Here is a 112,746-nt window from a genome sequence, read left to right as displayed (position 1 = left end):
CGTGATTGTGTAGGCTAAAGTCAACCACAAATCCCACTGCAAGTATGCTAGCCTATTACACTTAGCTAGGCTACTGTACATGACTTGATAATAGCCTCAAGGCTATTTATACAGGAAGCTCTAGGGCACTCAGTTGCACAAACTTACAGTAGATGTATCACATGGAGGGCAAATGGTACCCAACCTCATCGTGATACTGTAGGTCTTGATAAGGCTGTGGTTGTGATTGATGATCATAGCCTAGGGTAAATCCTGATAGAGGTCACATAATTGTACTTTATCACCCCAAGGTTACTTATGTAATACACTGCTTTGAAGATCAAATGGAACCAATATATGATTGGTTATATTACACAATATACCATATTAATTCAGTAAGCTTAACTTTTCAAGCATCTTATCAATAATCACATCCTGACTGATCCTGTATTTCACTGTAATCAAGCAATCTATTTCACATTTAGGCTATTTATTAACATGTTTTCTTTTGATTTTACACAACCTATCATTAAATAATAGATCTGTAAATAGGCTAAAATATGATATATTATTTTTAAACATTTCAGAAAAACGTTAAAGGTGAACATTTCAGATTTTTTTTCAAACAGTATAATATAGGCTAATAACAATCCGTCTCCTACCTTTTTGTATCACTTTACCTTTCAAACCAAACTCCTCTCCCCCGAAAATAATTGAAGAGGCAGGTTATTCGTGATTAGGCTACCCTCCCATCAGACTAGTACCGCAAGCCGTCTGTAACTGGAGTCTTCCACATATCTTGATCAATTTTTGAAATAAACAGAGAAATATCGTCCTCGTAGAGAGGAAATACTACTACCAGTAGTAAAACTACAGATCACACACTCCATGGGGATATGGTAAAAGAGGCAACCTATCCTCGGATATCGAACATGTAGAAATAAACGGATGAGCGCACCATGGGGCTATCTGCATAGCAAGACACACATGATCGACTAAAAGGGTTGAGCGTTCTTTCCACCCGCTGGCTGCAACACAGCCCAGAGGTGAAAGCTAATTGGATTGAGTTGTACATCACCAAGGACAGCGCCAGATCAACGAGAACAAGCCCTCTACGAACTCTACTCAGTGCGAGACATTTGTCAACGAGGTAGACAGCATGTTGTAATGCTCTAGTCACATCTGCTAGTCAAGCATGCAACGTTTTTCTGAAAAGACTTCGATAAGAAAAAATAAAAGAACACTTGTGATTGAATGAAAATATGTGTGTCTGTGTTAGAAATGTCGACTTTTGGAATAGAATGCAACCGAAAATAATATATTTCAGTTCCTCGTGTAGTTAATTAAGCAATAAGGGTCGAGGAGGTCTGGTATAAGGCCAATAATACAATACCAAGGCTAACGGCTGTTCTTATGCACGACGAGGACGCAACTTGGGAGTGCCTGGTGTTTCGTGCCTAGATACAGCCCTTAGCCTTGGTATATTGGCAATATACCACAAACCCCCGAGGTGCCTTATAGCTATTTTAAACCAGTGGTGGAAAAAGTACCCAATTGCCATACTTCAGTAAAAGTATAGATACTTTAATAGAAAGTTACAAAAGGAAAAGTTACCCAGTAAAATACTTGAGTAAAAGTAGTTGGTTATAAATATACTTAAGTATCAAAAGTAAAATTATAAATCTTTTCAACGTTCTTATATTAAGCAAAGCAGACTGCACAATTTTCTTGTTTTTAAAATGTATGGATAGCATGGCTGTAACGATTCTCGTCCTCCTCTTCTGAGAAGAAGGATCGGAGGACCAATGCGCAGCGCGGTAAATGTTCATATATTTGAATTAAGTAATAGAACACTTGACCAAAACAATAAACGACCACCGAACAGTCCCGTAAGGTGAATGACAAAAACCACTAAACAGGAAAATAAACACCCACGAAACACAGGTGGAAAAAGGCTACCTAAGTATGATTCTCAATCAGATAACTAACGACACCTGCCTCTAATTGAGAACCATACCAGGCCAAACTCAAAACACAACATAGAAAAACGAACATAGACAACCCACCCAACTCACGCCCTGACCATACTAAAACAAAGACATAAATACAATAACTAAGGTCAGAACGTGACAATGGGGCACACTCCAACACTTAGATCTAATTTTACAAACGATACATTTGTGTTTAGCGAGTTCGCCAGATCAGAGGCAGTAGAGATGACCACCTATTCTCTTGATAAGTGCGTGAATCGGAACCAAAGCCTTCGAAATGTAACGAGCGAGTACTTTTGGGTGTCAAGGAAAATGTAGGGAGTAAAAAGTACATAATTTACAAAAGTACAAAAGTTGTCAGAAATATAAATAGTATAGTAAAGTACAGATACCCCAAATAACTACTTAAGTAGTACTTTAAAGTATTTCTACTTAAGTACATGACGCCATTGTTTTAAACTATTTACCTAGCAGTGTACATGCTGACTCCACCAGGGGTCAAGACACAAATAAAGTATCAAGTATTAGGCTATTGATAAATCAGAAAAAGATACAGTACCAGTCAAAAGTTTGGACACACCTACTCATTCCAGAGTGTTTCTTTATTTTTACTATTTTTTACATTGTAGGATACTAGTGAAGACATCAAAACTATGAAATAACACATGGAATCATGTAGTAAGCAAAAAAAGTGGTAAACACCCTTTGCCTTGACAGCTTTGCACACTCTTGGCATTCTCTCAACCATCTTCATGAGGTAGTCACCTGGAATGCATTTCAATTAACAGGTGTGCCATGTTAAAAGTTAATATGTGGAATATCTTTCCTTAATGTGTTTGAGCCAATCAGTTATGCTGTGACAAGGTAGGGGTGGTATACAAGAGATAGCGCTATTTGGTAAAAGACCAAGTCCATATTATGGCAAGAACAGCTCAAATAAGCAAAGAGAAACAACAGTCCATCATTACTTTAAGACATGAAGATCAGTCAATCCGGAAAATGTCCAGAACTTTGAAAGTTTCTTCAAGTGCAGTCGCAAAAACCATCAAGCGCAATGATGAAACTGGCTCTCATGAGGACCACCACAGGAAAGGAAGACCCAGAGTTACCTCTGCAGCAGGATAAGTGCATTAGAGTTAACCTCAGAATTCAGCCCAAATAAATGCTTTACAGAGTTCAAATAACAGACACATCTCAACATCAACTGTTCAGAGGAGACTGCGTGAATCAGGCATTCATGCTCAAATTGCTGCAAATAAATCCCTACTAAAGGACAGCAACAAGAAGAAGATTCTTGTTTGGGCCAAGAAACATGAGCAATGGACATTAGACAGGTGGACATCTGTCCTTTGGTCTGATGAGTCCAAATTAGAGATTTTTTGTTCCAACCGCAGTGTCTTTGTGAGATGCAGAGTAGGTGAACGGATGATCTCCGCCTGTGTAATTCCCACCGTGAAGCATGGAGAAGGAGGTGTGATGTGTGGGGGTGCTTTGGTGGTGTGGGGTGCTTTGCTGGTTACACTGTCTATTTCGTATTCAAGGCACACTTAACCAGCAATGGATACCACAGCATTCTGCAGCGATACACCATCCCATCTAGTTTGTGCTTAGTGGGACAATTATCTCTCTCATCGTCACTCTATGCCTAGGTTTACCTCCACTGTAGTCACATCCTACCATAACTTTGTCTGTACATTATGCCTTGAATCTATTCTATCGTGCCCAGAAACCTGCTCCTTCTACTCTCTGTTCTGAACCTACTAGACGACAAGTTCTTATAGCCTTTAGCCATACCCTTATCCTACTCCTCTTCTGTTCCTCTGGTGATGTAGAGGTTAATCCAGGCCTTGCAGTGCCTAGCTCCACTCCCATTCCCCAGGCGCTTTCATTTGTTGACTTCTGTAACCTAAAAAGCCTTGGTTTCATGCATATTAACATTAGAAGCCTCCTCCCCAAGTTTGTTTTATTCACTGCTTTAGCACACTCTGCCAACCCGGATGTCCTAGCCGTGTCTGAATCCTGGCTTAGGAAGACCACCAAAACCCCTGAAATTTCCATCCCTAACTATGAACATTTTCGACAAGATAGAACTGCCAAAGGGGGCGGAGTGGCAATCTACCACAGAGATAGCCTGCAAACAATTTGAGCTTCTACTTCTAAAAATCCTCCTTTCCAGAAACAAGTCTCTCACCGTTGCCGCTTGCTATGGACCACCCTCTGCCCCCAGCTGTGCCATGGACACCATATGTGAATTGATTGCCCCCATCTATCTTCAGAGCTCATGCTGCTAGGTGACCTAAACGGGGACATGCGTAACACCCCGGCCATCAATCTAAGCTTGATGCCCTCAATCCCACACAAATTATCAATGAACCTACCAGGTACAACCCCAAATCCATAAACACGGGCACCCTCATAGATATCATCTGAACCAACTTGCCCTCCAAATACACTGTCTTCATTCCGATCACTGCCTCATTGCCTGCATCCGTAATGGGTCTGCGGTCAAACGACCACCCCTCATCACTCTCAAACGCTCCCTAAAACACTTCAGCGGGCAGGCCTTTCCAATAGACCTTGCCCGGGTATCCTGGAAGGATATTGACCTCATCCTGTCAGTAGAGGATACCTGGTTATTCTTTAAAAGTGCCTTCCCCGCCATCTTAAATAAGGATGCCCCATTCAACAAATGTAGAACCAGGAACAGATATAGCCTTTGGTTCACTCCAGACCTGACTGCCCTTGACCAGCATCAAAACATCCTGTGGCATACTGCATTAGCATCAAATAGCCCCCGTGATATACAACTGTTCAGGGAAGTTAGGAACCAATATACACAGGCAGTTAGGAAAGCGAAGGCTAGCTTTTTCAAACAGAAATTTGCATCCTGTAGCACAAACTAAAAAATGTTCTGGGACACTGTAACGGTTGTCGTAGGTGGAAGAAGGTGAAGAGGACCAAGGTGCAGCGTGGTATGTGTTCATGGTAAATTTAATAAAGAAACTGAACACTAGAACAAAAAAACAACAAAGCGGAACAAACAAAACAGTTCTGTCTGGTGCAGACACACACAGACAGAAAACAACTACCCACAAACACCAGGTGGGAACAGGCTACCTAAGTATGGTTCTCAAACAGAGACAACGATTGACAGCTGCCTCTGATTGGGAACCATACCAGGCCAAACAAATAGAAATACAAACATAGAACAAAACGTAGAATACCCACCCACATCACACCCTGACCAACCTAAAAAATAGAAACATACAAAGCAATCTACGGTCAGGGCGTGACAGTACCCCCGCAAAACCTAAACCCATAGGGGAGGGTCTGGGTGGGCATCTGTCCGCGGTGGCGGCTCTGGTGCTGGACGTGGACCTCACTCCACCATAGTCTTGGCCCACTTAAGTGGCGCCTTTGGATCGGCGACCCTCGCCGCCGACCTCGGACTGGGGACCCTTGCAGCGGGCCCCGAATAGACAGGAGACTCTGGCAGCGCCGGACAGGCGGGAGACTCCGGCAGCGCCGGCGTGAAGGGCGTCTCTGGCTGCTCCTGACTGACGGGCGGCTCTGGCTGCTCCTGACTGACGGGCGGCTCTGGCAGCTCCTGACTGACGGGCGGCTCTGGCAGCTCCTGACTGATGGGCGGCTCTGGCAGCTCCTGACTGACGGGCGGCTCTGGCAGCGCCGGACAGGAGGGAGGCTCTGGAAGCGCCGGACAGGAGGGAGGCTCTGGAAGCGCCGGACAGGAGGGAGACTCTGGAAGCGCTGGACAGGTGGGAGCACCTGGAGGGAGGAGACGGAGATACAGCCTGGTGCGTGGGGCTGCCACAGGAGGCCTGGTGCGTGGAGGAGGCACCGGATGGACCGGACCGTGGAGGCGCACTGGAGGTCTCGAGCAACGAGCCTGCACAACCTGTCCTGGCTGGATACTCCCCGTAGCCCGGCAAGTGCGGCGGGGTGGAACAAACCGCACTGGGCTGTGCTGGCGAACCGGGGTCACCGTGCGTAGGGCTGGTGCCATATAACCCGGGCCGAGGAGACGCACTGGAGACCAGATGCGCTGAGCCGGCTTCATTGCTCCTGGCTCGATGCCCACTCTAGCCCGGCCGATGCGAGGAGCTGCGATGTAGCGCACCGGGCTATGCCTGCGCACTGGGGACACCATGCGCCTCACGGCATAACACGGTGCCTGTCCGGTCAACCTTTCTCCACGGTAAGCACGGGGAGTTGGCTCAGGTCTCCTACCTGACTTAGCAACACTCCCCCGTGTGCCTCCAAAGCATAGAATACCCACCCACATCACACCCTGACCAACCTAAAAAAATAGAAACATACAAAGCAATCTAAGGTCAGGACGTGACAGACACTGTAAAGTCCATGGAGAAATGAGCACCACCTCCCAGCTGCCCACTGCACTGAGGCTAGGAAACACTGTTACCACCGATAAATCCACGATAATTAAGAATTTCAAAAAGCATTTTTCTACGGCTGGCCATGCTTTCCACCTGGCTACCCCAACCCCGGTCAACAGCCCTGCACCCTCCACAGCAACTCGCCCAAGCCTCCCCATTTCTCCTTCACCCAAATCCAGATAGTTGATGTTCTGAAAGAGCTGCGACATCTGGACCCCTACAAATCAGCCGGGCTAGACAATCTGGACCATCTCTTTCTAAAATGATCTGCCGAAATTGTTGCAACCCCTATTACTAGCTTGTTCAACCTCTCTTTCATATCATCTGAGATCCTCAAAGATTGGAAAGCTGCCGTGGTCATCCCCCTCTTCAAACACTCTAGACGTAAACTTCTAATGACCTATATCTATCCTACCCTGCCTTTCTAAGTTCTTCGAAAGCCAAGTTAACAAACAGATCACCAACCATTTCGAATCCCACCGCACCTTCTCCGCTACGCAATCTGGTTTCCGAGCTGGTCATGGGTGCACCTCAGCCACGATCAAGGTCCTAAATGATATCATAACTCCCATCACAAATAATTTCATATTCAAACATTTAAATTGAACAACAATTCCATGTGAATCCGACTCTGATGTGTATACTTTCCACTATAGAGTTTATATCATCTTATCATTGATGAGAATGTCTCAGATGACAACCGAACTGACATCATATTCATTAAGTACCACCGGATTTGTTCAATTGGTCGGATTACCAGAATATACTTCATTTCCCCCCACCTCCTGATGTTCACAGAATATCTATGTTAACCAAATGGGTTTGCAAATGTAACATCAGTAGGGTAGAGAGAGGAAAAAGGGGGGAAGAGGTATTTATGACGGTCATAAACCTACCCCCAGGCAAACGTCATGACACAGCCATCAATAAAACAGAGAGGCTGCTGCCTACATACAGACTCTAATCATTGGCTACTTTAAAAAATTGATCACTAGTCACTTTAAATAATGCCACTTTAATAATGTTTACATATCTCACATTACTAATCTCATACTGAATATATACACTGTATTTTATACCATCTATTGCATCTTGCCTATGCCACTGGGTCATCGCTCATCAATATATTTATATATGCATATTCTTATTCCATCCCTTTAGATTTGTGTGTATTAGGTAGTTGTGGAATTGTTAGATTAACTTGCCAGCAACCTGCTACAGAGTCAAGATAACACTGGATGCCTACAGTGCCTTGCGAAAGTATTCGGCCCCCTTGAACTTTGCGACCTTTTGCTACATTTCAGGCTTCAAACATAAAGATATAAAACTGTATTTTTTTGTGAAGAATCAACAACAAGTGGGACACAATCATGAAGTGGAACGACATTTATTGGATATTTCAAACTTTTTTAACAAATCAAAAACTGAAAAATTGGGCGTGCAAAATTATTCAGCCCCCTTAAGTTAATACTTTGTAGCGCCACCTTTTGCTGCGATTACAGCTGTAAGTCGCTTGGGGTATGTCTCTATCAGTTTTGCACATCGAGAGACTGACATTTTTTCCCATTCCTCCTTGCAAAACAGCTCGAGCTCAGTGAGGTTGGATGGAGAGCATTTGTGAACAGCAGTTTTCAGTTCTTTCCACAGATTCTCGATTGGATTCAGGTCTGGACTTTGAGTTGGCGATTCTAACACCTGGATATGTTTATTTTTGAACCATTCCATTGTAGATTTTGCTTTATGTATTGGATCATTGTCTTGTTGGAAGACAAATCTCCGTCCCTGTCTCAGGTCTTTTGCAGACTCCATCAGGTATTCTTCCAGAATGGTCCTGTATTTGGCTCCATCCATCTTCCCATCAATTTTAACCATCTTCCCTGTCCCTGCTGAAGAAAAGCAGGCCCAAACCATGATGCTGCCACCACCATGTTTGACAGTGTTCAGCTGTGTTGCTTTTACGCCAAACATAACGTTTTGCATTGTTGCCAAAAAGTTAAATTTTGGTTTCATCTGACCAGAGCACCTTCTTCCACATGTTTGGTGTGTCTCCCAGGTGGCTTGTGGCAAACTTTAAACGACACTTTTTATGGATATCTTTAAGAAATGGCTTTCTTCTTGCCACTCTTCCATAAAGGCCAGATTTGTGCAATATACGACTGATTGTTGTCTTATGGACAGAGTCTCCCACCTCAGCTGTAGATCTCTGCAGTTCATCCAGAGTGATCATGGGCCTCTTGGCTACATCTCTGATAAGTATTCTCCTTGTTTGAGCTGAAAGTTTAGAGGGACGGCCAGGTCTTGGTAGATTTGCAGTGGTCTGATACTCCTCCCATTTCAATATTATCGCTTGCACAGTGCTCCCTGGATGTTTAAAGCTTGGGAAATCTTTTTGTATCCAAATCCGGCTTTAAACTTCTTCACAACAGTATCTCGGACCTGCCTGGTGTGTTCCTTGTTCTTCATGATGCTCTCTGCGCTTTTAACGGACCTCTGAGACTATCACAGTGCAGGTGCATTTATACGGAGACTTGATTACACACAGGTGGATTGTATTTATCATCATTAGTCATTTAGGTCAACATTGGATCATTCAGAGATCCTCACTGAACTTCTGGAGAGAGTTTGCTGCACTGAAAGTAAAGGGGCTGAATAATTTTGCACGCCCAATTTTTCAGTTTTTGATTTGTTAAAAAACTTTGAAATATCCAATAAATGTCGTTCCACTTCATGATTGTGTCCCACTTGTTGTTGATTCTTCACAAAAAAATACAGTTTTATATCGTTATGTTTGAAGCCTGAAATGTGGCAAAAGGTCGCAAAGTTCAAGGGGGCCGAATACTTTCGCAAGGCACTGTATATCCAATTTGGTAATTTAAGAAAATATCAAACAAATTTTTAAAAAAACAAAGAAAAAATCCACACCTCGAACCCTCCCTGAAGACAAGGGCCCTGCCAGGTGGCAAAGAGTACATCATGGGGGCTCCTGAACAGTAGGAATAAGCACAGCAAGGACCCTCTCCCCTTGGCTGGAGTTGGCAGAAGCAGATAGCATCTGGCTGCTCACCAAGAAATAGCCTACAGAATAAACCTCTAGCATGAGATATTTAGCTGCCACTACTGATAATGGTCATCTCTGGCAGAGAAAGTAGTTATTTATGCTGTATTATTATTCACTTCACATTCCAAGCTACAACGGGAAAGCCTGTTTTTGGGAACAAACTGGGGATTTACACTTGTACATTTTAGTCATTTAGCAGACACTCTTATCCTGAGCAACTTACAGGAGCAATTAAGGTTAGGTGCCTTGCTCAAGGATACATCAGTAGATTTTTCACTTAGTTGACTCAGGGATTTGAACCAGCTACCTTTCGGTTACTTGCCGTACACTCTGGGGACATTGGAATGTTTTATTATTTGCCAAATACTTTTGTTGAGGTTCTACCATTTAAAGCACAGATGCCATGATCCCATGCTTTCCGAATGCACTGTATGTGTTCTTTTTAAAGATCTTGTTTGCCCGAGATGGGGAAATACAGTATATGACTTCATCATGGGTAAAATACATGTCTGTATCAAAAGTGCCACAAGAGGGGGTAGGTTGCTCATTCATAGTATAAAAGGTGTTCCACAAAAGCATACAGTATAAAATAATACTGCTTTCTGTAAGAACATTATTTTGCAATGACAAAGTTTGACATTGAATCCAGTGGACTACTTATATTACTACTAAAGAAATCAGTCAGTTATCCATTGAAACAGCATTGACTCTTGCATTGCACCAGTAAAATATTAAATGAGAAAGGAAAATTCCTCTCAATTAAATAGGCCCTTACATTATTATTTATACTGTATGTTATTATTTCATAGATTTAAAAGCAATATTTCGTGACAGTTATTACTAATATCTCTATATGTGTTGGGACATTTTATAGCTTAACTGCAGTACATTTGGAAAGTATTCAGACCACTTGACTTTTTCCACATTTTGTTATGTAACAGCCTTTTCTAAAATTTATTAAATAGTTTTCTTCCTCGTCAATCTACACACAATACGCCATAATGACAGAGCAAAAACTGGTTTTCATACATTTTTGCAAATGTATTACAAAAAAATGTAAACGGATATTACATTTACAGAAGTATTCAGACCCTTTACTCAGTACTTTGCTGAAGCACCTCTGGCACCGATTACAGCCTTGAGTCTTCTTGGGTATAACTCTACCAGCTTGGGACACCTGTATTTGCGGAGTTTCTCCCATTCTTCCCTGCAGATCTTCTCAAGCTCTGTCAGGTTGGATGGAGTGTCGCTGCACAGCTATTTTCAGGTCTCTCCAGAGATGTTCGATTGGGTTCAAGTCCGGGGCTCTGGCTGGGCCACTCAAGGACATTCAGAGACTTGTCCTGGAGCCACTCCTACGTTGTCTTGGCTTTGTGTTTAGGGTCGTAGTCCTGTTGGAAGGTGAACCTTTGCCCCAATTTGAGGTCCTGAGCTGTTTTCATCAAGGATTTCTCTGTACTTTGCTCTGTTAATCTTTCCCTCAATCCTGACTAGTCTCCCAGTCCCTGCAGCTGAAAAACATCCCCACAGCAAGATGCTGCCACCACCATGCTCCACCGTAGGGATGGTGCCAGGTTTCCTCCAGATGTGAAGCTTTGCATTCAGGCCAAAGAGTAGTTCAATATTGGTTTCATCAGACAAGAGAATCTTGTTCTTTAAGTGCCTTTTGGCAAACTCCAAACGGGCTGCATTGCGCCTTTTACTGAGGAGTGGCTTCCGTCTGGCTACTCTACAATAAAGGTCTGATTGGTGGAGTGCTGCAGAGAGGGTTGTCCTTCTGGAAGGTTCTCCCATCTCCACAGAGGAACTCTGGAGCTCTGTCAGAGTGACCATTGGGTTCTTAGTCACCTCCCTGATAAGGACCCGTCTCCCCTGATTGCTCAGTTTGGCCTGGCAGCCAGCTCAAGGAAGAGTCTTGGTGGTTCAAATCTTCTTCCATTTAAGAATGATGGAGGCCACTGTGTTCTTGGGGACCTTCAATGCTGCAGAAATGTTTTGATACTGTTCCCCAGATCTGTGCCTCGACACAATCCTGGTCTCGGATCTCTACGGACAATTCCTTCGATCTCGTGGCTTGGTTTTTGCTCTGACATGCACTGTCAACAACACCTTACAGGTGTGTGCCTTTCCAAATCATGTCCAATCATTTGAATTTGCCACAGGCGGACTCCAATCAAGTTGTAGAAACATCTCAAGGATGATCAATGGAAACAAGATGCACCTGAGCTCAATTTCTAGTCTCATAGCAAAGGGTCTGAATACTTATGTAAATAAGTTATTTCTGTTTTTATTTTTAATAAATTTGCCAATAAAACCTTTTTTTTCTTTGTCATTGTGTGGTATTGTTTGTAGATTGATGAGGAAAATTTTTTATTTAATCCATTTTAGAATAAGGCTGTAACGTAACAAAATGTGGAAAAAGTCAAGGTGTCTGAATACTTTCCGAATGAACTGTATATTGGAAATCAATCAAACATATTAACATACAGGGCCTTCAGAAGGTATTCACACCACTTTACTTTTCTCACATTTTGTTATGTTAAAGCCTTAATAAAAAAACAACATTAAATTGAGATTTAGTGTCTACACACAGTACCCCATAATGTCCATGTGGAATTTTGTTTGTAGACAATTTTTGTTAAAAAATGTAAAAGCTGAAATAAGTCAATAAGTATTCAACCCCTTTGTAAAGACAAGCCTAAATAAGTTCAGCAGTAAAAATGTGCGTAACAAAAATCAAATGATAATTTGCATGGACACATTCCGTGTTCAATAATAAGTGGTTAACAAGATTTTTGAATGACTACCCCATCTTTGTACCCCATAAGTATAATTATCTGTAAGGTCCCTCAATCTAGTAGGGAATTTCAAGCACAGATTCAACCACAGAGACCAGGGAGGTTTTTCAATGCCTCGCAAAGAAGGGCACCGATTTGTAAAAATACAAAAATCAGACACTGAATATCTCTTTGAGCATGGTGAAGTTATTAATTACATTTTAGATGGTGTATCAACACACCCAGTCACTTCAAAGACACAGTCTTCCTTCCTAACTCAGTTGCTGGAGAGGAAGGAAACCGCTCAGGGATTTCATCATGATTTTAAAACAGTTTCAGAGTTTAATGGTTGTAATATGAGAAAGCTGAGGATGGACCAACAACATTGTAGTTACAGTTATTGTGGTTACATTGTAGTTACTTCCCCAATACTAACCCAAATGACAGTGAAAGAAGGAAGCCTATACAGAATATAAATATTCCAAAACATGCAGTCTGTTTGCAACAATACAACAAGACATTTATGTAATACTGCAAAAAAAGTCACAAAGAAATACACTTTTTGTCCTGAATACAAAACCTTATGTTTGGGGCAAATCCAACACAACACATCACATCACTTTTCAAGCATGGTGATGGCTGCATGATGTTATGGGTATGCTTGTCATCGGCAAGGACTAGGGAATTTGTTTCTGATAAAAATAAACGGAATACAGCTATGGGCACAGGCAAAATCCTAGTGGAAAACCTGGTTCAGTCTGCTTTCAAACCGACACTGGAAGACTAATTCTCCTTTTAGCAGGACAATAACCCAAAACTCTGGAGTTTCTTACCAAGATGACATTGAATGCTCCTGAGTGGCCAAGTTACATTTTTTACTTAAATCGGGCTTAAAATTCTATGGCAAAACTTGAAAATGGCTGCCTAGCTATGATCAACAATCAACTTGACAGAGCTTGAAGAATTGTAAAAAAAAAAAAATGATGGGCAAATATTGTTCAATCCTGATGTAAAGCGCTTAGAGACTTACCCCAAAAGACTCACAGCTGTAATCACTGCCAAAGGTGCTTTTACAAAGTATTGACTCAGGGGTGTGACTACTTCTGTAAATGATATATTCTGTATTTAATTTTCAATAAATTAGCAGAACATTCTAAAAACATGTTTTCACTTTGTCGTTATGGGGCTTTGTGTGTAGACGGGTGAGAAAATAAATCTATGTAATCCATGTTTTATTCAGGCTGTAGCAAAACGAAATGTGTAATGAGTCAAGGGGTATGAACACTATACTTTAATTCAAAATACAACAATAAACCAGATGCTTATCAGATGATGGCAAGGGAGCATTATGAAATATAACACCATGTTTGCCCCTCTAATGCTAACCAAACAAATATTGGCTCTGGTTCGACTCAACAATGGAGGTCCCTATCTTTATTGAAAATATTATTGAACATATAAATGGTTCATTGCTCAGGCTCCCACAGAGCATTGTTATCAACAGAACACCTGAATACCTTGTGAAAGTCGACTCATAAAATAATGGAATAAAAGGGCTGAACGCTTTAGTCAATAAATGACAAAAGATTTGTGCATAAAGGAGGTGTATTTTTTTAACAGAGGAGAGTGAGCATTGTGAATGTGGTATTTTACTCTAAATGTAAAGTTTTGGAACAACTATGATCACAGAGTTTAATTGGCAAATTTAAGACAAAGCATGTAAATTGAATATCAGCCATGACAGAAATAATGTCATTTCCTGGTTTTAATAATTGTTTATTGTAATGGGATGTTTTATAAGATGATTGGAAATGATCCTCAGCTGTATGTTACATACGACACATAAGTAGGTCCATTCCGTTGTGGTCATTACATAATTCAGAACAAAGAGAGAATTATTGATTTTAGTTTACTACTGGAAAATCATAGAACCATAGTGCAGTAATGAGCCTGTGAATCTCATAGGTTTACTCTAAACCACAAAGTTACCCCTCAGTTTCAGCTAATGTTGTTTTTCAGGAAGGACTGTTTGTCCAATTAACTTTCCTGGTCTTTGGCAATGGACCCGATGCATTTACATTAGGATATTAAGCCTCTCCACTGTCAGTCCAAAGTCTGACCAACCAAGATGCAATGTAATTCGATCTGTTTGGCAAATGGCAAATCTCTATATAACCCCCCTCTCTCGCTAACACCAGAAGACACTAGAAAGCTCATCTCACACCCAGAAAAAATTAAGGTAAGATGATGTATTACATCTTACTGGTTAGACTCATTGGTTGACATTATAATGTTTTACAGCCGGTTATGCAGCCTACTGGATGTCTTTGTTTTCAATACTGTATGTTTTTTATGTACACTTAGTGATTATACATTGACAGCTGTTTTATATAGATATTAATGTATGTTGAAATGTAACTTCTCTGCTCTTACCTATTGTAGAACATACTACTAATCTACACATTCGGTCACAAACCAAACCACATGAAACTTTTAAGTCCTTGTGGAAATGTCGACATGAACAGAAAAGCCTGATGAGCTCTTCAAAGACCGACCTGATGCAGAACAAGACATACCACCTGTCTATGATTCATGGAGATAATGCTACAGAGATTTCTGCCAAAATATTTGAGGTAAGTCATGTGGAAAACAGATCTTGGATACATTCAATTCCTTTTTTAATGTTATTATTGCATGTACAGTTTTTTGCTTCTCAATCCTTACTTATTATTAGCAAATATGATAAACTATTTTAATATGATTTTGTGATTAGTAAAAAAATACATTGGTCACATGCGCCGAATACAACCGTGAAATTCTTGCTTCCCAATGATGGAGAGTTTAAAAATAATAATACAAATAAAAATAGCAACAGAGGAATAAAATCAAATACACAAAAATGGAGCTACAGTGCCTTCAGAAAGTATTCATACCCCTTGACTTATTCCTCAATTGTTGTGTTACAGCCTGAATTCAAAATGGTTCAAATATATTTTTCTCTCACTCATCTACACACAATACCCCATAATGACAAAATGAAAACATGTTTTTAGAAATTATTGCAAATTTATTGAATGTGAAATACAGAAATATTGCATTTACATAAGTATTGACAACCCTGAGTCAACACTTTGTAGAAGCACCTTTGGCAGCAATTACAGCTGTGAGTCTTTCTGGGTAAGTCTTTAGAGCTTTCCACACTGGGATTGTGTTTTAGGTTATTGTCCTGCTGAAAGGTGAATTCATAAAAAAAAATGTATGTCTTGTCTTATCATCAGGTGAATGATAATAGCAAGTAGAAGTAATCAACATTTGAAAATGAATAGGTTTTGTAGACAGTTTTATTATATTGACCTCCCCAGAGTTCATTGGAAGAGGAAATCTTAACTCTAACATAGTCTATTAGCTAGAAATATATCTTGGCAGCGTATAGAAAATGTTGCTGTTGTAAAGCAAATTTTCTTAAATTCTACACATTTTTCCATTGAGTTGAGAGAATTTTGCAGTTTTGAAGCCAATTTCCAGCAATTGTACATGTTTTGGCATGGAGCTGAGAGACAATTTGGCAGTATTAAAGCTAATTTCCTGCAATTCTATTAATTTTGCCATGGCTAATGTTGTCTTCCTCTGCTCAAACATTAAAATAAAATGAATGGGCATGTGCCCTGGATGCCCATAAAACATTTTTTTTTTAAATGTAACTGTAACTTGGCCATTCAGGAACAGTCACTGTCTTCTTGGTAAGCAACTCCAGTGTAGATTTGGCCTTGTGTTTTTGGTTATTGTCCTGCTCAAAGGTGAATTCATCTCCCAGTGTCTGGTGGAAAGCAGACTGAACCAGGTTTTCCTCTAGGATTTTGCCTATGCTTAGCTCCGTCCCGTTTCTTTGATCTTGAAAAACTCCCCAGTCCTTAACAATTAGAAGCATACACATAACATGATGCAGCCACCACTACGCTTGAAAATCTAGAGAGTGGTACTCAATAATGTGTTGTATTGCATTTGCACCAAACATAAAACTGTATTCAGGACAAAAAGTAAATTGCTTTGACACATTATTTGCAGTATTACTTTAGTGCCTTGTTGCAAACAGGATTCATGTTTGGCAAATTTTTACTCATGAATTTATTTAGGCTTGCCATAACAGAGTGGTTGAATACATTTCAGCTTCTCATTTTGAATTCATTTGTAAAAAATGTGGAAAACATAAGTCCGCTTTGACATTATGGGGTATTGTGTGTAGGCCAGTGACAACAAAACAATCTCAATGAAGGCAGGTAAAGTGACTAGGCATCAGAATAGATAATAATAAGTCAAATAAAGAACTGAGTATCAGCAGCAAATGATGAGTGTAAAAGTGTGTGTGTATGTGTGCTTGTGTGTGTAATGGGTATGTATGTGTGTTTGTGTGGTGTCGATATCCGTGTGTGTGTTATGTGTGTGTGTGCCTATGTAGTGTATGTGAATGTGTGAGCGTTATGTGTTGGAGTGTCAATGTAGGGTGTGTATGGTGTGTATACATGCATATAGTCTAGTGAGGCACCCCCGTAGGGTCCGTGCAAATAGTTTGAGTACCATTCATTTACTATTTAGCAGTCTGGCTATTTAACAGTCTTATGGCTTGGGGGTAGAAGCTATCTAGGAGCCTGTTGGTCCGAGAGCTGATGCTCCGGTAGCGTTTGCTGGACGGTAGCAGAGTGAACAGTCTATGGCTTGGGTGGCTGGAGTCTTTGGACATTTTTCTGTGGTTTTAGTTAAGATGTTTTACCTAACTGTGAACTGAACAGTAACAGAATCCAGTATGTATAATAATAGTCTTTTGAACTGATGTGTTACTGTAAACCAGAACATAATGCAGGATTGATATGGTCTTTCCACACTATGATAATAGTGGTCTCTGCAAGGTGACACTGTAGCGTTGGGAGAGCACTCAGCCCTGCTGGGAGTCCGTGACCAAGCCAATGCCAGCCCTCTGCATTACGCCACCTCACACGGGCACATCAGCACCATACAGCTCATTGTGCAGTTGACTGGTCCAGATGGTAAGACGTATTTACTTAGGTATTTATTTACTGTATGCTGTGGTATATACAGTGCCTTGCGAAAGTATTCGGCCCCCTTGAACTTTGCGACCTTTTGCCACATTTCAGGCTTCAAACATAAAGATGTAAAACTGTATTTTTTTGTGAAGAATCAACAACAAGTGGGACACAATCATGAAGTGGAACGACATTTATTGGATATTTCAAACTTTTTTAACAAATCAAAAACTGAAAAATTGGGCGTGCAAAATGATTCAGCCCCTTTACTTTCAGTGCAACAAACTCTCTCCAGAAGTTCAGTGAGGATCTCTGAATGATCCAATGTTGACCTAAATGACTAATGATGATAAATACAATCCACCTGTGTGTAATCAAGTCTCCGTATAAATGCACCTTCACTGTGATAGTCTCAGAGGTCCGTTAAAAGCGCAGAGAGCATCATGAAGAACAAGGAACACACCAGGCAGGTCCGAGATACTGTTGTGAAGAAGTTTAAAGCCGGATTTGGATACAAAAAGATTTCCCAAGCTTTAAACATCCCAAGGAGCACTGTGCAAGCGATAATATTGAAATGGAAGGAGTATCAGACCACTGCAAATCTACCAAGACCTGGCCGTCCCTCTAAACTTTCAGCTCATACAAGGAGAAGACTGATCAGAGATGCAGCCAAGAGGCCCATGATCACTCTGGATGAACTGCAGAGATCTACAGCTGAGGTGGGAGACTCTGTCAATAGGACAACAATCAGTCGTATATTGCACAAATCTGGCCTTTATGGAAGAGTGGCAAGAAGAAAGCCATTTCTTAAAGATATCCATAAAAAGTGTTGTTTAAAGTTTGCCACAAGCCACCTGGGAGACACACCAAACATGTGGAAGAAGGTGCTCTGGTCAGATGAAACCAAAATTGAACTTTTTGGCAACAATGCAAAACATTATGTTTGGTGTAAAAGCAACACAGCTGAACACACCATCCCCACTGTCAAACATGGTGGTGGCAGCATCATGGTTTGGGCCTGCTTTTCTTCAGCAGGGACAGGGAAGATGGTTAAAATTGATGGGAAGATGGATGGAGCCAAATACAGGACCATTCTGGAAGAAAACCTGATGGAGTCTGCAAAAGACCTGAGACAGGGACGGAGATTTGTCTTCCAACAAGACAATGATCCAAAACATAAAGCAAAATCTACAATGGAATGGTTCAAAAATAAACCTATCCAGGTGTTAGAATGGCCAAGTCAAAGTCCAGACCTGAATCCAATCGAGAATCTGTGGAAAGAACTGAAAACTGCTGTTCACAAATGCTCTCCATCCAACCTCACTGAGCTCGAGCTGTTTTGCAAGGAGGAATGGGAAAAAAATTCAGTCTCTCGATGTGCAAAACTGATAGAGACATACCCCAAGCGACTTACAGCTGTAATCGCAGCAAAAGGTGGCGCTACAAAGTATTAACTTAAGGGGGCTGAATAATTTTGCACGCCCAATTTTTCAGTTTTTGATTTGTTAAAAAAGTTTGAAATATCCAATAAATGTCGTTCCACTTCATGATTGTGTCCCACTTGTTGTTGATTCTTCACAAAAAAATATAATTTTATATCTTTATGTTTGAAGCCTGAAATGTGGCAAAAGGTCGCAAAGTTCAAGGGGGCCGAAAACTTTCGCAAGGCACTGTATCTTCCTTGAAACATCATTATTGTTTGCCATTTTATATTTTCGCCAAAATAATTTTTTGTTTGTTTTATCAGTCATGTGATATTGATGTATATATTTAAATGTATTGAGAAAACAAAAATCTCTATCTGTGACCTTTGTGAAGAACTGAATGCCCGTGATGAGGAGGGCAACACTCCATTGCACTGGGCTGTGCAGAGGACCCAGAGAGAGAGCTGTGCTTGCCTGCTGGACCTGGGGGCAGACTCGAACATCCTCAACCTCCGCCTCATGTCTCCCCTACACCTGGCTGTCAGTCTCGGACACAACCCTCTCGTTGAGGTCCGTCCCCTACCTGACCCCCCATTCAGCTCTACTCTAGTACAGGGGTTTTCATATGTTTCTTGCCCAAGGACCCCTGCCCCATCATAGGTTAACAAACAAAAAAAGTAATGTCTTGTCTTATCATCAGGTGAATGATAATAGCAAGTACAGTAATCAACATTTGAAATGTAATAGATTTGGTGGACAGTTTCATTATATAGACCTCCCAACAGTTCATTGGAAGAGGAAGTGTACACTCTAACATAGTCAATTAGCTAGAAAGGTATCTTGGTGTCATAGAGAAAATGTTGTTGTTCTAAAGCAAATATTCTGCAATTGTTCCATTGAGCTGAGAGACTTCTAAAGTTTTGAAGCTAATTTCCAGCAATTGTACATATTTTGGCATGGAGCTGAGAGACAATTTAGCAGTTTTCAAGCTAATTTCCTGCATTTCTAGGCATTTTGTAGAGGTAATGCTCTGTGTCTCTGCTCAAACATTTTAATAATATCAATGGGCATGTGCCCTGAATGTTCATATTCTAGAATTGACCACAATAATTTTCTATGCAGAAAAAAAACTGTAATTAGCTCCAATGACTTTAATTTCCTCTATCTAAGATGAGATATTTTAGCAATAAAGCTATTTATCTACTTCCCCAGAGTCTGATGAACAGGAACAGGTAGCATGGTAATTGTTCTTGTAGACTTTGAGTCATTGTGCTAACGCCAGCGAGCTTTGGCTCGTGAAACTACCTCTAACTTCATACTGGATGAAGACATAAAAATGGTATCCATGATGGTATTCTGTTGCAACTAGAGATTTTCCCTGATCCTGTAGACTGGCAGGGCCTTAAGTCCTATGGGGCTCCACTCCACTCATAGAACTGGAGTTAAAACTCTGGCAACTATATCGTGGAGCTCCGCCCCATAGGGGAGCTCTGCTCCTAGTGGTTTAAGGCAGAGCCTAACACATCCCACTTAATGAAAAGGCCGGGCTCAACCATGGCTGCGACCAAATCCTGCAGTATTGTAACTCACTGTGTCACAATATACTAGGTCCTCGGTCCAATCCACCCTACTCAGTCTAGAGGCATCGCCAATGACTATTGGGCAGATCTGTACTAATCTGTACAACCAGATAGATTATACTTTAATATTCTGTCAATATTAAAAGATTAGTCTGATAGTACTGTAATACCAGTTACAGAAGCTATATCCCTCATCCTTCCACCCAAACACAGTCATAGACTTGTGGGCAGGTTAGAATACATGACTCTAATGTATTCTAATGTACCCTCATGCCATGTAGTCATTCTAATAGGAAAAAGCGGACCTGATGGGACCCCGTCCATTGGTCCTGCATTTCTCCCCTTAGTTCTAGTCCTCCCATCAGCAATTTTGAGTGCAGGCTGAACCAATTTGGAAGACATACTCACTGATTCCTCAGCGTAACCCGCAACACTCAATCCATAGGCCAAAGCCAATGATTTTTGGGCAGATAACAGAATATCGGCCATACTAATCTGTCTCAGCAGATAGATGATACCTCAATATTCTATCAAAATTTGTGACCGGTCCAATAGTAAAGTAAGACTAGTTACAGTACTATTTCCCTCATCACTCTGCCCCACCCCCTTTGCAAGGGTGGGGGGGGAACAGTGGGCGTCATGGCACAAGGCGCTGCGCTCTCTCCCGTCCTCTCCCCCTCGTTCCATCATGGTTGCCGTCTCTTCTGGCCGCCCCTAGGGTGTCGCCAGGGTGACGTCACGACCACCTCTCTCGTCGGTGGAGTGGACCCAGGTCTACTAGAGAAGGTGAAGCTGGGAGGCTCTCTGGAAGATGCTCTAGCCCCTCCTGCTAAAGGCAGTTGCATATATAGCTGCTTCCTCTCCTCCTCTAGCTTCCCAAAACGCTCAGTCGCATTTTTGACGGCGGCTCCAAAGAGACCACTGTCAGAGATGGGGGAGTTTAACAGTGCGGCTTGATAGGTCTCCTTTTTGGCCATCAAAGACAGCCAGAGGTGTCGATCCGCGACCACTGAAGTGGCCATGGACATGGCCTACGCCTGTGTGAGATGGAGTATGGCGCTGGAAATCCTCCACGCCTCCTCTATCTCCTCTCCTGACAGCTCAGTCCTACCCGTGCTGAGACGGGAAAGAGAGGCTGCTAGGAGGGCAATATTATTTGCTGCTGCTACAGCCTGGACACCCAGAGCAAAGGACTTCTCTATCAGCTGAGCTGTGAGCCTGTCATTGGTCGTAGGTAGAGTGGGTTTTCTGGACGACGGCCAGGAGCTCAAACCCGAGACGAGGTATGCAGTCCTTCTGTCGTCCACTCTGCTGAATGGGGTGTACGCCTTTGCCGGCTCTCTGGCCGTTAAAGGCGACCCCCATTCACCCTCCACAAACTTACCGAGTGAGGGCATGGCTGGTGCCAACGGCAGAGCCGTCTTTCTTGGTTTAGAGTATGGGTCGTCCACCTTCATATCCACTTCCGGGTTGGAGGGAGTGGGGGGCAGCGTGATATACAGCCGGCTCGCAGCCCGCTCAATGAGCCCTGGAAAATCAGAGGGCAGAGAGGCCGTTGCGTAGGAGGGGACTGCAGAGAACTCAGAGGGGGGGTTTCAACCTCAGTCTATGGAGTGGATCGTTGCAGAGAAAAATTCACAAACTTCCCAATATCCTCGTCTTCTCTAGAGGTGGCATCATCATATGACGCCTCAGAACCTGAGGCTAGCACAGACATGGCGTCTGCTAGAGGGATCTCCTCCCTGAAAAATGCCCACCGCTGCTTCCTCGCCTTTAATGAAAGGAGGGCGCAGCTAGATCATTCCGGGGATCTGTGAGGCCTCCCCTAGTGTGCTGTGAACCTAAGCACACGAAACATAGGTTATGTGAGTCCACGTCATGGTGGAGCAGCGACACTGAGCTCTTAAAAGAGCTTTTGGATTGGGCGGAAAAAACGTGCTCATTTTATAAGGACAACGTCGAGACTTGGAGATCGACAGCGGGTTCGTCCTGAGACTTATCTTCTCTCTTCTCTACTTGGCCAGTCAGTCCAGTCCAGTCGCTGAAGATAATGGGAGACTGATTGAGGGGAAGAATACCCTTCTTTAGGGACACCTGTACTCCCATTGGCTGCAGGTGTGTGCATATTTTTCTCTCAGGCTATTCGCTGCCTAGGTAGCGGGGTAAACCACTAGGAGCAGAGCTCCCCTATGGGGCAGAGCTCCATGATAAAGAACCTAGCTATGGCAGCTATTAGTTTGCTATAGTGCGAGATGGCTTGATTGGTTGCTGTCTCTAGTCTCTCTCTCGCAAAACATGCACCCAGGACTAAGTTTGAGAAACCCTGGTCTAATACACCTATATTATACTTCTACACTTCTAGCTAGTGCACCTCCATGTACTATTATTCATTCAGTCTAATAACATAAACTCAGCAAAAAAAGAAACGTCCTCTCACTGTCAACTGCGTTTATTTTCAGTAAACTTAACATGAGTAAATATTTGTATGAACATAAGATTCAACAACTGAGACATAAACTGAACAAGTTCCAAATGTGTGTGACTAACAGAAATGGAATAATGTGTCCCTGAACAAAGAGGGGGGGGGGTCAAAATCAAAAGTAACAGTCAGTATCTGGTACTGCAGTGCATCTCCTCCTCATTGACTGCATCAGTCCTTGCTGTGAGATGTTACCCCACTCTTCCACCAAGGCACCTGCAAGTTCCCGGACATTTCTGGGGGGAATGGCCCTAGTCCTCACCCTCTTATCCAACAGGTCCCAGATGTGCTCAATGGGATTGAGATCCAGGCTCTTCGCTGGCCATGGCAGAACACTGACATTCCTGTCTTGCAGGAAATCACACACAGAATGAGCAGTATGGCTGGTGGCATTGTCATGCTGGAGGGTCATGTCAGGGTGAGCCTGCGGGAAGGGTACCACATGAGGGAGGAGGATGTCTTCCCTATAACGCACAGTGTTGAGATTGCCTGCAATGACAACAAGCTCAGTCCGATGATGCTGTGACACACCGCCCCAGACCATGACGGACCCTCCACCTCCAAATCGATCCCGCTCCAGAGTACAGGCCTCAGTGTAACACTCATTCCTTAGACGATAAACTGGTCCAACGATGACGGGTTTGTGCCCATAGACGACATTGTTGCCAGTGATGTCTGGTGAGGACCTGCCTTACAACAGGCTTACAAGCCCTCAGCCCAGCCTCTCTCAGCCTATTGCGGACAGTCTGAGCACTGATGGAGGGATTGTGCGTTCCTGGTGTAACTCGGGCAGTTGTTGTTGCCATCCTGTACCTGTCCCGCAGGTGTGATGTTCGGATGTGCCGATCCTGTGCATGTGTTGTTACACGTGGTCTGCCATTGCGAGGACGATCAGCTGTCCGCCCTGTCTACCTGTAGCGCTGTCTTAGGCATCTCACAGTAAGGACATTGCAATTTATTTCCCTGGCACATCTGCAGTCCTCATGCCTCCTTCCAGCATGCCTAAGGCACATTCACGCAGATGTGCAGGGACCCTGGGCATCTTTTTTCGTGTGTTTTCAGAGTCAGTAAAAAGGCCTCTTTAGTGTCCTAAGTTTTCATAACTGGGACCTTAATTGCATACCGTCTGTAAGCTGTTAGTGTCTTAACGACCGTTCCACAGGTGTATGTTCATTCATTGTTTAAGGTTCATTGAACAAGCATGGGAAACGGTGTGTAAACCCTTTACAATGAAGATCTGTGAAGTTATTTGGATTTTTACAAATTATCTTTGAAAGACAGGGTCCTGAAAAAGTTTCTTTTTTTTGCTGAGTTTATGTTATATGATATACTACAATATTATATGATGATATATGATATAATGAGATCATTCAGCATGATATGATATTATAAATAATTATGTTTTTCCACAGCTGTTACTGTCTCACAGCAACACGGATTCCAACCTGATGGGAGGCCAGGGGAACACACCTCTAATGTTGGCCTGCTCGGTTGATAACCATGAAGCTGTCCGTCTACTTGTGTGTGAATATTAATTATATGGCCACTGTATAATTGTCAAATTGTGTGTTCTTGATGTTTGAACAAGGAGACGTGTGTGATTCATTGATCGTTAGTGATGTCCTATGAGGTTTTTGTAATGTAACTACACTAATTTCACCTGCTGTTCTCAGTTTAAATACAGAGCCAGACTATGTCAACAGAACAAGCTGGGACATTATCCAATTCACGCAGCAGCGTTTGCGGGGGCTAAAAAATCTATGCTGGTGGTTCTTCAGAAAGGTAAGTAAATAAGAAACATTTGCTTTCCTATTACAGTAATCAAATACTCATTTTGGTACTCAAATTCTTACTCACTAATTTTCTCTGCTGAAGGTGAGGAGATGGGTTTCTCAACTGAAATGCACATCAACTACGTGGACAAATCATTCAGCACTCCTCTTCATCTGGCCATCCATGGAGGAAACCTGGAGGCAATCAAACTCTGCATAGAACAGGGAGCAAAAATTGACCAAAAACAGGTCAGCTGGATATGATGACGCTAAGAAGCTTTTTCTGTGGATATGTAAATATTTGTTCAAACTGCTCCTACAAATATCATATACCGTATATTCACATATATGGATTTCAAAATCTAACACAAAAATAACTTTGATTCTTTCTCAGAACCATAGACAAAAGCACATATACAGTGGGGCAAAAAAATATTTAGTCAGCCACCAATTGTGCAAGTTCTCCCACTTACAAATATGAGAGAGGCCTGTAATTTTCATCATAGGTACACGTCAACTATGACAGACAAAATGAGAAAAAGAATTCTAGAAAATCACATTGTAGGATTTTTAATGAATTTATTTGCAAATTATGGTGGAAAATAAGTATTTGGTCAATAACAAAAGTTTATCTCAATACTTTGTTATATACCCTTTGTTGGCAATGACAGAGGTCAAACGTTTTCTGTAAGTCATCACAAGGTTTTCACACACTGTTGCTGATATTTTGGCCCATTCCTCCATGCAGATCTCCTCTAGAGCAGTGATGTTTTGGGGCTGTTGCTGGGCAACACGGACTTTCAACTCCCTCCAAAGATTTTCTATGGGGTTGAGATCTGGAGACTGGCTAGGCCACTCCAGGACCTTGAAATGTTTCTTACGAAGCCACTCCTGTGTTGCCCGGGCGGTGTGTTTGGGATCATTGTCATGCTGAAAGACCCAGCCACGTTTCATCTTCAATGCCCTTGCTGATGGAAGGAGGTTTTCACTCAAAATCTCACGATACATGGCCCCATTCATTCTTTCCTTTACACGGATCAGTCGTCCTGGTCCCTTTGCAGAAAAACAGCCCCAAAGCATGATGTTTCCACCCCATGCTTCACAGTAGGTATGGTGTTCTTTGGATGCAACTCAGCATTCTTTGTGCTCCAAACACGCCGAGTTGAGTTTTTACCAAAAAGTTCTATTTTGGTTTCATCTGACCATATGACATTCTCCCAATCTTCTTCTGGATCATCCAAATGCTCTTTAGCAAACTTCAGATGGGCCTGGACATGTACTGGCTTAAGCAGGGGGACACGTCTGGCACCGCAGGATTTGAGTCCCTGGCGGCGTAGTGTGTTACCGATGGTAGGTTTTGTTATTTTGGTCCCAGCTCTCTGCAGGTCATTCACTAGGTCCCCCCGTGTGGTTCTGGGATTTTTGCTCACCGTTCGTGTGATCATTTTGACCCCACGGGATGAAATCTTGCGTGGAGCCCCAGATCGAGGAATATTATCAGTGGTCTTGTATGTCTTCCATTTCCTAATAATTGCTCCCACAAACCAAGCTGCTTACCTATTGCAGATTCAGTCTTCCCAGCCTGGTGCAGGTCTACAATTTTGTTTCTGCTGTCCATTGACAGCTCTTTGGTCTTGGCCATAGTGGAGTTTGGAGTGTGACTGTTTGAGGTTGTGGACAGGTGTCTTTTATACTGATAACAAGTTCAAACAGGTGCCATTAATACAGGTAACGAGTGGAGGACAGAGGAGCCTCTTAAAGAAGAAGTTAGAGGTCTTTGAGAGCAAGCAATCTTGCTTGTTTGTAGGTGACCAAATACTTATTTTCCTCCATAATTTGCAAATAAATTCATTAAAAATCCTACAATGTGATTTTTTTGATTTTTTTCCCTCATTTTGTCTGTCATAGTTGAAGTGTACCTATGATTAAAATTACAGGCCTCTCTCATATTTTTAAGTGGGAGAACTTGCACAATTGGTGGCTGACTAAATATTTTTTTGCCCCACTGTATTTAGAATGCTTTTGAGTAATAGGAAAGACCAATTATGAACCTTAATTATCCTTTTCTTCTACTATAAAACAGTTCCCGTTACAGGCATTCAATTGAAAGGTTCTCAGAACTGAGGTTTTTACAATGTGTTACAGTAAGCAACAATGAGTTATTATGCCTCCACTCATAATGGGTACATTGTCAGTTCATGTTACACCCAAGAGACATCGGAAGACATCGGAAGAACCAAATCCACTCTAAATCTAATCAAGGGGAACGGACCAGTGTCTGTAATATCCTGACATCATTTCAAACTGGTCTGTCATTGTGACCTCTGTCATGTCTTTGTGCTTCTCTTTACAGTGTGACAAATCCACAGCCCTCCACTTTGCCTGCACCCAGGGAGCATCCGAGGCCGTCAAACTCATGCTATCGGCATATGATAGAGTCTGTGATGTCATCAATATCCCAGATGGAGCTAGCCAAACTCCACTGCATAAGTAGTACACTGTTTACTGTATGCATTTTCATTGGACAAGACATTTAGGTAAACATGATATCCTACTCTCTTACTCTTTTATCATATTTTTCACCAACAGGGCAACAATATTTGACCATGTTGGATTGGCTGAGTACCTCATTTCAAAGGTGAACACAAAACAAGAAAAGTACCAAGAGAAAAATATGAATATTTCCAGTGTTTCCCGATCTCATCATATTCATATTTATTCTTTGACAGGGTGCAGACATTAATTCCATTGACTGTAAGGGTCATACGCCACTGCTTCTGGCAACAAGCTGTAGTGCATGGAAAACAGTGGGCCTTCTTCTTACACATGGTACGTTTCTCAAAGAGAAGCATATGTCTCACATGTAGTTTACACTATTGTATGGTTTGTCATGATCCTGTTCATCCTCTCCTATTTTAGGGGCTAATTTGAAAATAAAAGACAAATATGACTGCAATTTCCTTCACCTTACCATCTTGCAGCCTAAAGGTCTGAAAAACCTTCCTCCAGAAGTCTTACAGGTAATTATTCTATAATGAACGTACCTGCTAGAAGTTTCAATAGCAATGATGAAGCTTCCAAAATTACGCTGAGATCCATGTTAAAATTTTAAGGCAACGTCATAAGTTCTAAATATTGCAATGAGCTCATACAGTATGTTTTAATGAGCTCTAGTGGGGGGGATCTTGTAAGAACGAACACGTAGTGCATTACTGCCACCTAGCGTTGAGAACTTGAAGCAAATCCAACACACGAAGAAGAAGTAGGATCACAGGATCATAAGTGTTAGCCTTTGTATTAAACAAGGTTCATTATTAAACCATATATCTTCTTGTGACTGTCTCAGTAGGATTGACATGTACAATCATTTTGAATAAAGTTTGCAGTAAACACTTAGTTTGACTCTTGAGACCCCAATGTTATCATATTGTCTTTTGCCACACAGTGCAGCAATGTGAGAGAGCTCCTGGGTGCGGAGGACAAGGAGGGTTGTACTCCCCTGCATTACGCCTGCAGACTGGGAATCCCAGAGTCAGTGACGGACATGCTCGGACTCAACGTCTCGCTAGATCAGAAGTCTAAGCAGAAGAAATCTGCACTGCATTTCGCAGCCGAGTGAGTAACTTAAGGAGTAAGACGTGGTATATGGCCAATATACAACGGCTAAGGGCTGTTCTTAGGCATGACGCAATGCGGACACAGCCCGTAGCCGTGGTATATTGGCCATATATCACTTACCCCCGAGGTGCTTTATTGTTATTATAAACTGCTTACCAACGTAATTAGTGCAGTAAACGTTGTGTCATACCCAGTGTATAAGGTCTGATATACCACGGCTGTCAGCCAATCAGCATTCAGGGCTCGACCCACCCAGTTTATAATTCTGAATAAATCTCTACATTATTGACTCATTGAGTTGTCAATAGACTCATTATACCCCATAAACATGAACAATTTCACAGTTTGCTATTTTGGCTGGTTTTCAGTTTAGCATTAGTTGTATTTGATAACTTACTTTTTATGATCAATCTTTTCTATTCCAGGTATGGGAGGATAAACACCTGCCACAGACTCCTGGAGTGGATGACCTGCACCAGGCTGCTGAACGAGGGAGATGAGAGGGGGATGACTCCCCTCCACCTGGCATCCCGAGGCGGCCATATTAAAGTGCTGGAGCTACTGCTGCGGAAAGGAGCTCTGTTCCACAGGTACAGTACTCAGTGGTGGAAAAAGTACCCACATTTTCATACTTGAGTAAAAGTAAAGATACCTTAATAGAAAATGACTCAAGTAAAAGTGAAAGTCACCCAGTAAAATACTTGTAAAGGCGTCTGTGTGTAGCTGGTGAGATGAGTCAGGCGCAGGACAGCAGATATGAGTAATAAAATACTTTAGTCAAAAATTCAAACATAACACGTAATATACACACACAATACAACAAACAATCACTCACAAATACAACATGTAGAACAGGGGGTTAAATAACAAGCAAGTAATTGATTAAGCAAAGCCAGGTGTGATAAGACAAAGACAGAACAAATGGAAAATGAAAAGTGGATCGGTGGTGGCTAGAAAGCCGGTGACGTCGACAGCCGAACGCCCACCGAACGCCGCCCGAACAAGGAGAGGGACAAGGAGAGGGACCGACTTCAGCGGAAGTCGTGACAATACTACTTGAGTAAAAGTCCAAAAGTATTTGGTTTTAAATAACATTAAGTATTAAAGGAAAATGTAATTGCTAAAATATACTTAATTATAACAAATAAATAATTTTTTATTCCTTATATAAAGCAAACCAGATGGCATCATTTTCTTTCTTTCTTTTTTTACAGATAGACAGAGGCATGCTCCAACACTCAGACATAATTTACATTCAAAGCATGTGTTTAGTGAGTCTGCCAGATCAGAGGCAGTAGGGATGTTATCTTGATAAGTGTGTGAATTAGACACATTTCCTGTATTGCTAAGTATTCAAAATGTAACGAGTACTTTTGGGTGTCAGGGAAAATGTATGGAGTAAAAAGTACATTATTTTCTTTAGGAATGTACTGAAGTAAAAGTTAAAGTTAAAGTAAAGTGGTTAAGTACAGATACCCAAAAACACTACTTAAGTAGTACTTTCAAGTATTTTTACTTAATTACTTTACACCACTGACAGTATTTCAGACCTGCTACGCACACACTCACTCAAACTCAATGTTAATCCAAGTGAGGTGAACCATTATTGCCCAAACCAGTGGAAAACAATGTCTATATTTTTACTAGATTTTCCATTTTGAATCAGCTGCAGTACTAATTAATGTTTACTATATGCCATTGCAGTGATTCTAAAGGTTGGACCTGTCTACATCACGCTGCAGCAGAGGGATATACCCAGACCATGATCATACTCCTGCAATCAAATATCAAACTGCTGGACAAAACAGATGAAGACATGGTTTGGGTCCTCTCTTTTTACACATTCCCTTACCCTGAGGTGGGCTCATCTTCACATTTCCTTACCCTGAGGTGGGCTCATCTTCACATTTCCTTACCCTGAGGTGGGCTCATCTTCACATTCCCTTACCCTGAGGTGGGCTCATCTTCACATTCCCTTACCCTGAGATGGGCTCATCTTCACATTCCCTTACCCTGAGGTGGGCTCATCTTCACATTCCCTTACCCTGAGGTGGGCTCATCTTCACATTCCCTTACCCTGAGATGGGCTCATCTTCACATTCCCCTTACCCTGAGGTGGGCTCATCTTCACATTCCCTTACCCTGAGGTGGGCTCATTTTATCTGTTTCCTTTCTGTTTAGCTTGAGGGAGTAAGATGTCTATGTTGAAATACTGAGAAAGTCTTCCACAAATAGATATCATTCCTCTTTCTGAAAAAGGAAATCCAAAGGTTATTGTTGCCGTTATATACAATCCTCTGTTCTAATTTCGAAGTGCTATGTTTTACTGTTGGTGCAGAACACGGCGTTACATCTGGCTGCCAGGGAGGGCCATGCGGCTGCAGTGACACTGCTCCTGGGCAGAGGGGCCCAGATGACGCTCAACAAGAGTGATGCCTCCTTCCTCCACGAAGCTGTTCTCAACGGCAGGAAAGACGTTGTCTTCGCTGTCATCCACAATGAGAGGTTGGGCCACTGTTGCAAGATACAGTGGACACTTTATCTATGTGCTGTTACGATGCTTTGACAGTACAGTGATGTGTTTGATTATTGGTATTCAGTTGGATTGCATGACAATGCCATATTGACATGTACAATATAACCTGTTTGTTTCAGATGTGCTGAGGCTATGCTATTGTTCGAAGTGAAGTCAACTAAGCGATGTGTTGTCATGGACATGATAGAGTTCCTGCCTGAGTCATTCAAAGTTAGTTTTTTTTTTTTAACTATGCATAAAGGAAACTATCATAAAGGAAATGGATACAAATCTCCCATTTCTCAGTCAGCACATTAGAAAACATTAATGGTGCAGTGTTTCTCCACAGCATCTTTTGGACACTTGTGTGAAGGAGTCAGATGATGACGTGAATAGTTACAACTACTCTGTACGTCTGTTCTCTCTATTCTGTATTTGGTATTACCTTCTTAAAACTCAGGTTCATTATTGCTTAATCAAATGCACAAAAACATTCCAGTTAGGGTGTGTTGTAAACTAATATGTCTTTTATCAACAGATCGAGTACACTTTCAAATGGCTCCAAGCTCCCATTCATGTCATTAAGCTTGGAAAAACAGACAAAAGCTACTACTTCCAGCCTCTCACTGCTCTGAACGTTAGTACCCACTGCAATACTGTAGAGTAGTGTTTCCCAACTCTGATCCTACAGTACCCAAAACAGTACATATTTTTATTGTAACCCTGGACAAGCACACCTGATTCAACTTGTCAACTAATCATCAAGCCCTCAATGAGTTGAATGAGGTGTGTTTGTCCAGGGCTACAAAGAAAATGTGTACTGTTGAGGGTACTGGAGGACCAGGGTTGTGAAACACTACTGTAAACTGAACTGCACTGTTTTCAAACATGGAATTTTTCTCTAGGGTTAAGGGCCATGAAGTTTCCCCAACTTACACTTTAAAAGCAAAACAGTGCAATATCAGAAACAGGTCATAAACAGTGACTTCGGAATGTAATTTGACCCCTTGACTTCCCACATTTTGTTACATTACAATATTATTCTTAAAAATTTTTTTTTTTTTTTTTTACTTCCAGCAATCTACACACAATATCCCATAATGACAAATTGAAAACAGGTTTTTAGACATTTCTGCAAATGTATTAAATAGAAAAACAGAAACACCAAATTTACAGAAGTATTCAGTCCCTTTGCTATGAGAATTGTGAGCAGTTGATGTTATTCTTTAATAACACAGACCCCAAAGCAAATCAGGGGGAGAAAAATATATTTATACAAAGAGAACAAATCCTAGTTGTTATGCTGGAAAGTAGATGACAGATGTTCATTCTACCTTGTCCTCAATGATTTCTCCACTGAACAAAGAGACAGGATGTAGTTTATACCCCAACCCTAGCCTGCGGTTGACAAATTAGAATTCCTGGCAGCAAAATTGGGCCAATGGCCAAATAACAAGTATCCCGTTTCAGGCTCAATGTATAGACAATTTGGACCAATGAGAACTTGCCACATGTAGCTATGAGTCCTGGACTGAAATTCCTCCCGTGTCCCTAAACCATTAATTAATCTTCTTGATTGGACATGATTGGAAAGGCACACGCCTGTATAGATAAGGTCCCACAGTTGACAGTGTATGTCAGAGTAAAAACCAAGCCATGAGGTCGAAGGAATTGTCCGTAGAGCTCCGAGACAAGATTGTGTTGAGGCACAGATCTGGGGAAGGGTACCAAACAATGTCTGCAGCATTGAAGTTCCCCAAAAACACAGTGGCCTCCATCATTCTTAAATGGAAGAAGTTTGGAACCACCAAGACCACCAAACTGAGCAATCTGAGCAATCACTCTGACAGAGCTCCAGAGTTCCTCTGTGGAGATGGGAGAACCTTCCAAAAGAACAACCATCTCTGCAGCACTCCACCAATAAGGCCCTTATGGTAGAGTGGCCAGACGGAAGCTACTCCTCAGTAAAAGGCACATGACGGCCTACTTGGAGTTTGCCAAAAGGCACCTAAAGACTCTCAGACTATGAGAAACAAGATTCTCTGGTCTGATGAAACCAAGATTGAACTCTTTGGCCTGAATGCCAAGTGTCACGTCTGGAGAAAACCTGGCACCATCCCTACGGTGAAGCATGGTGGTGGCAGCTTCATGCTGTGGGGATGTTTTTCAGAGACAGGGACTGGTAGACTAGTCAGGATTGAGGGTAAGATGAACGAAGCAAAGTATAGAGAGATCCTTGATGAAAACCTGCTCCAGAGAGCTCAGGACCTCAGACTGGGGTTCCAACAGGAAGGTGAACCTAAACACACAGCCAAGACAACACAGGAGTGGCTCCTGGACAAGTCTCTGAATGTCCTTGAGTGGCCCAGCCAGAGCCCGGACTTGAACCCGATCGAACATCTCTGGAGAGACCTGAAAATAGCTGTGCATCGAAGCTCCCCATCCAACCTGACAGAGCTTGAGAGGATCTGCAGAGAAGAATGGGAGAAACTCCCCAAATACAGGTGTGCCAAGCTTGTAGCATTATACCCAAGAAGACTTAAGGCTGTAATCACTGCCAAAGGTGCTTCAAAAATGTATTGCTTAAAGGGTCTGAATATTTATGCAAATGTGATATTTCATTTTTTATTTTTTGTAAATTAGCAAACATTTCTAAAAACCTGTTTTTGCTTTGTGATTATGGAGTATTTTGGGTACATTGACGAGGGGAAAAAAATATTTAATTCATTTTAGAATGAAGCTGTAACGTAACAAAATGTGGAAAAAATCACTTTCTGAATGCACTGCATGTATTTGTCATTCCCACAACACAACATTGTTGGATAGTGAAAAGGAAAACATAATTATCTGAAATGTATTCAAAGTGTTTATATTGTTATTTTTTTACTAGTCCATGGTGCAATTTAATTGCATAGAGCTTCTGACCCATCCTGTCTGCAAGAAGTATCTAGAAATGAAATGGTGAGTGACACTGCATGACCTTTATCATAATACGTTATCGTTATACTACTGTCTTCCACACTGTAAATATCAACATGATACTACTGTCTTCCACTCTGTAAATATTAACATCATACTACTGTCTCCAACCCTGTAAATATCAACATGATACTACTGTCTTCCACACTGTAAATATTAACATGATACTACCGTCTCCAACCCTGTAAATATCAACATGATACTACTGTCTTCCACACTGTAAATATTAACATGATACTACTGTCTTCCACACTGTAAATATTAACATGATACTACTGTCTTCCACACTGTAAATATTAACATGATACTACTGTCTTCCACACTGTAAATATCAACATGATACTACTGTCTTCCACACTGTAAATATTAACATGATACTACTGTCTTCCACACTGTAAATATCAACATGATACTACTGTCTTCCACACTGCAAATATTAACATCATACTACTGTCTTCCACACTGTAAATATCAACATGATACTACTGTCTTCCACACTGTAAATATCAACATGATACTACTGTCTTCCACACTGTAAATATTAACATGATACTACTGTCTCCAACCCTGTAAATATTAACATGACACTACTGTCTTCCACACTGTAAATATTAACATCATACTACTGTCTCCAACCCTGTAAATATCAACATGATACTACTGTCTTCCACACTGTAAATATTAACATCATACTACTGTCTCCAACCCTGTAAATATTAACACGATACTACTGTCTTCCACACTGTAAATATTAACATGATACTACTGTCTTCAACACTGTAAATATCAACATCATACTACTGTCTCCAACCCTGTAAATATCAACATGACACTACTGTCTTCCACACTGTAAATATTAACATGATACTACTGTCTTCCACACTGTAAATATTAACATGATACTACTGTATTCCACACTGTAAATATTAACATGACACTACTGTCTTCCACACTGTAAATATTAACATGATACTACTGTCTCCAACACTGTAAATATTAACATGATACTACTGTCTTCCACACTGTAAATATTAACATGATACTACTGTCTTCCACACTGTAAATATCAACATGACACTACTGTCTTCCACACTGTAAATATTAACATGACACTACTGTCTTCCACACTGTAAATATTAACATGATACTACTGTCTCCAACACTGTAAATATTAACATGATACTACTGTCTTCCACACTGTAAATATTAACATCATACTACTGTTTTCCACACTGTAAATATTAACATGATACTACTGTCTCCAACACTGTAAATATCAACATGACACTACTGTCTTCCACACTGTAAATATTAACATGATACTACTGTCTTCCACACTGTAAATATTAACATGACACTACTGTCTTCCACACTGTAAATATTAACATGATACTACTGTCTTCCACACTGTAAATATTAACATCATACTACTGTCTTCCACACTGTAAATATTAACATCATACTACTGTCTTCCACACTGTAAATATTAACATGACACTACTGTCTTCCACACTGTAAATATCAACATGACACTACTGTCTTCCACACTGTAAATATTAACATGACACTACTGTCTTCCACACTGTAAATATTAACATGATACTACTGTCTCCAACACTGTAAATATCAACATGACACTACTGTCTTCCACACTGTAAATATTAACATGACACTACTGTCTTCCACACTGTAAATATTAACATGACACTACTGTCTTCCACACTGTAAATATTAACATGACACTACTGTCTTCCACACTGTAAATATTAACATGATACTACTGTCTCCAACACTGTAAATATTAACATGATACTACTGTCTCCAACACTGTAAATATTAACATCATACTACTGTCTCCAACACTGTAAATATTAACATGACACTACTGTCTCCAACACTGTAAATATTGACAACATCAAATTAAAAGTCATGCCAAACTACAGTATATAGTAAGCTACATACAAAATATATTAGTGAACAGTCACCTGCGAATACTCACCAAATGGTTTCTTATATCTATTTAGGAACGCCTATGGTATCAAAGTGCATCTGCTCAATCTGGCTGTCTACTCACTTGGTCTGGGGCCTCTGACACACATCATTCATACTCTGAAGCCCATCCTCAACACCAATGTCACCCGTACTACATCACCATCATCATCAGTAAGCATGGTGACCACCTCCCTTGATAAGGTGCCGTATGAGATCCGATTACATCCACAGCAAGACATTTGACTTCTTTCCTAGTGTATTTGTTTGTCTCAGAAACCCAATTCAATAACAACTCCTCCATCTTCACAGCAATGCTATCTTATCACCACCTGCATGTTCCTGATTCTTGCCATGAATCTGTACACAGTTGTCAAGGAGCTGGTGCAGATAGTTCAGCAGGTAATCATGGAAATATACATCTGTTCTACATACTGTAGCCTCAATCCATGGTATGTGATTTATCTGGTAGTGTGAATTGATCCTTTTAAATATATTGTAGCGAAGTTAACCCAACACCTAGAAACCTTGTCAAAGAGTTTGGATAACTTGGTGGTTGGTTAGTTTAAGGTGGTTGGTTGACAGTCGCTGAACCCGGGTTCGAGACCCATTCGGGGCTACCTCCCGAATTTGTTACAATTTTGAAATAGACGTTAATTTTATGTGTTTCTATTCAAGGGTTCAAAGTACTTCCGTGATGTGACCAATGCATTAGACTGGGGTGCTGCCGTCAGTTCTCTGTTGTTTGTGATCCCTTTACTGATGGACTTCAAGGAGACATGGCATTGGGAGGCTGGGGTAGTGGCAGTTCTTCTATCCTGGATCAACTTTCTCCTCTATTTCCAACGGTATGGAGACTGAATGTTTTTTTATTTATTACATAAAATAGTGTAGGTTTACTGAGATTCCTCTTTGAAGAAACATTTATTTATATTAACTGATCAAATGTATTTTTTATCAACAAAAGCAATTTTAAGAAATGAAATCACTATTGGTCCACAGGTTTGAACGTGTTGGGATCTACGTGGTGATGTTTTTAGAGATTGCAAAAACTCTTTTAAGCATCATTGTACTGTTCTTCTTCTTGCTGCTTGCATTTGCATTGGCTTTCTATGCCCTGATACAAGACCAGGTATGTTTACAGGACCATAGAGATGTAACAATGTTTTATCTCCATGTGAAGAACATTGTATTGTGTAATGTATGTAGCTGAATGTTTTGTCTGTGAACGTCTGTTAGAAATGACCAATAACTTGTACCTGTATTTGTATAATGCATTTCTACAGTTACAGTGAGCTCCGAAAGCATTGGCGAGAGGGACACATTTGTTGTTGTTTTGGCTCTGTACTCCAGCGCTTTGGATTTTAAATGATGCAATGACTATGAGGTTAAAGTGCAGACTGTCAGCTTTAATCTGAGGGTATTTTCATTCATATGGGGTGAACCGTTTAGAAATTACAGCACTTTTTGTGCATACTGTAGTCCTCCCATTTTAGGGGACCAAAAATACTGGGACAAATGAACTAATGCATTTTAAAGTAGTCAAAAGTGAAGTATTGGGTCCCATATTCATAGCAAGCAATGACTACAACAAGCTTGTGACTCTACAAATGTGTTGGATGCATTTTTGGTGGTTTCAGATTATTTTGTGTTCATTAGAAAATAATGGTAAAAAATGTAGTGTGTCATTTTGGAGTCTCTTTTATTGTAAATAAGAATATAATATCTTTCTAACACTACTACATTAATGAGGATGCTATCATGATTACGGATAATCCTGAATGAATCGTGAATAATGATGAGTGAGAAAGTTACAAAACGCACAAATGTCATACCCCCAAGACATGCTAACCTTTCACCATTACAATAATAGGAGAGGATAGCATTTTTTATTTTTTGGGGGGGGGGGGGGGTGATATTTGTGTGTCTAACTTTCTCACTCACCATAATTCACAATTTATTCAGGGTTATCCATAATCATGGTAGAAACAGTGACTCCAAAATGCAACAAACACATTATTTACCATTCATTTCTATTGGGTACAAAATAATCTGAAACGTAACCAAAACAAACAGCAAATGCATCCAACAAATGTGTAGAGTCGCAAACTGGATGTAATCATTGCGTATAGGAATATGGAACCAAATACTTAACTTTTGACTTCTTTAATACACATATACAGTTGAAGTCAGAAGTTTACATCCACTTAGGTTGGAGTCATTCAAACTCGTTTTTCAACCCCTCCACAAATTTCTTGTAAACAAACTATAGTTTTGTCAAGACGGTTAGGACATCTACTTTGTGCATGACACAAGTAATTTTTCCAACAATTGTTTACAGACAGATTATTTCACTTATAATTCACTGTATCACAATTCCAGTGGGGCAGAAGTTAACATTCACTAAGTTGACTGTACCTTTAAACAGCTTGGAAAATTCCAGAAAATTATGTCATGGCTTTAGAAGCTTCTGAAAGGCTAATTGACATAATTTAAGTCAATTGGAGGTGTACCTGTGGATGTATTTCAAGGCCTACCTTCAAACTCAGTGCCTCTTTGCTTGACATAATGGGAAAATCTAAATATAACAGACAAGACCTCAGAAAAAAAGTCTGGTTCATCCTTGGGAGCAATTTCCAAACTCTTGAAGGTACCACATTCATCTGTACAAACAATAGTACGCAAGAATAAACACCATGGGACCACGCAGCCGTCATACGCGTTCTGTCTCCTAGAGATGAACGTACTTTGGTGCGAAAAGTGCAAATCAATCCCAGAACAACAGCAAAGGACCTTGTGAAGATGCTGGAGGAAACAGGTACGAAAGTATCTATATTCACAGTAAAATGAGTCCTATTTCGACATAACCTGCAAGGAAGAAGCCACTGCTCCAAACCGCCGTTTTGAAACTGCACTTGGGGACAAAGATCGTACTTTTTGGAGAAATGTCCTCTGGTCTGATGAACAAAAATAGTACTGTTTGACCATTATGACCATCGTTATGTTTGGAGGAAAAAGGGGGAGGCTTGCAAGCCGAAGAACACCATCCCAACCATGAAGCACGGGGGTGGCAGCCTCATGTTGTGGGGATGCTTTGCTGCAGGAGGGACTGGTGCTCTTCACCAAATAGATGGCATCATGAGGGAGGAAAATTATGTGGATATATTGAAGCAACATCTCAAGACATCAGTCAGGAAGTTAAAGCTTGGTCGCAAATGGGTCTTCCAAATGGACAATGACCCCAAGCATACTTCCAAAGTTGCTGCAAAATGGCTTAAGGACAACAAAGTCAAGGTGTTGGAGTGACCATCACAAAGCCCTGACCTCAATCCCATAGAAAATGTGTGGGTAGAACTGAAAAAGAGTATGCAAGCAAAGAGGCCTACAAACCTGACTCAGTTACACCAGCTCTGTCAGGAGGAATGGGCCAAAACCACCCAACTTATTGTGGGAAGCTTGTGGAAGGCTACCTGAAACGTTTGACCCAAGTTAAATAATTTAAAGGCAATGCTACCAAATAGTAATTGAGTGTATGTAAACTTTTGACTCACTGGGAATGTGATGAAATAAATCAAAGCTGAAATAATTAATTATCTCTACTATTATTCTGACATTTCACATTCTTTAAATAAAGTGGTGATTCTAACTGACCTAAGACAGGGAATTTTTACAAGGATTAAATGTCAGGAATTGTGAAAAACTGAGTTGAAATGTATTTTGCTAAGTTGTATGTAAACTTCCTACTTCAACTGTAAGTGAATTTGTTCCAATACTTTTGGTTCCCTAATATGGGGGGATTATGCGCATAAAGTGCTGTAATTTCTTAATGGTTCACCCGATATGGATGAAAATACCCTCAAATTAAAGCTAACCTCTGCACTTCAAATCCAAAGTGCTGGGGTACAGAGCCAAAGCAACAACAAACTAATGTGTCACTGTCCCAACACTTTTGGAGTTCACTGTATATGACTTCATGCATCGTTGTTCCCAGAACGTTGTTGACAGTGGATCTAGCATGCTGCTAGCAATCATGCAAGTATTTGTCATGATGGTTGGAGAACTCAACTACCAAGAAAATATCCTGAAGCCATTTCTGAACGGGATTCTGCCATTCCCTTCTTTGACCTATGCCATTTTTGTTATGTTTACCTTCGCTGTGCCCATTCTCCTCATGAACCTAATGGTAAGTCCTAAAATCCTACAGGAAGCAATTTTCTTACACTCCCATTATCAACTACGGATGCTTCATTGCATCTACATGACTACCTTTTGTGTGACATAGATTGGCTTGGCTGTTGGTGACATAGCAGAAGTACAGGCGAATGCTGTGCTGAAGCAAATGGGAATGCAGGTGTGTTTTGATTTCTTTGTCAATTTTCAAACTCTTTACTAGTGTTTGACGGCCAGGATTTAAAAAAAAATCTGTATGTATTATAAACCATTATTCTACAGATTGAGCTTCACACTAGTCTGGAGGAGAAGATGCCGTACTGGTTAATGAAGAGGGTTGACCAGGCCTCTCTCACTGAGTACCCTAACAGAGCCTACGGCAGAAAGGTGTGTCCTTTCTACAAGTGGTCGTATTTAAAATAATATGTTAACTGCCCTTTGAATGTTTGCGTAAAATGGAAGGGCTTTCAAATTGAAAAACAGAACAAATATTTTGAGGTCCTTTCGAAGGCGTTTAATAAAGTACTTTATTCAGTTTATCTATTGATCTATAAAAATTGAGAATCAGTTAGTTTAAAGGATTGTTTAATCAACTAATACTCTGCATGGAAATACTTATGGAGAGACATGGAGGGTGTCCAAGCCCACCACAGGACACTGTTAGTTTTTGGTATAGATGTTTGGTAAACAACATAGTAATAATGAATAGTCTGAATCTCCTTTAACAGAGAGAAATGTTCTATGCAATGCTGGGTATGGGGCATGAGAGAATACGTCTCAGCCCCACTTCCCCTCCATCTACACCTATGGAACAGGAAATCAGTAAACAGAAGTACAGGTGAGGACTTAGCTCACACCAGTGGTTTGATTGACCTTATTCAAATACAACAGAAGAGCAATGCACAAGTATTAACCTGATATTGTTTATCAGTATTTAGTTTATCAGTATTTAAAGTGCATTCTATCAATTTTGTTTTAAGCGCTTCAATACTACACACATTTTTAGACTATTAAAATAGATGATCTATTATTTACCCAGGCTGAAGGAGATGTCTAATGTTATCGAGAAGCAGCACAACCTGCTGAAGCTGATCGTTCAGAAGATGGAGATCTGTTCGGAGGTGGAGGAGGAGCATGATGGTCCACAGCTGTTCCAGGGCTACAGGGACAAGCCCCTCCCCTCCCAGAGCAAATGGAACCCTCTGCCGAGGGCACTGGGAGCTAGGAAGTAACATCCATCACATATATTATAATGGACTGACAAGTCAACCCCTGCACACCACCCATTCAATATTTCAGCTAAACTAATCGACAGTGTTCCTTTAGTAATGTATATTACTGGATGTAAGGGAAGACAAGTGTCATGATTTAAACTCATTTCAATTGTATTTTGCATGGTTTTCTGAATCATTTAGTCGGATGCACCCCACATTTTCCTATGGGCGTAAAATAGGATATATAATAGAAAACGAGTCAGGATTATACATTTACAGTATCTGTGCATTCTTGCTAAAGCGCTTTGAGGACCCCATATTAAAGTGTCCTTTAAAACAATATTCATTGTTAAAGGTGTATCAATAACATATTGTTTCCGTAGCTGACTAGGAGGACAAGGATCTGTGTGTACTGGATCATGTTTTTCTCTTTTTGGCATCCTCTGTGGGCTCAGGCATGGGTTTCTTCCTCTTGTTTTCACTGTGTACTGGAGAGAGATGCATAAGAAAAAGACAGCTTATTTGATTGTGGATCCAATGAGTCCAGGGCCCATATTCACATTGTGTCTCAGAGCAGGAAACCTGATCTAGGATGAGATTTCTCCTTGTCTTATTCATTATGATTTAAAAGGCTAAATTGATACTAGATCACAACTCCTACTCTTTTGATAGGCCCAAAACTACAGTATGAAAACAAAAAACACATTATTCCACTTGGATTGAGAATTGAATCCCTGCACACCTTCTCCATGATGTTTCCAAGTACCTTTTAAAAATGTTTAAAAAAATATTGCCCACTGTACTATTATGGGAATGTTAGGGATCATGTATTGAAAGTGGATCTAACCTGAAGCTGGGTTCCTTCCCTCCTCTCTGTCTGGAGTGGGCCTGTGGGGGGAAGTCTTTACATGATGACAAGGAGGATGGGGAACAGAGGACCGGGAGGCATGTGCACTGGAAGAGTGTGCAGTAACAGTTTGTCTGCACTCCTCCTGTTGGACTGCTTGAACTGTGGCAATAGGCTTTACCCCTGGGGAGAGGAATGCGGTGTTGTAAGAAGAGAGGGGTGACACCAGTTACCCCTTACAATACATACGGTCTTCAATAGGAAACGCTCCACTGGATTTCCATGCATGGATCAGAACAGACGTACAGTAGGTAAATGACTGAACCTAAACAGGTGTAACCATCAGATGGATCATGTTGAACTGAACAGTTAATTGCTAAATACATAAAAGGGACAAAGGAAAAATGCTGTGAAATCTCAAAAATGACATATTATGAGTGAAAGTTGATGCTTTTTCAATAGGGTGTATTATTTTGGGTCATATAAGCAAAGGAGTGAGAGTGTGTGTGTGAGAGAGAGAACACAGTCTGTTCTATATCGCATCTTTCTATCTGCAATAACTCTAAACATTTTCCAGTAAAAAGGAGGTGTGGAGTGAAACATAGAAAATGAGGATTTAATCATCTCACATACAGTGCATTCGGAAAGTATTCAAGCCCCTTGACTTTTTCCACATTTTGATATACAACCTTACTCTAAAATTTATTAAATGATTTTCTTCCCTCATCCATCAGAAATACCTTATTTACATTAGTATTCAGACCCTTTGCTATGAGACTTCGAAATTGAGCTCAGGTGCATCCTGTTTCCATTGATCATCCTTGAGATGTTTCTATAAGATTCTCTGGTCTGATGAAACCAAGATTCTTTGACCTGAATGCCAAGCGTAACGTCTGGAGGAAACCTGGCACCATCCCTACGGTGATGGATTGTGGTGGCAGCATCATACTGTGGGGATTTTTTTCAGGGACTGGGAGACTAGTCAGGATTAAGGGAAAGAGGAACGGAGCAAAGTAGAGAGAACCTTGATAAAAACCTGCTCGAGCACTCAGGACCTCAGACTGGGGCGAAGATTAAACTTCCAACAGGACAACGACCTTAAACAGACAGTTGCTTCGGGAGAAGTCTCTGAATGTCCTAGAGTGGCCAAGCCAGAGGCCGGACTAGAACACAATCGAACATGTCTGCAGCGGTGATCCAAATCCAACCTGACAGAGCTTGAGAAGATCTGCATAGAAGAATGGGAGAAACTCCCCAAATACAGGTGTGCCAAGCTTGTAGCGTCATGCCCAAGAAGACTCAAGGCTGTAATCGCTGCCAAAGGTGCTTTAACAATGTACTGAGTAAAATGGTCTGAATACCTATGTAAATTATGTTTTTTTTAATACACCCACAAAAAAATTCTAAAAACAATTTTGGGTTTGTCATTATGGGGTATTGTGTGTAGATTGATGGGGGGAACAATTTAATAAATTTAAGAACAAGGCTGTAACGTAACAAAATGTGGGGAAAAAAAATCAAGGGGTCTGAATACTTTTCAAATACACTGTAGATGAGCAGAGATAAATGTGAATGAGGCTAATCAAGATGCATGCAACTTTGTCAAGTCAACTATACCTAAAACTACAATAAAGTGATTCTTATGGTAAAAGTAGCTCCCATGCTACTTTATTATGGACTCAGCTGACCAGTTGACATCATATACATGGCAAGAATATCCTCCATTGATTATGCTTTCACACCATGAAAACATAGTAAATGACAAGACAGAAATGTCATGCAAAATAGGACAATAGAATGCACATAGAAAGATATCTAGGAGATAGAAAGCCTGTTCGTGCAGTTAGTACAGTAGCATGCACTCACAGAAAGGGATCAATCCTCTGTAAGCAAAGCAGCAGTTTAGAACGATGAACTGCTTGTTCTGCTAGAAGAAACAGCACACCACGCCACTCAAGACTGTCCGTCCAATCCCCAAAAAAGGATGAAATTCATATTTATTGATTTTAAATTGTTTTACAAAGTACACAAAATTCCTTGTATATTCATGTATCATTTATATAATGAATCGTTAATTTGTGCATGGTTATGCAATCATAACATTAAGACTGAACAACATTTATTGGCATACATGCTGAAATGAACAAAACAACTAAAAACACTAGTATTAGAACAAATAAAATAGCATATTAACACTTTCTACCAGCATTTATAAAATAAATGTTACTAACAAAGGTTAGATAAGCAATCAGGTCGTAAACAGGGTTTTAAAGCCAGGGTTACGTTTTCCAGTTAACACTCATATTAATATCCAGATGAAAAAGCAAAGTCATGCTTTATCCAAATGCAAAGTGTTCCTTGTCCAAAACACTATCAGAGAGAGACTGCAATAGAGCGAAGAAGTGCATACAGAAAGACAGTACAAACAGAAGTTCTCTGATCCTAACTTACTTACACCATGGTCCCAAACGCAAGTATAACACTCCATCCTGAGCCAAATTGTTGACAGCTCAAATTCATAAATACATTAACAAAATGCATAGAAAATTGAATTTACTCAATGGACACTGACCTACAAACTCTAACAAGGGAAAACCAAACATAAGTACAAACATCCAAACAATGACATAACATTGTTTTTTTGAGCTCAAGTTTGTGCTGGTAATGCTCCAGGAGATTACTTGTTATCCAGTCGCAGTAGTTGTTCCTTACCATTGACGGTTAGTGATCTTAACTGTCCGTCTTCTTCCACCTCTACGCGTTCCTGTCCATTCTCCACAATTCTAAAGTATGGAGGGTGATTCAAATCATTTTCTAAATCAATGCACTTCAATAAGAACCAATGTTAAAGGATACACTATCATCAGAGGCTATCTGGCCTAATAGAAAAGTAGTTAACTAGTTGCATGTTCTGCTTGACAGCATAACAATTAAAGACTAAACAAAACAATATCAACTTCACTGTGTGGTTAGAGAGCTACTAATCTACCTTTTTGTTGTGATTTTCCTGCCGTTGATGAATTTCGTGGAGGTTGATACGGAGCGGAAGTTGCCCATCCCGCCTCCTCCACCTCCACCCCCGCCGCCAAAAGAGGTGGAGGAGAAGGCAGTGAAGCCACCATGGCCTCCTCCTCCTCCTCCCAGATGACCCATGTGACTCATATGGCCCATAGGACCCATATGGCCCATGTGACCCATGTGTCCGAAAGAGGTAAAGCCTATCAGGGAACAGAGAGATGACATTCACTTATAGATCCATAACAATCCCATCTCTAAACGCATCAACAAATACATCCTCTAATTGCTTTAAGGAAAAGTGATTCTGGATTGATAGCTTTACACTTTATTTAACAGTACAGACAGGACCAGGTGTTTCCTAAGAAATTAGAAGGTGAACTGATAAATAACATACATGTTTGTTTCTTTGGGATAATGTTTTGATTAAACATGACCAGTCAAACGTTTGGACACACCTACTCATTCAAGGGCTTTATTTTTACATTGTACATTACTTTAAGACACGAAGGTCAGTCAATGCGGAACATTTCAAGAACTTTGAAAGTTCATTCAAGTGCAGTTGCAAAAACCATCAAGCGCTATGATGAAAATGTCTCTCATGAGGACCACCACAGGAAAGGAAGACCCATAGTTACCTATGCTGCAGAGGATAAGGTCATTAAAGTTAACTGCACCTCAGAAATTGCAGCCCAAATGAATGCTTCACAGAGTTCAAGTAACAGACACATCTCAACATCAACTGCTCAGAGGAGACCACGTCAATCAGGCCTTCATGGCTGAATTGCTGCAAAGAAACCACTACTAAAAGGACACCAGTAAGAAGAAGACACTTGCTTGGGCCAAGAAACACAAACAATGGACATTAGACTGGTGGAAATCTATTCTTTGGTCTGATGAGTCCAAATTTTAGATTTTTGGTTCCAACCGCCGTGTCTTTGTGAGACACAAATCAGGTGAATGGATGATCTCTGTGGTTCTCACCGTGAAGCATGGAGGAGGAGGGATGGTGCTTTACTGGTGACACTGTAGGTGGTTTATTTAGAATTCAAGGCACACTTAAACAGAATGGCTACCACAGCAATATGCAGCGATACACCATCCCATCTGGTATGCGCTTAGTGGGACTATCACTTGTTTTTCAACAGGACAATTACCCAAGACACACCTCCAGGCCATGTAAGGGCTATTTGACCAAGGAGAGTGATGGAGTGCTGCATCAGATGACCTGGTCTCCACAATCACCAGACAACCCAATTGAGATGGTTTGGGATGAGTTGGACCACAGAGTGAAGGAAAAGCAGCCAATATGCTCAGCATATGTGGGAACTCCTTCAAGACTGTTGGAAAAGCATTCCAGGTGAAGATGGTTGAGAGAATGCCAAGAGTGTGCAAATCTGCCAAGGCAAGGGGTGGCTATTTTGAAGAACCTGAAATATAAAATCTATTTTAATTTGTTTAACACTTTTTTGGTGACATGATTCCATATGTGTTATTTCATTGTTTTGATGTATTCCCTATAATTCTATAATGTAGAAAATAGTAAAAAAATAAAGAAAAAGCCTTGAATGAGTAGGTGTGTCCTAACTTTTGACTGATACTGTATATCTGGGACCTGTGTTTCCTGACCTGGGTCAAACGCTGTGAAGCCTGCACCAAACGGTGGGAAGCCACCAAATCCCCCGAAGAAGGGTCCCCCCGTTCGACTCCTGCTCACTCCCCTGTGGTGCCTCCTCCCTCCACCGAAGAACTCATCCCCAAACGGATCCCCTCCTGCAGGAGAAGAGAAGAAACAGTGTGAAGAGAAGAGAGACTGTGTTCAGTTTCTGGGTGACAGCTAAAGTTATAAACAACGAGAAATAGCCTGCATGCTTTCAGATAAATAGACCTACGCACAGAAAGTGAATGTAATGCAATTTACTGACTGTAAATCTCCAATCTAGTAGATGCTATGAACTAAATTATTTATATTATTAGTTTCTGGGATAAGCATACTGAGTCTATTGTAACCAACCCAACATGATCCTCATAAAGGACGACTGGGCCCCCTCATTCATCACTGACTTTCCTTCTCTGGTTGCCCATTTCATCTCTGCCTGCCTCTCCTATCTCCTACTGATTGTCCCCCTCTTCCGTCTGCAGCGCTCTCTGTAAAAGCTTTAAAATATATATATATATATTGTTGACAATGTATTACTAATAGTCAAAAAACAATGCTCGCAGAAAGAGGAGGAAAGGAAGTGCTACTAAGGTACACAATAGTACATTTTGGTAGACAGAAGGTGCTCTTTGGTAAACGGGGTGAATTGGTCATCAAAAAGAAAGGAGGACCAAGGCACTCTTCATATAATTAATTAAAATGCCTTTATTTCTATTTCTATGTTCAATAGAAACAACGTTTTTTTTAACTGACGCATTTCAGCTGCACGGCCTTCGTCAGGGAGTACAAAGAAATAATACAATGTTCTCTTTTAAAACAGCTTTTCCAATTAGCCCTAATTTAAAGAGGGAGTGGTTACAAAATTGATTGGACACACCTAGTAAGCAATACTATACACACAAAGTGAAATACTGTAGCTATGTTATCAAAAATGTAAACTCCAAGCTAGAAGTATCAGAACGCCTAGAACTGTAGTTCTAACCTTAAATACGACTGGGAGAAGTGTCAAAAACAAGAAAGCAATATATTCCATAGTACACTAGAACACAGCAAACATGAACAACAACAGTCTAAACCTAGCTGAGGGCAATTGAGCTACAAAATGCTCACCAAAGAAATCCGCAAAAGGATCTCGACCGCCAAAGAACTCTCTGAAGACATCTTCAGGATTGCGGAACGTGAACCCTTCGTTGAAATGATCACCATTGTGGTAATGTCCAACTAAATGAAAACAAAAATGATGAATATGGTCAGTGGAAATAATAATAAGTGTTATGATTGTTAATTACAGATGAATAGAGTAACTAACAATTAAACCGTCCACAAAATAATTGTATACATTTCTGAAATCCGCCAAGAGCCTAATAAAGAAAGGACTTACCACCTCCTCCACTGTTTGTTGTTAGGCCTGCTTTACCATAGCGATCATACATGTTCCTCTTGTTGGCTACAACAGAATATAAAAACGTAAACTCACATCAAAACAAACAGTAAAATGATAAACAGGATGATAACAAGTGAGATACACTGGATGCTTGTCAAGGGTTCAGAGGGACATGACACTGGGTAAGTAAATACAGATCAGCATATACAGCCTTTATGGGATTATTAAGGCGAATTTCAAAAGGAATCAAATATAATCTTTCGCAACCTCAACTACTCACATCGCATTAATACACCATTTAACAATTGCATAACAGTTGTGGATGCTGCTATTGTATGTGAACAAACAGCTTCCTTGAAAATAACTTATTTTGGTTAGATGTATTTTACGTGTCATGGATGCAGAGATCAGTGCATTATTTATTGTTCATCTATTATAAATACTGTGTTCTCTTGGCTTCAAACGCCTTTCAAAATGTATGACTTACCATCTGACAGAACCTCATAGGCCTCAGAAAGTTCTTTGAACTTTTTCTCTGCTTCTTCCTTATTTTCTGGGTTTTTGTCAGGATGCCATTTTAGTGCCAATTTTCTGTACCTGAAAGCAGAGAAATGCATTAAACAGCAACTCAAGGGGACTTAAAATGTAAGCCTAGCTTATTATCTCAGTATATCAAACATTTAAAACTTCTGAAAATCCATTAATCTACATCTAGTGCCAGTCTATCTATTGGAATGCATACGCTAAACTTGACAAGACTACTTACGCTTTTTTTATGTCTTCTTGAGATGCATTTCTTAGGACTCCTAAAATGTGATAATATTCCACCATGGTTTTGTATAAACTTTTTCCAACCTGTGTGAATAGGAAACAGTAATGTAAAATTTGCAGGAGTGCACATCTTATACAAACTATTGTGTAAATGGGCAATTATTTCCCAGGCCTCAGGGAACAAAAAAATGCAAGTACAGCAGCACCTTGAATATGGGATAATCTATGTCTTAAATTACTTGATCCTCCCCAGACTGGACTGGCAGTTGCCTGGTAACTAATTGGCATGCATGAGTGACAGCTGGAGGATGGGGGCTTACGTCCCATAAAGGTCAACGCTTTATCGTCCAAAGAGGTCACATTCTGGCTCAGTGTAGAACATACCCCCTGGTGCAATTTCACAATAACCAGGCCTGATTGACAACCCTGGGTCAACCACAGGGGCAATGCCACAATTGTCCGTATGTTGAAGCTCCTGATCTAGGTAACTAACATGTACTAGTGGGGACATTAATCCTTGTGATACGGCTGCGTTAGTCAGGTATACAACGTTTGCTAGCTACTGTTTAACTATCGATTTTATCAGTTGGAAATAATTGTATACAATTTCGCAGTCTCATCTTTTTCTCTTTCCGCCATATCTTTGAAATGTCACTCTGCATTCTACTAGCTAATGCGTGTATAATGCTCACTATGTTAACGTTAGCTAGAAGATTGCTAACTCAATAGCATATCCAGTTTTGTTCGCCGTCCTGTGCCTCCTAGCATTACACATCACCTGGTAACTCAAAACTAATCATACCAAAGCTAAAGACCATACTGAGTGTTCTAGCCAACATCAACATTTTGCAGTAACTTGCGTTGCTGTCAAAATTATCATTCTGGCTAACTAATGCCAACCAACAGGCTAGCAAGCTAACTAGCTAGCTAATGTTTTTGTGATGAAGCCCAGCATCAAAGGAATGTGTCACTGGTAAAACAAAGACTTGGTCAAATTACCTAGCTCTTCAGCCGTCCCAGTTTTCTTCTATAGCCTGATAAGTTTCCAGTAGTGATTTATTATCGTTTTCCAGTTATGGTTATTCAAGAAAATGCTGCTTTGCCCCAGACAATTCAACAGCCTTGGGTTGTTTGTAGTTTTACGTAACATCCGGTTAGCTAATTCTCTTCTTCTTTGGTGTTTTTTGACGACGACTAGACTATCAGTCGGCGCAACATCGCCCCCTATTTTTTTAAGTAAGCTGGGGGTATAACCAATGTAAAAACGGCAAATTCTGTGAAATAACTGTGTAAAATAACAGAAGATGAAAGCGTATTTGTTCATTCTTAACTTCAATATAAATTATTTGCACAACCTTAATTTGCCTTATTTTTATTTACACGTATTTATTTGTCTACCATGTCTGATTAACAGAAGTGAACAGGAAGGGGGAGGGGGGGGGGGGGGGAGTATTTTGCCACGAGAAAACCGTTTAAGCCAAATACATCCTTGCCCTCTGGCAAATGATCATTGCTTCTCAACAATATTTACTGTCTCTATAACTCTCCTTGTTACCCACACTCAGCATAATTTTCTTCTTGAAGACCAATTATAGATGAACCAAGCAAATTATAACCCTCTCCAACCTTCAAAAGTGTATCCCTTCCTTCCTTCCCTCCCTCAGCTCCTCAAGTAAGGTTCTATCTCTATTTATATCTCTAGTCATTAAATAACAGTTCACAAGTATGTAGAGTCAGAGTCAGTCTGAATAATTGTTTCTGCTATCCTCAGTAGCTCGCAGTCCTATAAATAGGGCCAGGCCTGGTGCTGCATTAGTAGGAGAGGGACTGATTAGAATGAATTTGCTGTGTGAATAAGGTTCTTAGACCTTCTGTAAAAATAACTACTCCTGATTACCTTGGTTTGCTAAAACACTGGGCTGCATGCAACTAAACAAAGACTTACACATTACCTGTCTGATGATTACACCTTCGAAATAGTTCACAGGAAAGAACCCCTCTATGAATCTAAAGAGATATAAGTAACTCAGCAACACACTTATCTGAAAATATTGTCTAGGCCTGGATCTTACATAGACCAAGTGAAAATGGTAGGTTTATTATAAAACAAATGATTTGTCAGTGTTTTTCCCATTCAACAATTTGTGAATGAAGGTTTGTGTTAACTAATTCATAATTCCTTATTCATTCAGTGGTTTGGGAAGAGAGAGAGAGGGCACGAAGAAGAAGATGAGACTGGAGTGAGAGTCATAGGCTTTTTAAAGACAATGCCTTGAATTAATTGCATCCAATGAGCAATGGAGTCAGATTAGAGTCTTGTGACAGTACTTCCAATTAAGCCTGACAGACTGCACTGGGGAAAGCAAATGTGATTAAACTGAATTTCACATTGTGACACTGCATTGTATTACACTGCAGGCCATGTAGAAAGAGTTTAGCCCACTAGCATACATTGTTATATTCCAGATATAGAATGGTGAAGCATGGTGATCATAAGCATGAACATTGTATCAGCGACTTCATGAATAACCCGAACCAAATTGATGCACATTGTCATTCTATCAAGCTGGTGCTGGCATTGTAATTTTGGGTAAGAACTAGGTGATTCGCTTTCAACTTATTTGGGAGAGGGGAGGAGCTGCTGTTAATGCTGTTGGTGGTGGCATGGCGCTTTAGGCCTAGCTAGTATTGATTGACTTCCTTCATATTGTACCTTTGGGAGATTGCAAGAGGTACAGAGGCACTTAGGATATTAAACAAGATGCGAACTTTAGTGGGCTAAACCTTTTAGTGATGCCATTAATTAAACTGGCATTGTGTACATGGGCACTGTCTGGCAGCTGAGGCAGACAGCGTGGGCATGCAGGGTAGCCTGGCAGGTTCACTTTCAGAGAAAAACTAGAGCCAATGAATGATGCAATGGCATTAACATTATATTCCCATAGGAGCAAACTTGTCATGAGAGTTTTTCTCAAAATATTCCATTACTGTTGACCTTGACAGTATTTTCAATAGCATGAGGTCCAATTATTGAGGTCCAGCCGTATTCATCGACCTGACCAAGGCTTTCGACTGTCAATCACTGCATTCTTAACGACCGACTCAAAAGCCATGGTTTCTCAAATGACTGCCTCGCCTGGTTCACCAACTACTTCTCAGATGGAGTTCAGTGTGTCAAATCGGAGGGCCTGTTGTCCGGACCTCTGGCAGTCTCTATGGGGGTGCCACAGTGTTCAGTTCTTGGGCCAACTCTTTTCTCTGTATACATCAATGATGTTGCTCTTGCTGCTGGTGATTCTCTGATCCACCTCTACGCAGACGACACCATTCTGTATACTTCTAGCCCTTCTTTGGACTCTGTGTTAGCAAACCTCCAGACGGGCTTCAATGCCATACAACACACCTTCCATGGCCTCCAACTGCTCTTAAACGCAAGCAAAACTAAATGCATGCTCTTCAACCGATCGCTACCAGCACCTGCCCGCCCATCCAGCATCACTACTCTGGACTCTTCTGACTTAGAATATGTGGATATCTACAAATATTTAGGTGTCTGGTCAGACTGTAAACTCTCCTTCCAGACTCACAATAAGCATCTTCAATCCAAAATTAAATCTAGAATTGGCTTCCTATTTTGCAACAAAGCATCCTTCACTCATGCTGCCAAACATACCCTCGTAAAACGGACTATCCTACCGATCCTTGATGTAATTTACAAAATCGCATCCAACACTCTACTCAGCAAATTGGATGCAGTCTATCACAGTGCCATCCGTTTTGTCACCAAAGCCCCATATACTACTCACCACTGCGAACTGTACACTCTCCTTGGCTGGCCCTCGCTTCATATTTGTCGCCAAACCCACTGGCTCCAGGTCATATGTAAGTATTTTCTAGGTAAAGCCACACCTTATCTCAGCTCACTGGTTACCATAGCAGCACCCACCCGAAAGCACGCGCTCCAGCAGGTATATTTCACTGGTCACCCCCAAAGCCAACTCCTCTGGCCACCTTTCCTTCCAGTTCTCTTCTGCAAATGACTGGAACGAATTGGAAAAATCACTGAAGCTGGAGTCTTATATCTCCCTCACTAACTTTAAGCATCAGTTGTCAGAGCAGTTTACAGATCTTTGCACCTACATAGCCCATCTGTTAATAGCCCATCTAACTACCTCATCCCCATATTGTTATTTATTTTTTTGCTCCTTTGCACCCCAGTATCTCTACTAGCATTTTCATCTTTTGCACATCTATCACTCCAGTGTTTATTTGCTAAATTGTAATTATTTTGCCACTGTGGCCTATTTATTGCCTTACCTCCCTAATCTTACTACATTTGCACACACTGTATATAGATTCTTCTATTGTGTTAGTGACTGTACGTTTGCTTATCCCATGTGAAACTCTGTGTTGCTTCGCACTGCTTTGTTCTATCTTGGCCAGGTCGCAGTTGTAAGTGAGAACTTGTTCTCAACTGGCCTACCTGGTTAAATAAAGGTGAAATAAAAAATAAATAAATACATTTTTAGAGAATTGAGTATTCATTCTACTGGAGTACACAAACAAAGTTTTCACATTTGGCCATAAACTTTCACCAGCTCATGAATACACTGGGAAATCTATACATCACTTCCTTCCCAAAGACTTTTCCTGCCTTTGAGCTCCATAGCAAAAACCACTCCGGAATCACACTAACATACTGTATCTTACATCAAATGTAGGCATGGATATTGCCTGGGGGTATCATGTTAAAATGATAATTATCCCTATTCGGCTTGAAGGACATGAAAAATAACGTGTTGTGTGGCATACCAACCAGAATTTTTACCAACATTTTTACTGAGTGTAGTAATATATATAACATTTTCAATATACTGTATGATCATTTCCCTCAAAGTAATAGAAACTGGAACCTGTTCCTTCTCCAAGACAATGAACAATCAATATAGCTCCAAGGAACATAGTATCTGAGACATTCAATCATAGTTTCTGCCATTACAGCAGCCAATAGCAACCGTATTTGTCTAATCCTATGAAAAAATAAATATAGTTTCTGCCATTGAAAAAATAAAGAATTTATTTGAAAACACAAAATGCTCAGAACCAAACATGTTTTATGTGCTATTAATGGCTGTTTCAAAATCTATTAACACCCATCCACGGGAGGTTAACTTGTCATAAAACCTAGATCAATATTTTACAATTAAATAAGGTTGTTTGTCACTGTATCATTTTACAATGGATTTTCCATATATTTTCCTCCATGTTAGCGAAATATATTTCTGACATTGGAGAATGTGAGGTACTATATTCCTGATGTATGACGAATGACTAAAATCCCTGTATGAACCTGAAGCATTTGTTTTTAATTCTGTACAGTGGACTCAATTACTCGGTTTACTCCAATGGCTTCATGGGCACACTTGCACACTTCCTTACGTATCTTCTCACGTTGTGCCTACATGATCTTCTCACGTTGTGCCTACATGATCTTCTCACGTTGTGCCTACATTATCTTCTCATGTTGTGCCTACATTATCTTCTTACGTTGTGTCTACATGATCTTCTCACGTTGTGCCTACATTATCTTCTCACATTGTGCCTACATTATCTTCTCATGTTGTGCCTACATTATCTTCTTACATTGTGTCTACATGATCTTCTCACGTTGTGCCTACATTATCTTCTTACGTTGTGTCTACAGTACCACCCTGTCAGGCTTTCACACTTCGCACACTTGTTGTTTGCAAGTGTGTTTCAGCTCATTGTCAATAGTAAATCAAGCAAGGTAATCTGGAAAAACCTGAAATGCTGAAAAGCTCCAATCGTCAAGATAAGGATTATAGCATCTCCTTTTCAACATGTCTCAATTGAATAGTACAAGTATCTTGGTGCAGTACTGGGAACATAGTCTACTGGCACATGTCAGATTTATAGTCACTCTTAAAACGACTATTTTTCCTACGAGTTCATTTGGATTACCTGTCATATAGCAAGGTGACTGTTGAGCGACCCTCTGTCTCAGACCAGCTAATTGCAGAGAGACATACACGGTTGTGCGAGTTTGATGGTCGACTATGGGTAACGTTATGAGGTACTTCACATGAAAGATAGATCACGTCAGTTGTCTGTGATGTCCTTGAGCTGCTTATGGTGGGTAATCATTACCACCCATAAAAAGGAAATACGATGTCTTAATGGACATTCTATGTCTGGTTCTCTCTTGCAATTAAAATGAAAAAACATCAAGAAAAACCATAGGTCCATTCATACTTTAAGGTGTACCTTGCTGCTCTCTATTCCAAGTGGTCTTTTTTGTTGTAAAAAATGGCACGGTATGTATATTTAAATAATTGCTGACCTTAGCTTCTTTATGGTCTACCAAGGACACCAAGGGCTCCTAAGAGAAAGAGTTTTACAATTGAGGAAAAGTGATTCACAAAACGTTATCACAATATTGTAAGATTTTGTTGTAATACCCATGATTTGGTTTCAGTATCCTAAAAGGAAACCATATCAAAACATACATGATTATTTACCTGTAGTTGTAATAGATGGCTATTGTCTGTAGGAAAATCAATGTCATATAAGAGCCCTCAGTTCTACGCTGTATTCCCTACAGGCTGTATGTAGTTATTGCTTATCACAATTTCTGTACACCTCAGCAGATTTATCATTAGTGCAGTCAGTGTATTCTAACAGAGAGACTTGGGCCTTCAGTGCCAATCACTTATTTGATTATAAAGCAGTCAAGTTGAGTCAGCTGCTTTGTTCCATTTGATGGGGTCTTATACTGTAATGGATATAACATTAAAGTATTATCCTTTGCTTTTTGTTTCACCAGTAATAAGAAGGTATATGTTTTCATACTTCTCAGATTTTTCAATATTATTGCGCTCTATGTTTTATCACACACAAGTCACAGCCTCCCATGGTGCCACATTCAGCCGGCAAAGTAAACAAACAAAGCAAAAGTGATTACCAGTAATAGATTGGATCTCGATCTTGATGTTAAACTGAGTTAGATCATTTGGTTCAGTGAGAAGATCTAAAGTGCCCTTCATTCATTCTTGGAGATGATGTTGCCATGTTTTTTTTTTTTTTTTTTTTTTTTATCTCAAGAGGAACATAGCTAGAGAAAAAAAACAGAATTAAATACAAATCCTACATTTAGGTTTTACTTAATTTACTAAGTGCTACGTTGTGTCAAACTCTCGTCTTAAAGATGGATTTTCAATAAATCTGTATGTGGTTAAGATGACAGAAAGCTCCACATATCACAATATGTGGCAGAGCTTATTACAGCCTGAGGAGTTATCGATCTGCCATTTTGTTTGATATTTCACAGTTCCTTATGGCACTCATGCCCTGAAAGATGCCCAATACAAGCCTGGCTGATGCGGCCCATGTGGTCACAGCGCAGGGATAGCTGTGACAAACTGGTCTGGAAAGGAGGCCATTTGTTAACGCAGAATTCGCTCAGAAATTGTGCAATAGGTTTGATTAGTTCTCTCAAATGTTCGTTTTTTTCCTCCTCGGGGGTTGAGATTTTAAAATCCAACCTTTGTAATGGAAGGGGGCGGTGCTCGGGTGCTGTGTGTGGCTGTGGGTGTTTGAGTGAGAAAGATACAGAGGATAGCCAAAAGCAAAAACCCCATCATTATCAACGCATTGTGCCGACAACATCACAGAGCCATTCCAGACTAGTTAGGTGTTAGCCAGACTAGCCAAATGCTACTTTCAAACCAAACAATCATTATGCACATGTCTAGTGAGGCATGTTTGCTGCTGAAGTGTAGCAAAGGCACCTCACACCACATATCCTTACTTGTAACAAACACCAGAATCCACTTACGATTGACAAAAGCATGTCAATCTATGCAAATATGATTGAATTGTCAATTTGTTGGTAGAACTGATCGATTTAACACTGGTTGATGAATGTTTGATGATGTCAACGTGAAAGGTTATGAGGTTCATAAGCTGATCCTTTGAGTGGTGGCTGGGAAAAAGATTAGTGGCAAGAATTATTGCTAATTCCTGTACACATTTCCCATAAAATCCTCTTTTGTTAGTTGTTCAGTGCTGACACTCCATGTTGTTCTCTCTAATGGGCCATTTAAAGGGCCCTAAATTCCACCGATGAGAGAGTGGTTTTGACCGAAACAGGATTACATAATTTATTTGAATGTTTGTAAAATTGCATTATTTTTGTTTTTAGTAATGACATTGTCTAGTAGTTGCTTGCATTGTAAAAGAGGATGAGAGTCATTTTATCCTGCAGCTCCATGTTAGAAAACTCCACACAAACACAATTTCAACCACATTTCTAGTGATATCCAATTTCCAACAGTTAACTCAACGTTAGCATCTAGACTAAATAGATCAACAACTTATGTAGTTGTTGGGCTGGGTTATCACATTTACCAGTAAAGACAAATATTTTTTTCAAATGTAAATACACTGATTATCCAACAAACCTTGTTGTGGATTTGTAAAATTATTGCCTCGGGTTGCCTTGTAACTGTTGCAAAAGGCTTATCGAGAACAATCTGGAACCTATGGTGACCTTTTTTCCCCTTCAGCACTAGAGAATGTGACTGACTCAACTAGATATCTACAGTAAAGGGGAAATAAAATTACCCCATGAATGAGCTTTGTGTGGAGGATTTATTTATTATAACAATCTTCACTTTCCTCCTATTTCTATTCTCCCTAAAATACAAGGATCTGAGCATAAAACATCTCTTGTTAAAGAGAACCGCAACAGTAAAGTCGTTAGCACAATATGTTTTCTCATACAATACATATACCATTACATCATGGAAGGGCCATGACCACAGGTGTCAGTCAGAAAGGAGAAAAGGTTTGCTGAAAGTTTTTTCTGTCTAAATTGTTTTACTTTGGTGAAAGCGTTATATTTCCTGCTCTAGAACATGAGACAAGACTCAACAGAGGAATGAGGTGTGGAATACTTGCTATACTATAGCTGAGTAAAAATCCTGTGGTTGTGAGTTTTGTGTGTGTGTGAGTGTGAGGAACTTGTGTCAACGTTGGCACATTTGAATAGGTTGCTCATCATTATGGTTCTTGTCAAGCTTACTAGCGTCATTTCCATGATTTTGTATACTTTTGGATGGGGGTGTAAGTAGGTCTAAGTGGTGGTAAATCTGAACTATTGATATTTTTGTGTTGACAGTGAAAACACTGAACACATTTCATACATTTGTATAGCGTGATTGCACGAGAAGTCGATATAACACCGAACAAGCTCAATATGCATCACATCAAAATCAATGAACACAAATGTTATTTATATAGCACTTTTAACAACAACGATTGTCACAGAGTGCTTTACAACAACTTGGCCCAGACCCCACCGAGCAAGCAGCACTTATGTGGCAAGGTGAAGATGGAAGGAGCATTCTTTAGGTGTACAGAGTAGGAGGTTGGAGTGACAAACGGAGTATACAGTTGATATCGGAAGTTTACGTACACTTAGGTTGGAGTCATTAAAACTAGTTTTTCAACCACTCCACAAATTTCTTGTTAACAAACTATAGTTTCGGCAAGTCAGTTAGGACATCTACTATGTGCTTGACACAAATCATTTTTCCAAAAATTGTTTACAGACAGATTGTTTCACTTATAATTCACTGTATCATAATTCCAGTGGGTCAGAAGTGTACATACACTACGTTGACTGTGCCTTTAAACAGCTTGGAAAGTTCCAGAAAATTATGTCATGGTTTTAGAAGCTTCTGATAGGCAAATTGACATCATTTGAGTCAATTTGAGATGTACCTGTGGATGTATTTCAAGGCTCATCTTCTATCTCAGTGCCTATTTGCTTGACATCATGGGAAAATCAAAAGAAATCAGCCAAGATTGTAGACCTCCGCAAGTCTGGTACATCCTTGGGAGCAATTTCCAAACGCCTGAAGGTACCATGTTCATCTGTACAAACAATAGTACGCAAGTATAAACACCATGGGACCACGCAGCCGTCATACCGATCTGGAAGGAGACGCGTTCTGTCCCCTAGAGATGAATGTACTTTGGTGCGAAAAGTGCAAATCAATCGCAGAACAACAACAAAGGACCTTGTGAAGATGCTGAAGGGAACAGGTACCAAAGTATCTATATTCACAGTAAAACGTGTCCTATATCGACATAACCTGACAGGCCGCTCAGCAAGGAAGAAGCCACTTCTCCAAAACCACCATAAAAAGCCAGACTACGGTTTACAACTCCACATGGGGACAAATATCATACTTTTGGGAGAAATGTCCTCTGGTCTGATGAACAAAAATATACTGTTTGGCTATAATGACCATCGTTATGTTTGGAGGAAAAAGTAAGCCAAGGAATACCATCCCAACCGTGAAGCACGGTGTGGCAGCATCATGTTGTGGGGTTGCTTTGCTGCAAGAAGGACTGGTGCACTTCACAAAATAGATGGCATAATGAGGGAGGAAAAGTATATGGATATATTGAAGCAACATCTCAAGACATCAGTCAGGAAGTTAAAGATGGGTCGCAAATGGGTTGTCCAAATGGACAATGACCCCAAGCATACTTCCAAAGTTGTGGCAAAATGGCTTAAGGACAATAAAGTCAAGGTATTGGAGAGGCCATCACAAAGCCCTGACCTCAATCCCATAGAAAATGTGTGGGCAGAACTGAAAAAGCGTGTGCGAGCAAGGAGGCCTACAAACCTGACTCAGTTACATCAGCTCTGTCAGGAGGAATGGGCCAAAATTCACCCAACTTATTGTGGGAAGCTTATGGAAGGCTACCCGAAACGTTTGACCCAAGTTAAACAATTTAAAGGCAATGCTACCAAATATTAATTGAGAGTATGTAAACTTCTGACCCACTGGGAATGTGATGATATAAATAAAAGCTGAAATAAATAGTTCTCTCTACTAGACCCTGCTAGGTAAAGTCCCCACTTATCTCAGCTCGCTAGTCACCATATCAGCACCCACCTGTAGCACGCGCTCCATCAGGTACAGTATATCTCTCTGGTCACCCCCAAAACCAATTCTTCCTTTGGCCGCCTCTCCTTACAGTTCTCTGTACGAACTACAAAAATCTCTGAAACTGGAAACACTGGAAACACTTATCTCCCTCACTAGCTTTAAGCACCAGCTGTCAGAGCAGTTCACATATACACCTATACACCATATGCACCTGTACATAGCCCATCTATAATTTAGCCCAAACAACTACCTCTTCCCCTACTGTATTTATTTATTTATTTTGCACCCCATTATTTTTATTTCTACTTTGCACATTCTTCCACTGCAAATCTACCATTCCAGTGTTTTAATTGCTATATTGTATTTACTTTGCCACCATGTCCTTTTTTTGCCTTTACCTCCCTTCTCACCTCATTTGCTCACATCGTAGATGGACTTATTTTTCTACTGTATTATTGACTGTATGTTTGTTTTACTCCATGTGTAACTCTGTGTTGTTGTATGTGTCAAGCTGCTTTGCTTTATCTTGGCCAGTTCGCAATTGTATGTGAGAACTTGTTCTCAACTTGCCTACCTGGTTAAATAAAGGTGAAATAAAAATAAATTAAATAAAAATTATTCTGACATTTCACATTCTTAAAATAAAGTGGTGATCCTAACTGAATTTTTACTAGGATTAAATGTCAGGAAATGTGAAAAAACTGAGTTTAAATGTCTTTGGCTACGGTGTATGTAAACTTCCGACTTCAACTGTACTCAATCGGATCTCAAGATCTTCAAGAATGTCACCATGTATACTACCAAAAGCCTTGAAGTCTATGAAGTGAGAATTGGGAAGTTCAGAATCCTGCTTGCTCCTTCTTTAGTTTGGTGTCAATGGCTGACTCCGTACGTTTTTGGTGATGCAGAATAAAAAATGGTTTATTCAAAGATGGTTGATGGCATTACCCCCAAATTGAGATTCACTTTCCAGCATTAGATTCACTTTCCAACAATATAATATTTAAAAAACATTATGTTGTGTACATTGTCAGAAACAACGATGTAATTGGATTTCTTAATCTATGGCTTACCCTCGATCACCATTATATAATAATTTGAACTGTTTATGGTGTTGTGCTTGGCACCATTGTGATCCTTGACCATCAAAACATAGACATGACCTTTTCTGTGTTATCGTGTTTGGTTCAGCAGATATGAAGGAACGTGTTGTCCGGCTTTGGGCATGGGGCGTTTTGGAGATTCGTCACTAGTTACCACAGCCACAAAGTCGTAAACTATGCTTATTTCTTAAATTATTCATCATATAATGTGATTTTAAAATTAACCCTAACCCTAACCACTCTGCTAACCTTATACCTAACCTGAACCTTTGATTGAGACCAAAAATGAAGATTGTTGGTGCACAGGCAAGAAGTGAGGCTGGACGTGAATTCTTTGCCAGAGCTCCATTGATGGGCAAAGCAGCGTAGATCAGCTCCTGGCCCCTCATCAAAAATACTTGTCAGTCACATACACGCACAGACACACACGGGCACATGCACACACGCGCACACGCACACACACACACACACACACACACACACACACACACACACAGAGCACTGATTACATATTATCAATGGTGGCTATGATTAGCCTGGGGGAACCAACCTGATCACTGCGTTGACCTTTCTATTTCACTTCAGATATCCTTAAATGTGAACACCGCCTGCTATATTGTGGATAAAGTTACCTGTCTTTTTTTAATTTAACCTTTATTTAACCAGGCAAGTCAGTCTAACAGAACAAAAAGGGTGTTCTTTAATGGAAGCCTCTCCAACATAATCCAGGTAGAATCAGGAATTCCCCATGGCAGCAGTCTAGGCCACTTTACTAACAACATGCCACTGACTTTGAGTAAAGCCAGTATGTCTATGTATGCGGATGACTCAACACCATACACGTCAGCTACTACAGCGACTGAAATGACTGCAACACTTAACAAAGCGCTGCAGTTAGTTTCAGAATGGGTGGCAAGGAATAAGTTAGTCCTAAATATTTCAAAACTAAAAGCACTGTATTTGGGACAAATCATTCACTAAACCCTAAACCTCAACTAAGATGGGGAGAAGTCTGTCCATAATAAAGCGCTGCTCTACCTTCTTAACAGCACTATCAACAAGACACGGTCCTACCGGCCCTAGTTTTGTCGTACCTGGACTACTATTCAGTTGTGTGGTCAGGTGCCACAAAAAGGGACTTGGGAAAATGGCAATTGGCTCAGAACAGGGCAGCCCGGCTGGCCCTTGGCTGTACACAGAGAGGAAAGCTAACATTAATAATATGCATGTCATTCTCTCCTGGCTCAAAGTGGAGAAGAGATTGACTTCATCACTACTTGTATTTATATCAACAACTGTAATATCCTATGTTTCACTGAGTCATGGCTGAACGACGACATGGATAAAATACAACTGCCTCCGGTAAGTCAAGGGAGGCTGTCTGTGTATATTTGCAAACAACAGCTGGTGCACGAAATCTAATATTAAGGAAGTCTCAAGGTTTTGCTCGCCTGTGGTAGAGTATCTCATGATAAGCTGTAGACCACACTATTACCAAGAGAGTTTTCATCTATATTTTTCGTAACTGTCTATTTACCACCACAAACCAATGCAGGCACTAAGTCAGCACTCAATGAGCTGTATAAGGCCATAAGCAAACAGGAAAAAGCTTATCCGGAGGTGGCGCTCCTAGTGGCCGGGGACTTTGATGCAGGGAAACTTAAATCTGTCTTACCTCATTTCTACCAGCATGTTCAATGCGCAACCAGAGGGAACAATCTCTAGACCACCTTTACTCTACACACAGAGAAATGTAAAAAACTCTCCCTCGCCTTCCATTTGGCAAATCGGACCACAATTCTATCATCCTGATTCCTGCTTACAAGCAAACACTAAAGCAGGAAGCACCAGTGAGTCTATTAATAAAGAAGTGGTCAGATGACGCAGATACTAAGCTACAGGACTGTTTTGCTAGCACAGACTGGAATATGTTCTGGGATTCTTCCGATGGCAATGAGGAGTACATCACATCAGTCTCTGGCTTCATCAATAAGTGCATCGATGATGTCATGCCCACAGTGAACGTACAGTGCCTTGCGAAAGTATTCGGCCCCCTTGAACTTTGCGACCTTTTGCCACATTTCAGGCTTCAAACATAAAGATATAAAACTGTATTTTTTTTGTGAAGAATCAACAACAAGTGGGACACAATCATGAAGTGGAACGACATTTATTGGATATTTCAAACTTTTTTAACAAATCAAAAACTGAAAAATTGGGCGTGCAAAATTATTCAGCCCCTTTACTTTCATTGCAGCAAACACTCTCCAGAAGTTCAGTGAGGATCTCTGAATGATCCAATGTTGACCTAAATGACTAATGATGATAAATACAATCCACCTGTGTGTAATCAAGTCTCCGTATAAATGCACCTGCACTGTGATAGTCTCAGAGGTCCGTTAAAAGCGCAGAGAGCATCATGAAGAACAAGGAACACACCAGGCAGGTCCGATATACTGTTGTGAAGAAGTTTAAAGCCGGATTTGGATACAAAAAGATTTCCCAAGCTTTAAACATCCCAAGGAGCACTGTGCAAGCGATAATATTGAAATGGAAGGAGTATCAGACCACTGCAAATCTACCAAGACCTGGCCGTCCCTCTAAACTTTCAGCTCATACAAGGAGAAGACTGATCAGAGATGCAGCCAAGAGGCCCATGATCAATCTGGATGAACTGCAGAGATCTACAGCTGAGGTGGGAGACTCTGTCCATAGGACAACAATCAGTCGTATATTGCACAAATCTGGCCTTTATGGAAGAGTGGCAAGAAGAAAGCCATTTCTTTAAGATATCCATAAAAAGTGTAATTTAACGTTTGCCACAAGCCACCTGGGAGACACACCAAACATGTGGAAGAAGGTGCTCTGGTCAGATGAAACCAAAATTGAACTTTTTGGCAACAATGCAAAACGTTATGTTTGGCGTAAAAGCAACACAGCTGAACACAACATCCCCACTGTCAAACATGGTGGTGGCAGCATCATGGTTTGGGCCTGCTTTTCTTCAGCAGGGACAGGGAAGATGGTTAAAATTGATGGGAAGATGGATGGAGCCAAATACAGGACCATTCTGGAAGTAAACCTGATGGAGTCTGCAAAAGACCTGAGACTGGGACGGAGATTTGTCTTCCAACAAGACAATGATCCAAAACATAAAGCAAAATCTACAATGGAATGGTTCAAAAATAAACATATCCAGGTGTTAGAATGGCCAAGTCAAAGTCCAGACCTGAATCCAATCGAGAATCTGTGGAAAGAACTGAAAACTGCTGTTCACAAATGCTCTCCATCCAACCTCACTGAGCTCGAGCTGTTTTGCAAGGAGGAATGGGAAAAAATGTCAGTCTCTCGATGTGCAAAACTGATAGAGACATACCCCAAGTGACTTACAGCTGTAATCGCAGCAAAAGGTGGCGCTACAAAGTATTAACTTAAGGGGGCTGAACAATTTTGCACGCCCAATTTTTCAGTTTTTGATTTGTTAAAAAAGTTTGAAATATCCAATTAATGTCGTTCCACTTCATGATTGTGTCCCACTTGTTGTTGATTCTTCACAAAAAAATACAGTTTTATATCTTTATGTTTGAAGCCTGAAATGTGGCAAAAGGTCGCAAAGTTCAAGGGGGCCGAATACTTTCGCAAGGCACTGTATCTGCTTGGAACATTTCACATAACATACATTACCTGCCGTTGTTGATTAACCTGTCTGTGTCATCAGGGCATTAACTCGGGTAAAGATCAGAGGTGTCATGATTTTATTGTAATTTCACATTTTATTTCACCTTTATTTAACCAGGTAGGCCAGTTGAGAAGTTCTCATTTACAACTGCGACCTGGCCAAGATAAAGCAAAGCAGTGCGACAAAAGCAACAATACAGAGTTTACACATGGGATAAACAAACGTACAGTCACTAACACAATAGAAAAATCTATATACATTGTGTGCAAATGTAGTAAGATTAGGGAGGTAAGGCAAGAAATAGGCCATAGTGGTGAAATAATTACAATTTAGAAATTAAACACTGGAGTGATAGATGTGCAGAGGATGATGTGCAAGTAGAGATACTGGGTGCAAAAGAGCAAAAATAAATGACAATATGGGGATGAGGTAGTTATGTGGGCTATTAACAGATGGGCTGTGTACAGGTGCAGTGATCGGTAAGCTGCTCTAACAGCTGATGCTAAAAGTTAGTGAGGGAGATATAAGTCTCCAGCATCAGTGATTTTTGCAATTCGTTCCAGTCATTGGCAGCAGACAACTGGAAGAAAAGGCAGCAAAAGAAGGAGTTGGCTTTAGGGCTGACCAGAGAAATAAACCTGCTGGAGCACATGCTACGGGGTGGGTGTTGCTATGGTGACCAGTGAGCTAAGATAATGCGGGGCTTACCTAGCAAAGACTTATAGATGACCTGGAGTCAGTGGGTTTGGCGACGAATATGAAGCGAGGGCCAGCCAACGAAAGCATACAGTTTGCAGTGGTGAGTAGTATATGGGGCTTTGGTGACAAAACGGATGGCACTGTGATAGACTACACCCAATTTGCTGAGTAGAGTGTTGGAGGCTATTTTGTAAATGACATCACTGAAGTCAAGGATTGATAAGATAGTCAGTTTTACGGGGGTAGGTTTGGCAGCGTGAGTAAAAAAGGCTTTGTTGCAAAATAGGAAGCCGATTCTAGATTTAATTTTGGATTGGAGATGCTTATTGTGAGTCTGGAAGGAGAGTTTACAGTCTAACCAGACACCTAGGTATTTGTATTTGTCCTCATATTTTAAGTTAGAACCGTCCAAAGTAGAGATGCTAGTCGGGCGGGTGGGTGGGTGCGGGCAGTGGTTGGTTGAAAAGCATGCATTTAGTTTTACTCGCATTTAAGAGCAGTTGGAGGCCACAGAAGGATTGTTGTATGGCATTGAAGCTCGTCTGGAGGTTTGTTAACACAGTGTCCAAAGAAGGGCCAGAAGTATACAGAATGGTGTCATCTGCATAGAGGTGGATCAGAGAATCACCAGCAGCAAGAACGACATCATTGATGTATACAGAGAAAAGAGTCGGCCCGAGAATTGAACCCTGCGGAACCTCCATAGAGACTACCAGAGGTCCTAACAACAGGCCCTCTGATTTGACAAACTGAACTCTATCTGAGAAGTAGTTGGTGAACCAGGCAAGGCAGTCATTTAAGAAACCAAGGCTGTTGAATCGTCCGTTACGAATGCGGTGATTGACAGAGTCGAAAGCTTTCCAATCTTTAGGGATCTCAGACGATACAAAAGAGAGGTTGAACAGGCTAGTAATAGGGGTTGCAACAATTGCGGCAGATAATTTTAGAAAGACGGTCCAGATTGTCTAGCCCAGCTGATTTGTAGGGGTCCAGATTTTGCAGCTCTTTCAGAAAATCAGCTATCTAGATTTGAGTGAATGAGAAGCGGGGGTGGCGGGGGGGGGGGGGGGGGGGGGGGGCTGAATAATTTTGCACGCCCAATTTTTCAGTTTTTGATTTGTTAAAAAAGTTAGAAATATCCAATAACTGTCGTTCCACTTCATGATTGTGTCCCACTTGTTGTTGATTCTTCACAAAAAAATACAGTTTTATATCTTTATGTTTGAAGCCTGAAATGTGGCAAAAGGTCTCAAAGTTCAAGGGGGCCGAATACTTTCGCAAGGCACTGTATATGGGCCTAGCTCGTGGTTAGCTCAGGATAACTGGTGCCAGTCTCCCTCAACTCCTATGATGGTATGTCCTTTCATAGGAGTCGAGGGAGAATGGCAACAACAGAGGAGGTTTCACAACTGTACTTGTGTCGCATGACACACTTTTATTCTGAGGTCTTGTCTGACAAGCTGTGAAAATAGCAAGTGAACACTGAACAAAATTATTTTTGGATGTCGCAAAACCATTGCAATCACATTTCTGGACATGTTATGTTGCCCACCTTTGCTCCTTCTGGTAGTTCCCGGCATCCCTTCATGATCAGGGGATCAGTCTGGCACCCAACTGTGCACTTGGTCGAACAGAAAAACAGGGTCAACAATTGTCATCGTCCCTCAATTATTAACATAGCTCGAGAAATAAGGTAATCTCATCTGGAAGTTAATTCTAGGCTTTACAGATGTAGACTGACTGGCTCCAGATTGGATTATATTCAGGCTGATGACACCGTTACACTATGCAACCAACTGTGACGTAATTCTCTGTGACCCTGGGTTGGTTTGTACGGAGGTCCAGACAGACACATGAATAAATAAATCAATTCCCTTGTTATGTTGAGATCACAACTTATTTATCTCATGATCACTGCATAACAAAAGTTATTTTGTCGAGATCCCAAGATTATTTTCTTGTGACCACGACATTATAAAAGTTGTTTTATCGAGATCACGGGATAATCAAAAGTACCACACATTTCATTCATTTGTTCAGCTGCACAATAACCACCTCATTAAGGAGCCCTGTGGCTGCGTTGCAATGTTCTCTTGGGCATGTAAGCCCTGAACGAAGCCCGAGAGTCAACCCTGTCTCCCAGTCTGCCCCTAAGACCACAGCCAATCACATGCAAGGAACAACGCAGCTAACTTGGCTAGTCTTGTGAGCTAGCTCGCAAGCTCGGTAGTCGGTAGTCTTGTTAGCTTGCATAACTGAAATGTGTATAATTATAAGGGACACCATGTTTTGTAGATAACATTTACATTTACTGTGGGTGAGCTCCATTTCTGACAGGCTGATCAGATTCAATTTCAGCCTCAGTTGCTGATAAGTCAGGGTGCTGCCTTGTAGGCTGTTTTATAGGTAAGGCTCCTTGTAGGCAGATTAGCTGTCAACGTGCTTTATAGGCAGATGCATATCTGATCTTTTATTCCTGGCAGGCTGATCAGTTCCAATAACAGCCAGATGCTTAGAAATCTGGATTCTGCCTTGTACAGTAGGCTGTCTGCAAGGAGCCTTACATATGAAACAGCCTACATGGCAGCATCCTAATATTTCAGAAAGTATTCACAAACCTTGACTTTTTCCACATTATGTTGTGTTACAGCCTGAATTAAAAATGGATTAAATTTAGATTTTGTGTCAATGATCTACACACAATACCCTATAATGTCAAAGTGGAATTATGTTTTTAGGAATGCTTACAAATTAATAAAAAACTCAAAGCAATTAGTATTCAGCCCTTTTGTTACGGCAAGCCTAAATAAGTTCAGAGTAAAAATGTGCTTAACAAGTCACATAATAAATTACATGGACTCACTATGTGTGCAATAACAGTGTTTAACATGAGTTTTAAATGACTACCTCATCTCTGTACCCCACACATACAATTTTCTGTAAGGTCCCTTAGTCAGCAGTGAATTTCAAGCACAGCTTCAACCACAAAGACCAGGGAGGTTTTCCAATGGTTGGCAAAGAAAGGCATCTTGGTAGAAAAAAGAATATCCCTTTGAGCATGGTGCAGTTATTAATTACACTTTGGATGGTGTATCAATACACCCAGTCACCACAAAGATACAGGCGCCCTTTTCTTCCTAACTCACTTTGCCTGAAGAGAAAGAAAACCACACAGGGATTCCACCATGAGGCCAATGGTGATTTTAAAACCATTACAGAGTTTAATGGCTGTAATAGGAGATAACTGAGGATGGATCAACAACATTTTAGTTACTTCACAATACTAACGTAAATGACGGAGTGAAAATACGGAAGCCTTGTACAGAACAAAAATATTCCAAAACGTGCATCCTGTTTGCAATAAGCCAATAAAATAAAATAAAGATATTAACTTTTCGTCCTGAATACAAGGCATTTGTTTGGGGCAAATCCAACACAACACATCACTGAGTACCACTCAGTACCACATATTTTCAAGCATGGTGGTGGCTGCATCACGTTATGGGTATTCTTGTTATCGGCAAGGACCAGGGAGTTTTTTAGGATAAAAATGAATAAAGCTAAGCACAGGCAAAATCCTAGATGAAAACTTGGTTCAGTCTGTTTTCCAACAGACACTGGGAGACAAATTCACCTTTCAGCATGACAATTACTTAAAATACATGGTAGAAAATAGACTGAAGTGGCTTACCAACACGACAATGAATGTTCCTAAGTGCCCTAGTTACAAGATACAGTGGGGCAAAAAAGTATTTAGTCAGCCACCAATTGTGCAAGTTCTCCCACTTAAAAAGATGAGAGAGAGGCCTGTAATTGTCATCATAGGTACACTTCAACTATGACAGACAAAATGAGAAAAGAAAATCCTGAAAATCACATTGTAGGATTTTTAATGAATTTATTTGCAAATTATGGTGGAAAATAAGTATTTGGTCACCTACAAACAAGCAAGATTTCTGGCTCTCACAGACCTGTAACTTCTTCTTTAAGTGTCTCCTCTGTCCTCCACTCATTACCTGTATTAATGGCACCTGTTTGAACTTGTTATCAGTATAAAAGACACCTGTCCACAACCTCAAACAGTCACACTCCAAACTCCACTATGGCCAAGACCAAAGAGCTGTCAAAGGACAGCAGAAACAAAATTGTAGACCTGCACCAGGCTGGGAAGACTGAATCTGCAATAGGTAAGCAGTTTGGTTTGAAGAAATCAACTGTGGGAGCAATTATTAGGAAATGGAAGACATACAAGACCACTGATAATCTCCATCGATCTGGGGATCCATGCAAGATCTCACCCTGTGGGGTCAAAATGATCACAAGAACGGTGAGCAAAAATCCCAGAACCACACGGGGGGACCTAGTGAATGACCTGCAGAGAGCTGGGACCAAAGTAACAAAGCCTACCATCAGTAACACACTACGCCGCCAGGGACTCAAATCCTGCAGTGCCAGACGTGTCCACCTTTTTAAGCCAGTACATGTCCAGGCCCGTCTGAAGTTTGCTAGAGAGCATTTGGATGATCCAGAAAAAGATTGGGAGAATGTCATATGGTCAGATGAAACCAAAATATAACTTTTTGGTAAAAACTCAACTCGTCGTGTTTGGAGGACAAAGAATGCTGAGTTGCATCCAAAGAACACCATACCTACTGTGAAGCATGGGGGTGGAAACATCATGCTTTGGGATTGTTTTTCTGCAAAGGGACCAGGACAACTGATCTGTGTAAAGGAAAGAATAAATGGGGCCATGTATCGTGATATTTTGAGTGAAAACCTCCTTCCATCAGCAAGGGCATTGAAGATAAAACGTGGCTGGGTCTTTCAGCATGACAATGATCCCAAACACACTGCCCGGGCAACAAAGGAGTGGCTTCGTAAGAAGCATTTCAAGGTCCTGGAGTGGCCTAGCCAGTCTCCAGATCTCAACCCCATAGAAAATCTTTGGAGGGAGTTGAAAGTCTGTGTTGCCCAGCAACAGCCCCAAAACATCACTGCTCTAGAGGAGATCTGCATGGAGGAATGGGCCAAAATACCAGCAACAGTGTGTGAAAATCTTGTGAAGACTTACAGAAAACGTTTGACCTCTGTCATTGCCAACAAAGGGTATATAACAAAGTATTGAGATAAACTTTTGTTATTGACCAAATATTAATTTTCCACCATAATTTGCAAATAAATTCATTAAAAATCCTACAATGTGATTTTCTGCAGTTTTTAAAATAATTTTGTCTGTCATAGTTGAAGTGTACCTATGATGAAAATTGCAGGCCTCTCTCATCTTTTTAAGTGGGAGAACTTGCACAATTGGTGGCTGACTAAATACTTTTTTGCCCCACTGTATATTAGTGTTTTATTTTCCTTTTTTAAATATTTATATTTTTGTCCCACTTTGACATTACACTCCGACTACTTTGTGTCAATTTTGACATTAAAATAAGTGTTTCTGACTTATCGATGTCACATAGGCCGATTTCAAAGGGATTAGTTGTTGTAATAGGCTCTTCGGCATAATTTTCACATATCACCTTGATCAGTAGTTCCCAACCTTTTCGGTTACTGTACCACCAACTGAATTTCGCTCTTCCCGGAGCACCCTTGAAGTACCCCATCATGTGCACTTTACCAGTAGGTCTATTGTCTCATGAGTCTTCTGCAGTACCCCCTATGAATAGGTCAAGTACCCCTAGGTGTCCTAGTACCCCGGTTGGGAACAACTTACCTAGACTAAAAGACAACTGAACATACACTTTCTATTTGCCTTATCTGTGGTTCAGGTGGAGACATCTCTCAGAGGAAGGCTGAAGTCACAGTTAATCTTCATTATCCTTTGCCTTATTGATTCTGTCTATCCTACCCACCTCACAATGGTCTTTTCCTTCACCTTGCGGAATTGCCTGCCACTTTCCTCCATGGCAAAGAGTGGTTGCTATAGCAATAGACTGTTCGATCTAACCACAGACCCAAGTTCTGATTGATGAAAATAGTACTTCAATGTCTCCTCTCTTAATTGCAGTTGGCTTGGATGAATGGTTCTGAACATTAATTTGCTTGGAAAAGGACAACATGAGGATGAAATGAGAAAGGAACAGCCAGAAAGGGTATCGAAGCATTTGATATGCATCCAGAACCACTCAGGACTATTGCCACTGGGCACACACTGGTTGAACTAACATTGTTTCCACGTCATTTCAATTAAATTAAGTTGAACCAACGTGGAATGGATGTTGAATCTATGCCCAGTGGGTTGAGACTTGAGTGAGAAGGATTTCTTTACAAATACTACAATACAAAAAAATGTTCAAATGACCCACCTGTAAGTCAAAAAGGCCTAAAAAAAAGCACAATGCTGTGTCACTCAAAGAGGTTACCATTAATTTGGAACAATTCTTATTATCTTGCTAAGTAATGAGATTGTAAAATAATGGACAAGAGAAGGATGTTTTTCCACCAAGGGCCACATCACATGTGACCCGGGTTACATCCCAAATGGCACCCTATTCCCTTTATAGTGCACTACTGGGGAATAAGGTGCCATTTTGGACTCACCCCCAGGACAGATGTAGACTGACCTCAGGAAGACCATTCACTCACATGTTGTTCTGCTAATTGAAAAGAACGACTCGGATTTCCTGGTGACACAAATGGTCTCTAAGCCTTTTTTATTGCCTAACAAAAAGACTACATGTTTGCAGCAGCTCAACCTTTCTCTCTCCCAGTGGGCAATTTAGCACTGAAGTGAAAAATTAGAGATATTAGTCAACTAGATAGGGAGAAATTGTTAATTAGATGTTCGAAGCTGGAGATGCTAGTGTCAATCTACCAATGCATAAGAATGTATTTTGGTTATTGAGCATATTCAAGCACTTGCACTTTCATTTGGATACAGGATTATGGTGAAGGAAGGAAAAAACAACATGGAAACAGCTTAACATTTTTGACCTGTTAATAAGGGTTACAGACACTGTGGAATTCTACACTTAACTAAAAGAAAGGATGAAGTAGTTTCAAAACATGATCAGTTGATTACTGATAAATTGCCAGGATATTTTAAGGATACTTTTGTAATTTCACAGTTTGCTGTTTTCCTGCTGTATCAAACTGGCTCAATTTAAAATCCGACATCTGTAGTAGTTCCATTTGGGTTGTAGTCTGTTCCTAAATTGTATTTTCACCCAGTTGGAGCAGCTTTGGAGAACCCACATCTAAGTGGGTCTTGTATGTCTCATCTGCCAACAAACCAACTACGATACAGACCAACCTACTGTAGTAGACCTACAGTATGACAATCCCAGTCTTTCATATTTCAATTTTTGGGCCCATGGTTACAATTAAATGCAATCCAGTCTTTAGAGCAATGTACATGAGGGATTATACACTGAGTGTACAAAATATTATGAACACCTGCTCTCTCCATGACATAAACTCCAGGTGAATCCAGGTGAAAGCTATGATCCCTTATTGATGTCACTTGTTAAATCCACTTCAATCAGTTTGGATTATGGGGAGGAGACGGGTTAAAGAAGGATTTTTAAGTCTTGAGACATTTGAGATATCGATTGCGCCCTTTAGAGGGTGAATGGGTAAGACAAAATATTTAAGTGCCTTTGACCAGGATATGGTACAGTTTCCTGTGTGTATCAAGAATAGTCCACCACCCAAAGGACATCCAGCCAATTTGACACAACCATGGGAATCATTGGAGTCAACATGGGCCAGTATCCCTGTGGACTGCTTTCGACACCGTGTAGAGTCCATGCTCCGACAAATTGAGGCTGTCCTCTTTAATCTTTTATCGAGATTGATTTCATCTGTGTTTTTAGTGCCAACAGTGGCGACAAGAATGTAGTATGACTTACCTCATGCTAAAAGACTTTTATAAGGTAGACTTGAGTTTGAATGACCAAGGAACTGTATGTGTCTGTAGGATGTCATGGTATAAGGGAAATGTCCCCAACCATTATATTGATTCCATAGGCAGAATCCAACCTAGAATGCTTGAGATCCTTGCACTCAATTCTTACATTTATTTTATTTGACCTTCTTCCCATGTGTTTTTATGTACCACCACCAGTATAGCAAAGAGTGTCCCCATTTGAAAATATTACGGTTTGAGTATTTTGAGTCCTTCTAAGACTCTTAACATAGTTTTAGGATCAGGATTAGCATCTCAATGTTAATTCTAATCCAAACATTTTAACAATTCATTCCGGAGTTCTGACTCTTAATTGCCTCAAATTATGTCCTTGCCACTTGAATAAAAAACATAAACACCATGTAATTGAGAATTACTGAGATATTACAGTGTGTTATATATTGTGTGTTTCAGTAATACAATGCCTTGCTGCTATTGGATAGTTTTTTTTATTAATAGAAGTATGTAGGCCTGCCGGTACTACTCTATGGCCTTAACATGCAGCCAAATGTATTCACCTTGTAGCCATTTCCTGATTTGCACTGCTAAACCACATTTTGCACTACTCATGAACACATTTCTGTATATTGAGTGCAGTTCCTGTGAGGGTCTTGCTCTGTAATGTGACAAGTGGGTGAGTTTTTACTCACTTTCATGCCATTTTTCTGCAATCAATGCAAACCACGACCAAGCAAATGTCAGCAATGGGACAAGGGGCAAAAAGTACACTGTTCAACAAATCCACTACATGTGAGAAAATGACGTGGGGCTTATTATTTCACACACTTCAACTTGGAGGCAAGAACACTTCTGAAATGTCAACCACATAGAGATGATCATAGAAATCCCATTCACTTATTCTACTGTCACACTGCAATTAGCAGATATCATTAGTGGAAGGGCAGTTGCTGACCCATAGAGTTCAGCTGGCCCTAGACTACAGATGCTTGCCATGTGAAGACTGGTGGTGATAGGCACAGTAGTCCAGCAGCAGGGAAAAAAACTTTCTCTCTGGCGAGAGAATAGGAGATAGAAATAAACTCTCCTACATGTTAATCCCCATTGAGGAACATTCTGTCCACGTCCCAAATGCCACCCTATTCCCTATATAATGCACTACTTTTGACCAGGGCTCTGTGGTCAAAAGTAGTGTACTATATAGGGAATATGGTGCCATTTTGGGACGCATCCTCTTACTGTCTCCCTCACTTCACACCCTCCTTAGCTTAACGTATTGTGAATTGCATACCATCTTGGTGCAACTAACCTGCATAGACATTCATATCCAGACCATTAAGTCTACAGTTCATGTGTTTTAAATTGTATGGCCATCAACCTTGGTCCTGCAGAGCTAAAGTGTATGCAGACATTTATTCCAGACCAGCACTAAAACAAATGTTTTCTTTGACTAGCCTGCATGCCACTTCTTAGGATTACAAGGAAATACAGACACATGTGAAATATTGAAATATACATTTCTCAAAAAGAAAGTAAGTAAACGTTTCAGGAATTACTGTTAATAAGTGGCTGATTGACACTGTCAAACCTGCTATTTGAATAGCATGGAGAAAAAACGGTTTGTCAAGTGGAGCCAATCACGTTCTTTATTTGATATACATTGATGAGCTATCATTAATATAGAGCACTAGTATAGAACAGAATGGAGGAAACCCATTCATATGCGTCTGGACTGGTTTTCTGAAGCAGCAGCAGTAACACAGCTCCAATGTGCTCTGAGGGCAGCGACATCAAACTGTCATTACGGCACCTGCTTTGGTAGCGGTCGTTTGATAGCCTACTAGAGTAGAGAGAAAAACGAGGACACTGATACAGGGTAGAGTGTGAGAGACTGCGAGATAAGTGAGAGGATATAGCCAGCCTACACAACAGGGACCTCAATACAATTAATCCAATGGACGTGATGCTTATACTGATAAGAATTGCGCTCGTGGGATTCATCTGCCTGTTCCTAGCATCCGCTGGGTTGGCCTGTGGTCCAGGCAAGGGATATGGAAAACAAAGACATCCGAAAAAACTAAAGCCTTTGGCTTACAAGCAGTTCATTCCCAACGTGGCGGAGAAAACCCTTGGGGCCAGTGGCAAATACGAAGGGAAGATCACAAGGAACTCTGAAAGATTTAAAGACCTGACACCAAACTACAATCCTGACATTATTTTCAAAGATGAGGAAAACACTAATGCTGACAGACTTATGACACAGGTAGGTTATAGTGAGAAAGCGCATGAAGATGTATATTGTGGGTCCTGAGTGATAATTTGGCACGAGAACAATGAATGACGCTCAATTTGAAGTGACAGTTGTTCAATATTTATGATTTGCCTTTATGGTTACTATGCAAACCTATGTATAATATAGATTTTAAGCAATTTCAAACAAACTGTGCACCATATCGGACTCTTTTTGTCTATGGACAGTTCTACCCTGTGTCTCCAGTTGGGTTTATCAGAGCATGAAAATTAAGACAAGTCGTTATGGATGCCATGCGCACGACTGCTACCACTTATTACAGGGGCTGGTTCTAGACAGTTAATATTAGGCTATGATAAACTTGTATTATGGACCCCCCCCCCCCCCATCCCTCTCTATCTCTCTCTTTCACACACACAAGCGCAGAGCGAGAGAGAGAGAGAGAGAGAGAGAGAGAGAGAGAGAGGGAGAGAGAGATCGACTAGGGATAATTAATTAATTTAGATTAGCAGCGTCACTCGATAATCCATAACCATCTATAACATTTCTAAAATGTTTATTCGTTTCTTTTCAAATCGAAAAATGCACATAAATAAAAACATATATTGGAACAGATGCGTCTATATACAATCAATAAAGCCATGTCTTTAGTTGCATGCTATATACGTGTGTGTGTGTGTGTGTGTGTGTATTCCTCCAATTTAACCCCTTGTGTTTCCTGACATCTCAATTATCTATTTATGCTTTTCAGAGATGTAAGGACAAACTGAACTCTTTGGCTATTTCAGTCATGAATCAATGGCCGGGAGTGAAGCTGCGCGTGACAGAAGGCTGGGACGAGGATGGACACCATTTCGAAGAATCTTTACACTATGAAGGAAGGGCTGTGGATATCACCACCTCTGACAGAGATAAGAGCAAATATGGAATGCTATCCCGGCTCGCGGTGGAGGCAGGATTCGACTGGGTCAATTATGAATCCAAAGCCCATATTCATTGTTCTGTGAAAGCAGGTAAACACAACGAACGAACAATTAATAGTAATAACAATAATAATAATATATTTGTATATAAATTTAAAATGTAAAAAAAAGAGTATAAATGACTTCCTCAACCGTTCATGCACTGTTTATTACGCACGTTGCTATGTCAAGAAAACAATTTATTTGTTAGGGTTTGTTCGATAGGCCTAGTGCAGTCCCTTGTTATTACACAGTTATAAGACAATACTTGTGACCCATGTTGCAATGTCAACTGTCCTGTCCCATTTGTTAGATCAGTAAGCCCTATATTTGTCCAGGTCATTCAGTTTACATTTAGAATTGTATGGCAATAGTGACTTGGTCCAAAGTATTTATTTATTTACTCCTTATTGTCTGCTCTTCTCCAGAAAATTCAGTTGCTGCAAAGTCGGGTGGCTGCTTCCCTGGATCTGCCTCAGTTCTCCTCGAGGATGGTCGAAGCAAGCTGGTAAAAGAACTGGAGGTGGGCGACAAGGTGTTAGCGGCAGACATAGAAGGAAATATTGTGTCCAGCGATTTCCTCATGTTCTTGGACAAAGATCCAGTGTCAAAACGCGAATTTTATGTTTTTGAAACAGAGAAGCCCAACCGAAAGTTAAGACTGACCCCGGCTCACCTGGTCTTCATCACCAGTAACGTTACGGATGACGATATGACTGCAGTGTTTGCCAGTAATGTAAAACCTGGGCAACAGGTGTTTGTTGTGGATGAGGCCGTAGACCACCTGAAGGCAGTCACTGTGGAAAGGATTTACGTGGAAGAATACGAGGGATCTTATGCCCCAGTAACCTCACAAGGGACCATCATAGTTGACCATGTTTTGGCGAGCTGTTACGCGGTAATCGAGGACCACAAATGGGCGCACTGGGCCTTTGCGCCAGTCAGGTTGGGGCACGCGTTGATGTCCTTCACAGATCTAGTCAAAAAGCGCGAGGACATACGTCAGAGAGATGGAATACACTGGTACTCAGACATTCTATACCACATAGGGACATTGCTGCTGGACATAAACTCCTTTCATCCTCTAGGAATGTCCCAAAGCTGAGACTTTAGTCGTTTTTATTTGTCAATTTCAAAGACACAAATGAATGCTCTTAAAGATGGAAATACTTTTGGGCACTGGAGCCATACATGTATATTCTTATTTATTCTCTTGTTTTCCTCCTATCAAGAACCAGTCAAATTTAGTCGTCTAGGATAGTGTGAACAATCTGTGAATAATTTATTTCTAAACATTTGAGAAAAAATGTTGATGATCGTTATGTGCAAATGTGCAAATGTGAATTGACTGTTATATTTTCTTGGATGAACATAGTGTTGCCTCAATAAATTATGTTTTTATACACTGAAACATGTAGCCTGCATGTCAACCTGAACAAATAGCCAACATTCTCACATTTCGTTTTCTAAAATGGACATGGTTCAGCAACATTGAAATTAGTAATCATATGAAAGAAGTGCCTTTGTGGTTGTAAACCCATAAATGCCATAGCCGACTAAAAACGATTAGACTTATTCAGAAAGTGCAACAAACTTTGTAAGTCTTTAATATAATAGCCTGCATTAGGCTTATTTTGCCAAATACGTTTCAGATTAAGAATTGTTTAGAATTCAATATCACTATATGCATCTTAACTTCTGTCCACTCAGAATTGGGCACTGTCAGAAATATGTCTGTGCCTGCTTCTTCTCAATCAAACCATGGAGCAACTGGAGCCTCTGGTGGCCATGAACCACCTATATCATCTGATCTGATCAAAGCTACCACTTTGACCCTGCAAGAAAGCACCTGTTCTATATAAGAGTAGGCCTTCAGATATTAGTTATATTTTACATTTAGTCAATCATATTCTCACTTAATTTCTTGGTCTTTCATAATGGCTCTGAAATACTGAATGAATAAAGCCGAGAGAATGAATCAGAGAGCCCTTAGCCCAACTTTAAGACTATTTTCTTCAATTAAGAGGTTGACTATTTTCTTCAACCCCTGGCCCCACGTGCAGGCCTAGGTTACATTCCCTAAGCAACCATGGTAATTTAGGCTACTCACAATAACACTGCTCCACTTTGACACACTTGGCAGTTGGTCAAACAGATGTCATGTCAAGAACTGAATCACACAACTTAATCAATAACTGCTTAGTCTATTCTCATCAACCCCCACCTCCAACATGCTTTACAAAAACAGGGCAAACACATTTCCTTAACCGACAGAAATCACTAAAAACTGAATATGCGTGTTTATCCATGTTTATCGTCTCAACACAGACTTGTCAAATATGCTACACATAACTCCACACTGTATCATTATTCAAGATCATCTTGACTTACAGTGCATTCGGAAAGTATTCAGACCCCTTGACTTTTTTCACATTTTGTTACGTTACAGCCTTATTCTGAAATTGATTAAATTGTTTTCTTCCCCCCTCATCAATCTGCACAAAAGAGCCCATAATGACAAAGCAAAAACTGTTTTTTAAATTTTTTTTGTGCAAATGTATATATATATATAAAAAACTGAAATAATATATTTACATAAGTTTTCAGACTCTTTACTCAATACTTTGTTGAAGCATCTTTGGCAGCTATTACAGCCTCAAGGCTTCTTGGGTATGACGCTGCAAGCTTGGCATACCTGTATTTGGGGAGTTTCTCCCAGATCCTTTCAAGCTCTGTCAGATTGGATGGGGAGCGTTGCTGCACAGATATTTCCAGGTCTCTCCAGAGATGTTCGATTGGGTTCAAGTCCAGGCTCTGGCTGGGCCACTCAAGGACATTCAGAGACTTGCCCCGAAGCCACTCCTGCATTGTCTTGGCTGTGGGTCTAGGGTCGTTGTCCTGATGGAAAGTGAACCTTCGGCCCAGTCTGAGGTCCTGAACGCTCTGGAGCAGGTTTTCATCAAGGATCTCTCTGTACTTTGCTCCGTTCATCTTTCCCTCAATCCTGAATAGTCTCCCAGTCCCTGCCTCTGAAAAACATCCCTACAGCAGGATGCTGCCACCACCATGCTTCACCGGTGGGATGGTTCCAGGTTTCCTCCAGACGTGACACTTGGCATTCATAGAAAGTGTTCAATCTTGGTTTCATCAGACCAGAGAATCTTGTTTCTCATTGTCTGAGAGTGCCTTTTGGCAAACTCCAAGCGGGCTGTCATGTGCCTTTTACTGAGGAGTGACTTGCATATGGCCACTGTACAATTAAGGCATGATTAGTGGATTGCTGCAGAGATGGTTGTCCTTCTGGAAGGTTCTCCCATCTCCACAGAGGACCTCTGGAGCTCTGTCAGAGTGACCATCAGACCGGGTTCTTGGTCACCTCCCAGACCAAAGCCCTTCCACCCCGATTGCTCAGTTTGCAAGGCGGCCAGCTATAGGATGAGTCTTGGTGGTTCTAAACTTCTTCCATTTAAGAATGATGGAGGCCACTGTATTCTTGGGGACCTTCAATGCTGCAGAACTGTTTTGGTACCCTTCCCCAGATCTGTGCCTCAACACAATTCTGTTTCTGAGCTATCCTTCAACCTCATGGCTTGGTTTTTGCTCGTACATGCACTGTCAACTGTGGGACTTTATATAGACAGGTGTGTGACTTTCCAAATCATGTCCAATCAATTGAATTGACCACAAGTGGACTCCAATCAAGTTGTAGAAACATCTCAAGGATGCTCAATGGAAACAGGATGCCCTTGTGCTCAATTTCGAGTCTCATAGCAAAGGGTCTGAATACTTATGTAAATAAGGTATTTCTGATTTATAAAAAACTGTTTTCACTTTGTCATTATGGGGTTTTGTGTGTAAATTGATGACGGAAAAAAAACTATTTTAATCCATTTTAGAATAAGGCTGTAACGTAACAAAATCTTGAAAAAATCAAGGGGTCTGAATACTTTACGAATGCACTGTATGTTACTGTGACTATGACAGAGCAAAATAAACAACTATTAAAGTCACTACAGTCACTATATTTGTCATTTTATAGAGCAAAGCATAGATTTTTGAGTAGCGTAATGGCCTTTTCAGAGTAGAAATTTGTTATTCCGGGAACTGAGAAAACAAGCGTCACTTTAATCCTCTCTTTGGTCCAGAGTTTGACAGATTAGAAAGAATCTGAATGCCCTCAAATGCCTTCAGTGGATGACTGGGCAAAGGTAGTATGCCTATGAAATATCATATTTGCAGAAATGTGTAATTTTTCATAAAACATTTTCTCTGTTCAGAATGTGAACCAGCAGGGTCGGAGTTTACCTTAATTTTCTGTTTCATTCAGTACCATGCAGCCTTGCCCACAAGGTGGTGCTATGCACTAAACATAAACTTGTCCAGGGAGAAATGTTGGCGTCTGTGTAATTGACACCTACATGGCATGGAAGTGTTGGGCCACCTTACACGAGGACATTGGACATTGTCACTGAAAAATAAATGCACTGAATGTAGGCCTATTATCTTATCAAAAGCAAGCACCATAAAAACACCCCCAGTAGCTGCATTTCTCACCACCTGTCCACCTGCTCTATTCAGGAGCCATTCTATCTTGAGATGTTTATGGCCTACCAGTCTAGTGATTTGAAGTTCCTTGTGGCATGACGGAAGGCCCCTTTGGCTCCTGAATTCCCTATGAAACTCCACTGGCACAGGACGAGAGCAATTCATGACGCTTTCCAGACATAAAATCTTTACTGAAGATATTAAAAGCAAGTAACATGAAGCAACTTTGCATGTAACAAGAACCATATGCTCTCTCCTCTCACCTGTGCTAACATTTCCTGGAGACCTCCCTCTGGACACAAACTGGTTGAATCTACCTGGTTTCAATGTCATTTGTCAACGTATTGTGACGTGGAATCTACACATAAAATACATCGGATTTGCAAAAAGTCATCGATTTAGGCAGTTGTTTGAGTGTGAAATTTCAAAAACAGGATTATGTCATCATGGTAACCAATTTTCAACATAGACAAACCTTGTATAAATAGGTTGAATTTGTGCCTTTGAAATAGCGTCAGATCTTCAAAGTTATATCCACTATCAGAAAAAAACTATAGGCTAACCAGCACCTCCTACTGGAGAACTGATTTCTCTACAGCTATCTCATCAGTGTCCCATGCAGGGTTTTAACTAAGCCCTGCCTTGCTTAGCTTTGATAGTTGTCACTAACTAGTACCAATGTGCTATCGTGAGAATTATGATAGAGAGATGTCCACCTCAAAACTAAATAGATTCACTGATGCTGTCAAAGTCATTCTAAAGGGTAGGTTTAATAGAGGATATTAACTGTTACCACCACACTTGATCAATCATACTGTACAGTATATCGTCCACGATGCTATTTAGGTCTATACAGCAGTTACGCAGTCATCAAGAGATATTGTTTGATTTCAACCCAGAATTCAACTAAAAATAGAGAATACATACAGGTTTCAAACTCTGGTTGATTTCAAAATGTAATCGACAAGTTAATAATTTATTTGTTGGATTCATGTCTTCATCTCAACAAAAAAAATCTATGTTAAGAATAAGACTAAATCTAATCCAATCAAACTTTAAATAAAGTTAGTTAATTTAGTCCTATTCTTTAATAACTTTGATTTTTGGTTGAGCTGGAGACATACATTCAACATATAAATGATTAATTTGAAGATTACATTTGAAATCAACCAAAGATTGAAACTCTAGGTCTATTTTATTGTCTATTTTTAGTTGAACCCTAGATTGAATAAAAACAAAAGCTGTTGATGACTTTGCAAATGCTATATCGGCGTAAATAGTATTATTGATGATACATGACTTACACAGTGTACAAAACATTAGGAGCACCTTCTGAATATTGAGTTGCACCCCCTTTTGCCCTCAGAACAGCCTCAATTCGTCGGGGCATGAACTCTACAAGGTGTCAAAAGCATTCCACAGGGATGCTGGCCCATATTGATTCCAATGCTTTCCACAGTTGTGTTAAGTTGGCTGGATGTCCTTTGGGTGATGGACCATTCTTGATACACACGGGAAACTATTGAGTGTGAAAACCCCAGCAACGTTGCAGTTCTTGACACACTCAAACCGGTGCGCCTGGCACCTACTACCATACCCCATTCACAGGCACTTAAACATTTAGTCTCTGAATATTCACCCTCTGAACGGCACACAGACACAATTAATGTCTCTTTAATCTCAAGCATTAAAAATCCTTCTTTAACCTGTCTCCACCCCATCATCTACACTGATTGAAGTGGATTAAACAGGTGACATCAATAAGGGATCATATCTTTAACCTGGATTCACCTGGTCAGTCTATGTCATGGAAAGTGTTCCTAAAGTTTTGTGCACTCAGTGTATAAAGTATGGTTACGTTCCATTTGCTCTGTTAAACCGACCCTTTGGAATGACTTCAATAGCAACAGTGAATATATTTAGTTCTTAAAAGATCTCTCAATAATCGTTCTCACAATAGCACATTGGTAGTAGTCAGTGACAAATATCCAAGCTGGAATTGGTTAAAACTGTGGATGGGAGACCAAATGAATAGCTGTAGAGAAATCAATAAAAAGTATATATATTTTAATGGATAAAAGGTTGAATACCTGACATTGTTTCAGAGCTGCAAATTCAACATATTTCATACAACGTTTGTCTTTGTTGAAATATTGGTAAATAGGACCTTTTCAAATCAAATCAAGTTTTATTTGTCACCTTATCGTGAAATGCTTTCTTACAAGCCCTTTCCCAACAATGCAGAGTTAAAAAGTAAGACAAAAGAGAAATACAAATAAATTAAAGGAAATAGTAATACAGTGCAAATAGTCAGGGTAGCCATTTGGTTAAGTGTTCAGCAGTCTTCTGGCCTGGGGGTAGACGCTGTTCAGGAGCCACACCATTGTGGGTGAACAGGGAGTACAGGAGGAGACTGAGCACGCACCCCTGACGGGCCCCCGTGTTGAGGATCAGCGTGGCGGATGTGTTGTTACCTACCCTTTCCACTTGGGGGCGACCTGTCAGGAAGTCCAGGGACCAGTTGCGAGGGAGGTGTTTAGTCCCAGGGTCCATAGCTTAGTGATGAGCTTTGAGGGCATTATGGTGTTGAACTCTGAGCTGTAGTCAATGAAAAGCAATCTCACATAGGTGTTCCTTTTGTCCAGGTGTGAAAAAGCAGTGCAGAGTGCAATAGAGATTGCATCATCTGTGGATCTGTTGGGGCGGTGCGTAAATTGGCGTAGGTCTAGGGTTTCTGGGATAATTGTGTTGATGTGAGCCATGACCAGTCTTTCAAAGCACTTCATGGCTACAGACGTGAGTGCTATGGGTCGGAAGTCATTTAGACAGGTTACCTTCATGTTCTTGGGCACTGGGACTATGGTTGTCTGCTTGAAACATGTTGGTATAACAGACTCAAACAGGGAGAGGTTGAAAATGTCAGTGAAGACAGTTGCCAGTTGGTCAGCACATGCATGGAGTACATGTTCTGGTAATCTGTCTGGCCCTGCGGCCTTGTGAATGTTGACCTGTTTAAAGGTCTTACTCACATCGGCTATGGAGAGCGTGATCACACAGTTGTCCGGAACAGCTGGTGCTTTCATGCATGTTTCAGTGTTACTCGCCTCGAAGCGAGCATAGAAGTAATTTAGCTCTTTTGGTAGGCTCGTGTCACTGGGCAGCTCGCGGCTGTGCTTCCCTTTGTAGTCTGTAATAGTTTGCAAGCCCTGTCACATCCGATGAGCGTCGGAGCCGGTGTAGTACGATTCGATCTTAGTCCTGTATTGACGCTTTGCCTGTTTGATGGTTTGTCGGAGGGCCTAGCGGGTTTTCTTATAACCTTCCGGGTTAGTGTCCCGCTCCTTGAAAGCAGCAGCTCTACCCTTCTACCCAAAATACCGTAGATCCTATGTGAAAGCAGTAACACTATATTGTACTAAATACCAGTGTGACTGTTAATCTGATCCAAGATGGCGTTGCAGTAAGACGTGTGTGTTTGTCTTTGTCTTATCCCGTGTCTTATCCCGTATAAATAGCCGGTCTTTCTCGTATTATCTTAATCTCACTTTCTATCTACGAACTAAATATACTTTCCTGCAACCCACCTCACCCAATGTGGAATGGATCTGCTATTTTATTTCCTTATAACTGGAACTTCCATCAGGAGCTAGCCAGCTAACTAGCTTCCAGTCTTTGTTTGCAACGGCTAGCGATCTTCACCTTTCTCTCAGTCACCATCCAGCCTTAGCTTGGACAACACCTGCCAGTCTGCACAGCGCGATATCAACCCATATCATGTCGGACTGCTTCTCTCTACCACGTCACCGGATTCCTGCCGCTCTGGATCATTACACCGGATCATCGCAGCTTACTAGCTGCAAATGAGTGGCTACTGTTAGCTAACACCTCTGTCCCAAAACAAGCACCAGCTAGCCTTTAGCTAGCCTTGGGTTAGGCCCATATAACAGCTCATTCTAGGGATACAATTCCTCCTTTGCCAATTGAACTGGACCCCTTATTGTTGACACAGAGCCCCGCTGATCCATCACGACTGGACTGCCGACGTGACCACCCGATGTGGTCTCAAAAGGTTATTCTGTTACGATGTCACCGAAGAACCGTCTACTAGACCCGGACCGCTAGCTTTTTGGAACGCTGTGTCCCCTGCTCACCTAGTGTAGTAGTGACAACTGAACGGCACCCTGACTCACCTATAGCTGCTCTTTTGACTTTATGATCACTTGGCTACACAGCTGATGTCTCCTGGACTGTTTCAATAACACAGTACCTAATTTTGTTTACGTATCAGCCCAAGCCTCGAACTCAGGTCCTGTATCTAACTGACCCGCTCTGCCCATTCATCGCCATTTACCCGCTGTTGTCTTAGCTCTCCTGATCAACACCTGTGATTGCATTATGCCTCTCTCTAATGTCAATATGCCTTGTCTTCCTACTGTCTTGTCTAGTTCTTATTGTTTTATTTCACTGTAGAGCCCTCAGTCCCGTTCAAAATGCCTTAGCTCTTCTGTCCCACCCCCACCCCACGAGACCTCACCTGACTTAACTGGTGCCTCCAGAGACGAAACCTCTCTCATCAACACTCAACGCATAGGATTAGGCTACTTCCGGCGCCAACAGAGATGGCCGCCTCGCTTCGCATTCCTAGGAAACTATGCAGTTTTTTGTTTTTTTACGTGTTATTTCTTACATTGGTACCCCAGGTCATCTTAGGTTTCATTACATACAGTCGAGAAGAACTACTGAACATAAGAGCAGCGTCAACTCACCATCAGTACGACCAAGAATATGACTTTCGCGAAGCGGATCCTGTGTTCTGCCTTTCACCCAGGACAACGGAATGGATCCCAGCCGGCGACCCCAAAAAACGACTTTGAAAAAGGGGAAAACGAAGCGGTCTTCTGGTCAGACTCCGGAGACGGGCACATCGTGCACCACTCCCTAGCATTCTCCTCGCCAATGTCCAGTCTCTTGACAACAAGGTTGATGAAATCCGAGCAAGGGTAGCATTCCAGATGGACATCAGAGACTGTAACGTTCTTTGCTTCACGGAAACATGGCTCACTGGAGAGACGCTATCGGAGACGGTGCAGCCAGCTGGTTTCTCCACGCATCGCGCCGACAGAAACAAACATCTTTCTGGTAAGAAGAGGGTCGGGGGGCGTATGCTTTATGGTTAACGTGACGTGGTGTGGCCACAACAACATACAGGAATTCAAGTCCTTCTGTTCACCTGATTTAGAATTCCTCACAATCAAATGTCGACCGCATTATCTACCAAGGGAATTCTCTTCGATTATAATCACAGCCGTATATATTCCCCCCCAAGCAGACACATCGATGGCTCTGAACAAACTTTATTTGACTCTTTGCAAACTGGAATCCATATATCCGGAGGCTGCATTCATTGTAGCTGGGGATTTTAACAAGGCTAATCTGAAAACAAGACTCCCTAAATTTTATCAGCATATCGATTGCGCAACCAGGGCTGGAAAAACCTTGGATCATTGCTATTCCAACTTCCGCGACGCATATAAGGCCCTGCCCCGCCCTCCTTTCGGAAAAGCTGACCACAAATCCATTTTGTTGATCCCTGCCTACAGACAGAAACTAAAACAAGAAGCTCCCGCGCTGAGGTCTGTTCAACGCTGGTCCGACCAATCTGATTCCACACTCCAAGACTGCTTCCATCACGTGGACTGGGATATGTTCCGTATTGCGTCAGACAACAATATTGACGAATACGCGGATTCGGTGAGCGAGTTCATTAGAACGTGCGTTGAAAATGTCGTTCCCGTAGCAACGATTAAAACATTCCCAAACCAGAAACCGTGGATTGATGGCAGCATTCGCGTGAAACTGAAAGCGCGAACCACTGCTTTTAATCAGGGCAAGGTGACTGGAAACATGACCGAATACAAACAGTGTAACTATTCCCTCCGCAAGGCAATCAAACAAGCTAAGCGTCAGTATAGAGACAAAGTAGAATCTCAATTCAACGGCTCAGACACGAGAGGTATGTGGCAGGGTCTACAGTCAATCACAGATTACAAAAAGAAAACCAGCACCGTCACGGACCAGGATGTCTTGCTCCCAGGCAGACTAAATAACTTTTTTGACCACTTTGAGGACAATACAGTGCCACTGACACTGCCCGCAACTAAAACATGCGGACTCTCCTTCACTGCAGCCGACCCCAGCCGCGCCCTCAGAGCATGCGCAGACCAGCTGGCTGGTGTGTTTACGGACATATTCAATCAATCCCTATCCCAGTCTGTTGTTCCCACATGCTTCAAGAGGGCCACCATTGTTCCTGTTCCCAAGAAAGCTAAGGTAACTGAGCTAAACGACTACGTAGCACTCACTTCCGTCATCATGAAGTGCTTTGAGAGACTAGTCAAGGACCATATCACCTCCACCCTACCTGACACCCTGGACCCACTCCAATTTGCTTACCGCCCAAATAGGTCCACAGACGATGCAATCTCAACCACACTGCACACTGCCCTAACCCATCTGGACAAGAGGAATACCTATGTGAGAATGCTGTTCATCGACTACAGCTCGGCATTTAACACCATAGTGCCCTCCAAGCTCGTCATCAAGCTCGAGACCCTGGGTCTCGACCCCGCCCTGTGCAACTGGGTACTGGACTTCCTGACGGGCCGCAACCAGGTGGTGAGGGTAGGCAACAACATCTCCACCCCGCTGATCCTCAACACTGGGGCCCCACAAGGGTGCGTTCTGAGCCCTCTCCTGTACTCCCTGTTCACCCAAGACTGCGTGGCCACGCACGCCTCCAACTCAATCATCAAGTTTGCGGACGACACAACAGTGGTAGGCTTGATTACCAACAACGACGAGACGGCCTACAGGGAGGAGGTGAGGGCCCTCGGAGTGTGGTGTCAGGAAAATAACCTCACACTCAACGTCAACAAAACTAAGGAGATGATTGTGGACTTCAGGAAACAGCAGAGGGAACACCCCCCTATCCACATCGATGGAACAGTAGTGGAGAGGGTAGTAAGTTTTAAGTCCCTCGGCGTACACATCACAGACAAACTGAATTGGTCCAACCACACAGACAGCATCGTGAAGAAGGCGCAGCAGCGCCTCTTCAACCTCAAGGGGCTGAAGAAATCCGGCAAGTCACCAAAAGCACTCACAAACTTCTACAGATGCACAATCGAGAGCATCCTGTCGGGCTGTATCACCGCCTGGTACGGCAACTGCTCCGCCCACAACCGTAAGGCTCTCCAGAGGGTAGTGAGGTCTGCACAACGCATCACCGGGGGCAAACTACCTGCCCTCCAGGACACCTACACCACCCGATGTCACAGGAAGGCCATAAAGATCATCAAGGACAACAACCACCCGAGCCACTGCCTGTTCACCCCGCTATCATCCAGAAGGCGAGGTCAGTACAGGTGCATCAAAGCTGGGACCGAGAGACTGAAAAACAGCTTCTATCTCAAGACTGAGATAGACAGCCACCACTAACATTGAGTGGCTGCTGCCAACACACTGACTCAACTCCAGCCACTTTAATAATGGGAATTGATGGGAAATGATGTAAAATATATCACTAGCCACTTTAAACAATGCTACCTAATATAATGTTTACATACCCTACATTATTCATCTCATATGTATACGTATATACTGTACTCTATATCATCTACTGCATCCTTATGTAATACATGTATCACTAGCCACTTTAACTATGTCACTTTGTTTACATACTCATCTCATATGTATATACTGCACTCACAACCATCTACTGTATCTTGCCTATGCCGCTCTGTACCATCACTCATTCATATATATTTTTGTACATATTCTTTATCCCCTTACACTTGTGTCTATAAGGTAGTAGTTTTGGAATTGTTAGCTAGATTACTTGTTGGTTATTACTGCATTGTCGGAACTAGAAGCACAAGCATTTCGCTACACTCGCATTAACATCTGCTAACCATGTGTATGTGACAAATAAAATTCGATTTGATTTGATTTGTCTTAGCCTCCAGTATTTATGCTGCAGTAGCTTATGTGTCGGGGTGGGGGGGGGGGCTAGGGTCACTCTGTTATATCTGGAGTATTTCTCCTTTCTTATCCGGTGTCCAGTGTAAGATTAAGAATGCTCTCTCTAATTCTCTTTCTTTCTTTCTTTCTTTCTTTCTCTCTCTCGGAGGACCTGAACCCTAGGACCATGCCTCAAGACTACCTGGCCTGATGACTCTTTGCTGTCCCCAGTCCACCTGGCCGTGCTGCTACTCCAGTTTCAACTGTTTTGCCTGCGGCTATGGAACCCTGACCTGTTCACCGGTCGTGCTACCTGTCCCAGACGTGCTGTTTTCAACTCTCTAGAGACAGCAGGAACGGTAGAGATACTCTGAATGATCGGCTATGAAAAGTCAACTGACATTTACTCCTGAGCTGCTGACCTGTTGCACCCTCGACAACCACTGTGATTATTATTATTTGACCATGCTGGTCATTTATGAACATTTAAACATCTTGGCCATGTTCTGTAATAATCTCCACCAGGCACAGCCAGAAGAGGCCACCCCTCATAGCCTGGTTCCTCTGTAGGTTTCTTCCTAGGTTCTGGCCTTTCTAGGGAGTTTTTCCTTGCCACCGTCCTTCTACACCTGCATTGCTTGCTGTGTGGGGTTTTAGGCTGGGTTTCTGTACAGCACTTTGAGATATCAGCTGATGTACGAAGGTTTTTATAAATAAATTTGACTTGAAATTGGATTTGATTACCTCTACTGTACTCACATCCCACCATACCATTGTCTGTACATTTTGCCCTGAATCTATTCTACCACGCCCAGAAATATGCAACTTTTTTTCTCTGTCCCCAACGCACTAGACGACCAGTTCTTCTTATAGCCTACTCCTCCTCTGTTCCTCTGGTGATGTAGAGGTTAACCCAGGCCCTGTAGACCCCAGTTCCACTCCTATTCCCCAGGCGCTATCATTTGTTGACTTCTGTAACCATAAAAGCCTTGGTTTCATGCTTCTTAACATCAGAGGCCTCCTCCCTAAGTTACAGTGCCTTGCGAAAGTATTCGGCCCCCTTGAACTTTGCGACCTTTTGCCACATTTCAGGCTTCAAACATAAAGATATAAAACTGTATTTTTTTGGGAAGAATCAACAACAAGTGGGACACAATCATGAAGTGGAACGACATTTATTGGATATTTCAAACTTTTTTAACAAATCAAAAACTGAAAAATTGGGTGTGCAAAATTATTCAGCCCCTTTACTTTCAGTGCAGCAAACTCTCTCCAGAAGTTCAGTGAGGATCTCTGAATGATCCAATGTTGACCTAAATGACTAATGATGATAAATACAATCCACCTGTGTGTAATCAAGTCTCTGTATAAATGCACCTGCACTGTGATAGTCTCAGAGGTCCGTTAAAAGTGCAGAGAGCATCATGAAGAACAAGGAACACACCAGGCAGGTCCGAGATACTGTTGTGAAGAAGTTTAAAGCCGGATTTGGATACAAAAATATTTCCCAAGCTTTAAACATCCCAAGGAGCACTGTGCAAGCGATAATATTGAAATGGAAGGAGTATCAGACCACTGCAAATCTACCAAGACGTGGCCGTCCCTCTAAACTTTCAGCTCATACAAGGAGAAGACTGATCAGAGATGCAGCCAAGAGGCCCATGATCACTCTGGATGAACTGCAGAGATCTACAGCTGAGGTGGGAGACTCTGTCCATAGGACAACAATCAGTCGTATATTGCACAAATCTGGCCTTTATGGAAGAGTGGCAAGAAGAAAGCCATTTCTTAAAGATGTCCATAAAAAGTGTCGTTTAAAGTTTGCCACAAGCCACCTGGGAGACACACCAAACATGTGGAAGAAGGTGCTCTGGTCAGATGAAACCAAAATTGAACTTTTTGGCAACAATGCAAAACGTTATGTTTGGCGTAAAAGCAACACAGCTCATCACCCTGAACACACCACCCCCACTGTCAAACATGGTGGTGGCAGCATCATGGTTTGGGCCTGCTTTTCTTCAGCAGGGACAGGGAAGATGGTTAAAATTGATGGGAAGATGGATGGAGCCAAATACAGGACCATTCTGGAAGAAAACCTGATGGAGTCTGCAAAAGACTTGAGACTGGGACGGGGATTTGTCTTCCAACAAGACAATGATCCAAAACATAAAGCAAAATCTACAATGGAATGGTTCAAAAATAAACATATCCAGGTGTTAGAATGGCCAAGTCAAAGTCCAGACCTGAATCCAATCGAGAATCTGTGGAAAGAACTGAAAACTGCTGTTCACAAATGCTCTCCATCCAACCTCACTGAGCTCGAGCTGTTTTGCAAGGAGGAATGGGAAAAAATTTCAGTCTCTCGATGTGCAAAACTGATAGAGGCATACCCCAAGCGACTTACATCTGTAATCGCAGCAAAAGGTGGCGCTACAAAGTATTAACTTAAGGGGGCTGAATAATTTTGCACGCCCAATTTTTCAGTTTTTGATTTGTTAAAAAAGTTTGAAATATCCAATAAATGTCGTTCCACTTCATGATTGTGTCCCACTTGTTGTTGATTCTTCCCAAAAAAATACAGTTTTATATCTTTATGTTTGAAGCCTGAAATGTGGCAAAAGGTCGCAAAGTTCAAGGGGGCCGAATACTTTCGCAAGGCACTGTAGTTTTATTCACTGCTTTAGCACACTCCGCCAACCATGATGTTCTAGCCGTGTCTGAATCCTGGCTTAGGAAGGCCACCAAGAATTCTGAAATTTCCACCCCCAACTAGAACATTCCATCCCCAACTAGCCAAAGGGGGTGGAGTAGCAATCTACTGCAGAGATAGTCTGCAGAGTTCTGTCATACTATCCAGGTCTGTGCCCAAACAGTTCGAGCTTCTACTTCTAAAAATCCACCTTTCCAGAAATAAGTCTCTTACTGTTGCCGCTTGCTATTGACCCCCCTCAGCCTCCAGTTGTCCCCTGGATTCCATATGCAAATTGATTGCCCCCCATTTATCTTCAGAGTTTGTACTGTTAGGTGACCTCTACTGGGATATGCTTAACACCCTGGCTATCCTACAATCTAAGCTAGATGCCCTCAATCTCACACAAATTATCAAGGAACCTACCAGGTACAACCCTAAATCCGTAAACACGGGCAACCTCATAGATACCATCCTGACCAACCTGCCCTCTAAATACACCTCTGCTGTCTTCAACCAGAATCTCAGCGATCACTGGCTCATTGCCTGCGTCCGTCAAATGACCACCCCTCAACACTGTCATACGCTCCCTAAAACACTTCAGCGAGCAGGCCTTTTTAATCGACCTGGCCCGGGTATCCTGGAAGGATATGGACCTCATTTTGTCAGGAGAGGATGCCTGGTTATTCTTTAAAAGTGCTTTCCTCACCATCTTAAATAACAATGCCCCAAATAAAAAAATTTAGAACTAAGAACAGATATAGCACTTGGTTCACTCCAGACTTGACTGCCCTTGACCAGCACAAAAACATTCTGTGGTGTACTGCATTAGCATCGAATAGCCCCCGTGATATGCAACCTTTCAGGGAAGTTAGGAACCAATATACACAGGCAGTTAGGAAAGCAAAGGCTAGCTTTTTCAAACAGAAATTTGCTTCCTGTAGCACAAACTCCAAAATGTTCTGGGACACTGGAGTCCATGGAGAATAAGAGCATCTCCTCCCAGCTGCCCACTGCACTGAGGCTAGGAAACCTCCAGACGAGCTTCAATGCCATACAACACTCCTTCCATGGCCTCCAACTGCTCTTAAATGCAAATGCAAATCTTCAACCGATCGCTGCCCGCACCAGCCTGCCTGTCTAGCATCACTACCCTGGACGGTTCTGACTTAGAATATGTGGACAACTACAAATACTTAGGTGTCTGGTTATACTGTAAACTCTCCTTCCATATTCACATTAAGCATCTCCAATCCACAATTAAATCTAGAATCAGGTTCCTATTTCGCAACAAAGCATCCTTCACTCATGCTGCCAAACATACCCCCAAACATACCCATCGCCGATCCTTGATTTCGGCGATGTCATTTACAAAATAGCCTCCAACACTCTACTCAGCAAATTGGATGTTGTCTATCACAGTGCCATCCGTCACCAAAGCCCCATATACTTCCCACCACTGCGACCCGTATGCTCTCCTTGGCTGGCCCTCGCTTCATATTTGTTACCAAACCCACTGGCTCCAGGTCATCTATAAGTCATTGTTAGGTAAAGCCCAGCCTTATCTCAGCTCACTGGTCACCATAGCAACACCCACCCGTAGCACGTGCTCCAGCAGGTATATTTCACTGGTCATCCCCAAAGCCAACTCCTCCATTGGCCGCCTATCATTTCAGTTCTCTGCTGCCAATGACTGGAACGAATTACAAAAATCACTGAAGCTGGAGTCTTAAATCTCCCTCACTAACTTTAAGCATCAGCTGTCAGAGCCGCTTGCTAATCATTGCACCTGTACACAGCCCATCTGTAAATAGCCCACCCAACTATCTCATCTCCATATTCTTATTTCTTTTTTTGCTCCTTTGCACCCCAGTATCTCTACTTGCACATTCATCTTCTGCACATCTATCACTCCAGTGTTTAGTTTCTAAATTGTAATTATTTCGCCACAATGGCCTATTTATTGCCTTACCTCCCTAATCTTACTACATTTGCACACACTGTATATACATGTTTTTATTGCATTATTGACTGTACATTTGTTTATCCCATGTGTAACTCTGTGTTGTTTGTGTCACACTGCTTTGCTTTATCTTGGCCAGGTCGCAGTTGTTAATGAGAACTTGTTCTCAACTGGCCTTCCTGGTTAAATAAAAGGTAAAATAAAAATAAAATAAATGTAGAAGTTTTCAATTAAACAAACATTTTCTACTCTTTCTCTGCTACTGTAAGATTAATTTCCTAGTATTTCTCTCACTTTCCCTGTCAGGTTGTTACTACTGCTGCTCTACATAATGTATGGTTTGAAACTTAACATAATATTTTCAACGTATAGTACAGTTATTGTACTGTAATAATAACTAGCAACATGCACAGTTAAAAGCTGTTTTCCTTTTTAAAAAAAGTTAACACATGCAATACACCCTATAGACTTAAGCTGCTTGTCATGTATACTCCCTCTCCGGCCTCCAGGTCATCAGGCTGCTGATTATCCCGCACACCTGTCACCATCATCAAGCGCTCTAGCGCCTCATGACACTCACCTGGTCTTCATCACCTCCTTGATTATCTTCCCTATATCTGTCACTCCCCTTGGTTTTTTCCTGAGTTGTTATTGACTCATTTTCATGTTGGTGCGTTGTTTGTGTTTATTGTTTTGTTTATTTTTAAAACAATCACTCCCTGTACTTGCTTCCCAACTCCCAGCGCACTCGTTACACTGCTATCATTTTATCAGAGATCGTATAGCTAGAAGTACACTTTAATTTGAATTAATGACTTTCTGACTAAATTTGAAATGTGTAATATCTGAAAATGGAGCTAGCGAGACTCTCTTACCTGTATACATGGATGGATGCTTCTCCCTTTCTGTCACGGATGCCATGGTTGCCCTTAGTTTGAAGATGGGATCCGGAGACAGGTGTTTTACAATAGCCTTCTGTGTGTTCTCTTTTCGACTCTGTCTGCATATTTGCAATCAAACGCCAGAATTTTCTCCATCTACTTAGCTATCATACTCTAATTCCATTGATTTCAAAACTCAGTCCTCCAGAAAATGGAGAGCAACACTTATCCAGTTCTACTACGTGATATCTTTCAAAAAGCTGTGTTAGAAAGGATTACCTACACATACTGACCAGCGCATATTATAGACAGAAGCGTGCTACACGGCAGACCAATCCGAACTCATCTCTCGGCATGTCCACCCCCAGCCAATCATGGCTAGCGGGAAGGTTACTTTACTTTTTCTGTGGCTAAACCAATTAGGCTCGTAATTTAACAATTGTATTAATATTTACAAATGGCATACAAGTTTGTTATTAAGGCACATTAAAGTTTACATGTTCCAACAGGCATTTCTGCCTAAAAGCGCATTTAGCTTTTTTGTTTAAAGTTCACGTTCAAATGGCTCTCCTGTGTAGTAGTGATGCGTGACATACGTCTAGTTTCCTGAAACATATGATCATTCAGATTGATTCACTCTATGACAGATAATCAGTTGATTGTGCAAGTACTTCTGTAGCTAGTCTGTATTCTTGGCTTCAAAACATTCACTATCTGTTTTTCACACATCCAGAACTAGGGATGAGCATTTTATATAATTTCACTATTCAAATAATATCATACATTTTGGGGGATATCTGGACAGCCAAAGTACATGTGGTTTTTTTGTAACTTTGTTTAAATTTGGACAATTGCTCACTGTGCTACATTAAAAAGTTTGTTGTTTTACTCAACTAAGAATTTGAAATGTCATGGTATATCCTTGTGTGCAGCAATGTTGCTTAGATAATTATATTTCATTGAGACAAAGCCTTTTCATTGTTAAAATTGGCCTATGATAAAATGAAAATCATGAATACTCTTTCAAGTATTCAAATCTTTATGTCTGTACGGATATTCAAAAATTTGAATAACCGTGCCCATCCCTAGCCAGAACTACCCAGCGTTAGCTAGTTAGATCAAATCTGACTAAACTGTAAATGTAAAGCTAACTAGCTACTAGTCAGGAGAAGGCTTATAGTTGCCACATTTTTTCTAACATACCAAAGTTTATTCACATGCATACACTTTGTTGTTGCCTACTATATTTACTTTACCCGGTGTTGTGAGTAGCGATCGTGGTGCTGCACAGTGCTTTTTCTCACACTCACACACTGTCATGGTATTTTTATTTATTTCACCTTTATTTAACCAGGTAATTAACAACCGAGTGTGAGAATGAAGGAGTCAGTGCGGGAGGGGGATGTGACTCGCGTTCCAGGGGAAGTTCAGGGGGAAGTGACTCACGTTCCTGGAGAAATTCAGGGGGAAGTGACTCACATTTTCTTTTATTGGGGGGCATTTTAACTGCTTCTAACATTGGGGTGGATATGTCCCCCTTGTCCCCCCGGCTCCTACACCCTTGCTTGTAGAATATATGCCAAGGCACATTGAAGCTGTACTGGTGAATCTTGGTGGCCCAATGCCCTATTAAAACACTATATGTATGTTGGTGTTTCATTTATTTTGGCAGTTACCTATACATGTGACCAATGACCCCATGTGAAAGTGCCCCTAGTGTACAAAACAATCCCTAGACAGATAACATAAAGTGCATTTGGAAAGTATTCAGACCCCTTTACTTTTTCCACATTTTGTTATGTTGCAGCCATATTCTAAAAGGAATTAAATCGTTTTTTTCTCCTCGTCAATCTACACACAATACCCCATAAAGACAAAGCAAAAACAGGTTTTTAGAAATCTTTGCAACAAAAATAAAAAAAAACGGGAATATCACATTTACATAAGTATTCAGATCCTTTACTCAGTACTTTGTTGAAGAACCTTTGGCAGCGATTACAGCCTCGGGTCTTCTTGGTTACGACGCTACAAGCTTGGCACACCTGTATTTGGGGAGTTTCTCCCATTCTTCTCTGCAGATCCTCTCGAGGATGTAAAACGGCTGTTTTGTAGATTTGTGAACACACAAATACTTACATGCAAAATACCTGCTGTTAACTTTTAAATGATTGGAATGAATTATCCAAAGAGAGTGTAAAGATTTTCAGGTTGGATGGGGAGCGTTGCTGCACAGCTATTTTCAGGTCCTCCAGAAATGTTCTATCGGGTTCAAGTCCAGGCTCTGGCTGGGCCACTCAAGGACATTCAAGGACTTGCCCCGAAGCCACTCCTGCATTGTCATGGCTATGTGCTTAGGGTCGAATTCCTGTTGGAAGGTCTTGTTTCTCATGGTCTGAGAGTCTTGAGGTGCCTTTTGGCAAACTCCAAGCGGGCTGTCATGTACCTTTTACTGTGGAGTGGCTTCCGTCTTGGTGGAGTGCTGATCTCCTTCTGGAAGGTTCTCCCATCTCCACCGAGGAACTCCGGGGCTCTGTCAGAGTGACCATCGGGTTCTTGGTCAACTCCATGACCAAGACCCTTCTGATTGCTCAGTTTGGCTGGGCAGCCAGCTCTAGAAAGAGTTTTGGTGGTCCCAAACATCATCCATTTAAGAATGATGGAGGCCACTGTGTTCTTGGGAACCTTCAATGCTGAAGAAATGTTTTGGTAGCCTTCTCCAGATCTGTGCCTCGACACAATCTTATCTCGGAGCTCTGCGGACAATTCCTCCAACATCATGGCTTAGTTTTTGCTCTGACATGCACTGTAAACTGTGGGACCTTATATAGACAGGTGTGTGCTTTTCCATATCATGTCCAATCAATTAAATTTACCACAGGTGGACTCCAATCAAGTTGTAGAAATGGGATCAATGGAAACAGGATGCACCTGAGCTCAATTTCGAGTCTCATAGCAAAAGGACTGTAAATAAGCTATTTCTGTTTTTTCTAACATTTTTGGAAAATCTGTTTTTGCTTAGTCATTATGAAGTATTGTATGTAGATTGATGAGGATACAATTTATTTAATCAATTTTAAAATAAGGCTGTAACGTAACAAAATGAGGAAAAAGTCAAGGGATCTGAATACTTTCCGAATGCACTGTACATTATATTCAACACATTTACATGAGCAGGCCAAAATAGCACCTAAACATGCACGCACGCACGAACACACACACACACACACACACACACACACACACACACACACACACACACACACAGCTTTCATGGTGGCTGTAGATAGGCTGTGTTTCAGGTGTCAGGGGAATCTCTTTCTATACCCAAACATGAGATCCTTCCTCAGAAGGGTTAACCTGTTTCACAGTAAATTTCACTGATCGTATCAACCTTCTCGAGTAAAAAGACAGGCTGACAGCATGACGCTCAGAGCAGGTTTGACCTACCTGAGTGGGTCCGACTGACATCAGCAGGTTTTTCAGTTGGACATCAGCTGCTGACGAAGAAAGCCCTTCAATTGACACGGCGGACAGGTGAATGTCCGCTGCTTCCTCCCTTTGCTCTCACTCTGTTTGTTTGGCACCAGGCGGCAACGGCCCATCTGGTCCGCTCCGGCACTGCCGCGCCCCTGAACAAAGACCTGCCGCGAGAGCCAGGAGTATGCTGAGCCAACCAATTTAGCTTGCCCTTCTGGTGTCTCGTGATGTTTCAATACATGGGAGATAAGAAACCGGCAACAACAAAAAAATCCACATTCTTGTAGGTCATTTTCAAATGACTTTTTATTGAGACACTCATTGAGAGAGGTGAGATGAACTATTCAAATTGCATTTGCTCCTGTAAGTTTTACAATACATGTTAATGTAGGAGGTTCTGGGGTTCTCACTGTTTGGCATTGCAGCTCCTGTGGTTGTGGTGTTTTCTGCCCTCAGGTGGTCACTGTAGGCAGGTACAGAAAGCGCAGAGATGAGACAAACCAAATAGCACCCCATTCCCTTTATAGTACACTACTTTTAACCAAGACCCATGGGGCTCTGGTCAAAAGTAGTACACTACAGTATATAGGGAATAGAGTGCAATTAAGGACACATCTGTACAAGTAGCCTTATGTGTGATGCCACACATGAATGCAATAGATACATTGCATTCATGTGCGGTGTCCTATGTAGAGCTACCGTACAACCAGTAATCTGAATATACTGTTGTCCTTGTGACCTTCCTTAGCTGCACGGCCTCTCCTCCTCTCACTGTGAGCCCTCCCACCACAGATCCTTAATGAGAACCCTTGGAGCAGAAACAAATTAGAGAGGACTCCATGTAAGCATCCACCCACCACACCACGCTGTGCCACACTGTACCACTGAACAGGTTAGTGACTCCATTTGAAAACATCAAGGGAGATATTAAGGTAATGAATTTGAGAAAGCGCAAAGGTGAGACTGGTCACTGGCACTGCAGGGGCAGTAGGCTTACAGTAAACTACAGCAACAGGAATCTTAACAAAAAAGATGGACTATAAAGTAATTGGAATAGATTGATAATTTCCTTTCATAGTAGACTACCCTAGAGGACATTTGTCAGCCTCTATACGGGTTATCATCTTAAATCATACAATGAAAAGGCATAGATGCATATGTTATGTTCAACATTATAGTTCAAACCATCAAGATAAACTGACAATTCCATCTGTTGGAAATACTTCAACATGTCCAGAGACATAACTAAAATCAGACTGATCAAAATTCCTGTGAAACACCAATATTCAACCGGTTCCCAATCAGTCCAACGAAAACTGGTTTAATCCCCCAGCCTTAGACATCACACCTCTTGATTACACCAATCAAACGCTAAGCAGTATTATCCTGGATGGACAACACTTGACAAATTCCCCGTCCACTTCCACCTACGCTTTGTGCCTTCTGTAAGCTTCATATTATTCCTGATGAAAAATTAATTTCCCTTATCTGCAGCTTTAAGCCTTTCAATCCAAAGCCTCCATAATGGCAGCTGTTTTCTTGAGTATGCACACACACACACACACACACACACACACACACACACACACACACACACACACACACACACACACACACACACACACACACACACACAGACAGAGAGAAACACACACATACACACACACACACACACACACACAGACAGAGAGAAATACACACATACACACACACACACACACACACACACACACACACACACACACACACACACACACACAAAGACAGACAGACAGACAGACAGACAGACAGACAGACAGACAGACAGACAGACAGACAGACAGGCAGGCAGGCAGGCAGGCAGGCAGAGACACACACACACACACACAGAGACAAACACACAAACACACAGAGACACACACAGACACACATGCACATCAAATATTAATTGCACATCTTCAGGGGGTGACATGTATTGCCGTTTACCTGAAGGATATTTGCTCCTCAGGAGAGAGGAGAAGAAGAGAGGAGAGGAGGGGAGAGGAGGAGAGAGAGATTACATTGTTAGGCTGCCGAGACTGACAGGAGAACAATGTCCCAAGGTAGCAGCATCTCACAGATCTGCCTTTCAGCAAGCCTACACCATCATGTCAAAAGAAACCCCATTGATTTGGCTGTCTGCAGATATTTCCCTGTGCACAGACATCCACCTCTACCAATCTGAAGACCGACTCTGTGTTATCTTCATTGCCAGTCAAAAGCACGCAGCCCGTCGCTGCCTTTATTCTTCGTTCTATTTGGCAAGAGTGCCGGTTAATTTGAGAATGATTGCATTGAGCCGAGGAATGAATTCAACATGCATATGATAATCAACATCTTTTCTCCCACCTATGAGAGGGAATTGTTCCATTCATTAGGAATGGGAAGGGCAGGGGCAAAATTCCCAGATTACATACCTAAAATGTTTGCATTAAATGCAATGCCCATCCATTTCCTGTTTCTCCCACTCTGATACACTACCCTAAAGGCATCTATACCTCATTTAATCTATAACTTAGTATATTCTGCATTGTAAAAGACTTGAATAGAAGGACCACTTTGAATATTGTTGAAATGCATTAATCAGGATACTCTATGGGTGGGGAGAGGGGCCCCCTCAGCCAGCCTTAGGGTTGGGTTGAGATATAATAACCATGATGATGCCAGAGGGCACTGTCATGCTGGCCTGGGACATACTGCCGTGCCAGGGCTCTTCTAGGGTGTGCCCACTCCTCCACACTCGGTGGGACTGGCTTTAATGCTAATATAGGTAACACTCCGCAATAACTTTTCTTCTAAAACCTTCTCCCTAAAAACACAGTCCTTCACAGACTGGAAACATACATATATTTATACAGATTACTATGGTCTAGAAGGGTTGCATCAATTTCCAACATCAAAAGGGAGAAAGGTGTATCTGGCAGTGAGAGAGATTGATTGGAAGATCCTCCCTTTGACCAGGGCTATTGATCTGTTTCCAACACATTGTCAGACCTAATAATTGTCTCTAATGAAAAGCTCTCATTGAATCCTCTTGACCTTGAGCAATAAGTCTATGTGCTGAGAATACATGCCTCTCTCATTGGCTTGCTTTGTAGGAAGAAGATATCTTCTTCACACCTTCGAATGAGAGGTACAGGGTCTACCCTGCTATTAGCTGACAAAGATATTTTGAGAAAAACAAAGGTTGTTTCTTATGCCTAAATACTTGTTACTTTACACTGTTCTCTGGTAAGAGAATGTGGTGGGAAAAAAGGCTATTATGAGTGACCTATCACTGCATTACAATTCACAGTTTCATGCTAAACATAAACAAATATAAAAATGTATTCTCACGGAACACGGAGGATGGCATAGATGGTTAGTCTCGCTTGAGGTTGTTAAGAGGACAGGCACTCCTCCTCCTTGACTTTTTGAACCCAATTCCACTCTGGCACTTTGGGCACTGACAGCTAGCGCCTTGGCAGAGGGCTATGGCGTGGGTGGAGGGCTTCTGTCCAGTAATGGGCATTCCCCTGGCAACGACCGTGGTCTGGCCTGGCAACGGGCCTGGCCTGCCAGGCAGGAGGGTAGGAGGGAGTCTGCATAGTGGAGCCTAAGTGTAACTGGCTCTCACCTTCGCCAGAGCCAAGGCAAACTCTTGCTGCTGCTGTTGTTCTTGTGTTGAGCTCAACCCTTCAGGATACAATACTAACACTTGTTCAGAGATAGCAGGGTTTAAAAAGGAGATAGCTAAACTTTCGGTGATGGGCAGGATGAGACACTGTAATATATCTACGGCTCTTTTAAAAAGTTACTACTGTAATACCTTTCTCTCAGTAAAATAGCATAGACATTTGTTTCAAGGCAGCACTAGAGGGCAGTATAGCTCTTAGCCAGCTATGAGGCATTTATTATGTTTGTGATACAAAGACACAATTACATTTTAAACATACTGTTTCATTTGATTAGATTATGGTTTATCTGAACAGAGCAATACACTGAAAACAAGTATAAAGATGTAAACATGGATCATGTTTAGAAAATGGATCACAATATCCTGAAGGTAACAATTTAAAATAGTTTGAAACTCAATATGGTAATCCCTATGCCCTACATATCTGTCACACTTGCGCCATTTGTCTCAACTACTCCTACATCAACATGTATTGTAAGCAACATAGAGTACTGATACATGAGAATAACACAGAGTTACTGGTCATTCACTACCTCTGCCTGTGATCCTGTGCTGTGAGAAATAAGGTAAGGCCTGGCTGGGGGTGCATGCTACTGTGTCTAGGCGGAGACAGTGCCTGGGGTTGGCCACACCAGTCCCACTCAGACTGGGGCTCCATGCAGCAGACAGTGGGCTTGATGTTGACGGGCCTCCTCGGCAGGAAACTGGGGCCTCCCAGTGTCCCTACGGAGCATGGGGGCTGGCCCTGTGGGTAAAACCCTAGTCCCAGGCTGGCTAAAAGCTATATGGGACCATGGCCAGAGAGCGGACATTACTATTCATGAGTGGAGCTGTGGTCTGCTGATCAAACATATGCTGTCCTGGGAACCTTGGCTCTCTGAATGCCGGAAAAGATAAAAAGAGGGGAAGTGAACATGAGGCGCCATATTGATACACTTCCGCTGAGCTAATGTGACATTTCTACTTCTGTTGCACCTTGGGTGCAGGACAACACTCAGCAGGAGATCAATATATGCATGGCTCCACAAAGCCAAACAACACTAGAATACAGTGATACAGTTGTTTGTGACGGATAAAAAATCCTATTTAATGGATTGAGGAAAACAACCAGTTTTGTTAAACAGCAGGAAAGGCAAAGGTGATCATCTGACATGCTATAAAACACCAAATCGAACTGGCCTTATTCGTCTTAAGGAACCTACAGTCCAGCAGGCAGGTTCGGAATGTGATCTGCGCTGGTGATTGAAGAAAACACCTCCACTGAACAAATCTAGCTTCCAATGTCAAGCCTCGTCCCCATTAACAGACTCAGTTAATCATCCATACTAAGCACCAGACAGACACGAGGAGCACCTCACCATTATGGGCTTAATCATCCCCTCTAAAAAGGTCCGCTCCAACCCTCAGTAGGATTTAATTAAAATAACCACAACAATACAGGAAGGAGCTGCTTGTGAAAATATGATAACCGAGCATGCTCTCCTGATGGCTAATCCTCCATTTACAAAAATATCAATTGTTCAATGGGACTCTATGGAATGAGGTGTGGGATGGGCAGTGGAAACACAAGCAATTTGTATGGAGAGGATGGTTTCTATGAGAGCAGTGCTCCCAAATCTTTCACATCTTGAAATTGGCTTGCATTTGGAGAGAAATTAACAGCAATTGAGCTTGATGCTATGTGCATAATTAATTTCACAATCTGATCAGACAGCAATAAATGGCTGTCATGCCTTCCTTTCACTACCCAGGAATCAACATACAGTCACTGTACTACCAGCTTCACTTACATACAGTTGAAGTCAGAAGTTAACATAGACCTTAGTCAAATACATTTAAACTCAGTTATTCACAATGTAATATTTAGTTAAAATTCCCTGTCAGTTAGGATCACCACTTTATTTTAAGAATGTGAAATGTCAGAATAATAGTAGAGAGAATTACTTATTTCAGTTTTTAATTCTTTCATCACATTCCCAGTGGGTCAGAAGTTTACATACACTCAATTAGTATTTGGTAGCATTGCCTTTAAATTGTTTAACTTGGGTCAAACATTTTGGGTAGCCTTCCACAAGCTTCCCACAATAAGTTTGGTGAATTCTGGCCCATTCCTCCTGACAGAGCTGGTGTAACTGAGTCAGGTTTGTAGGCCTCCTTGCTCGCACACCCTTTTTCAGTTCTGCCCACACATTTTCTATAGGATTGAGGTCAGGGCTTTGTGATGGCCACTCCAATACCTTGACTTTGTTCCTTAAACCATTTTGCCACAACTTTGGAAGTATGCTTGGGGTCATTGTCCATTTGGAAGACCCATTTGCGACCAAGCTTTAACTTCCTGACTGATGTCTTGAGATGTTGCTTCAATATATCCACATCATTTTTCTTTACTTTACTGTGGATATAGATACTTTTGTACCTGTTTCCTCCAGCATCTTCACAAGGTCATTTTCTGTTGTTCTGGGATTGATTTGCACTTTTTGCACCAAAGTACGTTAATCTCTAGGAGACAGAACGCGTCTCCTTCCTGAGCGGTATGACGGCTGCGTGGTCCCATGGTGTTTATACTTGCGTACTATTGTTTGTACAGATGAACGTGGTACCTTCAGGCGTTTGGAAATGTCTCCCGAGGATGAACCAGACTTGTGGAGGTCTACAATTTTTTTTCTGAGGTCTTGGCTGATTTGTTTTTATTTTCCCATGATGTCAAGCAAAGAGGCACTGAGTTTGAAGGTAGGCCTTGAAATACATCCACAGGTTTTTTATTTATTTATTTTATTTCACCTTTATTTAACCAGGTAGTCCAGTTGAGAACAAGTTCTCATTCTCAACTGCGACCTGGCCAAGACAAAGAAAAGCAGTGTGACAAAAACAACAACACAGAGTTACACATGGGATAAACAAACGTACAGTCACTAACACAATAGAAAATTCTATACACAGAGTGTGCAAATGAAGTAAGATTAGGGAGGTAAGGCAATAAATAGGCCGTAAATAGGTACACCTGCAATTGACTTAAATTATGTCAACTAGCCTATCAGAAGCTTCTAAAGCCTGGAATTTTCCTCACTGTTTAAAGGCACAGTCAACTTAGTGTATGTAAACTTCTGACCTACTGGAATTGTGATACAGTAAAATAATTTGTCTGTAAATAATTGTTGGAAAAATGACTTGTGTCATGCACAAAGTAGATGTCCTAACCGACTTGCCAAAACTATAGCTTGTGAACAAGAAATTAGTGGAGTGGTTGAAAAACGAGTTTTAATGACTCCAACCAAAGTGTATGTAAACTTCCGACTTCAACTGTACATATGGGAAATAAAATGCTCAAAGTGAGGCAGCATCCCCTTATCCCTGAGATGTGTGAATGCCTTGGCTTGGCATACATAGCCTGGCTGTGACCCAAACTGGAACCTCATTTTCTCCAGCTACCTTTAGCATTAATAAGCTTGCCCCACAATGTGTCAATCAGAGCCACCTGATACCAGAGAGATGCCGCCTAGCCTACTGCACGCTGGAGGGGGCTAGATGCCAGATCTCCACAGCCTGTTTAGACTCTTTATAACGTTATAATGAATCACTTTACTGAACCAGGGATATCTCAAGAATATATATATTTTTAAACTTTGATGACAATTTCACCAATCCAAAGTTTATGTCCACACCACTTTTTAGTCATATATGTTAAAGCTCATAGGCAGACAACCAAAACAGAGTGATACATGAAAACAACACTTTTCTAGAACCTCTTTTAGTTTCCATCATTGGGGTACAGCTTGATATGCTAAACCCATGACTGCATCCTTCATCCTTCACAGCAAAACTTTGCCCTCTAAATTAAATAAATAATAAAATCCCTGAAACTCATATCAAACATTTCCAGTTGTGCAAGGATGCCTATCAATGTTTACTGATTCTCCAACCTTGTTTAGCCATGGCGGAGCATTAAATAGTACCCCCTCATCCACCACCCCCACCCCATCGCCCTGTGTGTGTGCTGCCCATGTTGTTGTGGAGAAAGAGCGAGCAGCTGCTACTCTCTGGGTGTCTCTGGGGACCCACAGCAGGCTTGTGTTTGGTTTGTGAGCACATCAAGGGCACACCAATGAGAGGAAGGAGACCATTCGATACAACGACAATGAACATAACTCTTTCTCTCTGGAAAGCATAGGGGCTGTAGTAGCTATTGGCCTACATTGACATCTTCCATTTCACCTGAGAGGCAACGAGGTAAGCCCAGGATGTACAGTCCTCTGAGGCAGAGGTTAACATTAGAATATTGATTGTATAAATGTTTTTTTTTGTGAATGTAACACTGTTTAGTAACAGAGCAGTGTCAACTAGGTCCTGGGGAGAAAGCACTTTGTTTTGTACACTTAATTCTATTCATTCAATATCTCAATATTATAATCCAATATCTTTCCAATATTGTCCCATTCCATCCTTCCCTTTCCGTCCATTTTTAGGTGTTTCATATTCTTTGTTCACATTTCAAATTTATCCCACGCAACCTCTTCCCAAAACACATTTCACATAGTTTATGCCTGTGTGCTGTGTTGTATGGTGAAATAACAGCACAAACGTCATTCCTCATCGTTACGACCACACTCAGATCATACATATTTAGTTGAGGAACACATAGGACATCAAATATGTGAAATACCCCGGGGCAGGTAGGAGGAGAACACAACCCCATGCTTAAATTGAGCCTGTCGAGGGGTGAGGGAGCGGGGGCACATTTTGGCCTGACGTGCGGAACAAGCCCCTCGGCTGTCTGTGTATATTAAATCTGTGATTGGAGACGAGGCCTGAACTGAAACCAGGAGCAGGACAATACTCAGGAGGAACGCCGGATAATAATGACTCATCAGTGGACCATCCGTGTAGAACACAACCTAGACGGAGGGACAGATATTACACATCCAACTATTTAGAATGAGCGACTAGCTAAATACATCGGCAAAGCTTCATTTAGGAAACAAAACACAAGGATGAATGGACCAGCATATTCATCGTTTGTGAAACGGTATACTATACTGTATGTTTGTATTTTGCTTGTTTTTGGCCAACACTAGAATGAACATGTAACTGTCTGTGGAAGTTATACGTTGTACAGCAGTGGTGTAAAGATCAATTACTGTAGGCCTACAGTTGAATCCCCTGTGACATCCTTTTAGTGAACATCAGCTGGAGCACTGAAGAAAGCCAACAGCCCTGACATGCTCCATATACTGTACATGAATACTTCACATACAAGTACCCGTCAACAGACTGAGAAATTCCACGGTAGATGAGGAGTGTACAGTATTATTCAACAGTGAATAAAGATGTTGACTGTTCATCCATGCTGTTACTCCTCCAGTTGACTCTGCTTTCGCAAGACTACCTCTCTTACACACCACCTGAAAACTCAGAGTATGACTAAAGGGACTATGAAATGGACATGGTAGACAACTGTATTATTCATTTAAATGCTTTTAGATTCTTAACTCTAACAAATATTTAATTAAAATCCTAAAAACAAGGAACAATATGCTGAATCTCCGGGAAAGCACACATTTAATTTAATGTCATGTGCTCACACAATGGATGACTGCCAAGTCATCTAACATAATCCATGTATCAACATGGATAAGAGAAGCAAATTACTTGGTTTAATTGTCATTTTCTAAAGCAAACTCATACTACACCCACAAGGACATGTCAAAAGAAGGGTAGAAGCTACCTGAAAATCATAAATAGCTTCAGTGAAGATGGCAAACATAGCCACTACATAAACATGGTGAGGCTGAGATACAAATATTAGGGCATCCATATGGGTGCCTGCAGCTTCACACACCAATAGACATTCTAAAATACTGTAGGAAAAACATGATGGAGAAAGAGAAGTGCTTATAATATTTCAAAAATCAGCTTCTGAGGAGAAGATATTTCCTAGAAGTATTACTATTGAAATCCAGGGATGTGCAGTCAGGGTAAGCTTAACCTACAAAAAAGCTGTTATTAAAAGCCAAATAAAAAATACAATGATAAAAAAAAAAAAAATGTTATTATTTTTTGTTATCTAATGTTTTTTTCTAAAACATTCTGGTGGTTCTTCAGACAAGTGGACCGTCCAATACTCACTGTTCACTTGCCTGTCATGTCACATATTGATTTGTAGAGCTCCTGTATACTGCCTCTGTCTGGTTTTAACTTGAATTATAGTTGACGTTCTACTCTTCGAACCCTCCAAATGGCGCACTAAATTATTCCAACTTGGAAAATTGTTTGAGGTGCAGTTTAGTGTCCATTTGTCAGGTTGTTTTTGCTAGCTAGCTAGTTTCGAGTTCGTTCAGTTCAAGGGATGCAAACGGCAAATGATGTAGACACGTCCCAAATGTGCAGCGCTTACCCCAGGTTATACCCACACAACATGTTTAGGCAATATGTATGCGCAAAATATGAGAGCATTTCGCTGCACCTGCTATAACATCTGCTAAACTGTGTACGCAACCAATAAACTTTTATTTGATTTGCAACAAATTACACTACTTCAAGCTAGGCAAAACAACGACGCCTATGCTGATGCTGTCTATTATCAGTGACTGTAGTCAGGAATGGCCAGGAATTCAACGATTGGAATGGATTTGAATGGTTGGAAAAAAGGCATAATAACGTGCCACCTCCTGAGGTTTGAAAGACACATTTTGAACTCTTGAGCATAATGTCTGAAACGTCATGTCATTAGCAATTAAAATACTTTTTACCCAGACTTGTATACATCTTGGACATTTACTTTTGCTTTGTGGACAGTAATGGGAATGGGAAGTACTGTTTGTGCTACTGTGAAAATGGAACGCCTTGGGGATGCGCCTCCCATATGACTAGCCCTGCTATGTGCATGCAGAACAAAATAATGGACATGGGGTTATGCTGACTTCTACAACGTGGACACAAAGAGGTTCAACCTGAAGGACAGACCAATGGACTTCATTTACAAGTAAAGGTAGACCTAAATGCCTTTTCCTTTGCAAATGTGTAGGTTAGGCTACATTTTGAAATGCATGTTTCAGTCATTCTGATTCTTGATATGGACATTTCGTTAGAATCTTAGTTATTATACACTGTGTGTACAAAACATTAGGAACACCTGCTCTTTCCCTGACATAGACTAGCCAAGTGAATCCAGGTGAAATCTATGATCCCTTATTGATGCCCCAATCAGTGTAGATGAAGGGGAGGAGACAGGTTAAAGAAGGATTTTTAAGCCTTGAGACAATTGAGACATGGATTGTGTAAGTGTGCCACTCAGAAGGTGAATGGCCAAGATAAAATATTTAAGTGCCTTTGAACGTGGTATGGTAGTAGGTGCCAGGTGCACTGGTTTGAGTGCGTCAAGAACCTAGAATGTTGCTGGGTTGTTCACACTCAACAGTTTCCTGTGTGTTTCAAGAATGGTCCAACACACCCAAAGGAAAGCCAGACAATTTGACACAACTGTGGGAAGCATTAGAGTCAACATGGGCCAGCATCCCTGTGGAACGCTTTCAACACCTTGTAGAGTACATGCCCGAATGAAATTGAGGCTGTTCTGAGGGCAAAAGGGGTGCAACTCAATATTAGGAAAGTGTTCCTAATGTTTTGTACACTCAGTGTATCGCTTGTGTATCTTGGCTACATTGGTATTTACATTAGATTTTGTTTTTGTCAATTTAGGTTAATAGCCTATGTCACTCCGGTTTGTAGGAGTTATCTGTTGTATGTGAACTTGGGCTTCATCAAGGTTTATTTGTGAGTAAATCTAGATTTGAGAATAGCCCATGCTTACCCAGCCACGACGCCACCGCACATCACTGTTCAATTCAATAACACAGGCAATTTGTGAAAATAACCTGGCTCAATAGGAATAGGCCTTGAATTGTAGATGGAAGCTTTAATACATAGTAAAAACATACCATATTATTAAACCTGACAGGCAATCTCCTTTAATACTGTGAATCATCAATTATTTCTCTGGTACTTAATGTCAAGATTAATTCCACCACCCCTCTGTAATAAGATGATTTCAGATGACATCTCCAATCAGTGGGTATGGAGTGCTTCCAACCGATAAAAAACCTGTCACATAAAGTCAAAAGTGATGACAAAATAGAAATAACATTTGCATTTGGCTCCTCTGAAGACATACTATGAGTTAACACAATATTTCATCTGCCTACATCCAGAGAGGTGATCCTGTGTTTCATCATAGTGCATTTTCAGACAAAAATGGCACATCTGGGTTTCATTCTCACAGATCAGTGAATGATAAAACAGTCAGCCCAATTTATTTAAATAGTTATCAACATAAGCGTAAACATTAAAAGTAAAGATGACAGAGTGCGTCAACAACAGAAATGTGCCTGTCACATTTGTAAAGCGACCTATCTCCCTCTGTGACCCATCCCTACTACCCCCCTCTTTCCATGCATCACCACCCACCCCAAAATCCCCCTCTCCCTGCCCTTTTGTTCCCCACTCCAGACACAAACAATGTGGCTCCCTGCTATAGATGATGGCAAACTAGCTTGGCATAGAGCCTGCAGCATGACCATACTGTGGATCTCACAGAGGAAGCCATCTGTACTTGTTTATCAGGACTCTTGAGTCCGTCACTAAAAAAAGTCCGTCAGTGAGTAACAAAAGGTCATTTTTAAAGATGGACTGGTGACAATGAGTCGTCAGCTTCATTTAAAAAAAACTGTGATTAATCAAAGTAGGGGTAACGTCATACACATGGTATATGATTAAATTCTACAGTATGCCAAGACACAGTCTATGGTTAGGACTGTTAGCTAAATATAAAGTCCTAAAATAAGTCAGAACTTATTATCTGGTTGCATACCGGGATTCAAAAAGCATTACAAAACTTTGCTGCAGTGTCCTGCGACGTTACAGGAAGCAACATCTTTATCTGTGTTTATTTACTTGCACACCATATCCTGTGCAAGTAACAGAAAATCAACCACACTGGAGAGGTATCACTCCAACAGCAGCAAGGTAATCCAGTGTCTCATGAGAATGTAAAAAACAAAGTGAGAGGAGCAACAATTATCCTATCACATCCAAGACCTCATTACATTCAACTAAAGAGGTCAATAATCTTTTGTCCAGAGAAGAACTTTATCAGATCTAGTCTTAGTGTAGACAGAGGCCGTTGTATTACCTGTCACTGGTAATTGGCAATGGATCTCTGCAGCACAATGCATCTCTCTCCAAAGGGCTTCGGCTCCCAAGGTCAGTGCAGAACGCACCAAGAAGGATGACAGAGGAACGTCAGTTTCTGCCAAACAAGCTGTCAGCACAAACTTTGTCAGTCAGGCCACAGATGGACAAATAAACTGCTAGAGAATGATAATAGATGTGATCGTCCCCAACTCCAGCCCTCCCTCCATGCATCCCCCGGGACTAGAATAGATCTGAAATTGTACCTTTTGTAAAATGCCAATGTCATTTTATCTTTGGAGATTCAAAAGAAAAGAAGACTCACTTGAAATTCATTACCTTGGGAGTCATTGATTTTGATGTCATCTATGTGGGCTTCACTCTGGCCTGGACGTTTTGTCCTTCAGTGTGTAGTTTGGTCTCCATCCACCTCTGCCTCCTCGTTCTCACATCTCAATATTCTTCTGCACTTTCTGGAATCCCCCATCTTCAGTCCCCACTTCACATAGACATCTAGTATGTGGATCCTATGAAGACCTAAGGTTGGCTATGGCATCAATACTTAGGCCTACTGTTAGGCCATGGCTAGAAGATGGAGAACACCACTGACCACTTTTCATTATGCTGTAATTCAACTCCAGTGATGTACACTAACTTCCCCCCCACAATACTATTAATCCATGTGAAAACTGTTCAGGCATGCTCTTGTGGTGCCAAGCTGGTTCTAAATTTTCCAAAAGGATTTTGGTCTACACAGTCACATAATCCCTGTTTGCTGATTTGTCAGGAGTAGGTAACACATCGTGTTTACTCTGACCTTGTTCTCATCCAGAAGCTCTCTGGGTCATAAAAAAGCTAACTTTCAACTAACCACTCACCTTTACCACTGACAGTAGATGGGGGAAAAAGTTAATCTAACCTCTTAGTTTGGGCCTCCTGCTTACTGTGCTAAAGGTCATCATTCAGCTCTTCATCTGACATACCAGCACAAGATTTACTATCAGTACATCACTATCAGTCATCACTATCAGTCATCACTATCATTACATCACTATCAGCATTCACTATCAGTACATCACTATCAGTACATCACTATCAGTCATCACTATCAGTTATCACTATCAGTCATCACTATCAGTACATCACTCTGTCATCACTATCAGTACATCACTATCCGTCATCACTATCAGTCATCACTATCAGTACATCACTATCAGTCATTACTATCAGTACTTCATTATCAGTACATCACTATCCGTCATCACTATCAGTAGATCACTATCAGTCATCACTATCAGTCATCACTATCAATCATCACTATCAGTACACCACTCTCAGTCATTACTATCAGTACTTCACTATCAGTACATCACTATCAGTACATCACTATCAGTCATCACTATCAGTACATCACTGTCAGTCATCACTAGCAGTCATCACTATCACTATCAGTCATCACTATCAGTCATCACTATCAGTACATCACTATCAGTACATCACTATCATTACATCACTATCAGTACATCACTATCAGTACATCACTATCATTACATCACCATCATTACATCACTATCAGTACATCACTATCATTACATCACTATCAGTCATCACTATCAGTACATCGCTGTCAGTACATCACTATCAGGCATCACTACCAGTACATCACTATCAGCCATTGCTATCAGTACATCACTATCAGTACATCACTATCATTACATCACTATCAGCCATTACTATCAGTAGATCACTATCAGTCATTACTATCAGTCATCACTATCAATCATCACTATCAGTACACCACTCTCAGTCATTACTATCAGTACTTCACTATCAGTACATCACTATCAGTACATCACTATCAGTCATCACTATCAGTACATCACTGTCAGTCATCACTAGCAGTCATCACTATCACTATCAGTCATCACTATCAGTACATCACTATCATTACGTCACTATCAGTCATCACTGGAGACCAAGTAGACAATAATATACTATTGGAATTGTATCACTAACAGCCAATTTTACAGGATATACAGTACATGCCGAATGGTTTTAAAAACGTAC

General features: G+C 41.2%; 3 protein-coding genes across 3 annotated transcripts; 2 read left to right on the top strand and 1 right to left on the bottom strand.

Moving 5' to 3' along the window:
• Window positions 1-14,666: 14,666 nt before the first annotated feature.
• On the top strand, window positions 14,667-41,049 carry LOC110530358 (transient receptor potential cation channel subfamily A member 1). The gene is made up of 27 exons (XM_036985990.1): window positions 14,667-14,853; window positions 17,112-17,262; window positions 19,078-19,253; window positions 24,155-24,262; window positions 24,416-24,524; window positions 24,618-24,763; window positions 26,868-27,004; window positions 27,104-27,152; window positions 27,244-27,343; window positions 27,434-27,534; window positions 27,960-28,129; window positions 28,558-28,722; window positions 29,837-29,951; window positions 30,471-30,637; window positions 30,788-30,878; window positions 30,997-31,056; window positions 31,186-31,284; window positions 33,538-33,608; window positions 35,651-35,819; window positions 35,928-36,017; window positions 36,294-36,463; window positions 36,618-36,747; window positions 39,607-39,798; window positions 39,898-39,966; window positions 40,068-40,172; window positions 40,514-40,623; window positions 40,825-41,049. The coding sequence occupies exons 1-27, from the start codon at window positions 14,755-14,757 to the stop codon at window positions 41,015-41,017; spliced, it is 3,342 nt and encodes a 1,113-aa protein (XP_036841885.1). The 5' UTR covers window positions 14,667-14,754; the 3' UTR covers window positions 41,018-41,049.
• Window positions 41,050-41,155: 106 nt separating this feature from the next.
• On the bottom strand, window positions 41,156-49,836 carry LOC110530357 (dnaJ homolog subfamily B member 6). Its single transcript, XM_021613344.2, has 10 exons — window positions 49,676-49,836; window positions 48,672-48,760; window positions 48,393-48,502; window positions 47,903-47,968; window positions 47,632-47,742; window positions 46,491-46,634; window positions 44,836-45,064; window positions 44,559-44,629; window positions 41,847-42,029; window positions 41,156-41,487 (listed from the first exon to the last, which is right to left on the bottom strand). Exons 2-10 carry the CDS (start codon window positions 48,734-48,736, stop codon window positions 41,417-41,419), a joined length of 1,050 nt encoding a protein of 349 aa, XP_021469019.1. The 5' UTR covers window positions 48,737-48,760; window positions 49,676-49,836; the 3' UTR covers window positions 41,156-41,416.
• A 24,986-nt stretch (window positions 49,837-74,822) lies between these two features.
• shhb (sonic hedgehog signaling molecule b) lies at window positions 74,823-77,639 on the top strand. The gene is made up of 3 exons (XM_021613343.2): window positions 74,823-75,278; window positions 76,018-76,279; window positions 76,657-77,639. Exons 1-3 carry the CDS (start codon window positions 74,970-74,972, stop codon window positions 77,331-77,333), a joined length of 1,248 nt encoding a protein of 415 aa, XP_021469018.1. The 5' UTR covers window positions 74,823-74,969; the 3' UTR covers window positions 77,334-77,639.
• The last annotated feature ends 35,107 nt before the right edge of the window (window positions 77,640-112,746 follow it).

Source organism: Oncorhynchus mykiss, chromosome 8, assembly GCF_013265735.2.
Source record: "Oncorhynchus mykiss isolate Arlee chromosome 8, USDA_OmykA_1.1, whole genome shotgun sequence".
NCBI lineage: Eukaryota > Metazoa > Chordata > Actinopteri > Salmoniformes > Salmonidae > Oncorhynchus > Oncorhynchus mykiss.
The sequence above is the reverse complement of the archived record's forward strand: the minus strand, read 5'-3'. Positions and strand labels throughout refer to the sequence as shown.

Bases quoted from the DNA above. Each gene is read 5' to 3' on its own strand.
- LOC110530358 (XM_036985990.1), top strand. From the start codon at position 14,755: ATGAGCTCTTCAAAGACCGACCTGATGCAGAACAAGACATACCACCTG. The intron at 24,263-24,415 runs GTGTGTGAATAT...TGCTGTTCTCAG, and splicing joins ATGAAGCTGTCCGTCTACTT to TTTAAATACAGAGCCAGACT. The intron at 29,952-30,470 runs GTTTGGGTCCTC...CTGTTGGTGCAG, and splicing joins ACAAAACAGATGAAGACATG to AACACGGCGTTACATCTGGC.
- shhb (XM_021613343.2), top strand. From the start codon at position 74,970: ATGGACGTGATGCTTATACTGATAAGAATTGCGCTCGTGGGATTCATC. The intron at 75,279-76,017 runs GTAGGTTATAGT...TATGCTTTTCAG, and splicing joins CTGACAGACTTATGACACAG to AGATGTAAGGACAAACTGAA. The intron at 76,280-76,656 runs GTAAACACAACG...GCTCTTCTCCAG, and splicing joins TCATTGTTCTGTGAAAGCAG to AAAATTCAGTTGCTGCAAAG.
- LOC110530357 (XM_021613344.2), bottom strand. From the start codon at position 48,736: ATGGTGGAATATTATCACATTTTAGGAGTCCTAAGAAATGCATCTCAA. The intron at 48,503-48,671 runs GTAAGTAGTCTT...CTCTGCTTTCAG, and splicing joins CAAGAAGACATAAAAAAAGC to GTACAGAAAATTGGCACTAA. The intron at 42,030-44,558 runs GTAAGGAACAAC...TCCTCTCCCCAG, and splicing joins AAGATCACTAACCGTCAATG to GGGTAAAGCCTATTGCCACA.